This window comes from Dama dama, chromosome 23, assembly GCF_033118175.1.
Source record: "Dama dama isolate Ldn47 chromosome 23, ASM3311817v1, whole genome shotgun sequence".
Classification (NCBI taxonomy): domain Eukaryota; kingdom Metazoa; phylum Chordata; class Mammalia; order Artiodactyla; family Cervidae; genus Dama; species Dama dama.
The window spans coordinates 46,736,842-46,858,737 of NC_083703.1; the positions used below are offsets into that span (position 1 = coordinate 46,736,842).

Here is a 121,896-nt window from a genome sequence, read left to right on the forward strand (position 1 = left end):
AAAATTTATAACAAAAAAAAAATATGTTTAAAATTCCCTACAACTCTTTCTTGTAGTGGTGTTCCTCCTGGCGGTCTGATCTTCTTTGACGTACACAATACTGTCCTGAAAGTCTCCGAAGGGTCTACTAGTTTCACATTTTTAAAGTTCTTGCCTATTTCTGGCTTCAGCACCACAGCTTCTGGGACTCCTTATTCCAGTTCTGCCTGTGGTCCTTGTGTCCTTACATGTCTCAGGGGCCTCGGGGGTCCCTGGGGGTCTGCCCAGGTTTATAAGTGAAGAGAGCTTTAGGAGCACTTGTAGCCAACATGGCTGCCTCTGTTGTGCCTGCTGTCTTCGTTTTTCCTTTTATCCTGCAAAGAACCTATTGATAAAGATGAAACTATATATAGATGAGAAAACCCAGATGAAACAAGAGGTCAGTGTATTAACAGGGTAAGTGATTCTGGATCATGAATGAGTGTTTATGTCTCAGTTCTGTATCCTTTCTCACTGGGCTAACTCTGTCTCTAGGTGGAATTCTAGAAAATTCTGGAGTTCACAACTAGCAGGCATAAAGATGAAGAAAGACGAGGCACTTCCTTTCCATTACCACCCGTTCATCGGCTTGCTGCAGCACACAGTCCCCTCTGGACACACCTGAGGTCCCCTCTGGACCTGGCGGAGGGGCGAGCAGTCCTGGCGAAGGAAAGACGGACGACAGCCCCTGAGGAGCAAAGGACAGTGCTGCGTGCCTACAGCTGCGAGAACACCACAAGTGAGTGCCACGTGTTTTCTTCAAGCAGCTCCCACCGACAACAAAAATGTAAATGCATCTGCTCAGTGCGGATGTACAGAATCACCGCAGTTTACTATTATGCTGTAATTAAATGAAATGGCCCTGCAGGAAGGAAACGTGGAGAGGCTGTCACAAAAACCCAAAGTCACAATATTTTCAGCAGCTGGTGAGTCACTATTCCCCAGGAATAAACACAGCCTGAGGCAGACGACCATGCGTGGCTTCTCTACATAGGAGTGTCTGCAGTGGTGCTGAGCGCAGGCTATTACAGGCAGGAGGAAGCCAGTGACTTCCGAGGCTTTCCATCCATGAAGGCAGTGCTTCCTGACGTACTGCTTGGGGGCCTCGAGTTACAAGTGAGCCACAGACCTGGAGTTAATCCACCCGTGATGTTCAGAACAGTGTCAACAAGGGTATTTCGATTCTCCGCTGACTTGCCTAACACACTGCGGGCAAATCAAAGTGTCTCTGTGTGCAGATCTAATGTACAGTGATGGTGCATTAGGTAATAGGAGTGTTGGTTTGGGGCTTCCCTGGTGGCTGAGCAGTAAAGAACCTGCCTGCAATGCAGGAGACCCAGGTTCAATCCCTGGGTGGGAAAGATCCCCTGGAGGAGGGCAAGGCAACACACTCTAGTACTCTCTCTTAGAGAATCCCACGGACAGAGGAGCCTGGCAGGCTGCAGTCCATAAGATCATACAGAGTCAGACATGACTGAAGCTACTAGGCAGCAAGCAGCAGCAAGCAGTGTCAGTTTGGGGCTTCCTGAGAGGCACTAGTGGTAAAGAACCCGCCTGCCAATGCAGGAGACATAAGACATGAGGGTTTGATCCCTGTGTCAGGAAGATCCCCTGGAGAAGGAAATGGCAACCCACTCCACTATTCTTGCCTGGAGAATCCCATGGACAGAGGAGCCTGGTAGAGTACCATCCATGGGGTCACAAAGAGTCAGACATGACTGAAGTAACTTAGCATGCACACACGCACAGTGTTGGTTTGGGTGAATAAAACAGAGCTGCTGTTTACTGAATGACTACACAAGTCAACTGCCCAACTCTGAGCAGCTGTGAGGGAGACAGTATGATCCCCATCTTACAGATGGGTAAACTGAGGTCTGCAATGGGTAAGCAAGTCAGCAAATTCACAGTCAAAGTGGGCAGCCAAGGCAGCGCAGTGACCTGGCTGCTTGTCTGTCTGTAAGGTTCCCTGGGGCCCCAGCCCAAGGCCGGTCCTGCAGGCAGGCCAGGCTGTGCAACTCAGGGTCATGGGGCCGGGAAGAGTGCCTCTGCTCCTTTGTGCAGAGCTGGGCTTGAGCACAGTGTTCTGACCCAATTCCTCTCACAGGCACCATGCCGGCCCCCTCCACACTTGCATGCTGGTCCCCACCCCAAAGTGCTCCGTGACCCTTCTCAACAACTGTCTTCTCCAGAGCTGCCTGCTCTCCAGGCTCCAAGGCTCCTTCCTGGAAACATGGCCACGTGGTAACAGTGTCCTAACCACTACAGCTGTGGGCCGTGCACCAGGAGAAGTGGCCCCAGGCTGGGCTGGGGGTGGAAGGGTCACTTCGAGGTATTTTGCCTATTTTTCCCTGAAACCCCTGGCTCTCCTAACATTCCACATTCGTCCACAACAGTGGCAGCTCCAAGCCCTGCATCCTCGCTGGCTCCTGAGTGGGGAGGTGAGTTGCAGGGGCTCACTGTTAATCATCGCAGCAGAAATGGAGCTGTGGGGTCCTTGAGCCACACCGACAGGACCAGCCTGGAGGAGATGCTGATTTCCTGCAAGTCTAGTGAGACTGTTTCTAATGAAGACCCTAGATCTCTGATCCAGGCTGCAGTGTGTGTGTTCCTGGAGGAACCCTAAGCAGTTGCTCCCACTGCCCATGCAGGGCCACTCAGCCCTCTTCCAGAGCAGGGCGGTCCTTGGCTCCAGTTTGTGGCAGTTCTTCACCATAATGTAGGTTGTGCTTTTACCACCTGGAAAGCCTGTACTTTTTAGGCAAACATAAGAGTCTGAGGTATTCAGAACTTCAGGCCAACAAGATAAAGCTGCGCGTTCACAAGGCATGTTCACACACACAACTATTCAGAATGAACAGTAAACCCACCACACACCAGATTTTTGCCGAGCACCAGAGATTCCAAATGGCAGGTCTGCTGTCACTGCACTTGCTGCCGGCCCACCACGGCCTGGTCTACACTCCACCCGGGGCACGAATCCTGCAGGCTACTTGAGTGGGTGTGCGCCGGTTATGCTAACAAATAGATATAGGCATTTCTAATACTAGAAACAGGATGAAGAGGATCACAATGCAGCTTTAAAAAATAATAATATTTTAAAATCAAAATAAAGATTAGATTGTAGTGCAGTAAATAGCAGTTTTTGTGAATCTTGAGGATTTCTAATTTTGAGAGTTTTCCTGGTTATTTTCTATTAAAAATCCTGGAATTTTGAATGCCAACCAGACGAGGATGATGAACAGAGCACCTCATTTGGCTCTGCTGTCACTGAGTGAGTATCAGCCTTGACTTTGTCAAGGGTTCATTTGGGCTGTAGGTAAGAGGCTACAGTCCGGCTCTATGTGAGGGCTCTCCCCATGGTTCCACAGAAGGACCTTTGCGTATGTCTGTGCTAAATGACAGAAAGTCATTTTTCAGGGAAAGTGTCTGTGGCTTTGCTTAAGGTTTGTGAGTCGGCTGAGACCTCGTCCATGTGCTGAGACCCCTCAGGCGGGCAGACCCGGAGCACGGGACACACTTGCCTCACCTCCCATGTGGCTGACGTAGTCAGTAGGCTGCGGGCCCATCTGTGTTAAAGCAGGCTCTTCAGATTCACACTCATGAGACCCATAGGTGGAACTCAAAGGCCCCTGATGTGGCAGCCCCGCAGGCCATGGAGCCTGGAGCCCAGGCTGCTGGGGTTGAGGGCCGGGAACAGTTGCACTGTCCAGACCCTGCAGCTGCTGAGGTTGTGGCACTGGAGACCAGGCCTTGAGTGTCAGCAGGCCTGCTCAGACCCTGTAACTGTGCAACTGAAGATTATTCCAGGCATTGGGCAACAGTAGAGGAAGAGATATGCTTTCAAGAAATAGAAAGGGTCTTACTGTTTTAAGGAAAGGTGAGAGAGGAAGTAAGAATGCTTATCACCTCCCGAGAAGGTCAACAGCAACCTCGCAGACAGAGGGGAGAGGCCTTCTCTGGGCACCCACACAGAGTGCACAAGGACAAAACCCTGCCAGTTACGGAGGCGTATACTTGCCATCAGATTTCCCAGTGATTTTGTAACTGAAAACATTCCTGAACTTTCCTGAATGTGGAGAGAACGGTGGCATTGGCCAACTAACATATCTTACTGGAACTGTCTGAGTTCCAAGGAGGAATTTTAAAATAAGCAATGGTCTTACTTTAAGACCTTTCTCAATGGATGTTCCATTTTTATTTCTCTCTTGATTACCTTTAGGAAATGTTTGTGAAAGTATTTGCCACATACCACATTTCTCACTTAAAAGTTTGGTTTCTCTAAGCAAAAATTAAAAGTTGAAGTTTCCCATCATCCAAGCCAAAGTGAGTAGAGGAGGCCCCTTTGCCTAAAAGGAACCAAAGGATAAGATTTGGGGCAAAGAGTCACATGTGAAGTATTATTATTATCTGTCAGTCTCCTTGCCTGTCAAACTTCCTGTGTGTTGCTGACAAGAAAAGCAATCATTGTGCTATGCTTGTGCACAACCCAAAGCCCTTCCTGAAAGTCCTTCCCACTCCATCTTTTGCAAAAGACCATGCTAAGAAGATGAAAAGACAAACCTATAGACTGGGAGAAAATGTTCACAAAGTAAGTAGCCAACAAAGGACTAGTATCTCAACTACATAAAGAACTCTCAAAATTCAACTCAGCAGTAAAAAACAAATGATCCAATTAGAAAATGGGCAAAAAATATGAAAAGATATTTCACTGAAGGGATACACTAATGGCAAATAAGCATAGGAAAAAATGTTCAACATAAAGAACCATTATGGAAAAACAAGTTAAAACCACAAGGAGTTATCACTGTACATGTACCAGAATGGCAAAAATTAAAAATGATGGCAGCACCCAGTGCTGGTGAGGAAAGGGAGAAACCTGATCATCCATGTCCTGCTGGTGGAGATACAAACTGGTGCAAACACTCTGGAAAACAGTTTGGCCGTTTCTTAACAAACTAAACATGCAACTAAGCATGCAACCCAGTAATTACGTTCCTGGGCGTTTATCCAACAGAAATGAAGACTTACGTTCACACAGAAACCTGTACACAAGCGTCCACAGTAGCTTTGTCTGTAATACTCTGTGGAAACAATCCAGATGTCTTCCTTGAATGAATGGTAAAACTGTGGTTCACCCATTCCATGGAATAGCGCTCCATGACAAAAAGGAATGAACTATTGATGCAGACGTACAACCATCTGAACAACTCTTCAGAGAATTATGCTGAATGAAAGAAGCGAATGCCAAATGGTTACAAACTGTACAATTCCATTTATAAGACGTTCTTGAAATGAAAAGAATTGTGGAAATGGAGGAAACATCAGGACTGAGGAGGAAGTGGTGTGCCTCTAACAACTCAGTGAGTGGGACCCCTGGTGACAAAGTGCCCTGTGCCTCCATCAACATCAGTGTCTGCAGGGATGCTGCCCTCCAACTGTGCATTCTGCCACCATGGGGGAACTGGGGAGAGGGGCCTCTGACCTCTCGGCATGGGAAGCTATTAATACATTACCTCCAAATGAAAAGTTTAATAAAGAAACAGGAAGGCAGTGTGCCTTCTGCATTTGGGAGGCGTTTTCCCCCTGTCCGTCCAGAGTGGAGACCTGCCTGTCAACACATTGAATGTACTGTCGCTGACTCTGCCAAAAGAAGCCTTTCACCAGTCACCATCACACCGTCAACCATCTGACCATGTCAACAGTTAAGACACTTCGATTCATTAATTTTAAAAATTGTATATCAATCTCATGATTTAGGAGCTTTTTACATTTAAAGAAAACACTGTTCATCAGTCAATCAAGAAAATCTGAGACTTCTTAACCTCCCTGCCAGGGCCACAGCCTACTTCCTTCTTGGTTCTACTGGGTCACAGACTTCCTCCCCGGTTCCTGGTGTCTCAGTGTGTACCACCACTGAACATGGCCCAAGGCTCATGCCCTCTGGTTGGAAATGTGGGTTACCACAGTGCCTCTGCCACTTGTACTGAGGACAGAACTGAGTCATATTTTTTCCATGCCTGAAAGAAGCAGAACAAAACATTTTTTTGTTTGCGTGTTGGCAAGAATTGGCAAGATATACTGGTTTTGATGATGAAATGCTGGCTCTTGCTTCCTTTTCACCCTAAAGAAGGAACTCAGCAGATAAAAGTATTTCAGAGTCAAAATTATGACAGTTTTCCTTTCCAGTTAGCTTGGACAGAAGTCATTATCCCTACATTTATTTTTTAAAGAAGGTAATTTTTTTTAGTGTTTTTCTAAAATCTAATGTAGCCACTCTGTTTAGTCATAGCATAGTTCAATCCTTTGATTCAACAGATGGGAGAAATGAACATTAATAACTTGAAATAACTTGCTGGATGCTATTCAGAACCGGGGCCCACAGACCAGTGCTCTTTGCACCCATGTGGCCATTCCTCACACGGACACAGTCGCTAGAGGACAGATCTGACAGGATATGCTTGCTCCTCTGGTCTTTTAGGATTCTTTTAACAACTGGAGAGACCACCATGCGAACTACCCTAAAAGTTGCCAGAAAAGCAATTTGGACAAATGTATACCTGTTTATAAGAATAACAATTATTCTCGAATTTGACTACTTAAAAATCTTTATAAATCTTTATATATTCATTTAAACACCAGACTCTGTAATTAAGAGCTGATATAAAACACACAATCTGTGAAGAGGATAAGGAATGTAAAGGCGTTTCCAGAAATTTTCATACAGAATGTGGAAATTAAAAGTCTACTTTTATTTTTAGTAGTTGATTTTCAGTATTCTATAATGTGGTGTTAACTTGAGAACAGATACATTTAGAAAAGTACCAGGAAGCAAGTAATATTTATAGAGACTTTTCCCCAAAGGGTCAATTCTTTCATCACTGTGATTTTCCTGGCTGTAAGTACTGTAGACTGGGTGGATTCAACAGTAGAAATTTATTTTCTCACAGTTCTGGAGGCCAGAAGTGCGAGATCAAGATCCTAGCCAATTCAGTCACTGAAAAGGCTTCTTCCTGGCCACCTTCTGGCTCTGTCCTCACTTGGCCCTTCCTCGGTCAGCCCTGAGGGGAGAGGGCACCTAGAGCTCTCCATGTCTCTTTTCACAAGTCCCCACCCTTATGGCTGCTTTGAACCTTAATCATTTCCTTAGACACCTCATTTCTAAACACAGCCATACATATAAATTCTGGGTGAACATATTCAAACCATAACAGATTGTTACAGTCATTTAGTCGCTAAGTCATATCCAACTTTTTGCAACCTCATGGACTTCAGTATGCCAGGCTCCCCTTTCCTTTACTATCTTCTGGAGTTTGATCAAATTCATGTCCATAGAGTCAGTGATGCTATCAAACCATCTCATCTCTTCTGCCTCCTCCTGCCTTCGATCTTTCCTAACATCAGGGTCTTTGCCAGTGAGTCAGCTCTTCAATTCAGGTGGCAAAGTATTGAAGCTTCAGCATCAGTCCTTCCAATGAATATTCAGGGTTGATTTCCTTTAGGATTGACTGGTTTCATCTCCTTGCTGTCCAAGGGACTCTCAAGAGTCTTCTCCAGCACCACAATTCAAAAGCATCAATTCTTAGGCACTCACCCTTCTTTATGGTTCAACTCTCACATCTGTACATGACTACTGGAAAAACCATAGCTTTGACTATATGGACCTTCGTTGGCAAAGTGATGTCTCTGCTCTTTAACACACTGTCTAAGGTTTCTCATAGCTTTCCTTCCAAGGAGCAAGCATCTTTTAATTTCATGGCTGCAGTCACTGTCAGCAGCAATTTTGGAGCCCAAGAAAATAAAGTCTGTCACTGCTTCCACTTTTCCCCTTCTATTTGCCATGAAGGGACTGGATACCATGATCTTAGCTTTTTGAATGTTGAGTTTCAAGCCAGTTTTTTCACTCTTCTCTTTCACCCTCATTGATGGACTCTTCAGTTTCTCTTCACTTTCTGCCACTAGAATGCTATCATCTGCTTATCTGAGGTTGTTGATATTTCTTCTGGCAATCTTGATTCTAGCTTGTGAGTTATCCAGCCTGGCATTTTGAATGATGTACTCTACATAGAAGTTAAATAAGCAAGGTGACAGTATCCAGCCTTGTCATACTCTTTTCCCAATTCTGAACCAGTCCATCGCTCCATGTCTGGTTCTAACTGTTGCTTCTTGACCTGCATACAGGTTTCTCAGGAGACAGGTAAGGTGGTCTGGTATTCCCATCTCTTTAAGAATTTTCCAGTTTGTTGTGATTCACATAGTCAAAGGCTTTAGCTTAGTCAATGAAGCAGAAGTAGATGTTTTTCTGGAATTCCTTTGCTTTTTCTATGATCCAATGATTGTTGGCAATTTGATCTTTGGTTCCTCTGCCTTTTCTAAACCCAGCTTGTATATCTGGACGTTTCGGTTCATGTACTGCTAAAGCCTAGCTTGAAGGATTTTGAGCATATCTGTACTAGCATGTGAAATGAGTCCAGTTGTATGGGCAGTTTGAGCATTCTTTGGCATTGTCCTTCTTTGTCATTAGAATGAAAACTGACCTTTTCCAGTCGTGTGGCCACTGCTGAGTTTTCCAAATTTGCTGACATATTTTGTGCAGCACTTTAACAGCATCGTCTTTTAGGATTTTAAATAGCTCAACTGGAATTCTGTCACATAGTAATGTTTCCTAAGGCCCATTTGTTCATAGCAATGTTTCCTAAGGCCCATTTGACTTCACATTCCAGGATGTTCTGGCTCTGGCTAGTGACTACCCCATTGTGGTTTTGTATAGTTCCATGTATTCTTGCCACATCTTTTTAATCTCTTCAGTTTCTGTTAGGTCCTGTTAGTTCCAGTTCACCATTTCAAAAAAGAGTCAGGCTCATGAAAGAGGCGTAGGTGGGTAGTTCTCAGGCTGGGCATCTCAGGAGGCTGGGTGAGCTTGGGCTGCGATTCATTCGAAGGTGTGCTTACGGCTAGGGGACCCCATTTTCTTCCAACAGAAATGAAGCTATTCTCCTCTGGGCATATATGTCGCAGTCTGACTAAATTTTATCAGAGAGTATTATAATAAGTCTGGTTAATTATTTTTCTTTTTTTTTATAACAATTTTCAGTAGGTTTTAAAAAAATTTTTATTGGAGTATAGTTGATTACACTGTAATGTTAGTTTCAGGTGTACAACAAAGTGAATTGGTTGTACATATGCATATACTGACTCCCTTCTAGATTCCTTTCCCATATAGGTCATTTCAGATTATTGGGCAGAGTTCCCTGTGGTATACAGTAGGTCCTAAATATATGGAATGCTTCATGAATTTGCATGTCATCTTTGGGCAAAGCTTCTCTGTATCATTCCAATTTTAGTATATGTGCTGCTGAAGCAAGTGCAAGTTGGATTGCTTCTTTATATAGAAAGTTATTTGTCTCCCACTTTGCCACATTAGGTAAGGTATAGCAGAAAAAATTTCCACCTAGTGAGATGTGAGATTTGCATGATTGGACCTCCATTCTGTGGACAGAGATGTGGAACACAGTATGGGGTGGTGGAAAATGTAGAGTCTGGAGGTCTGGGTTTCCACTTGCTGGTAGATTAGTTTACATCTCTGGGTTCCCTTTCCTTATCTATACAGCGGAAATGATGGTAATTGACATTCCACTGTCATTTTAGGGATATGAGACTGTGCAGTGGAAGGCATACATTCAAAATGGTAAAGACATGGCAGTCATAATTACTAGTATTATATAAAAGCACTATGGAGTGCTGGAATAAAATTCTACATTACTGATAGGAACTACAAATAACACCCTCATCAGTATTAATATTACAGATCCAAAAGCAGGATTGCAACAATTCAGTACACTGCTGTGATGTTTGCTACGCTCCCATTCTGTGTACTGAAGTCTTCTGCTTCTTAAAAGTCTCTCCACGGTCACTCCCTGAACCTACTACTTCTTTCCCTTTCTTGGCTTTCATGGTCAAACAATCATGAAACAACCGTGTGTAAGTGAGATCTCAAACACAGGCTGCAGGTTACATAAAGACCCCGTGGACACAGCAGTTTGTATGTTTGTTTTTAATGGACTCTGAGCGCCTCCAGGCTGGGCAAACTCCCTTATGTCACCCCAGCCAGTCCCCATGTTTCTGTTAACTCTCTGATCCCTGAAGATGCCTTCAGCATTTATAACCTCTAGTGCTAAAGATAAAAATAGTAATCAACAGAATCACATACTTACAGACGTCAAATTAAGGAAGGGAAGATTTGCAAGTTAAGATATAATTTGTACAATTACATCATATTTTCTAAACATGGCCCCAAACTTGGCCTTCAAAAATAGTGACTTACACACACATGGACTTCCCTGGTGGCTCAGACTGTGAAGAATCTGCCTGCAATGCAGGAGATCTGGGTGGGGAAGACCCTCTGGAAAAGGAAATGGCAATGCACTTAATATTCTTGCCTGGAAAATCCCAGAGGAGCCTGATGGGCTATAGCTCACAGGGTCACAGAGAGTTGGACACCACTGAGTGAATGTTTCCGTTTTCAGTTCAGTTTCATACACACATATACAGGGAATTGCTAGCTTGATTTTACTTGCTCCTTTTTATTAATAGTAATAATTACAAATGTCCATCTAGTCAAGGCTATGGTTTTTCCAGTAGTCATGTATGGATGTGAGAGTTGGACTGTGAAGAAAGCTGAGCACCGAAGAATTGATGCTTTTGAACTGTGGTGTTGGAGAAGACTCTTGAGAGTCCCTTGGACTGCAAAGAGATCCAACCTGTCCATCCTAAAGGATATCAGTCCTAAATATTGCATTGGAAGGACTGATGTTGAAGCTGAAACTCCAATACTTTGGTCACCTGATGCGAAGGGCTGACTCATCTGAAAAGACCCTGATGCTGGGAAAGATTGAGGGCAGGAGGAGAAGGGGACGACAGAGGATAAGACAGTTGGATGGCATCACCGATTCATTGGACATGAGTTTGGGTAGGCTCCGGAAGTTGGTGATGGACAGGGAGGCCTGGTGTGCTGTGATTCATGGGGTTGCAAAGAGTTGGACACGACTGAGTGACTGAACTGAATAGTAATAATTAAAGTTTCTCAGTTATGTCCAACTCTTTGCAACCCCATGGACTGTAGCCCACCAGGCTCCTCCATCCATGGGGTTCTCCAGGAAGGAACACTGGAGCAGCAGCTATTTTAAATGCTTTGGAAAAGCCATGAGTCCAGTAAACTGTATGAAAATGGAGTGAACAAGTTCAGCTTCCAGGTCCTCAGGTCAGCATTTCATCAGCCAGCTGTGATCACAGTGAGTCTTAAATCAACTTAAAGGATGATAATTAGAATTAACAAAAATAGAAGAGATCAAATAAAATGGCATAAAGTAAGGGTAAATATTATCTCATAAAACTTTTAAAAAACTGTGGTAAAATATATATAACATAAAATTTACCATTTTAATCATTTTTAAGTGTACAATCTGTGGCATTAAGTACATTCACAAAGGTGTGCCACCATTAACAATATTTCAAAACTTTGGCTTCATGTGTATGTATGTGTGTGAGTGTGTGTGTGTGTGTGCACACACACGTGCACATGTGCATAATGGCCTGTACTATAAAATGTATTTCTTATTATGGGTCTTGGTTTTTTCTTCAAAAGCGTGAAAACCCTATATTAGCTCACTTTTCCCATATGTAAGACAATGGCTATTTCACTAGGACTTTGATGAAACTTGGTTGTTAGAGAAGTATTCTAATCCTAAATATGAGGAGATACTTCCAAAGAAAAAGATAAATTGAAACATCTGACATAATGAAAAATTTGAGATGCATATTTGTCTTTATGTGTGTAGGTGTTGCATATTTGTTCACGTTAACAAATGTGTGGAGATTGGCAATAAACCCAGAGTCAGGGGACAAGGTCAGAAGATGTTACCCTTAGAAACTGAAGGTGAAAAGAATGGACATACACTGGTTTAGACTTACTTTCTTGGTGGCAACTCCAACTGTGGTGCCTGCTGTGGTTTTTTTTTTTTTTTTTTTTTGATGACTATTATGAAAGCTTATTTAACAAAAAAGTTCAGTAAGAAAATGTACACGAGTCAATTTTTCTCATAGTGAAGCATGGAGAGGGGATGCATGCTGTTGATTTCTCTGGTAACATAGCCATTGTTTGTACTTCTTCCCAGGCTTCTAACATGGTGACGCTATTTCCTTGTATTGTCACCATCCCAGTACTGTTGTGTTGCCCACCAGTTGCAACCTCCACACTGTTATCTATCACAAGTTTCATAAAGGGTCAAATCCCTGCAATATTCCTTGGACATGTCTGCCACCATTTAATTTTGGTGATAAAGTCTTGTCCATAAGTTTCTTCAACTTGGGAGGGTGAGCTTTGCTCACGATGTCTATTCAGTGAGTTCAAAGATGCCTCCAAATGGAACTTCAGTCGTCTCTCAAGCTACAGCAGCAGGCCTGGTGTTCTGTGTCTGAAGGTGATGGCTGTGTTTCTGATGAGACTTGTGTTGCGCTAATCAAGTCAAGGAAACAGCCTCCCAAGTCTGATCAAAGTGACTAAAGTATATCCAGAGGAAAATGCTGATGTGTGGAAAATACTCAGTCACACAACTGTAGTATATGGTATTTAAGGTTACGATGGTTGTTGTGTTAAGTCACTCAGTCGTGTCTGACTATTTGCAACCCCATGAAATGCAAACTGCCAGGCTCCTCTGTCCATGGAATTCTCCAGGCAAGAATACTGGAATGGGTTGCCATTTCCTTCTCCACAGGTTATGATATCAAAACAAATAAACAAGGAAACAAAAATTGCTATTACCATGGAATCTGGTGGGGGGGGGAGTGCAAATGATAAGGATTCCAAGCCCGCTGGACTCATTGTGGTGAATGGTATCAGAGCAGCTCACTGAGAAAGGACAAAAACCTGCCAGAGGCTGGTGGGTGAGCTCGCAGAGCTGGAATGAGTTCAGTTCAACAGACATCTACAAATGATGAACAACGAGGATGAATGAAGTTCCTGCGTTTGCGAAATTCCTAAGGAGGAGATAAACGACCACATACACTGGTGCTCCTACTCAATGCAGCAGGAACTGTGATGCAGGGCTGTGGATGGCCCTGACACCCTGGGGAGGAGCTGGGGCAGGTATTCAGAGAAGGCTTCCTGGAGGGGTCAAAGGGTCTGAACTGAGTCGTGGAAACTGTGGAAGACAACCAGCCGAAAGGAAGAGGGGAGTCTCAGAAGGGAAACACACAGAGGTGGAGTGGCTTGGCGTGCTCAGGAAACTCCAGCCAGTTCAGGATCCAGGAGGGAAACCTCAGGCCCCTCCAGGTGGTGTTTAGAGGCTCCCTCCCTTGACCCTGACAGCTCATCACCACCAGGCAGCAACAGGAGCTGCCCAGCTCTTAAAGTACTGAGGGGTCCTCCTCAGAGGAGCCTGGGGCAGGGGTGGGAGTGAGAGGCACGCTTCTCAGGAGACTCCTGAGAACCCACCACAGCACCCCTGGCATGCACGCTCCATCCTAGAGTGTGTGGGGCCAACTCCAGCCTGGGGGAGATGGGCCAAGGAAGCCAGGAGTGCCACAGGGAAGAGCACAGGGCAGCGTCTGGTGGTAGCCACACACAGTCTAGAACTCTGGAGACAAGGGTGTCTAGACAGCAACCTTCCCTCTCCTTAGAGGAATGCCGCTGAGGGACATGGATGTGGGGCTGATGAGAATGTGCATTTTGCCAGATCTCCAGGAAGTCAGAACTTTCTCAATCTAATAAAAACAACATGCTTCTTAAGTCTAGTTCTCTGCCTGAAACATCCAAACAGGGACATCTCTCATGATTCATCTATTCATCTTGCTTTCAATGAGAGTGACAGGCAGGCAGCAATCATAGTGAAAACACCATCTTTTCTGAGGCCTGGAGTGACACATTCACCTCAATGCACATGGGACTATGTAGGTCAACTATCCCAGAAGATATTCCCAAAAATAGTAGGAATTTAAGCCGCCATCACAGGAAGCACCCTTGGCTGAGAACAGAGCTACTTTCAAAGGAAAACACAATCCAACTACAGAAGTATCTACTAGGTCTCTACTAGGAATTGGCTCCGGGGTGTTACAAAGTATGCTACACAGAAACATTCCTCAGAAACTCGCTCTAGATATGGCTCCTGTTGCCAAAATTCATCTCCCCTGGAGGCCCTCAGGCCTTCTCCCCCTGAGGGCTGGCACCTGTGGACACAACTCTGCCCCATCCTCCTGGACTCTTTTTCCAGAGCCAGAGCTTTGGCCCTATTGTTCCTCCTGAGGGAGGGCTGTGGAACATCCTGGGAAATGCAGTCCTCCTCTCTGACTGCTTTTTGGCCACATGTGCTCATGGAATATTTGTAATGAATTGAAACCCTCCATTTTATCACCATATTTTTATTATCATGAGGAATTTAAAAACATATTCAAAAGTAGGGAGAAGAGTTTCATGAGCCCCCATGTATCCATCACCAGCTTTCAACAATTTTCAACACACTAGCCTGTCCCATTATTTCTTATGTATTCCTGCTGACCACCTTCCTTTAGATGGTTTGGAATCAAATGCTAGATATACATAATACAGTGTCATTCATAAATACGTCAGTGTATATCTCTAAGGGCTTCCCTGGTGGCTCAGATGGTAAAGAATCTGCCTGCAATGTAGGAGACCCAGATTTGGGTGGGGAAGATCCCCTGGAGAAGGGAATGGTTACCCACTCCAGTATACTTGCCTGGAGAATTCCCTGGACAGAGCCTGGTGGGCTACAGTCCATGGGATTGCAAAGAGTCAGACACAACTGAGCACTAAACAACAACAAATATATCTCTAAAGCAAAACTCTCTGCTTGATGAGCCTCATTTCTACAGGCAAGTTGCAAACACTTACATATCCCACATCTAGTTCACCAATTAAGGTTCTGTTGTATTCTCTTTCTGTGTAAGTGTGTATTCCACTGAACTATTTGACAGACTTGCAGATGTCTTGATCCCTTACCTCTAAATACGTCAGTTTATCTTATCTTATTATCTTATCTTATCGTATTATCTTATCTTCTAAGATCAAAGACGTCTTCTTACTGAGCCATAGAACAATTTACAAATAAATCCAATTTGGAAAATTGAACCTTGATTGTAAGATTGGAAGACTTCATATTGAGATTCTAATTATGATCTCTATAGTAAATTTTATTCTGATTAAGGATCTAGTCTTGGATCATACATTACATTTAGTTGCCATGTCTCCTTAGTCTCCTTAAATTTTGAAAAGTTCCTCAACCATCCACTGCCTTTTATGGCCACACCGTGAGGCTTGTGGGATCTTAGTTTCTGGATCAGGGGTTGAACCCTAGCTTTCCGCCACAAAAGTGCCAAGTCCTAACCAGGGACTGCCAGGGAAGTCCTCGGCCTTCATATTTTTGAAGAGTGACAGTTTTGTAGAATGTCCTCAGTTTGAGTTTGTGATTATCCATCATGGTTAGTTTGTGGCTTGACTGGAACATGACATAACCAAAATCACGTGATGTCAGCAGGGCACCATTATGGGAGATGCCAACTTTCACCCCTCAGTTAAGATGGGGTCCATCATTTTTATCCACTGTTCAGTTCAGTTCAGTCGCTCAGTCATGTCGGACTCTTTGCGACCCCATGAACCACAGCATGCCAGGCCTCCCTGTCCATCACCAACTCCCAGAGTTTAATCAAACTCATGTCCATTGAGTTGGTGATGCCATTCAACCATCTCATCCTCTGTCGTCCCCTTCTCCTCCTGCCCTCAATCTTTCCCAGCATCAGGGTCTTTTCAGATGAATCAGCCCTTCGCATCAGGTGACCAAAGTATTGGAGTTTCAGCTTCAACATTAGTCCTACCAATGAACACCCAGGGCTGATATCCTTTAGGATGGACTGGTTGGATCTCCTTGTAGTCCAAGGGACTCTCAAGAGTCTTCTCCTCCCGCCCCCGCCGGCCAGGGTGCTCTAGGGGCAGCGCGGAAACCCTCTGCACCCGTGCGAACATGGCGCTGCAAGAGGTGCGGAGCCTGCGGGCCGAGGTCGGCAGCCTTTGCGCCATCTCCGCACCCAGCGCGCCCAGCTCGCAGCGGGCCTGGGGACTGCGAGCGGGTGCTGTGTGGACGCTGCGCACCGGCCCTGCTCTGCTGTCGGTGCGGAAATTCACAGAAAAACACGACTGGGTAACAACAGAAAACGGTGTTGGAACAGTGGGAATCAGCAATTTTGCACAGGAAGCTTTGGGAGATGTTGTTTACTGTAATCTGCCTGAAGTTGGGACAAAGTTGAACAAACAAAAGGAGTTTGGAGCTTTGGAAAGTGTGAAAGCTGCTAGTGAACTCTATTCTCCTCTATCAGGAGAAGTAACTGAAATTAATAAAGCTCTAGCAGAAAATCCAGGACTTGTCAACAAGTCTTGCTATGAAGATGGTTGGCTGATCAAGATGACATTCAGTAACCCTTCAGAACTAGATGAACTAATGAGTGAAGAAGCAAATGAGAAATACATAAAATCTATTGAGGAATGAAAATGGAACCCCTAAATAAACTACTTTGAAACAACTTAATCTAGCATAGTTGTCTTAAATTAGTGGTAGATGGATATTTAAAAGCAACTTTTAGCAAAAGAAACTACTTGTAACAGTGTTTCCTGAAGAAAATACCCCTTAACTTTCTAATGTCTTCAGATAAACACTGTGCATCTTTTCCACAGCATCCTGTGATTTTTAGGCTAGGCTCCAGTTATAATATTCAGAATTCCTGAAACTATCTCTGGTAAAACTAATTACAAAAATTATGTAATTCAAGGATAACATGGTTATCTTATACCTTATATGACATTGTAACTTGCTTACAGCTATCCTTGGATTTGTGTCAAAATGATCTTCCCACTAGAAATAACTGCCAGTGGAGAAAAGTTTGTTAGTTGTATACTGTCCAGTGAAGAACATTACTGTCTTAATTTTGCAATATACTGTGTTTGCTGGTGCTATTTTTATACAGTGAAGCAACAGCCTTGCAGGAGAATAAACAATTTAATAATAAAATATTCAATTTCTTAATCATGTAAAAAAAAAAAAAGAGTCTTCTCCAACACCACAGTTCAAAAGCACCAATGCTTTGGTGCTCAGCTTTCTTTATAGTCCAACTCTCACATCCATACATGACTGATGGAAAAACCATAGCCTTGACTAGACGGACCTTTGTTGGCAAAGTAATGTCTCTGCTTTTTAATATGCTGTCTAGGCTGGTCATAACTTTCCTTCCAAGGAGTAAGCGTCTTTTAATTTCATGGCTGCAATCACTGTCTGCAGTGATTTTGGAGCCCCCCAAAATAGTCAGCCACTGTTTCCACTGTTTCCCCATCTATTTGCCATGAAGTGATGGGACCGGATGCCATGATCTTAGTTTTCTGAATGTTGAGCTTTAAGCCAACTTTTTCACTCTCCTCCTTCACTTTCATCAAGAGGCTCTATAGTTCTTCACTTTCTGCCATAGGTGTGGTGTCATCTGCATATCTGAGGTTATTGATATTTCTCCCAGCAATCTTGATTCCAGCTTGTGCTTCTTCCAGCCCAGCATTTCTCATGATGTACTCTGCATATAAGTTAAATAAGCAAGGTGACAATATACAGCCTTGATGTACTCCTTTACCTATTTGGAACCAGTCTGTTGTTCCATGTCCAGTTCTAACTGTTGCTTCCTGACCTGCAGACAGGTTTCTCAAGAGGCAGGTCAGGTGGTCTGGTATTCCCATTTCTTTCGGAATTTTCCACAGTTTACTGTGATCCACACAGTCAAAGGCTTTGGCATAGTCAATAAAGCAGAAATAGATGTTTTTCTGGAACTCTCTTGCTTTTTCCATGATCCAACAGATGTTGGCAATTTGATCTCTGGTTCCTCTGCTTTTTCTAAAACCAGCTTGAACATCTGGAAATTCACAATTCATGTATTGCTGAAGCCCAGCTTGGAGAATTTTGAGCATTACTTTACTAGCATGTGAGATGAGTGCAATTGTGTGGTAGTTTGAGCATTCTTTGGCATTGCCTTTCTTTGGAATTGGAACAAAAATTGACCTTCTCCAGTCCTGTGGCCTCTGCTGAGTTTTCCAAATTTGCTGACATACTGAGTGCAGCACTTTCACAGCATCATCTTTTAGGATTTGAAATAGCTCAACTGGGATTCCATCACCTCCACTAGCTTTGTTCGTAGTGATGCTTCCTAAGGCCCACTTGACTTCACATTCCAGGATGTCTGGCTCTAGGTGAGTGATCACACCATCGTGATTAACTGGAAAAATGCCTTTTCCCCCTTTGAAATCAATAACCAATAAGCAACTAAAAAGCTGTGAAATGGCATACACAGCTTTTCACTCAACAATTTTTACTCACTGACTTTTATCATTCACTGATGATTCTTGCCAGAATAAATGCTATCATAGTTGCAACATGGTAATTTAAAAAATAATTCCTTCTCCATTCATTAGTCAGCCTTTTACTGTAAGGAACAGCTTTCCCTTTTTCTTCCTCATCTCTATTACTTTTTTTACTTACATATTTATTTCTATTTAGTAAGAACTCATGCAATCTTTTATTTCCCAATGCATTCTAATGTGTTACTGTCATATTCAGATTGATACTTCCATCTAATTTGACTAAGTTAGTTCCTTATTGCATTTCTACTTGGATGACTTTTTGGCGCCAGAGATTCTCTGTGAACTTAAAACCTTTTACAAGCCCCCTCTTGCCTCCTAATAAAAATCTTGACTCACTACCAAATTCAAACATCCTAAGCATTTAGAAGACCCTTGGGGTTCTTACCATGCTTACCCCTCCAGCCTCCCATGCCTTCCACCCACCTTACCAGAGTGGTTTCATGCTCTGTCATGTTCAAATATGTTCTCCCTCCCTGCTGGAAGGTGTGTTGACAGCCCCTCCACTGTGGTCTCTTTGGCCTTGTTCTACTTATCTCTTTATGTGATTCCTTCCCAAGCTGGCTTCAGACCCTCCTGTGTGCTTGCTACCTGGGCAATCTGTGCACATACCATGGTAATCCTTACTCCTCTTTATCCCTTCCTATCTGTTCATCTGTCTTCTGGTTGGTGCTGCCCTGGGCCATCTCCCCAGCACTTGGCACAGACCTTGAGGTAGAGCAGCAATGTGGTGTGGGCTACCAGGGCCCAGGAGGGAAATCAATTTTCTGGAAGGAAAAGATACAAATGGTTGACACTTGTGTAACTTGAAAAATAAGCCAGACTTTAGCAGAAGTGGAAGAAGAAGGACACCAAAAGACCAAAGTGCTCAGGAATGAAGACACTCCACTCAAAACTTCGTGAACAGCAAACACTCTGGAACTAGTGCTCTTCGCTTTGTTCTGTTCCCTAACAGGACTTAGCACACTTGGGTGATTGCACACTGGTCTTTCAGTAAATGGTAGGGTCATAGAGTATAAAGCCTGTGTGTCATTCACATTCAGACCCAGAGATTACCCCCAAGGCCTTCAAAAAAGCCTGTTAAAGAATGTGATTTGAAGGTTACGGTATCTAACCCTAGGGCAAGAAAACAATACACGAGGGGACTGCGAGCTAGCTTGTGAAGGGTCTGCTAGCCCATGAAAGATAATTTGGACTTCACCCTCTGGGGCAACCAAGAAGTCTGGACTCAGAGGGGGATGGTTTTAAAGGAAATGTAAGCCGGCATGGTGAATGGTGGGTAAGCAGAGACCAGCAGTGAGGCTACCAAAACTAGTTGGGAGAGAAGTAACAGCAGGCAAAACCACCAAAAGCGGGGAAAGGAAACAGCTTTTGGATAGAATACGTAGAACTTGTAACTAAAGTTTTAGATGAGAAGTAGGTTTTTAAAAATTGATCTTATCTTTCTAAGTAGAAATGCCATAAAAATTCACTGTGGTATATATAACCTCACACCCTAAGGTGAAAATGGGTGCTTCTTTTGAAGTACAGGTTAAGATAATCACACATGAAAAAAAAAAAAAAAGCCAGTTTTGATTGTTTGGGAAGGATCACACAACATTAATGGAAAGTAAGAGACGTCATTTTAATATAAAGCATTCTCCTATCCTTTAGTCTCTTTTGTACGGGAATTTATCTGTGCATCAAAATTTCTGCCAGACGCAGACACAGGCAGACAAAATGGAGGTGTAACTTGCCAACTCCGGAGGATTCCCAGGCTTTCAAAGGAGGACCACATCACCGCGCCTAGGGATGACTTCCTGGGCCCCAGTCTGCGAGGTCCCATATAGAGGTCCCTCAGAAGGGCTCTACAACGTAGGCAACAGGTTCTCTTGGAAAGTGAAAGCCAAAGGTGACTTTCTCTCCCTGAAATATGTATTGACACAGGCTTTGAATCTTAGAGGAACTTTGTCTTACGTGATTATCTTAGGGACATTGCCACAAGTAGCACTAGTGAAACGGCAAGTTTCTCAAAGAGGGGGTGTGACAACGTATCCCAAAGCAGAAAGTCAGCGCCCAGCACCGGTGTCGATAGGTGATCTTCCCAGTCCTGACGTCGAAGTCCGAGGCGCGCCTTGGGGGTGTCTAGCAGAGCTAAGAGGCGCCGGTGCACGAGTGAGGCTGGACCGGGGACCCTGAGCAGGCTTCAGGCCGCATGCATGTCTGCACAAAGCATGGCCAGGCGCTGCAGGCACGCCGGCAATCAGGCTTAAAACCCATGAACACACTTTGTTTCCCCTCCCCTCAGAACGGGTCGGGTAGGTGGCACCAGCTCGGGTTTGGGAAGACGTCTCCAGTCTTCGGCATTTTCTCTGAAAGCGCGGGGAACGTAGCCGGCTGACGGGCAGTGGGCGGGCGCCGCCTTCTCCTTCTCCAGAGCGCGCTTTGGGGTCTTTCCTGACCCAATCACCGCACAGCCATACAGTCTCGGGGCGGAGTCTGATCTCGGTGAGAGGGTCAAGAACCGGGGTCCGGGGCCTAGGGGAACTTGGGTCGCGGCCCTCTGCTGACTGGAGCGGGGGCGGGCTCAGGGCCCTACGGTGACTGGCTTCGGCAGTTAGGGTTCCTGAGTGAAAGAGGCGGAGTCAGGGACTCCAGCTGACGCGCCTCCTTCAGCTTGAGGCGAGGGGCCGAGCTGACGGCGTGCGCGGGCTGGGGCGGGGGCTACGTGCGCGGGGCGGGCCTGCGTGCGCGCCCCCACCAATCACAGGCGCCACCGGCAGGGGCACGCGCGCCGGGAGGCCTTGAGGAGGGGGCGGACCCGGCGCCGCGCGAGGCCAATCGAGACGTCGTGTCGACATGACGTAAGGGCGCTGAGCGCCAGTCGGCGGACCCAGTGGGGAGTAGCGGGCGCGCGAGCGCGAGGGGAGGGACTTCCGGCAGGTCCCGGAAGCGGGAGCTGTGTGTTCTCATGCGAACGGGAAGGAGCGTTGGGGCGCTGGAGTCGCGAGGTTGAGACCTTTTCGGCCTGAAACGGGAAGGAGCCGCTGCTGTCCCGCCGCCAGCCCGCGCCGCTCCGACCCCCGCCGCTCGTCCGGGCCGGCCGCGCCCCTGCTCCCGCCCCTCCCTCACAGCCCGTCCGCGTGTGGCGCGGTCGCCGGGCACCGGGGCTGCGGCGGTCGGCGGCCGGGCGGCGGCGGCGGCGGCGGCGCTGACAGGTGAGCGCGGCGGCGGGCGGGCTGCTCTTCCTCGCTTACGCTCCCGCCGCGCCGCGCCCGGCCGCCGCCTCGGACCCGCGCCGCGCCCGCCTGTCACGGGCCGCCATCTTCCCGGAGGACGCGGCCGGGCAGGGCCGGGCTGGCGCAGCCGGGCCGGGGCGCGGGCCGAGGGGCCTGAGTGCGCGCCGGGGCCGGGTCGGGGCGGCGGTTAGGGCTGGGTCCAGGCAGGGCCGTGCCGCGGTCCTGGGAGCCGGGGCAGGGTCCGGGCAGCGTAGCCGTCCAGCCCGCACTGCGGCGGCCTCGCCCTGCTCTCCGCCCGGGCCCGGGATCGCGGCCGGCCGGGCGGGGAGGGCCCGGGTCCCTCGGACCAGGAAGTGGAATCCTGTTGCTCTCGGTGTGCTTGGGACGCGCCCACTCTCCTCTGAGAGGCTTGAGCACACGCACAGTCTGGAAGAAATGGGAAAAAATTCTAAAGATGCCCTGTGCTCGAGGAAGGGGCAGATCAGGAGTCTCTCACCACCTGCTTCTCAGTCGTGTCCAATCAGAACGTCAAACTTAAGACTTGTTCAGACTTCACTGTAATTTTGTATTGCAACTTTCCGTGCAGGTCATCTTGCTTTCCCCCTCATTTCTACGTAAAATGGTCTTTAATTTAGGCTGAGTTGAAACTTGAGAAGATTTTCTGTAGGGTAGCTATCCTGTGCGTTCGAGACCCTCTGCCTGGCTGCGCTGTAACTTGCCCTAAATGTTAAGTGGAAGCTTAAAGTTTTGGAGAACTGAAGGAAGTCGAAGATTTCCCTGAATTGTGCAGGGAAATGAGTTTCTGTCAGGGTTTTTAAAAAAGATAATACCAACGTGAAGACGAATGTTGTAAACACTGAAGTTTATTTCTCCTTTTTAAAGTTTTTCTTGTGATACCTATCTGGTCTCTTTTTTTGTGTTAAGTATATAAAATGCTTTTGAAATAGGTTCTGAGTTGTAGTTTGCAAAGACCACAGTGGGGAAGAGTGATGTTCATTTCTGTGGAGGTCAGTATGTGCAGTGTGCAATTTGCATACTTTCCCACCTACCTGGCTCCTTCTAATTTACTGTTGGGGTAGTTTACAGAAATTGAAATGGTTGTGGCTTGTCAGTTTTTCTCTGTATTTAATATTCTGCAAGACAGTTTTGTAATCAGGCTATATGAAACCGCTTGATAGAACTTTGCTTGAGTTGCTATGGTGGAATACTTTCTCAAAGGCATCAGATTAGCAAGTTTATTAATCAACCATACATTTGATTTGTGTACTTCGCTTTGAAACTTACACTTAGAAATACATTTCATCCTGTATTTTGAAAACTTGATGAGTTGACTTTTTAAGGTGAAAAAATGGGTGTGTGAAGAGAGAGAGACATGGTTTCTTATTGATTAGAAGTTACCCTTTGGGTGCTTCACTTTCTTCATATCTGAAAGAGGAATAGTAATAATAACAGCTTCATAGGGCTATTTGTAACATGTTGATGTTGGTTGTTTTTAATATTTTGTTGTATTGTTAAGTTCTTATTTAGAATTTGGAAATGGTGTTTACCTTATTACTATTGTCAATATTCTTTTGGTGACTAACAATTTTAATTTATTAACATAATTTTTTGTTTTTTAGTTTATCACAGGCATTTGGGCAGAGAAAGCAAGTTCTGAGGACAGGATATTTATTTGGAGAAAGGAGTTATACTATATTTGAGTAATAGCTAGGGAGAATGGATGATAGTTTGAGTACAGAAATTTCTTGGCATTCATTTTTATGTGTTTTGTTGAAGAATAGCTGGAATTAAATGGCAGCACCTTTAGGGAAAATTTGGATTTTATTTAATGTTCCTAGGGATTCTACTTCTAAAAAATTGAGGTTTGGAGAATTTATTCATACTAATACGGTTTTCACAGATAAGCACAAATTTTCATAAATGCATGTTTAAAATCTGTGGAAAGATACACTTTTTTTTCTCTATTTATTTTTATTCGTTGGAGGCTAACTACTTTACAATATTGTAATGGTTTTTGCCATACATGGACATGAAACACTTGTTTTTAATGAAGCAACCTTCATATATCATAAAGTAATTCTAAAATACATACTGAAGTGCAAGATGGGAACATCATGTTTTTAATGGTAATAATAATAAACAATGCCTTAAAGTAGCCCCACTACTCTACATCGATTTCAACAATCTTACAGGTTTTTACAGTGATAGAGCTGCAGTTGATGTTACCCACCAAGAAGTGGCCAACAAACTCCTTTTACCATTATTACAAAGTGTCCTGCTGGAGTTAATACTTTCTATAGTAAAAACTAGGATTATAATCTAGGTCTTCTAATTTAAGTAACTTGTATTATCTTTATGATGGTTCCTTGAGGTTGCAAAAAGCTCTATAAATATATTTAAATCTCATTTGCTTTCATCCTAATGTGTAAGGCACAAGTTTCAAATTGGGTTCATGCTTGTACTCTGTTGCAGAGTTCTCCCATATTTAAGGATTTTTTTTCAGATTGGTAAATGCAAGAAAATCACATGTATTGTGATTCCTCCTATGAGACCATTGATTCAGCTTTTCTGATGAAGAGAAGAAAACAAGCAGTAAAGCTGTGTTTATTAAAAGTACATTGTTAAACAGACACTGCTGCAGGGTTGGGTCACTTATGCTGTTTTTGTAAAACTTTATTCCTGTAAAGAGTTCTCCTTTTTCTGTAAGAGCTAATTTTAGAGCACAGTAAAGGAGGCACAGCCTTCTGAGAGGGTTAAACTCACCAGACCAGATTTTAATTTAGTTCAGTTTGAACTTTTTGCTCCTAATTGTTGCACTTGTGATATGTTTGGAGCTACTCTACTTCCGAAGTTATCTTGATTGCAGAATGAATTTCTTTATTAGAATGTGGAATTGTAAGGTAGATAACCATTAGGTTCTCTTACTAAAAGGGGGAGAATAATTCCAACATGGAAATGTTTTTTTCTTCATGTTCTAACACTTATTTTTCCCATGTGTAAATGTCTTCCTTATGGTCAGGCAAAATGATTGACACAGCTTGTTTCTCCTTCCTTCTCACCCTCCTTGCCCCCAGAGCCCCGTACCTTTTGTCACTTCAGTGCTTTTATAAACTCTTTGGCCATATTTTCTAGTGAGGCTGTCGTGGCACCTTTGTACTCAGGAAGGGTTGCAGGTGAGTGGTGCCTGTTATGCCTTTTGTCATGGTCTGGTTCCCTCTTCACTGACAGCCCTGTCTCCCTGCTGTAGCGAGACCTGGGCCACATAGTGCATTCTGTAACATGCAGAGCACTTCCTATTTAGCTTAAGTTCAGTCAAGTCTTCACTGAAAATGTTCTTTATGAAATATGACATGCAAAAGTTTTGCCTCAAAAACTGATAAATTAGGGTGGTATTTATTTGTGGGATAAAAATAAAATGCTTGTTTTTATTTGCACACACCATTTTTGTCACGCTGTAGCCAGAGATTAATTTAAAGGCATATCCTGAAGCTTTAAAGGCCTTTTTGAAAACTCCTTAGTGACTGTCCCCCACCTAACTAAGATGTACCCAGGGGCCTTGCCACCTCGGCTTTCTCCTTGCCGGCTGGACCACCTTTTGTTGGCCTGTGCTGACCACAGCCCTTCCCTCAAACCTTGGCATTGTCTTTGCTGTCTGTAGTTTCTTTGCCTGCCATTGAAGGTCTTTTTTCTTTTAACTTCGCTCCTTAACCCATCTTTATAAAGGTATTTCAGGAATCCTTGCCTTAATTTTTAAGGTTGTGCTGAGCACTTTTCTGTTTCCGTAGCACTGCAAGGCATCATCGATTAATTCACATAGGCTCCTTGTGGGCGAGATCCTTTTATGTCCCTAACCTCTGCCCAGCCCAGGACCACATACACTACAGATGTTGTAAGCTTTGTTTTACTGGAGGGATAAGACACTTCCTACTTCAGTTTTAGAAGAATTTTTTGCATGCTTTCTTGAACAAACAGGAAAATCTTTACTCGAAAAGAATTCAATAGAAAATGCATAAAACATCATACTTAACAAAATGTTAACAGATTTGATAGCTATATGCAACGCATACATATTGTAGGTGGAATGATTTAACTAGGTGATCTCTTGAGGATATTCTTTCTCAGTCTTTATAAAAATGTGTACCTTTTGAGAACAAATTTCTTTATTTTGCTTTAAATTAAATTATATCAGCCAAAAACAAAGCAGTTACAATAATGAAAATGTATTACTGAGTGGATTTTTCCATTTTTTTATTCTCTATGGAGAATCATTGCTTCAGGACCTGGTGCAAAGCAGGACTGCTGAGAGGAAAGGCTTCATTCATTCCTTCTCTGATCAACCAGACATTAGCAGTACAAAGATGAATGATACCAGAGCTTTTCTCTAAGGCTTTTGGTCTAGAGGAAGTAATACCATGAATTGTTTTACCTGAAGTGAAATAGACCTGCATTTGGACTCTTAAAGCTTTTGTACGTGAATCTTGTTGAGGACTCTGCACCACACATTTCCTAGAGCAGCCCCATCAGGACAGTCATTTGTATTTTGCATGGAGGGTAGCAGACACCCCTCATCCCCCTTTCCTGCTTTGTTTTTGTTTGTATCACTTAGTACCTAGTTATAATATGCCTTGTAATTTCTGTATTCCATGTACCTTCTGTCTTCTTGTACTTCAGTGTAAACTCTGCAGTCGAAGGTTTGTGTCTCTTCTGTTCATTGCTGTGAACCCAGACCTTAGAACATGGTGTCCACTAAATAATTGATGAGTAAATACCACGGTTGTACTGGTGAACAAAAAGGGATAAGCAGTCCTCACTGTGAGGCAGAGAGACAGTCATGTTGTGCTACGAGGTCATCATGTAGCCTCGAACAGTGAAGAGGGGGACGCCTTCCGGGCAGAGCGTAAGGGTGCAGAGGCTGAGCTCAGAACTCCTTTGGAGAGGCTGCCCCTGGGGGAGGTGAGTGAGGCAGCAGGGGGTCCTGGGTGTCTGGAGCTCCTGGCGTGGGTGAGAACTGTGCTCTCTCTCCTAAGAACAGTGGGGTGCAGTCAGGGGGCTTTAAACTGGAGAATTGTGTGACCAGGATTGCCTCTTTTAAGTGGTCCTGCTTTACTGAGAGTTGTGTCCACAGGGAGGGATGGCTGCATGTAGACTAGTATTACTTGGCCCCAGGGTGGCAAGCCCTCTTGCTTTCACTTGTGTTTATCACAGTGGAACAGTCCAAGCCCTGGTCTAAATGAAGAATATGTTGCTTAGAATCCCTTTCACTTGTATTGCAGATAATCGTGTGTGTGTAAAAGATACTTTAACAATATGCCTTAAGTCTGCTAGCGTTTCTCACTTGTTTAAAGTATATTTGTTATTTCAGCTTTTATTAAGGCAGACTAATTAACAGATTCCTTTTTTAGAAACATCTCTGAAAAATGAGAACATTTTATTTTCAGATTTTGAAAAACTTTGTTTTATTGTCAGGCTCGAAAATGCAGTGATTAAAAGCATAGTGACCAGTTGGATATAGATGTACATGTTGCTTCAGTAGTGGTTATTTTTTTCATAGTATATTAAACATTCCCTTTTCAAATATTTTTTTAAATGATCAAGTACTTTAAAACCTCTAAGTACTTTATACTTTCTGAACATTTTCATTTGTTGATTACTTATGTCTCTGTATTTTGTTGTTGAGATTTTACCGTCTGTGTAATTTTTTGCGGTGTGCAGTTGACCCTTGGACAACACAGGGGTTGGGGCGCCAGTCCTCTGTGCAGTTGAAAATCAGAGTAGAACTTTCCGGTTGGTTCTCTGTATCTGTGGTTCCACTTCTGTGGACTCAACCAACCTTGGGTCATGCAGTACTGTAGTGTACATTTATTGAAAAAAAATCCATGTAAAAGTGGATCTGAATAGTTCAAGCCTGTGTTGTTAAGGGTCACCTTTGTGTGTGTGTGTGTATGTTATAAACACTGCATGTAGCATGTACTGTAATCCATTGCAGGCTGGCTTCTCACAGCTCCCATGGTCAGGGAATGCCAGCAACCTTTAAAAGCAGACTTGAAGTCCTTGTGAAGAGAGCTGCCTTTTAAACATCTGGACAGGCAAAAGCATGTTATCTTTGCTTGTACTTTTTAGAAGGTGAAAAGATTCAAGCAGCTGATTATCATTTAGTGCAGAAGCTCAGTGTGGAAACCCTTTGGGGTAAACTTTCCCTGGTACTATTGTAAGGTCCTTATTTCATTTGAGTTTGTATCTGTATCTCCAGTGATACTTCCTGTCAGACTAGAATGCTATTTCCAGTTTCCCTTCGTAGGTCACTTGGAGTACAGACCGTTGCACAAATGAGTAACTATGAATCAGCAGTATTTGCTTCTTCACACCTTAAACATCTAGGGAGGGGAAGGGCAGTCAGTGAAGACGGAAAGATGCAGTGAGTGTAAGCAGCTCCTAGTACTTGGTCCCTGTGCATGTGGCCCTTAGTTTTTCATAGCTCTTCCCATTTCTTTGTATACATTGATGAGTTTTCCTACATTCTGCTGGAATCATTATCTTTCAGGGCTCAGTGCAGGAGAGTTAACCTAACCATGAAAGGACCGGAAGTAGAAAATAGGATCATCAAATAAAACTACAGAAGCATTCAGGCACACAGGATTTGAAAACCTATGACCTGGGGAAACTTCCAGTTAAAAGTGAAGTGTTTTCCTGCAAAAGAGTGCGTTGGGATCCTAAATGACATAACTTTTACTTTTTTAAATTAATTTTTATTGGAGTATGGTTGCTTTACAGGATTTCCTTTGTGGCTCAGCTGGTAAAGAATCTGCCTACAATGAGGGAGACCTGGGTTTGATCCATGATTGGGAAGATTCCCCTGGAGAAGGAAAAGGGTACCCACTCCAGTGTTCTGGTCTGGAGAATCCCATGGACTCTACAGTGTTGTACAGCCCATGGACAATGGACTATGCAGTGTTGTACAGTTGTCCAATGTCCAACTGTATAATGTTGTGCTAATTTCTACTGTATAGTTGAATGAGTCAGCCATATGTATACAGATATTCCCTCTCTTTTGGACTTCTTACCCTGAATGACCATAACGTTTGGTATTTTCTGTCATGGACACTCTTAGCATACTGTTCCTTTGACCTTTAGAATGTCAAGAGTATGGTTTTTATTGTGGAAGTTTTTAATCTTTTAACCTAAAGTGTTTCATGAAATCACAAGATTATAGGTCAAGATAAAAACTCTATAGGACAGGTGTTTTCCCAAAGTCACTGTATGGCCACAAATCACATTATAGTGATGCCCTCTTGTCTGTGGGGAACACTTTCAAAGACCCCTGGTGGATACCTAAAGCTGTGAGTAATGCCATAACCTGTATATATACTGTTTTTTCCTATAAGTACATAGCTAGGGTAAAGTTTAATTTACAGATGAGGCACAGTAAGAGATTAACAATAATTAATAAAAAATATGACAATTATAACCATGTACCAAAATAAAAATTATGTGTGATCTCAAAATGCTTTATACAAATTTAATGTCTTTTCCATCTTTGCTAGTCATTTTTCAAGCACTGTGGCTATAACTTTTGTACTTTGAGGTGCAACAAAAAAACTAGCACAAATTTCTTTTTCCTTCACAGTTTCACAGTGTTCCTACTGTAGATATTAACCTCAGCATACAATTTTTTTTCCTTTACTAAGTGAGAAACTTTTACCTTTTCACTTAAAGAAAGCACTTTACAGCTTCTGTTTGGCATTTCTCAATTGCCAGCATCATGACTCTTGCGCTTTGGTTGTTGTTGTTCAGTTGCTTAGTTGTATCTGACTCTTTGTGACCCCATGGATTGCATGCCAGGCTTCCCAGTCCTTTATCATTTCTCACAAGCTGTTCAAACTCATGTCCATTGAGTCGATGATGCCATCCAGCCGTTGCCCTTTGGGGCGGTTATTAAATAAGAGTCCCTTGAACTCCAGCGCTGTCACACTGTGATAGCTGATCTGATGACCAGCCGGCAGCAGAGTGACTAACAGGCGGGGTACGCTGCACACAGGTATGAGTCACGTCCACACGGGACAGTGCAGGATCGGGTACCGTGCAGGATCAGGTCGCGCTCTGCAGACGTGCACCATTGAAAACTTATGAATTGTTTTCCTGGGATTTTCCATTCAATGTTTCTGGACCATGATTGACCCTGGGTGACCAAAAGCATGGAATGCAAACTATGGATCTGGTGAGACTCCTGAGCTAGCTAGGTAATATTCTGAATGGTGCAAATGAAGGCTGGATCATTAACTTCCAGTTTACAGTTTGGGGTGGAGTGTGGTTAGGCTTATTGATAATTGGTGAAGAATAAATGTTGCTGTTCAGTCACTAAGTTGTGTCTGGCTCTTTGTGACCCCACGGTCTGCAGCACACCAGGCTTCCGTGTCCTCCACTGCCCCCCAGAGTTTGTTCAAGTTCATGTCCATTGAGTCGGTGATGCTATCTAACCGTCTTGTCCTATGCCACCACCCTTTTCTTGCCTTCAGTCTTTTCCAGCATCAAGATTTTTTCCAATGAGTTGGCTCTTCAAATCACATGGCCATAGTATTGGAGCTTCAGCATCAGTCCTTCTAGTGAATATTCAGGGTTCATTTCCCTTAAGATTGATTGGTTTGATCTCCTTGCAGTCCCAGGGACCCTGAAGAGTCTTTCTTCTTCAGCACCACAATTTGAAAACATCAGTTCTATGTCACTCAGCCTTCTTTATGGTGTAATTCTCATATCCGTACATTACTACTGGAAAAACCATATCTTTGACTCTGTGAACCTTTGTGGGCAAAGTGATGTCTCTGGTTTTTAATATGCTATCTAGGTTTGTCATAGCTTTCGTTCCAAGGAGCAAGTGTCTGTTTGTACCAAGTGTTTAATAATAATTACCAATACACATAAAGCAGCCTTAATTCAGTTACATGGAGTAGTTTGTTTTTTATTAATGTCATTGTTACCTGCCTGTAATTACAAGATTGAGGGGGAGCTTTAATCCTTTTTTACTATTCATGTAATGTTTGGTGTGGATGAAATAACACTTTGAAGTAAGTCATTTTCTGAGACTTTGCGTTTTGGTCTACATTATTTTATTAACTGAGATTTGATAATAGCTTCTGAAAACAACTTCCAAAAGAAAAAAAGTGTAGTATTGTGGTTATTTTCTTAGGATGTTAGAGCTCTAAAGATACAGAGACGAAAGCCCACAGAAGTAAAATTGGGAGTACAGATGGTTGGCTGGTGGCAGAGTGAGGGCTGTGACTCTGGTCTCCTCTCTAAGCTATGTTCTCCTTGGCACTAGTATAGAACTCGGTGGGATACTCTTCAGTTTATACCCGAACAGAGGAGTTCTAAAAGAAAAATTGAATCGGTAAAAATGTTAATTTTATGTACACTATAGACTTTTGAGTCAACATTAAAAAAAAAAAATGCATTTGTCTGGCTGTGCCAAGTGTTAATTGTGGCACGTGGGATCTTTCAGTTGTGGCATATGAACTCTTAGTTGTAGCATGTGGGATCTAGTTCCCTGACCAGGGATCGAACCTGGACTCCCTGCATTGGGAGTACAGAGTCTTAGCCACTGGACTACCAAGGAAGTCCAGTCAATATTTTATTGTCTTGTTTTTAAAGCATATTTGTAAAGCAGCCATTGAACTGTGCTTTTTAAAACGTTGAATTAATGTATATATTCCAGGAAAATTAAGGGTTTTCTTTGTATTTTAGATAGTTTAACCTATTAGCTTTAATCCATTTAAAATCCTTCCTGTTAGCAAGGTCTTCTTGTTTGTATCATATATTCAGACTCGTCTTTGAGAACTAGCTTAAGTGAAATTCCGTGGTCTCCTTCCTGAAGCGTTCAGACCTTAACATCCGTGCCTGGTGTAGGCCTTGGCCTTCAGGCTTTGGAAGCAGTGCCCATCTGTTCACACCCACCGCCTGTCTGTTTCTGTGCAAACTGGGATCTGCCCTGAGCTCTGAGCACCACTCAGGCCTTCAGTCCGGCTCCTCCACAGCCATCTTTGCTAAAATATGTTCCTTCGCAGCCTGCAGTGTTCTATACTGGAAGCCTGAGTGCAGGCAGCTGGGCCCTCCTCCACAGAGGACCAGGCTGTGACTTGGACCCAGAGCCCTGGCTCTTCCCCCCATTTGTTCTTTGGAGCACTGCCTTGCCGCTTGGGAAACTGAGGCCTGGAGACAGGTACCTTATACCACACAATGGGAGAAGAGCAGAAAATGGAGTTTGCCTGACTTCTGCTTCCAAATCCACTGCAAATAGTGCTCAAAGCATGGGTGTCTTGCATAAAGGTGTCTTAGGTCTAGTAACCTGGTAGATTTGAGAGCTGTAAACACAGCATAGCTAAGCATCAGAAATGCTTGCTTTAACTAGAAAGTTTTAATGGCAGTTTTATAGTGATGATTGTTGAGATCGTGGTAGCCCACAGGACAAGACCGAGAAAAGGTTGTTTACCTTGTCGAGCAGTAATTCAGGATTATTGGAGCTGATTCTGGTTCTCCTAGTTGCTTGGAACTTTTATTGTGATGCTACTTTGTTGTCTGTTAGAGTATCATCCTAAGTGGGCTAGGGCTTGTGATCCTGTTGGAATATCACATTGAAGGATTATCCAAAGTAGTATATCCTTTTAAACTCATAACTGTGGAATGTAATTTTTTTTTTCAAACATGGTATCACTTTTTTAAGGAGAGCTGCCTGTTAGGGGGGTATTTGATGTATTTTAATATTAACCGATTTGCTATCCTTTTGGTGAACATGAGAGAGTGTTCAGTTGTCACACCTTATCTCTGAGGCTGGTGGTTAGAGTATGCTTGGACTCTGTGACTGCTACTTTTTGAGTACAGTGTTGCACAGGTTCTCCCTGTCCTGTCTGGAAGTGGAACTTTCCATAAGCCAAAATAAAGAAGCAATTACCTTAGGATGCATCTTGTTCAGAGAAGCACAGAATAGGTGGAGACACTGCTCACAGCCAGGTGTTGGCTGGTTGCTGAGTCGCATGTCTCGGGGAAGGAGCTTGGAGGGGTTGCTCACTGCTCAAGTGAGCGCTGCTTCTATAGCTTTGCTGCAAAACAGACTCAGAAAGCTGGTTTTGATTTTCACAAAAGCAGAAATTCTCTTCAGATCTCTTGGTTAGCAAAAACAGGACTAATATAGGCCCTTTGTACAAGTGAACTTTGGCAAAGTGGGAGACTTCTGTGTTTCATAGCTCCGTGGGGCCGGTGCCTGACTCACTGCCACTTGTTTGAGCACGTGCCCTGTGCTGATGCGCCCTAAAGACACTCATGGGAGGTAAAACCACCCCTGCGGAGCAGAGTCCCTGCTGTTACGTCCTCCTCCCATGCCCTGCTGGGTGGTGCAGGTGGACTTGTGTGGGGAGAAACCTCAGGCTCCTGGGTCGGTGTTTCATGTTTCTGGTCTCCATCCACTTCTTCCAGTGACTTTCAGCGTATTTTCAAAAGGATCTTTTACTTCTACTTTTAATACTAATAGTAGATCTTGTGTGTTTGCCACCTAAGAACTTCTGTGAGTTGTTATTTTGAGAATTAAATGCACTTTTTTACTTACTATCACTTTGCATTTAACTCTTCTCTATGTTCAGACCCCAAGTGCATATTTACATGTATGCATACACAGACACACAAATATACACACAGAAACGTAGAGGAAAACAACAGAATGAGAAAGACGAGAAATCTCTTCAAGAAAATTGGAGATCCCAATTTTATGCAAGGATGGGCACAATAAACGACAGAAACTGTAAGGACCTAAGAGAGGCAGAAGAGATTAAGAAGAGGTGGCAAGAATACAGGGAAAAACTATACAAAGAAAGGTCTCAATGATCTGGATAACCACACTGGTGTGGTCACTCATCTAGAACCAGACATCCTGGAATGTGAAGTCAAGTGGGCCTTAGGAAGCATTACTATGAACAAAGCTAGCGGAGGTGATGGAATTCCAGCAGAGCTATTTAAAATCCTAAAAGATGATGCTGTTAAAGTGTTGCACTCAATATGTCAGCAAATTTGGAAAAATCAGCCATGGCCACAGGACTGGAAAAAGGTCGGTTTTCATTCCAGTCCCAAAGAAGGGCAATGCCAAAGAATATTCAGACTACCATACAGTTGTACTCATTTCACATGCTAGTATGGTTATGCTCAGAATCCTTCAAGCTAGGTTTTAGAGAACTTCCAAATGTACAAACGGGTTTAGAAAAGGCAGAGTAACCAGAGATCAAGTTGCCAACATCTGTTGGATCATAGAGAAAGCAAGGAAATTCCAGAAAAAACATCTACTTTTGCTTCATTGACTACAGTAAGGCCTTTTACTATGTGGATCACAACAAACTCTGGAAAATTCTTAAAGAGATGGGATTACCAGACCGCCTTATGTGTCTCCTGAGAAGCCTGTATGTGGGTCAAGAAGCAACAAGTAGAACTGGACATGGAACAATGGACTAGTTCAAAATTGGGAAAGGAGTACGACAAGGCTGAATATTGTCACCCTGTTCATTTAACTTAAATGCATAGAACATCATGTGAAATGCCAGGCTGGATGAATCACCAGGTGGTATCAAGATTTCTGGGAGAAATATCAACAACCTCAGATATGCAGATGATACCACTCTAATGGCAGAAAGTGAAGAGGAACTAAAGAACCTCTTGATGAAGGTGAGAGTAGTGAAAAAACTGGCTTAAAATTCAACATACAAAAAACTAAGGTGATGACTTTATTTTTTAGGGCTCCAAAATCACTGCAGATGGTGACTACAGCCATGAAATTAAAAGATGATTCCTCCTTGGAAGGAAAGTTATGACCAACCTAGACAGCATATTAAAAAGCAGAGACATTACTTTGTCAACAAAAGTCTATCTAGTCAAAGCTATGGTTTTCCCAGTAGTCATGTATGGATGTGAGAGTTGGACTATAAAGAAAGCTGAGCACAGAAGAACTGATGTTTTTGAACTTTGGTGTTGGAGAAGACTTTTGAGAGTCCCTTGGACTGCAAGAAGATCCAACCAGTCCATACTAGAGGAGATAAATCCTGGGTGTTCATTGGTAGGACTAATGTTGAAGCTGAAACTCCAATACTTTGGCCATCTGATGCCAAGAGCTGACTGATTTGAAAAGACCCTGACGCAGGGAAAGATTGAGGGCAGGAGGAGAAGGGGACGACAGAGAAGGAGATGGTTGGATGGCATCACCAACTCAATGGACAAGAGTTTGAGTAAACTCTGGGAGTTGGTGATGGACAGGGAGGCCCGGCGTGCTGAGGTTCATGGGGTCACAAAAAGTCACATCCCGGTTTGAGCAGCACAGGGTTGGAGGAGCTCCGAAGTGCATGCAGCACTTCAGAGTGCCGAGTTCTGAGCTGCTTACCCTACCCCCATCTTCCTCTTGTATTGAAAGAGTATTATGTTTTTTCAACTGAAAGACTGCAGTTATGCGATTATAAATTAGAAAGTACAATAGAATGTGATAGACAGTCCTTGAAGAAATGCAAGATTCATTAGAAGGATGAGATGATTCGAGGCTTTTTCTCCTAGAAAAAGAGTTAAGAAATGCACAATCTAGAGTTTATTTTTAAAGAGCACTTCTGGGTCTCTTGAAAGACTTGCGGTATTGATTCTGACTTGTGGTACAAGTGTATACTAGTACCGAATGCTGTATTTGGCCATCAGCATTTTTTTGTTTTCCAATGTAAATGAGAGAAAGTGAAGATTTTTGTGGAGAGTTTCAATAATCTCATGTTCAATGATCACATATTCAGATTGAAAGAACCAAAGCTTTGTAGTTAAAAAACCAAAACTACATATATGCAGTCCCCTAAGGTAAACATAAATTATAGAAGTTGGTTCTGCACATGGAAGATCAGCAGTAGTGGTTTTTTCCTGCTCTGTGTAGAAGCATCAAGCTTTCTATCAGCACAGTGAGTGTGTGGCTGAGACAGAGGTGTGGATGCTCGCCTGCAAGGGGCTTCGCAGCAGTGGAGCGGACTGGTGTGCGGAGGACTTGGGGGAAGTGAGGGCCTTGAGGCAGAAAAGGGTTAGGAGGGCTCTGCCCGGCAAACTACGGGCCAGACCCTACACACCTGGCCCCTGCGGGGGCCTTCACTGTCAACCTGGGAGGTGGTTCTTGGTGAAAACAAGTTGAGCAGCAGACAAATGGTGGTCAGAGTTCATTCTCAACAGGCTGAACTCAGGACCGTTAACCTTTCAGCTGTGAAATTGAACATCATTCTGGGTGTGTTTACCCCTTCCGTGTTAGGCTGAGTGGCGTCAACGTGCTGCCTTGTGTCCTGCGCAGGGTGTAGGCTTGGCCTCAGCAGTTCCTGGTCATGTCCAGAAAGATGTCAGTTAATAAAGCTTGCACTTTCCATTTTCTTCTCCCTCTGGTGAAAAAATGTGTGACTGTTTTAGGAGATACTTTTCTCTTGGGAAAGAAGCAACTCATGATAAAAGCAAGAAATTACACTTGGGGGACAGAAGGCTGTAACTCTAAGGATGTGTTCCTCCTCCCCTTTGCGCTCATGTTTACCAGAATTTGACCAAACAATCATTACAACCACATGCAGAGTAACAGAAGAATTTTTATTTTTAAAAATATATATTTATTTATTCGGCTGTGACTGGTCTGTTAGTTGCAGCGTGTGGGATCTAGTGCCCTGACTAGGGATTGAACCCAGGACCCCTGCATTGGGAGCATGAAGTCTTAGCCACTGGACCACCAGGGGAGTCCCGAGAAGAATTTTTAAGTCCACTCCATATTGTTTTGGTTGTTTCAAATAGTTTATTTAGAATTCCTTATTACCTAGTAAAATGATCTTTTCAAATAATTGACTATTCTGGGGTAAGATGTCATAAACCAACGTTAAGCCTTAAAGCTTGAAGGGACCTTTTAAATTTTTTTGTGTAGTATTATCTAGTTCTAAATTGAAAGCACTTTGTGTAAAAAGTTTTTAGTGTAATTTTTAGGATATACATCTCATGTAGATGCTTTCCCACTCTTGGCTAAGAAATAAGTTTTTGCATGTTGTGTTTGATTTTATGCCTTCCCTAGGAGCAGAACCAGGTCAAACTATGAATAAGAGTTACCTTTTCCTCCTACTTTCTTTTTTGATAGAAGCACAGGTATGTATGTATAAAAGGAAATTTTAAAAAATTCATACTTTATTGGCAACACCTGTTTAGACATACATATTTCCATACTGGCTGCCAGTTTAAAAGTGTAATTAAACAGCTACTACGGTGAGATTGGGTTGTTCTCTTTCATTCATCATTAAGACGACTCCGTGGACAAAACAGACCATCATAGAGACAGTGAGTCTTAAAAAATAAGGAGTTAGAGTAACAGCTCTCCTGGAAGCCGCATCCATTGCTCTGTAGACATCACCACCATTCAGGCCTACAGACTCAGTTAAGTATACAATCTGGTAATGTGCTGTGGAAGGTACATAGCTGATCTGCCCCAAGATACTCACAAGTTATTCTGGCATGAGACAGGAATGTGCATTTTAGATATTATAGGGTGATGCAGAGTACTCTTGCCTGGAAAATCCCATGGACGGAGGAGCCTGGTAGGCTGCAGTCCATGGAGTCGCGAAGAGTCGGAGACGACTGAGCGACTTCACTTTCACTTTTCACTTTCATGCACTGGAGAAGGAAATGGCAACCCACTGCAGTGTTCTTGCCTGGAGACTCCCGGGGACAGTGGAGCCTGGTGGGCTGCCGTCTATGGGGTCGCACCGGGTTGGACACGATTGGAGCGACTTTGCAAAAGCAGCAGCAGCAGCAGGGTGATGCAGACAGCTGTGAGGTAAACAGAATAGCCCAACCAGGAACACAAAGCAAATGTGTGAGTAACTAATTGCCATTGTGGTGTTTTATTTTCTTGTTGTTTTTGTTTAATTAAGTCATATCTGACTCTTTGTGACCCCATAGACTGTAGCCCACCAGGCTCCTCTGTCCATGGGATTTTCCAGGCACGAATACTGGAGTGGGTTGCCAGGCCCTCAGGGATCTTCCTGAACCAGGGATCAAACCAGGGTCTCCTGCAACTCCTGCCTTGGCAGGCGGATTCTTTTATCACTGAGCCACCTGAGAAGCCCATAACACATGTTCTTCCAGTCCCAAAATGCTAGGGTTGTGCTTTAATGATTTGATTTAGCTTTTTTGACCATTTTTGTTTTTCCTAATGAGTTTTATCAGTTTCAAAGGTCTGCAAAGTAGACATGGAAAGTAACAGATTTTGACTTTTCTAATTGATTCTCAAAGGGGATCAATCACACACTTATTTAATAAGACAATCTCTGAAGTTATTAACAATCCATTTTCCATGTTTAGGTAAAATTGTTTACTTACCTAATTGAATATTTGCTATTTTTTTTTTTTTTAAATAAAATGATCCCTGTCATGCTGGAGCCCTCAGAACACACGTCTGTGTGATAGCATCTTATCTCAGCCATCTTCTCTGCTCATACTCTGTTCCTTGACTCACTCCTCTTGATCACACACAGTTACGAGGCATCAGAAGAGACCTTAGCATTCTTAGCTGCAAATACAGAAAAAGTATTTAGACAACAGGATAGTAAAACATATGTATTAGAGTGTGAGTGACAGAGCAAATCTCTTTGGGGTAAATTGTAGCATATCATTGGTGGGATTTATTGTCTTGTTATGTCTTGTTCATGAGAAGAAGAAACACATGAATACCTTTGATAAGCTCAGAGTGATCGTTGCTGTAAAGAGCAGAGAGGCTGTGGGTAATGAGGATGGGTTGAGAAGGGGACTCGAGGCTGCCTCCAGGAAGGAGGAAGCTAGTTCCCTTGGGTATATACCTAGATGTGCAGTTGGTGAGTCATTATGGTTTAAACATTTTGAAGCTGTTCACCCAAGTGCCTGTGTGCTATTAAATTCCCACCAGCAATATATGAAGAACTCATTTCTGCACACCCTTGTCAATACTTACTATTTGTCGTTTTGATTATAGCCTTGCCAGTGAGTGGTATCTTGTGTTTTATTTGCATTTCCCTAGTGACTTACGATGGAGAAGGCAATGGCACCCCACTCTAGTACTCTTGCCTGGAAAATCCCGTGGACGGAAGAGCCTGGTAGGCTGCAGTCCACAGGGTCGGTAAGAGTCGGACACGACCGAGTGACTTCACTTTCACTTTTCATGCATTGGAGAAGGAAATGGCAACCCACTCCAGTGTTCTTGCCTGGAGAATCCCAGGGACGGGGGAGCCCGATGGGCTGCCATCTATGGAGTCGCACAGAGTCGGACATGACTGAAGTGACTTAGCAGCAGCAGCAGTGACTTACGATGTTAAGCATCTTCTCACCTGCTTATTGGCCATTTTTATATCTTCTTTGGAGAAATGTCAATTCAGATTCTTTGCCCATTTTTAACTTGTCTCTTACTTAGTTTTAGGAATTACTTATTCTATATAGTTATCTGTCCCTTATCAGATGTATAATTTGCAAATATTTTCTCCCATTCTGGATGGTGTGCTTTGAAGCACAAAAGTTTTGATGAAGACCAGTATATTTTCTTCTTTTGTTGTTTGTGCTTTTGGTGTCCAGTCTAAGAAGCCATTGACAAAAGTACATTTTCTTGAAGCCTTTCTCTGTTTTCTTCTGAGTTTTACAGTTTTAGCTCTTACATGTGGGTGTTTGCTTCATTTTGAGTTAATCTTTGCATAGAGAGTAAGTTAGGGGTCCAGCTCCATTCTCCTGCATGTGGATATTCAGTTGTCCAAGCATCATTTGTTGAAAAGAGTATTTTTCTGCATTGAGTGGTCTTGGTACCATTTTGAAAATAATTGACCCTGAGTATAAGGGTTTATATCTGGATTTTCAGTTCTGTTCCATTGATCTGTTTTTTGGCCAGCACCACACTTTTGATTCCTGTAACTTTGGAGTGAGTTCTGAAATCAGGAAGGGTCCGTCTTCCAGCTTTGTTCTTTTCATGATTGTTTTGTGGGTCTCCTGCATTTCCATAGGAATTTTAGGATCAGTTCATCAGTTTCTGCAAAAAAGGCTAGTGGAATTTTGATGGATTGTATTGACTCTGTGGATCGATTGATTGTGGGTTGATCTGTTGGCCACCGTGAGAGTGGCATGTCTTCCCAGCCGTGAACACCAGGCACTTGTCAGTTAGAACTAGTTGTGTCTTTTGTCAGTGGTTCTCAAACCTTGTGGGCTCAGGACCTCATTACACTTTTAAACATTGAAGGTCCCTGAAAGCTTTTGTTTACATGACTTGGTTCTTTCTTTGTTAAAAATTAAGACTTAGAAATTTTAAATATGTATTTTTCTTGAATAATAACAAACTCCTTACATGTAATATAAATAACATTGCCTGTGAAAAAATAGCACTCTTTTCCAAAACAAAAAGCTATTTAATGATGAAAGTGGCATTGTTACGTATTTTTGTGAATCTCTTTAATGTGTGATTTAATTGAATCCTGGCTGGAATCTTGTCTGCTTCTGCGTTTGCTCTGTCAGTGACACACTAGTTTGGTGGACATGTAAGAGGGATATCTGGCTTCACACATACATGTGGCTTGGAAAGTGAGGAGTATGTTAATAGTCTTCTCATGTAACCTTGAACTTTGTTCCTATACCAGAAATCCACTGTGCTTTTGTGAGAAGAGAATAAGTGCATTCAGCGTTGATCCTTTGAACCTCTTGGCCCCAGAAAGGGCTTCTGGGACCTCTCGTGGAGTCCAGACCACACTTTGAGAACCGCTGTCTCAGAGAACAAGACTGATAGTATAATTGCATGAGAAAATGTTGTGATAACTGAATGACAGCTTTATTACCTGTATTGAGGGGCAACTGGGTCAGTACCTGCTCTTTCTGTAGACTCTCCTCGACCCTAAAGGATTAGGTAGTTGTTTGATAAATGTGAAATCAGCCAGCCAGTGAGTTTTATTAGGTATGTGTGATTATATAAATAGTAAGTTATTAAAAAAAAAGTTGAACCTACAGAAATGAAGCAAAGTGGAACATGATCCTTGAGTTTTAATCTTAACTACACATTATTAGTCATCTGGGGTCTGTCCTTCTAGTTTCATTTGTTTCATTTTTAAATATTCACAGTTATATGAATTTTAAAAATATAGTTGCAATTATACTGTCCACAGTTTTTTAATATCCTGCTTTTTTGACTTTATATAATCTTGGTGAATATTTTTAATACTTGTAATATATTGCTTTATTTTTTCCTTTTCTATAGTTCAGTGTTTATTTCCCCTTTTTTGAGTAAAGCTGCCATGAGTATTATTATAAAATGGTTTACATATTGTTGAATTGTTTCATTAGTGCATATTTTAAATGGACGTAAGTATGGGGAGTTTAGGGTGTGTGTTGATACTGTATCCTTGTTAGATGAGTCTTGTTAGCTTTTATTATGGAATTCAACCTTAAAAGGAGGAGGATATTGCAGCAGTCCTCCACATATGGTACCCATTACCTCAGTTTAGCTTCCATCAGCTTGCTGTGTTCTTGTATTTTTGTTTCTTCTCTTTCCTTACACTCACAAAAAAGTTATTAGTGTATTCCAAAGCAATTTCCAGACATGTAATTTCATCTGTAGTCTTTTAGTTTATATCTTTTAAAGATGAGACATTTAAAAATAAAAGCCACAGCACCTTCATTGCACTCAACAAAATTATTAATCATTCTGTAATACCTTTGATCACCCAGGCAACATTCAATTTTTCCTGTCAAAAATATCATTTTAACTTAATTTATTTGCATCTGGGTCCAGATACATCTCTCATACATAAGGTTATTTTGGTTAAAGCTTTTCCATTTTGTAGCAATAAAAATCTCCCTTTTTTTTCATGTCTCAGGTTTGCTGTAGAAATGGGGCACCTGTCTATAGTATGCCCCACATTTTGGGTTTAGCTTGTGACATTTGTTGGTGTTGTTTAACACATACTGTTCCCAGGGTTTCTTTTAAATTGGGAGTGGGGTCTGGAAGTTTGATTAAATACAGGTACTGTTTTGGCAAGAATATTTGATCGACCTGATGCTCTTCATCCCGTTAAGAGTGTAATACCCACTTGTTGCACGTTAATCATCAGGTTGAAAAGTGGCTTCAGTCCCTCTGAGCTCCCCGTCAGCTCTTTCCCTCCTTTCTAGCAGACATCAGCGATCATTTCATTAGCTATAGCAACGTTGTGATTTCCAGATTCTGTCATTCACCCAGTTTTTAGTTGTGACTCTGGCGTAGTGAACAGCATGCCCTGGTCTTTAGTTGTGGCTGATGGCTTGTTTCCCTGGAACAATCTTCAGAAAAGGAGTTGGTGTCTTAACAGCCTTCACTGGTCACTCATGTAGTGGTGGCCTGTAACCACTGTGGACTTTTGTACTTTTGTTTCCATTCATTCTTTGTGCCCCTCGCATTCTCTGTCTTTGGCTATCAGGAGCCCCTCTCTTTCCTGTTGCTTCTGTGACAGGACCACAGGAGTCTTAGAGAGCTTCCTTGCCGTCGCGATACGTGTCCCAGGTTCTTCTCAAATTGAGCAACGTTCCGCACAAATGTTGACTGAGGAGCTGTCACAGGTTGGAGGAGACTGGAGAGAAGTGACAGCTCAGTGCAGTGTGGGATCCCAGAGTAGGACCTGGCCTAGGAGGGGGATGTTAGTAGAACAAATAGTGAAAACCGAAGAAAATCTATACAGCTGAGCTTGAACCCCACAGGGACTAGAGGTGCTGACCCCCAGCAGTCGAAGAGCCACTTGTGACTTGACACACAGCCCTCTCTGCCCAGGGTTCTGTACCTGGGTATCCCTGGTTCTGCATTTTGTATTCAGCCAACCACAGGTCATGTCCATTTTATTGAAAAGAAAAACATTTGCATATAAGTGGACCCACATGCACCTCAAAAACCCCCATTGTTCAAGGGCCAACTGTAATTTTAAAAGTTACATTTACACTAAATATAAAATGATTCTGTGGATTTTACCTAACTTGTTTGATTTTATGTTTATGTTTCCTTTTATGTTGGAAGTTTGAGTACTTCCTAGCAACCATAAGTTAGTTTTCTGTGAGTCTCTTTGTGTTTTGAAGCAAATTCTTTTGTATCATTTCTTTTTAGATTCCACATACAGGGGATATATATGATTTCTCTTTCTCTATCTGTCTTCACTCAGTGTGATACTGTCTCAGTCCCTGCATGTTGCTGCAAATAGCATTATTTCATTCCTTTTAATTGTTGTTCAGTCGCTCAGTCTTGTCCAGCTCTTTGCGACCCCATGGACTGCAGCATGCCAGGTTTCCCTGTCTTTCACCATCTCCTGGAGTTTGCGCACATTCATGTCGATTGAGTTGGTTGTGCCTTGCAACCATCTCATCTTCTGTCGTCCCTTTCTCCTGCCTTCAGTCTTTCCCAGCATCAGGGTATTTTCCAGTAAGTTGGCTCTTTGCATCAGGTGGCCAAAGTGTTAGAGTTTCAGCTTCATCATCAGTCCTTTGAGTGACTATTCAGGGTTGATTTCCTTTAGGATTGACTGGTTTGATCTCCTTGCTGTCCAAGGGATTCTCAAAAGTCTTCTCCACTACCACGGTTCGAAGACATCCGTTCTTTGATGCCCAGCCTTTTTTATTGTCCATCTCTCTCATCCATGCATGACTACTAGAAAAATCATAGCTTTGACTCTGCAGACCTTTATAGGCAAAGTAATGTCTCTGCTTTTTAATACGCTGTCTAGATTTGTCATTGCTTTTTTCCAAGGAGCAAGCATCTTTTAATTTCATGGCTGCAGTCACCATCTGCAGTGATTTTGGAGCCTAAGAAAATAAAGTCTGTTATTGTTTCCATTGTTAATTGCTGAGTAATATTCCGTCGTATATTACTCAGTCATTAAAAGAATGAAATAATGCCATTTGCAGCAACATAAAGGGACCTGGAGAGTGTCACATGGAGTGAATTAGGCGCTAGTGATTAAGAACCCACCTGCCAATGCAGGAGATGTAAGATCCCTGGGTCGGGAAGATCCCCTAAAGCAGGGCCTGGCAATGCACTCCAGTATACTTGCCTGGAGAATCCCATAAACAGAGGAGCCTGGCGGGCTACAGTCCATAGCGTCACAAAGAGTCCATCTTAACTGAAGCTCCTTAGCATGGACACACACACACTCCATTGTATGCATGCACCACATCTTCATCCATTCCCCTGTCGATGGGCATTTAGGTTGTTTCTGTGTCTTGGCCACTGTAAACAGGGCTGTAAAGAACATTGGGATGCATATAACCTTTCGAATCATGTTTTTCTCCAGATACATGCCCAAGAGTGGGATTACAGGGTCATATAGTAGCTCTATTCTTAGTTTTTTAAGGAACTTCCATACTGTTCTCTATACTGGCTGTACCAATTAGCATTCCCACCAGCAGTGTAGGAGGGTTCCTCTCTCTCTACACCCTCTGCAGCATTTGTTGTTGGTTTTTTGGTATTTAACCATTCTGACCGGTGTGGGGTGATATCTCATTGTAGTTTTGATTTGCATTTATCTAATAACTAGCCATGTTGGCATCTTTTCATGTGCCTGTTCCTTATCTGTTTATCTTTGGGGAAATGTCTTTTCGGGTCTTTTGCCCATTTTTTGAGTGAATTGTTTATTTTGATGCTGTTAGGTGTCTTAAGCTGTTTGTAAATTTTGGAGACTAATCCCTTATTGGTTGCATTGTTTGCAAATATTTTCTCAGTCTGTGGGTTGTCTTTTCGTTTTATTGTTTCCTTTGGTGAGCAAAAGCTTTTAAGTCAGTCCTATTTGTTTCTTTTTGTTTTTATTTACATTATTGTGGGAGATGGATCAAGAAAGATGTTGCTGTGATTTATGTCAGAGTGTTCTGCCTATGTTTTCTTCTAGGTGTGTTACAGAGTTCTATATATACATAAATTTGGGATTCATCAGTTCCAAATTGGAGTTCTAGTACTTTGATAATTTTCTGTTTTTAAAAAATGAATTTCTGAACATGAGTGGATTTGTATATGTTAGCCTTTGGTTTCTAAATCTTAGGATATTAGTTACCAAATTAATATGAAGAAGAAACTTTTTTTTTTTAATATAATTTCTTGGGTGTGAAAGGTGGACATTATGGGCAAATTTCTTTAAACTACTTAGACTACAAGGGATAAACATATGACCTGGAAAACTTGAGGATTTTAAAACTGCTTAATAGTTTCATTTTAGAATTAAATACCCTCTGCACTTGAAGTTACCAGTTTACTGTCTGTCGTTTTACAGGATTCTCCGGCTAACATTGAACTTCTCCCAGTGGAGCCACAAAGTAAACAGCTCATGACTTCTGATCAGGACGCTAAGGTCGTGGCTGAACCGCAGGGCCAACGAGTCCAAGAAGGGAAAGACAGCGCGCATCTGGTGAGTTGGTGTCCAGGCCAGCACTGGCCCGTGCACCCTCTTCTCTTGTGATAACAGGCTCTGCACTCTACTCAGAACACTTATGCTTAAATATAGGGGTAAATTCTGAGTATACTTAGGGCTTGCTTAGTAGAGGAAGTTTCAAATTTCTAAGTGATAGAGAAAACATGGGCATTATAGTTCTTAAGACTTAAAGCTTTGAACTTAAAATCACTAAAGGCAGTGATTTATAAATATTTTAATAACATGATAGCCATTGTAGTGGTATTTATTTAAAGAGTTAATTAGAAATTATAATGCAGATTTTAAAATTTCAAGGCCCCTACATCATTTTGAATAGCTCATTAAATTTCTTTGTCATATAAGTGTGCTTTTCTCAGTGGGTTTTGTTTTGCTAAATTATCATGGTTTGAAAATGTGTTTCTTTGCATTGTAGTGATGGTGTGTCTGGTGTTTTCAATTTTACAGATGAATGGTCCCATATCTCAGACAACTTCTCAGACAAGTTCCATTCCAGCTTTGAGTCAGGTAATTCAGTTCAGAGATTAATCATAGCTAAAGCTCACAGACAATGCATTATAGTAAATATTAATTGTAAAGAAATTAGAAAATGTGAATGTTCCCCAAAAAGAGTGGGGTAGGACCCACTTGGGAACAGTATATGTCAGTACTGTATATTCTTTTCTGGTGTGTGCATGTAGCTCTACAGACAGCTCAGTGCCACATGTATTGATTTCATCTCTTCATCACAGTGTTGTTAATGGTTCACTGATCATGTAGTGTGTGTGTGTGATTAACTTTACATTTCAACAGCCTGTATTCCTTAAAGCACAGAAGTCATATTAAGCTTTTACTAAGAACACTGGTTTCACTGTTTGCATTTTCATATATCAGATGCATTTGGAGTCAGGCACGTTTAGGTTGGCAGTCTTCTAAGTGATCTCATAAATCCTACAGAATTTTTAAATTAAGTCTTTTTTAAAGTAAATGTGAATTTTAAGTAATATTACAAAATTTATAGCAGCCGCATCTACACCCCAACTTATAAGCAGCTCATGTAGAAGTTAAAGGTGGGGATTGGATTGTTGATATATTTTTAGTAAGGCAGAATTTTAAAAAATGAAGGGTGTCCTCCAAACTACTATATTTTATCATTATTCTATTATGTGTATAAGGTTTTTGCATATTGTATTTTACACTGATTTTAAGTGAATTTTATAATACTTTAAGTCATTTGAAAGTCAAATTTGAAAGAGTTAACATTATACAGAAATCACTGACAGATTTAAAAACTGTTTTAAATCAAATCTCCCACCTCCTCTTGGTTGATTCGTGGTCTGATATACTATTCACATGTCTTTAAAACCCATGTTAGGGCATAAAACTAGATATTTGGATTCTGTGGGTGGGTTTTGGTTTGGGGTGTGCTTGTTTTTTAAAATTATGTTGTGGGAAACAATTGAGATATAAGACCTGCCTAGAAAAGAAGTGTTAACACTTGAGCCAGCATTCAATATTCATTTTTTTTGGAGAAATGATTTGCAACTAGTGCTGCCTGCACATGATTTCTTTGTCATTGTAAAGAGTTAATGTTTTTTAATCGAGTATTACATGGCTGGTTCTTGGTCCAGCTCTGCTACTCAATACCCCTAGTGTCACAGACCACATCTCTGACACCTGGTATTGTAAAGTATGTGTATTCTACTCACCAGTTTTTCAGAGTATATGCACACTTTAGGTTTTCATAGGATCACTAAATACTAGAACTGGAAGGGATCATCATTAAGAGACCATCTGGGCTCACAACATGTGTGTTCTTTAAAACTTTATAACAGATTAGCATTCTGTAGAAAGTAGAAGTCTTGTTAAAGAGGACATACATTTTTATGTAGTTGTAAACAGTATGTATACACATATCTTACCTCAAGCTTTCCCCCCATAGCAGACTTCATCTGTATATACCCTTGTACTTGCCCTGTGGTATTTTCTTTATGTTGATTTGCCATCATTTCTTTAGCTGTTCAGTTTTTGGGTACATTGAACGTGTTTCTTTTTTTCCTATCATAAATGGCATTGCTTTGAACATTTTTCTAACCGGCATTATAATGGCACACCTATATATGGACAGCTGAGTTGGTGTGGTGGCTCTGAGTACTGACCCTTCATAGTCTGCAGCTGTGCAATTGCAGAGTGTCTGTGCTTAGCGGACTCAGTCTTGTTTAAGGTTTAGTCTTTCCCCTAGAGTCGGATGCAGTGTAAGTAAGAGGAGAATGGCCTTAGTAACACCCAAGTAAATGTCTGAATAATTCACAAGCAGATTTGCATTTAGGCCATGGTGCTGCCAATTGTTTGTTATACAGCTCCCTGCTAATCTCCTCCCCCATATAATACCCTTATTGAGTTGTAACTATTTGCAAGTCTAGCCAATCAGTGAGTGTAAAAAGTGATCTTAACTGGAGGAAACTGAGAGCAAAGAGGCTTTAGCAGTTTCCCTAAGATTGCTCATCTGTCCAGGATTTGAACCTGGGCAGCCTGGCTTCAGAGCCTACTCAAGAAGAGATACATCCTTTTTGGCATGTGTTATTTCCTTTAGAAAGAGAAACAAGTAGAAAGTAATATCAGAAGCAAAGCCTATCTCTTGTCAGCCTTTGGGAATAGCTTTGCGTTGTCTCTGAGTGGTTGAAATTAATTTGGGATAGAGCTAGAGGATTTTAGGTGGGGAATAGCATGACTTATAAAAAGATTACTTTGACGGCATTGTATTAATAGAATACATTGTAGTGAGCCAAGAATCAGTTCAGTTCAATCACTCAGTTGTGCTCGACTCTTTTTGATCCGGTAGACTGCAGCACACCAGGCTTCCCTGTCTGTCAGCAACTCCCGGAGCTTGCTCAAACTCTTGTCCATCGAGTTGGTGATGCCATCCAACCATCTCATCCTCTGTCATTCCCTTCTCCTGCCTTCAGTCTTTCCCAGCATCAGGGTCTTTTCAAATCAGTCAGGTTTTCACATCAGGTGGCCAAAGTATTGGAGTTTCAGCTTCAACATCAGTCCTTGCAGTGTATATTCAGGACTGATTTCCTTTAAGATTGACCAGTTGGATCTCCTTGCAGTCCAAGGGACTCTCAAGAGTCTTCTCCAGCACCACAGTTCAAAATCATCAATTCTGTGCTCAGCTTTCTTTATAGTCCAACTCTCACATCTGTGCATGACTACGGGAAAAACCATAGCTTTGACTGGACGGATTTTTGTTGCCAAAGTGATGTCTCTGCTCTTTAATATGCTGTCTAGGTTGTTCATAGCTTTTCTTCCAAGGAGCAAGTGTCTTTTAATTTCATGGCTGCAGTCACCATCTGCAGTGATTTTGGAGCCCAAGAAAATAAAGTCTGTCACTGTTTCCATTATTTCCCCATCTATTTGCCATGAAGTGATGGATCCAGATGCCTTGATCTTAGTTTTCTGAATGTTGAGCTTTAAGCCAGCTTTTTCACTCTGCTCTTTCACTTTCATTATGAGGCTCTTTAGTTCTTCACTTTCTGCCATAATGGTGGTGTCATCTGCGTATCTGAGGTTATTGATATGTCTCCCAGCAATCATGATTCCAGCTTGTGCATCATCCAGCCCAGCATTTCACATGTACTTTGCATATGTTAAATAAGCAGGGTGACAGTATACAGCTTTGACGTACTCCTTTCCCTATTTGGAACCAGCCTGTTGTTCCATGTCCAGTTTTAACTTGCTTCTTGACCTGCATAGAGCTGTCTCAGGAGGCAGTTCAGGTGGTCTGGTATTCCCATCTCTTGAAGAATTTTCCAGTTTGTTGTGATCCACACAGTCAAATGCTTTGGCATGGTCAATAAAGCAGAAATAGATGTTTTTCTGGAACTCTCTTGCTTTTTCGATGATCCAGCGGATGTTGGCAATTTGATCTCTGGTTCCTCTGCCTTTTCTAAATCCAGCTTAAACATTTGGAAATTCATGGTTCACGTAGTGTTGAAGCCTGGCTTGGAGAATTTTGAGCATTACTTTGCTAGTATGTGAAATGAGTGCAGTTGTGCAGTAGTTTGAACATTAGTAGTTTGGCATTACCTTTCTATGGGATTGGAATGAAAACTGACCTTTTCCAGTCCTGTGGCCACTGCTGAGTTTTCTAAATTTGCTAGCATAGTGAGTTCAGCACATTAACAGCATCATCTTTTAGGATTTGAAATAGTTTCAACTGGAATTCCATCATCTCCACTAGCTGTGTTATTAGTGATGCTTGCTAACGCCCATTTGACTCCGCATTCCAGGATGTCTGGCTTTAGGTGGGTGTATGTATGTAGTTATCTGGGACATGAAGATCTTTTATGTATGGTTCTTCTGTGTATTTTTGCCACCAAGAACAGAAGCAAAGAAACCAAGTTAAAGAACTAGTAAGTGAGGTGAGAAATGATGGTGGCTTAGACTTGAATGGATTTTGAATTTTCTGGAAATCCATAAATGCCACAAGTTTATGGATTGGATGTAGGGATTGGGGTGAGGGAAAAATAGATCAGGGATAGTTGAGCAATTTAGTGGATGATGGTTTTATTTTGAGATGGAAAAAACTGGAGGAGTAAAGCTTTGTGGAGGGAAAATCCACCTGTTAAAAATTTAAGTGAGCAGTGAAGTGCGTCACTGATGCCAGTTGGTCCTAATTAGAGAGGTTAGGGCCTGAGATGTAAATTTGGAATCCACAAATAGGTTTTTTATTGTATTCCCTGTGACTGAGCTGGTAAAGGATCTGCCTGCAATGCAGGAGACTCCAGTTCAATTCCTGGGTTTAGAAGATACCCTGGAGAAGGGAAAGACTACCCACTCCAGTATTCTGGCCTGGAGAATTCCATCGACTGTGTTATATTAGTCCATGGGGTCACAGAGAGTCAGACACGGCTGAGTGACTTTCACTTAATAACTTCACCTAATGATATAGAAAAGAATATTAAAGCTATTGTTGTTTATGTGGATTAGGTAGCTGAGTTGTCTAAAATAAAAAATTCAATTTAAAAGTAACCGAGTTGCCAATTAAAATAAAATCAACTCTCATACTATACTTTTTTCCTTCTGTAATTTTTTGCCTGTCTTAAAAGTTTTATGTCCTTCAGAGGTGATGATGGCTTTCTAGGATGACTGAGAATGTCCTTTTCTTTTCAGTTTTTTTGAAGAGTTAGAGAAGCATAGGTGTCAGCTCTTTCTAGCATAGGTGTCAGCTCTTTCTTGGGTGTTAGGTGGCGTTCCCCAGAGTAGTCATCCAGGCCTGGACTCCTGTTTGCATGGAGTTTACTGTTATTTTTAAATTGCAGATTGTATTTCACATCTAGTGATCTGTCTGTTCAAATTATCTAATTCTTCACTTATTTTCAGTGGGCTAGAAACTTGTCCATTTCTTATAAGTTGTCTGTTTTGTTGACATATAACTATTCATCATAATATTTTCTTTAACAGTATTTTGTATTTCCATGGTGTTGGTTGTTACTTCTCCTCTTTCATTTCTTATTTTGTTTAGTTGTATTTCTTTTTTCTTCTTGGTCAGCCTGGTCAGAGGTTTGTTACTTTTGTTTATCCTTTCAAAAAACTAGCTCTTGATTTTATGATCTTTTTCTTAATTTTCTGTGTTCTCTCTGATCTTTATTATTTCTTCCTATCTTCCAAATTTTGGTTCTGTTTATTGTTCCTTTTCTAATTCTTTAGGTGATAGATTAGGTTGTTTATTTGAGATTTTTTTTCTTGTTTTTTTTGTGGAAGTTTTGTATCACTATGAACTTCCCTCTTAGAACTGCTTTTGCTGCATCTCCAAGTTTTTGTATGGTTGTGTCTTCATTGTCATTTGTTTCGAAGTAATTCTAAAATTTCCTCTTTGATTTCATTGTTGACCCAGTGGTCTTTTAGTAGTATGTTGTTTAGTCTCTATGCAGTTGTTGTTTTCTCTTTTCTCTTTCTGTGGTTGATGTTCTACTTTTATGCTCTTGTGGTCAGGAAAGATGCTTGAAATAATTTCTGTTCTATTCAGTTTGCTGAGGCTTGTTTTGTGCCCTAGAGGGTGTTCTATGCACTCTTAAAAAGAATGTGTATTCTGGTTTTTTTTGGATGTAACATCCTGGAAATATCAATTAAATCTAATTGTTCTGTTTTGTCATTCAGGATCTTTGTTGCCTTCTTATTTTCTGTCTGAAAGATCTATCCATTTCTGTCAGTGGAATGTTAGAAGTCTACTGTTACTATATTCCCATCCATTTTTTTCCATTTATGTCTGTAGTGTTTGTTTTATGTATTAAGTGGTTCCTGTATTGGGTGCATATATGTTAATGAATATTATGTCTGCCTCTTGTGTTGATGCTTTTATGTGTGTCCTGCTTTGTCATTCTTTGTGGTTTTTGTTTTAAAGTCTGTTTTGTCTAATATGACTATTGCCAACCCTACTTTTTTGTCATTTCCATGTGCATGAAATGTCTTTCTGTCTCATTTCCAGTTTGTATGTGTCTTTTGCCCTGAAGTGCTTTCCTATAGGTAGCATACTGTAGGCTTTTGTTTTGTTTTGTTTTTAATTTTTTTAAATTAAAAAAAAATTTTTTTTAGGCTCTTGTTTTATTATCCAGTCTGACACTCTTTTGATTAGAGCATTTAGTCCATTGACATTTAAAGTAATTATTGATTAGTATGTATTTATTGCCATCTTAAACCTTGTTTTGCAGTTAATTTTGTATTTTTCTTTGTTTCTTTTTGTTTTTCCTTTTGTGGTTAATGGTTTTCCTTCATTATAATGCTTGAGTCCTTTTTTGTTTGTTTGTTTTTGTGAATCCATTGTATTTTTTTGATGTGTGGTTACCCCGGTTTTCCAGTATTTAACCCATAACTGTATCTACTTGCTTTATACTGATCGTCATGTAAACTCAAACACATTCTAAAAGATGTACATTTTCTTACTCTCCTTCCCCACATTTTTCATAACCTTTTAAGTGAGAACTTTTTTAAGATTGTCATTGATTTAAATTGTCTTTTTAATAACATAGAACTACTGATAAATTCTTATTGCATGTAATTCTTAGAGAAATAAAACTTGATTGCTGAAACCTATATAATGCAAATTGGTAGCATTCATTTTTAGTCTGGCACCAAAATGAAAGCTCCTTCACCAAGTGCTCATGGTACGTTACCAAGAATTTCTTTGAGTTTTCTGCAACCTGAACTGCTGAATGCCAAGTGAACAACTTCTTACTGCTTTTATCGATTTATTTCTGTGTACACCTTGGTGTCACCTAGCCTTCCCTGGGCATGAATGAAATTATGATGTACTAGATCCAATTCTTTTCTCTGAAGGTTAGGGCTTACCTGGTAGCTCAGCTGGTAAAGAATCCCCCTGCAGTGTAGGAGACCCCAGTTTGGTTCCTAGATGGGGAAGATCCCCTGGAGAAGGGAACAGCCACTGTTCTTGCATGGACAGAGGAGCCTGGCAGGCTACAGTCCATGGAGTTGCAGAGTCGGACACCACTGAGCGACTTTTACTAGGTCAGTTTAAGTGTTGTTGCCTAGCAACAATGCACTCTTAAACCTACGTTTGTGTTTGCATCTTTGAGAGAGCCTGCAGATCCCCTAATTTGAGAGAGTCAGTGGTGCATTTACTGCTAGGATGCTTTCCCAGAGGCTTGAAGAGTGGGCAGCATGTGGGTATAAAAGAGTTGTTCTGCACAGTTGAGAGGGGTGGCCTTACAAAGCATGATGAGATTTGGAAATCAGGGGGAGGAGAGTGTAGAACAGTCAGATTGAATTGCTATCATCATGTTTAAGTAGAATTCCTAAAATTTTTTTTTTAATCAAAAACTATCAGTGTTTTATAAAATGTTAGAAGTCCACCAGCCATAACTTGTAGGTTAACATAGAAAAATCCCTCTCACAAAAGAATTAACAGAATTATTTTGTTTTCAAAACGTCATACTTGAATCATAGTAAGAAAAAGAATCTCTTATACAGAGAACAAAGCTTACGGATGTTGAAGTAAGTTCAGACCCATTGTGGTGCTGGTGGCCCTGGACCATGGGGTGCAGGATAACTGCACTCCTCGTGCTTGAAGAAGGGCTTCATTTGGGAGCCTTCAGGGGTCCCTGGACTGGGCTGCAGATGTAGATTTTCTTTCTCTTTTTCTCTTGCTCTTTCTGTTTTTTTTTTTTTTACCAAAACTTTTGAACATCTGGAGAAATACAGTCATAAAACAAACCTCAGTGTGCCCATTTTGATTTGAACAGTTCCCACCCTTGTATTTTGCTTTTTTTTTTCCTCCCCTCTGCACACATGGTTTTTGAAAGTGTTATGTCTGTATGTATTTACTACTTTATTTTCAGGCCAGGTGTGTTTTAACGCAAACCCCAGATAGCATATGCTATTCACCAGGAACCCTTCAATATACATCTCTTAATGGACACTATTCCAGTTTTGTGCCTAGCATGATCATTACTGAATACCCGCAACTATAAGAACCTAAGAATTTTAAAGAACACATTTTTACTGTTGTTTCCCTTTGGGGAGAATATATATGTTAACTCTTTTGGTTGCCACCATTCTGTGAGATGCAATTCAGAGAATGCTGAAACAGAGTAGAAAAAGCCAAACTCTGTAGTGACTGCTTCTGGCTAGGATAATAATGTTAGTTAGTTTCCTATTGGATTTATGAGAATAAGAAAAATACCAGAAGGATCTCCTGTGTTATGTGTGTGTTTGGACTCTGGGTGCTCTTTGGACTGTCGGGCACAAGGAGATGGCCACTGGGCAGGTCTGCTGTGATTCGGATTTGAGACTTGAGTGGCAGGGACATGTGACTGCTGTGCGAGGGTTATTTTTGGGATCTGGGTGTCGGCTTCTCGTCAGAAACCATAGAAAGTTAGTGGGAGATGCACTTGTGGAGGCTCAGAAAGCAACAGGCATTGTTATGTGAGTTTTTGAACTTTTGAACATGGGTTGTTGCTTCCGCAAAGAATTAAGTAGTGACAATGACAATGAAAAAACTGGCCTGTTACAAAAATCAGTGGAGGAGAAGGAACCGGAGAGCAAGATAAGTAAAACTTTATCTTCATTATTCAGTGCCTTTGGAGATGAGGAGCTTCCCGGCAGTGGACTCAGGGCCAGCGTGTGGGCTGGGGTTTTGGCAAGGCTGGCACACAGAGAGGGCCCAGCGCCTGGGCGGCTGCTGGACTCCTCTCCCACGTCCGGGCTCTTTACTGGGTCTGGACACGTAGGTGAGGCTGACGGGAACGCTGACGTCACCGCTGTGGGGCACAGTGGTGAAGGTGCCCGGGGCCCTCTGTGTGGGGGCCTCCCTGCTGGTGAGGGGCCCTGCTCTCCAGCCCCGGCGCCCCCTGACCAGGGCCTTGGCCACTACCCTCCCTGCCACTGCCCAGCCACCTGGGAAAGCTCAGAGGTGGGGAACAAGGTGCTGGTCACTGTTCATATTGGTAGTGCTGCTGACTCCTCAGATCTGAGTGGTGAGGAGAGGGCAGGCGGAGGTCTTGTTTATGGTGACCGCAAACTGTGTAGGAATTCCCAAGAGAGCAGGTTTTACAATATTTGTGCTGTTGATCCTCACGGCCCAGAAGGTGGAGATGAGCTGTGTGCTCGTGCGTCTGAGACAGCTGCAGCTCCCCAGAGCTGTCCAGCTGTCACCTCTGAGGGGGCCCACAGAGGGGCCCAGCCTCCAGACAGCACTGGCCATGGGCCTGGGGGGTCGAAGGCCCCTGGGACAAAATTGCCCCTGCAGGGCAGGCCACTCTCAAGGGGGAGAGAGTGGGCTCTCAGTGAGAAAGCTCAACCTCGCTCTGCCCTGGTGAGTGACAGTGACCCACCCTGTGCCACAGACGTTGGTGCCTTGCTGGCACAGACCTTCGCCAGCTTCCCTGAAGCTGACACAGAAAGGAGCACATTCCGTAATGTGGGCACACTCCCCACCTTACACATCCACACAGACGCTGACTGCCTAGTGAGTGCACGCACCATCCCTGAAGGGAGATCGCCTGGCAGTTCACAGCCTGGGGGACTGGTGACTGATTCACAGAGTACTGTAATCAGTGGCGCTTCACATGTTGAGAGAGATGGTGATTGTGGGACCCTAACAGCTCATGCAGATCAGAGTTTAAACTCTGGAAGGGAAGGAGCAAGTAACTCTGCAAAACCACTGAAAGACAGCGATTGTTCCAGTTTAGAAGTTAGCAGATCAAACTGCAGAATCCTTTCCATAAGTCGAGATAGAATCAGTTTAAGTTCAGGAAGATGTATCACTTCAGGGACCTTTAGATGTCTGCCCACTCATGCGAGTTTCCAAGACTTAGCCCCTCACAAAGGTGACAGCCCAGGGCCCTTGGTGCTTGAGGAGCAGCGCCTGGGAGACCACAGTGTGGAAACTGGACGCGGCCCGCATGCAGACAAGGCTGGCTTGTCTTTGCTGTCTCGGAATCGTCCATCTTACCAGGATGAGGGTGACACTAGCATTTTGGAAGATGAGGCTTGTGGTAAGAGGGCTTCTGAGTGGAGAGCTGCTGCCCAGGTGGACCTGAGTGTGAACACCAGGGCCAGCAAGGCCTGGGCCCAGGGCCGCAACATGGTGTGTGCAGTGCGGGCAGCAGCTGGGCCAGGGATGTCCCAAGACTCGCAGGGAGCACCTCCATACAGCAGGTCCCTCCTCAGCTCCAGGTGGCCCACAAGTGACCTCGTTTGCTCTGCAGGTGTTTTCACCTGCGCCGAAGAGGAGAGTGAAACAGAGGGTGAGTTGTGTGTGAAGAGTTCAGGGAAGGACCTTCACAGGCCAGAGAGTGCTGAGCAGGAACCCCCAAGAGCCAGTCACAGGGACACTAGGACAGCTGCCACAGAGAGGGTCCAGGTAGACCCCCGAACAGCCTTTGACTGGGAAGCAAATGCACAGACAAGCACAGCAGTGCCCAGTCAGGGTGTGCTTGTTCGTGTCAGTTCTGGTGGAGCAAAGAATCCTGACTTTGAGACAGCTCACCCAGAAAGGAACGATGAGGCCTGCCTAGTGAATGACGGCAGTCGTGAGGAGCTCGGCCTTACACCACCTGTAAGCCAGAGTTCGGCCCCAGGCGTGCAGGACTTGGAAGGCGTGCAGGTGAGCCCTATGTACAATGGTGGCAGCCCTCTGCCGAAGCAGGTTCTCTCCCAGTCAGCCAGAGATGCTCCTGAGGCCTCTGGTGGGCGAGCATCAGGGCTGAGAGAACCAGAGCTGATGGGTGGAGAAGAGGAGGAGGCGCTGCTTCTGCAGGAAGGCAGTGGCGGTTCTGGCACTGCCAGCCACGCAGGCCTGTGTGGAACAAGTGCACACGCATGCCCTTTCAGCCAGAGGGGTGCCAGGCCTACGGTGCAGGGACCTGCATTACAAGGGGACATGGGCTTGGTGGTCTCTGAAAGAGTGGAGTTAGGGGTTTATCGTGCAGGGTGCTCCTGCGTGACTGGTGTTTACCCTGCCCAAGTGGATGGGCCGCAGGGGATTCCTGTCGTCCCAGGTGACTGCGGGGAGGTGGCCGTCCCAGATTGTGAGTACCCTGCTCTGTCGCTTGTGTCTGAAGAGCTGTCTGAGGGGGATTTGCGGAGCCCCCCAGGGCAGCAGCACCCCCAGTTTCTGAGTGCACTTTCCTGCTACCCGATGGCGGAGCTGGCAAGTCAGATGTTTTCTGAGGGACCAGCAGATGGTTGCAGATATCAAGCGGGCTGTCCATGGACTGATACAGTCACGAAGGATACCTTAGAAGATGAGCAGATCTTTAGTGAGGACCTGCACTGTAAGCCCCAGGACCTGGAGATGTCTTTGTTTTGGATGGAAAAGCCTCCTTTTCAGCTACCAGTGGCAGAAGATACAGTCATTTGGGGATGGCAAGAGACAGGTGCACACTTAGTAAGTATACGTATCAGTTTTTATTCATGTGATGTGCTAATCTTTCATTTTGCTTTTTAACTTGAAATTAACAAAGATTTATTCTAAATAATTGTTAGTTGTTTCAATGTTGTTATAAAACGAAATTAGTAATATAGCATCAGTTTAAGCATTTCCAAACTGCAGAGTGTGAATTCGGTTCCCTCTTAGTATATTGAAGCTAGAATCTACATGTGGACTTGGAGCACTAATGCCTATGGTACAGGTCATCAGGCATGGCTGTTTGTGGAGGCTACCCGACCCTGTCTTCATCCATCCTGTCCTCGCCACTGGCTCCCTATGGAGTGGAACAAACATTTGGCCCATTGGGTGTTTAAAATCTCTGCTTTCTACTGCTTTTGCATGGCAGCCGTCCAGGGAGGTACACTTGGCGCTTTTAACTGGCTCCAGGATGTCGGTTCTCTCTTCTCATCAGAAGCACCTGCAGGGCTCTGGGAACCTCACCCCTCAGGCCCCACTGGTTTGGGAGAACCAAACCAGCATGTGATCCTGCACTGAGCGGGTCGTTTGAGCATCTTCCTAGAATTTCTGTAATAAATGCAAACATTCAAGAAATAGCAAGTTGGTCTTGTTCTTGATGCAGTCCTTTGGACGTGTATACTTGTAGTAGCAAAATCACGTTCATTCAATCAGTTTATTTTTAGTGATTTTTGTTGTATTAGGCAAGAGAAATAGTAATAGTGAACAGATAGATGTGGCTGAAATATTATGGCTATTATATGGAAACAAGCAAGTAGAAATTAAATTTTATAATTTATCCACTAACCTCCTTTCTTTCCATTCCATGCTCAGATTTGGAAGTTTTTCTCAAAACAGTTATGTTCTGGTTAATCAGTTTTACTCCTGCAGTAGTTCTGGAGGCGAGCACCACTTAACCGCTTCCCTCAGTGGATGCAGCCCACAGCTGGCCCCAGCTGTCCACACCTGTCCCTCAGGTGGAGCACACACAGCTCCTGCTCTTGCACAGGAGGGTGAGGTGCCTGTGCGCTGCTGAGTTAGCTGTCAACTGCGCCTTGTGCCTGGCAGTGTGCTCACCTGACACACTACACTTACTGGTACTGCTTTTTGTTCAAAACTCTGGTCCTCAAAGTGCCTGTGAAGACATCTCATTAAGCTATAGGTAGCCGCTATTATGCTGTTTTACAGGTAACAAGCCAGAGTTATAGATGTCATGATGATTGTGAAGCCTTTGAAATGCTCTGAGTTGCTAAACTTAGTACCAATTCAGGACTAGTCCAGGCTCACTTAAACTTTAGAAAACAGACACTTCTTTCCCTTCCATATCTCACCTGTCTTACATTCTCCATCTGCCTCCCCCTCCTCTGATACTCAGTGTTCTGGTTCCCAATCACTAACTTGTCAGTGGGATGGTTTTATTTCCTGGCCAAAAGATGTAAGTCTGTGAGTTGGTAGGTTATTTATTTTTGTTAATGGAGCATAGCACTGAGAGTAGTGTTTCTTTGAGTGTCAAAATTTGGGGATACTACACTCTTCAAAGAGTAACGTGGGTCATTTGTGTAGAATGGCTTCAGAATGTGGCCATTAAGGTCAGCTCACTGCTAGTTCTACCAACTATTGCTTGGCCATGATTTTTCAGGGGAAAAATAAGACTTAGGAAGCCACACAGATGAAACTTGAGTTGTTGATAATCAGTTGGAGGTCCCTGTGACTGCAGGAAAATAGCTGCATTTTGAAGAAATGTGTTTAGTACAAGTTGTTTCTCATGTGAGTTACAAGAAGTTAATGAGCTCTTGATAAATGTTTTCTTGATATTAGAACACAGTTTTCTAATTAGGATCATTTTTGTGAGTGAGTTAGTTAACCTTCCTCTGCCTTGGTTTCCTTACTTGTGTCATGGGGCTGTCATGACTCAACTCAGGTATGTGCGTGGGGTGCGCCTGGCACCCAGCTGGCTGTCACCTCTCCGTTCTTGCATCCCCGTCATACCTCAGAATATCCCTCGAATCCTGACTGACTGCTGGAGATTGTGTGATGCCCCTGATGCCTGATTTGGATTTGAGTGTTTCCTACTGTAGTCAGTTGTGCATGGGTAGTGTTCCAGTCAGCTGTGGCATAAAACCTTGCACAAATTGTCAAATAGTAGAAAGTAGAATTTTATGTTATTACATCATGAAACATTTGTTCCTTCCACATGTTTCTTGGGCAACTCCCTGCTGGGTTCAGGACTGCAGGTGTCAGTGTGCCCAGAGTGTGTGTGCCTTAGAGTGTGCCCAGGGTGGACACCCGGGAGCCTATGGGGAGGACAGGACATGCCTTGTGGGCGAGCAGAGGGGGAGGAGCCCGAGGCCTGTGTGGCTCTCAGGATGCTGTTTGTGGGCATTGTGCTTCCAGGACTCTGTGTGTGTGTGTGTGTGTGTGAGCTGTAAAATGTGTGTTGGTGATGCAGTATAGCCAACTGCAGGTGGTGCTAAAAACAAGGAAGACCTTGTGCAAATTGCAGGTTGGAGTTAGGAATTTAGAGAATGGATAGCGTGTCAATGAGGTCAGGGGTCTGTTCCGTGGGTAGAAAACTTGATGCATGTCACGTTGGGAGAACGAGACTGGGTGTAACCAGAAGAGGTGGGTTATGAGAGTATTAGTATAGGAAAGAATAAAGGCGTGAATTTGAAAAAAAAGAGAGGAAAGGTGTACCTGCTGAGGAGGGCAGTGGTGCCCATGAGGTTGGGGGTCGTCTGTTACTGTGCTCGGCAGGCAGTCCTGTCTGCCTTGTTCTCAGACCACCTCATGCTGTGCCCGGCACTCACTGAGGACGTCAGAAGTGTGTGTGTTGAAGACACAGGTGGACGTGCAGGAGCAGAGTCCAGCAATAAGCTGGAAGTTCAGATGTCACATAAGAAGGGAGCTTGACAACTCAGTGCTTCTTGAGGGAAACATTCTTGAAGGAGAAGGGGTACCCTCTTCTTTGCCCTGTCTGGTACTTAAAATTTAGAAGGACTCCAGATCAGCCCTCATGTAGGTGCCTGGTTCTGGGCGTGATGTTTATTGTCCATGCCTCGAGGTGTGGACAGAGGATACTCTATAACTATCCACATCAGCCCTCTACCTTAGTTTCACAAATAGTTTTTTCACTGCAAGTGTTAACCACCCCAGCTAGAGTGAATTTATTATGTGTTTTTTTTTTAAAAAGGTTGTTAACCCATACATTGTTTCCTACTTGGCTCATCACGGTGCACTGGCCTTAGAGACGGCCTCTCTGGGTGGTGCCAAGAGGCTGCTCTCAGTGTGGATCTGCTCCCTGGGCTCCTGGGACAGGGCCTGTTCCCCTTTTGCAGCCCTGGCCCTGCTTGGTGGAGTTGTGACATGCAGTCCCTGGAGAATGCAGGTCGTGGCCAGGCTTGCTTAGAAATTGGGGTGGCTGCCCCAGGACATAAGATTTGGGGGACTCTTCAGGGTTTGTAAGCAGGAGAGAGAAAATTCAAGGGTGGTGGTGGGTTTAGTGAGGTGTGCCAGGAAAGACCTCAGCAGTCCCCAAGGGACGCAAAGGTGTGAGCCAGCTGAGCAGACATCTGGGAGTGTTCTGACACTCTCTGAGCCCAGAGAGTCGAGGGCCAGTGTGTTTGGAACAGCCTGAGGGCCATGTGACTGGAAATGGGCACAGTCACAGGCTGTCCGCATCTGGCGCCTCTCCACCATGACTCTTTCATTTTCTGCAGCCTTTAGCCTTTAGCAGTGTTCAAGATTTATTTTAGAGTTTTATCCATCAGTTCTCAGATTTGCAAATCTGTGAGTTGTGTTGGGTAGTCTGGACCAGAGAAATAACTGAGTCACCCAGTTGAAAAAAGTTCATCAGATACCCCATGAAGGCAAGACTCTCATTCCCATTTCTTGAGAGCCGTTCACTTGGTAAGAAAAGAACATCTGCTGGTGAGTGTAGTTCTGAGTGCATCAACTTCGATCACTTTTGCATCTGATTTCTCCCTAAAAGTATGTGTAAATAAGTTCAACCTTTTTCACGTAAATTCTCTAGCATGGATGTGTTTTAACTCTAAATTAGTAAGTAAAATTGCAGTGAATGGAATTTGGATACGAATAAACACATCACGTTTTTTCTTAGGTACCAACAGCCAAGGTTTCGGAGCTAAACCCTAATGCAAAAGTATGGGGCACTCCACTGTTACAGCTGGAACCGCGTGGAGCTGCAGACGGCGGCGTGAGCACAGTCTGGGAGGCGCCGCCTGGCCGTGGCCACCTCGGTGAGTGGGCGGGGCTGGGCCTCTGCTCTGGGCTGCAGCCTTGTTTCCTTTGAGTTCACCTTTGGGAAAGTATTTAAGATCTGTGTCATGGTTGGTGACAGTATTTACGAACCCTGAGGTCCCTCACAGTTAAGTTGAAAAGGTCAGTAACTGCAGGTGTAAATCTTTGTTTTAAGAAAAAGCTGTTCTTCTAACCCTTCTTCTTGGGGTGAAATTCTTAATTACAGGATTGGACACCAACGGTGATGGTGACAAAAGTCATGAAAATGTTGCGCTGTCAGATCTACAGGAGTCAGACCAGACAGCCATGAGCACTTTGGGTCTGGACCACTCAGAGTATGAGTCACCGCCTGAAAGTAGTGAGACAGGTAAAGCTGTTTTATGATTTCATTTTCATATAGAGTATGGGCTTCTTTATGTTGCACTTTTAGTTCTTTGTTCATTTCTTCCTCTTTTTTGTTTCTTCCCTTGTTGTTTGATGATTTCTTTGGTGGCATGCTTGTGTTCTTTTCTCTCTAGCTTCTGTGTAGCTATTGTAGGTTTTTAGATTTGTGGTTACAGTGTTCCTCATATATGTTGACCTGTAACTTTATCTACTTGTTAATAGAAATAACTGATAGTCATGTAAGTTCAGACACATTCTAAAAGATCTACGTTTTTACTTCCTTCCCCCACATCTTGTTTTTTTATGTCATTTTGCATATTCTTATCTCTCCCTTAATTGTATATAGTTGTAGTTGCTTCTACAGATTTATATTTTAATCTATATATGACTTGTAGTTATAGTTGCTTCTACAGTTTGTATTTTAATCTGTATACTGACTTACATAAATACTCTTCAGTCCTTGCTATGTGTCTGCCTTTCCTAGTGGGATTTCCCTTTCCTATAGGTTCTTCTTTTCTACTTCTAGAAGACACTTCAACATTTCTTCAGCGCAGGTTTGGTACTGATGAATTCTTTCAGTTTCTTCATGTCTGAGAAGCGCTTTAATCTTTTCTTCAATTCCAAATGATTGTCTTGCTGGGTAAAGTAATGGAGGTTGCAAGTTTTTACCTTTCAGCCCTTGATATGTATCCTGCCACTCCCTTCTGGCCTGCAGAGTTTCTGCTGAAAAATCAGTTGATGGCCTTATGGGGGTTCCCTTGATTATAACTCCTTTGTTTTTCTCTTGCTTCCTTTAGAATCCTCTTTATCTGTAACTTTTGCCATTTTAATTATGACATGTCTTGGTGTGGGTCTCTGAGTTCCATCTTGTTTGGAATGGGACCCTCCATGCTTCCTGTTCTTGGATATCTGTTTCCTTCATCAGCTTTGGGAAGTTTCCTGCCATAATTTCATCAGATGCATATTTTACCCTCTTCTCTGTCTCTCCTTTTTCTGGAACCTCTGTAATGTGATTTTAGTATACTTGATGTTGTCCCAGAGGCCCCTTAAACTATCCTCATTTTAAAAAACAGCTGAAGTGGTTCTTTGCTATTCTTGTTGGGTGGTTTCCGTTATTCTGTCTTCCCGATCACTTGTGAGTTCTTCTGTGTTACCTGATCTGCTTTCAGTCCTTACACTGCTTTTCATTTCCGTTATTGTATTCTTCAGCTCTGACTGGTTCTTTTTTAAAAATTATTTCCTAGTTTCTTGTTAAAGTTCTCACTGTGTTCATGTATTCCTTTCCCAGCTTCAGTTAGCATTTTTATTAACAATACTTTGATTTTTTTAATCTGCTATTTGTCTCTATTTCATTAGTTTTTTTCTCCCTTTCATTTGAAGCATACTCCTATGTCATCAGTGCTGAAGCAGAAGCCTTGAGGGTTGGGTTCAAGCCGGTTCCATTCCCTCTAAATATGTGCACCCCACCCTCTTCCCCCACTGCAATGGCTTCTCCACATTAGTGGAGAGTAGGCCAGAGCACGAGGGGCTGGAGTGAGCTGGTGGTCCCAGCTCACCGTCAGAGCCCCAGGCAGTTTCCTGTCCACTCCTCTGTGCGCAAAGGTACTATCAGTGGCTACTGTCACCCTATTTAGACATTGATGTGCTTTAGAAGTTCTGCCTGTTAAACCTGTCCCTAAACAATGTACCTTTCTCAGGTTCCTTTGATTCTTCTGTAAACTGACTCTTGTGCTGATACCGAGGTGAGGGGTGCTGGTCTGAAGGCCTCAGGGAAATGTAAGACCCAAACAGTTCCTGAAAGGCAGGTCAGATTTGAGTAGGAGAAGACGAGACTGACGAGAAGGTGAAGCACTGGGAGAAGTGCAGACAGGAAATGTTCATGTTGAAATTGAGTCAAACTCAGGAGGAGGTGGTTCTTTGTGAAAGGGGTATTTAAAGCGTTTCAGAAGAAAAAGAAGGGAGTTCTCTTTTGGGGTCCAGGGTGTGGGCCAGCATAGGAATTCCTGTAAGTAATGGGACAGCAGTTGTTCACCTCCGATTTTGTTTCTGCCTTAATCTAAAAGACCAGACAGTTTTAAGACCCCAGCAGACCTGAGGAATAGGTTGCATGCTTGTTATTGATGGTCAGATGGGCAAGTGTGAGTGCAAGAGCGGCTGCACAAGGACCACGTTCAGACCCCCATGTCACTGTCTAGAGAAGGTTGCATGACTGAGAAAGCCTGCCCTCCCTTTCTTACCACCAGCTGTAGGGTTACATATGAAAGGTTCTTAATTAATTACTGTGTAAGTGTTTGACGTTAAATATTTATTTTCCCCTAGAAGGGAACCCAGAAAGACCTTGCCTGCACAGTTGCTGCTGACCTTTGTGACCATGTGCCTGGCTCCTCACTGCCCTCCTCACTCTGCCTGGATTACATAGACCATCATTTCAGCTACTTCCTTGCATCTAACTTCCTTCATAGTTGCTTAGCAGATGCCTCTGACTTGTTTAAATGTAATTCTCTACCTACTCCGTGTCTGTTCCTGAGCAGATAGACAGATGTGGCTAAAGAAGACAAGTGTTGCAGTGTAGAGTGGTCTCATTTTCCATTCACGGTTTCAGACTTGCAGGGGCCTCTCTGGCCCCACAGTGCTGCAGTCGAGCTCCTGGATGGCCATTTCACACCTGCCACCTTCAGGGGTGTAGAGCACTAATGAGGTACCACCGGTGTACCGTAAACATCATGTTTGGAATATCCTTGCTTTCTGTAAGCTTTATTTTCCTTAGCTTGAAGCAGTATTCAGATCATTCTAGAACTGGCTGGCTGATTCTTCCAGTTGGACTTGCTGGGTAGACAGCTGAGAAACCACCTCCCGTCATGTCAGGGTCGTGCCCGCTACCACGGAGACTGCCTGTGCCCTTCCCCCTGCCCACACCCTGCCCCAGCCAACCACTCATCTGCTTTCTGTCACTGCACTTTAGTCTGGAATTGTATGTAAAGAGAGTTTTACAGTATGCGCTCTTTTTGTGAGGCTTTTTTTACTTACTTGTTTTGAGATTCATTCAAGTGATAACATTTTGGAGCCTTTACTTTTTGGACCCCGTACTGTTCCATTCCATTATCTATTATAGTTTGTTTTTTTATTAACCTGTTGATGAATATATGGATTGTTTTCAGTTGGGGCTGTTACAAATAAGGCTACAATAGACATTTATAAACAAGGCTTTGTGTGTACATATGTTTTCATTCCTTTTGGATAAATACCCAGGAATGGAGTAGATGGGTCATTCGCTCGGCATTGGTTTATCTTTTTAAGAAATGATAGAGCTGTAAAGTAATTAACCTTCAACTAATAAAAATAAATAAAAAAAAGAAAGAAAGAAATGACAGAGCTGTGTTCCATAACTGTCCCCTTGCATCCCCACTTGGAGTGGTTACAGCTCCTGCTGCTCCACACCATTGCTGGCACTTGATACCATCAGTCTTTTTAATGTTAACCATTCCAAGTTTGGTAGTAGAATCTTCCTGTGGATTTACTTCACATTTCCTTAGTGACTAATGGTGTCAAACATCTTTTCAAGTGTGTATGTTTCTTCAGTGAAGGGTCTGTTCAAGTCTTTTGCCCATTTTCTTAATTGGATTGATTTATTGAGTTGAGAGTTCCTTGGACAGAAGTCTTTATCAATATGTAACTTGCAAATACATCCTTCCAGTTTGTAGCTTGTCTTTTTGTTCTCCTAATAGTATCTTTTGAAAAGCAAAAGTTTAAAACCTTTTATATTGTTGAGTTATGGACCTTGCTTTTAGTGTTGTTCCTACAAAATCTTTTAATCCAGGGTCACAAATGTTTTATTTTTTTTTTTAATTTAAAATTTATTTTTGGCTGCACCAGCTATTCATCGCTGTGTGCGGGCTTTCTCTAGTTGGGGCGAGTGGGAGCTGCTCTTGGTTGTGGCGTGGACTTTCTCCTAGGAGCGTGGACTTCAGTAGTTGCAGCACTCAGGCTCGGTCAGAGCTGCTCTTGGTTGCAGTGCGTGGATTTTTCTCTAGGGGCATGGACTTCAGTAGCTGTAGCACTTCAGGCTCAGTAGTTACCGCCTGAGGGCTTAGTTGCTCTGCAGCATGTGGGATCTTGCCAGACCTAGATCAAACCCGTGTCCCATGCGTTGGCAGGCAGATTCTTAACCACTGTATTACCAGGAAAGTCCCAGTTACATGGTTTTACATTTTTTAGGTCTGTGGTCCATTTTTAATTAATTTTTGTATGTGGTGTGAGGTGTGAAGCAGAGTTCTTCCCCTCCCCCCCAGCACATGTATTAATAGATACGCAGTTGTTCCAGTAGCATTTGTCAGATAGACTCTCCTGCCCTTCCCTACTGCACTGCCTTTGTGCCTTTCTCAGAATCATTTGTCTCTGAGTATGTGGGTTTGTCCCTGGACTGTCTTTTCTCCATCAGTCTGTTTGGACAACAAAACCACACTGTTTTAATTACTGTAAATAATCCTTTAAAAGCAGGTAGTATTATTTAGCCTCCCAATTTTGTTTTTTTTTCAGACTTATTTAGGCTGTTCTAGGTCCTTTCCATTTCCATGCAAATTCAGGTGACCTGGTCAATTTCTGTATTGTGTGCTGAGATTTTTATTGGAATTTCATTGACTCTGTAGATGAATTGGAGAAGATTGACATCTTGGCTTGCTGATCATGACGTGTTATATGTCTCTGCTTGTTCAGATCTTTAATCTCTCTTGACTGTGTTTTTCACTGTATTTTTCAGTTTTCAGCTTGCTGGCTTTTTGCATCTTCTGTTTAATTTATCATTAAGTATTTCATATTTTTTGTGCTATTGTAAAAGTGTGTGTTAGTCACTTAGTCGTGTCTGATTCTTTGTGACCCCATGGACTATAACCTACCAGGCTCCTTGGTCCATGGGATTCTCCACACAAGAATACTACTATAAGTGGTTCTTAAAAATTCAATCTGCAACTATTTGTTACTAATAGATAGAAATATATTAACTTTTATAAATTGGTATCATACCCTGAAAGCTTATTAAGCTCACGTATTAGGTTTAGAAGCTATTTTGTAGATTCCATTGGATGTTCTACATGGATTGGTGTTATCTGTGAATAAACCCAGTTTTATTTCCTATCCAATCTAGTTCCTTTTATTCTTTATCTTGCCTCATTGCACTGAATAGAACTTTCATTACAAAGGTGAACAGATGTGGTAAGAGCAAATATCTGACTGATGTGGGGTCGGGGTGGGCATCGTCTTTTGCCATTAAGTACAGTGGTGCTCTTGGTTTTGTGTTTGTGGCCTTTGCTGGGCGGACCAGATCCCTTTCTATTGCGATCTGCTCAGAGTTTTAAGGAGGAACAGTTAAAGAGAAATTTGTCATGCTTTTTCTTCATCTGTAGCAGTGATTGTATTTTTTTTTTTTTTATTGTATTGTATTTTGTGTGTGTGTGTTAAGATGAATTATATTGATTTTTTAAAAATGTTTAACCAACCTTAAATTCCTGGGGTACGCCTCACCGCATCAGGATGTAATACATTTCTCATATGTTATTGGATTGGATTGGCCATAATTCTGCTTAGAATTTGTACACCTGCATTCATGAGGGATGTTGGTATGTAGTTTTATTTTGATGTTTTCCCTCCTACTGAATTTTTGGGAAGAGTTTATTTCTTCCTTAAATGAAAAATGAAGCCCTCCGAGTGTAGAATATTGATTGTGGGAAAGTTGTCAGCTACAGTTTGTTTGGTTTTTTTATATAGGGCTACCCAGGTTTATTTCTTCTTGAAAGAGCCTTGGTCTCTTATGTCTTTACTTACGTACTTTGTCCATTTCATCTAAATTGTCCAAGTTACTGCATAGAATTGCTCATAGTACTCTATTAATCCTTTTAGTATCTATAAAATTCGTTGTCATGTCATATCACTCATTCCCGTTGTTAGTAATTCCCGTCTTCTCTCCCCGCCTCCCCCTAGTCAGTCTGGGTAGACGTTTGTCAATTTTATTCATCTCAAAGAACCAGTATTTGGATAATACGTCAGATCCTGTAGTCTCTGCCTTTAATTCAGGCATTTAGAATGTTAACCTTTACTATGGTAATTAATATGGTTAGATTTGAGTCTTTCACCTTGCTATTTGTTTGAGAATAGCTTTCAACTTACAGGAAAATTGAGCAGATGGAGTACAGAGAGTTCCCGCAGACCCAGCATTCATTTTCTCCTGTTAACGCCTTATATTCATATGATGCATTTGCCACAGTTTCTGAACCAGGATTGGTACATTTCACCTATTGACATTTTTCTGTCCCAGGACACCATGTTACAAGTAGTGACTTGTGTTCCTTAGGCTCTCTTGCCTGTAACAAGCTTCTTAGACGTTACTTGTTTTTGATGACCTTGATAATTTTGAGGAGTACTGCTCAGTTATTTTGCATGATACTGGAATTTGTGTGATGTTTTTCTCATCATGGTGGGTTTGAGGGAAGGAATACCACAGAAGTCAAGAGCCGTTTTCATCCCATCACATTAAGAGTACATGCTGCCAGCATGATTTATTGCTGCTGTTGTTGACCGTGACCAGCTGGCTGAAGTAGGTTTATTATTAGCTTTCTCAACTGTGAAGTTACTCTTTTTTTTTTTCCCTCTACTTGTGGTCCTGTCACTGTGCCAGCCTACACTTCAGGAGTGTCCATGAGGTGTTCATGAGGGCAGAGCAGGAGGCGTGAGCGCCTTCCTTCCTTTGATGTGATTCTTCCTCGGCCTCAGGGAGTCCTCGTGCCTGTGCGATGCAGGGAACATGCGCCTGCCTCCAGGGGTTTCTTGCACCTCTGGGTGCCCTTCTGGTGTGCTCTGTCCCTGCATTGTCCCACACCCTGGACTCAGGGACCCTCAGGCTTCTGTCTGCTCCCTGAGCCCGGGCCATCCTTGTGTTTCTCTCAGGAACTAATGCTCTACATCTAGAAAACTGGTTTGATTGTTTTTTTAATAAGAAAGATATTTAAAATCCACCATGTGCCAGAGGTACTTGGGACTCAGTGCATACGATTGGTGAAAGCCCCTGCTCTGTGGGTGCTTACATCCATTCGGGCAGAGACAGACTGTTTTCATACACAGAATACACTTATGTTCACATTATATAATGTGAGAGGGTGATGCACACCATGGAGAAGACAGGTCATGATAAGTACAGTAGTGGGAGGTTACAGGTTTTTTTCTCTTTTTATTTAGGTGTAATTGACAAGTAAATGTTAATTATAGTTAAGGTGTATAGCAACATGATGGTTTAATAGCTATCACCTCACATATTTTTTTTCCCATGGGAATGCTAAGAACACTTAAGATCTACTCTCTTAGCAAAGTTCAAGTATACAGTACAGCATTATTAACTGTAGTCACCATGCTGTACAGTAGAGCCCAGAGTTTATGTCTTACAACTGAACGTTTGTACTCTTAAACCAGCGTCTTTCCATTTCCTGCCTCCAACCCCTGGCAGCCACAGCTCTACCCTCTGGTTCTGTGTGTTCACAACTTTTTTAGATTCCGCATATAAGTGGCATTGTGTAGTTTTGGGGAGTTCTTTCTGACTTATTTCACTTAGCACAGTATTCTCTAGATTCATCCATGTTGTTGTGTATGGCAGGGTTTCTTGTGGAATAATATTCCACTGTGTATATATATTGTATGTATATTTGTTGTTTAGTCACTAAATCGTGTCTGACTCTTTTGTGACCCCATATGCACCTGCCTCCAGGGGTTTCGCACGCCTCTGGGCACCCTCCTGGTATGCCCTGTCCCTGCATTATTCCACGCCCTGGACTATATATAGATAAACACACACAGACATGGCACATTTTTTTTTATCCATTCATCCATTGATAGACACGTGGGTGGTTTCCATGTCTTGGGTATTATAAATAATCCTTGTGTGAACATGGAGGTACAGACAGATCTTTGAGACTCTGATTTCCTTTCTTTTGTGTGTATGCCCAGTAGTAGGATTCCTTGATCATGTGGTTGTGCTATTTTAATTTTATGAAGAATCTCCACACTTTTCCATGGTGGCTGTGCCAGTTTACATCCCCACCAGTAATACATGGGGCAGAGCGGAGCGGGTGGTGGCACTCCCTTTTCTTTACATCCTTGCCGCATTTGTTATTTGTTACCTTTTTTTTTGGATAACAACAATTCTGACAGGTGAGCAGTGATCCTCATTTTGGTTTTTGTCTTGCAGTCCCCTAATAATGAGAGATGTTGAACATCTCATGTGCTGCTTGGCTAACTGTATGTCTTCTTTGAAAAAAATGTCTATTTAAGTCCTTTACCCATTGTTTCTTTTAATCATAGGTTGTTTTTTGTTTTTGTTTTTGCTACTGAGTTGTATGAGTTCCTTATGTATTATGGATATTAACCCCTCATCAGGTACATGATTTGTAAATATTTTCTCCTGTTCAATGGGTTGTTTTTTCATTTTGTTGATGGTATCCTTTACTGTACAAAAGTGTTTTTTTTTTTTTTTTGAGATTTTTTTAAATTTATTTTTTTATTGAAGGATAATTGCTTTACAGAATTTTGTTGTTTTCTGTCAAACCTCTACATGAATCAGCCATAGGTATACAAATATCCCCTCCTTTTTGAACTTCCCTCCCATCTCCCGCCCCATCCCACCCCTCTAGATTGATACAGAGCCCCTGTTTGAGTTTCCTGAGCCATACAGCAAATTCCCATTGGCTATCTGTTTTACATATGGTAATGTAAGTTTCCATGTTACTCATTCCATACATCTCACCCTCTCCTCCTTTCTCCCCATATTCATAAGTCTATTCTCTATGTCTGTTTTCTCCATTGCTGCCCAATAAATCTTCAGTACCATTTTTCTAGATTCTGTTTATATGCATTAGAATACAATATTTATCTTTCTCTTTCAGACTCACTTCACTCTCTATAATAGGTTCTAGGTTCATCCACCTCATCAGAACTGACTCAAATGCATTCCTTTTCATGGCTGAGTAAATACTCCATTGTGTATATATACCACAACTTCTTTATCCATTCATCTGTCAATGGACATCTAGGTTGCTTCCATGTCCTAGCTATTGTAAATAGTGCTGCAGTGAACAATGATATGCATGTGTCTTTTTCAATTTTGGTTTCCTCAGGTATATGCCTAGGAGTGAGATTGCTGGGTCATATGGTGGTTTTATTCCTAGTTTTTTAAGGAATCTCCATGCCATCTTCCATAGTGGCTGTAACAATTTACATTCCCACCAACAGTGCAAGAGCGTTCCCTTTTCTCCACACCCTCTCCAGTATTTATTGTTTGTAAACTTTTTGATGATGGTCATTCTGACTGGTGTGAGGTGATATCTCATTATGGTTTTATTTTCCATTTCTCCAGTAATGAGTGATGTTGAGCATCTTTTCATGTGTTTGTTAGCCATCTGTTTGTCTTCTTTGGAGAAATGCCTGTTTAAGTCTTTTCCCACTTTTTGATTGGGTTGTTTGTTTTTCTGGCATTGAGTTATTTGAGATGTTTTTATATTTTGGAAATTAATCCATCGTCAGTTGTTTCATTTGCTATTACTTTCTCCCATTCTTAGGGTTGTCTTTTCATCTTGCTTATAGTTTCCTTTGCTGTGCAAAAGCTATTAAGTTTAATCAGGTCCCACTTGTTTACTTTTGTCTTTCTTTCTGTTACCCTAGGACATGGGTTATAGAGGATCTAGCTTTGATTTATGTCATCGAGGGTTCTGCCTATGTTTTCCTCTAAGAGTTTTATATTTCTGGTCTTAGGTTTAGGTCTTTAATCCATTTTGAGTTAATCTTTGTGTATGGTGTTAGGAAGTGTTCTAATTTCATTCTTTTACATGTAGCTGACCAGTTTTCCCAGCACCATTTATTGAAGAGGCTGTCTTTGCCCCATTGTATACTCTTGCCTCCTTTGTCAAAAATAATGTACCCAGAATGCATGAGTTTATTTCTGGGTTTTCTGTCTTGTTCCATTGGTCTGTATTTCTGTTTTTGTGCCAGTACCATACTGTCTTAATGTCTGTAGCTTTGTAGTATAATTTAAAGTCAGGAAGGTTGATTCCTCCAGCTCCATTCTTCTTTTTCAAGACTGCTTTGGCTATTTAGGGTCTTTTGTGTTTCCATATGAATTGTGAAATTTTATGTTCTAGTTCTGGGAAAAATGCTATTGGTAATTGGATAGAGATTGCATTGAATCTGTAGATTGCATTTGGTAGTATAGTCATTTTCACAATATTGACTCTTCCTACCCAAGAACATGGAATATCTCTCCATCTGTTTGTGTTGTCTTTGATTTCTTTCATTAGTGTCTTATAATTTTCTGTGTACAGTTCTTTTGTCTCAGGCAAGTTTATTCCTAGATAATTGATTCTTTTGTTGCAATGGTGAATGGGATTGATTCCTTACTTTCTCTTTCTGATTTTTCATTGTTGTGTATAGAAATGCAAGTTATTTCTGTGTATTAATTTTGTATCTTGTAACTCTGCTAAATTCACTAGTAATTAGCTCTAGTAATTTTCTGATAGTATCTTTAGGGTTTCATAGGTACAGTATCATGTCATCTGCATACAGTGAGAGCTTTACTTCTTCTTTTCTAGTAATTTTCTGATAGTATCTTTAGGGTTTCCTAGGTATAGTATCATGTCATCTGCAAACAGTGTGAGCTTTGCTTCTTTTCTGATCTGGATTCCTTTTATTTCTTTTTCTTCTCTGATTGCTGTAGCTAGGATTTCAAGAACTATGTTGAATAATAGTGGTGAAAGTGGACACCCTTGTCTTGTTCCTGATCTTGAGGGAATGCTTTCAGTTTTTCACCATTGAAAGTAATGTTTACTGTAGGCTTATCATATGGCCTTTATTATGTTGAGGAAGCTCCTTCTATGCCCATTTTTTGAAGAGTTTTAATCATAAATGGGTGCTGAATTTTGTCAAAGGCTTTTTCTGCATCTGTTGAGAATATCATATGGTTTTTATCTTTCAGTTTTTTAATATGGTGCATCACATTGATTGATTTGTGTGTACTGAAGAATCCTTGCATTCCTGGAATAAACCCAGCTTGATCATGGTGTATGAGCTTTTTTTTTCCCCCCAAGAACTCAGTTTTTTATTTCATCATTTCTTGCATTTGAAGTACTCCTTGGTGACATCCTTGGCCTGGGGCTCTTTCTCCTTAACCACCACACAACTGCAACCAACCAGTCTATGGGGTTTTCCCTCTCTGTCAGTTTTACAGAGGCCTGCCCATTCCCCTAGTTTTTGTCGTCATCAGCATTAATCAGGTTGATTTGATGCTCAACACAAAGGGCCTCCACCAACTTGAAATACGTAGGCTCATCACAGTTGGATGCAAGCACACACAGATGGGCTTGGCACTTGTTTAAGGCTTTGGCAGCTTCGTGAATTCCACGTGCTAAACCATCGTGGACAAGGGCAGTGTTGAGCACCTCTTGCAGAGCAGTATTAATGTCCATTACACCTCCAGCAGCAATGCCTTCCTTGGCCATGGTGGTGGGTTATGGGTGGAGCCGAATCTTAAATGCACCTGAACCTTTGCCTCTGCGCGGCTCCATGGCAGCAGGGAAAGAGCGAGCTTTTTGATGTGTCACTGAATTCTTTTCGCTAAAAGTTTGTTGAGGATTTTTGCATCCATGTTCATCAGTGATATTAGCCTGTAGTTTTCTTTTTTTGTGCTGTCTTTGTCTGGTTTTGGTATCAGGGTGATGGTGGCCTTGTAGAATGAGGTTGGAAGTGTTCTTTCCTCTGCAATTTTTTGAAAGAGTTTTAGAAGGATAGGCATTAGATCTTCTCTAAATGTTTGATAGAATTCTCCTGTGAAGCCGTCTGGTCCTGGGCTTTCGTTTTTTTGGGAGATTTTTGATCACAGCTTCAATTTCAGTGCTTGTAATTGGATTGTTCATAATTTCTATTTCTTCCTGGTTCAGTCTTGGGAGATTGAACTTTTCTAAGAATCTGTCCATTTCTTCCAGGTTATCCATTTTATTGCCATATAGTTGTTCATAATAGTCTCTTAGAATCCTTTGTATTTCTGCATTGTCTGTTTTGACTTCTTTTCCATTTCTAATTTTGTTGATTTGATCCTTCTCTCTCTTTCTTGATGAGTCTGGCTAAAGGTTTGTCAATTTTGTTTATCTTCTCAAAGAACCAGCTTTTAGTTTTATTAACCTTTACTATTGTTTCATTTCTTCTTCATTCATTTGTGCTTGGATCTTTATGATTTCTTTCCTTCTACTAATTTTGGGTGCTTTTTTGTTTTTCTTTTTCCAGTTGTTTTAGGTGTAAAGTTAGGTTGTCATTTGATGTTTTTCTTGTTTCTTGAGGTGGGATTGTATTGCTATAAACCTCCCTCTTAGAACTGCTTTCGCTGCATCCCATAGGTTTTGAGTTATGTTTTCATTGTCATTTTTTTTCTAGAAATTTTTTGATTTCCCTTTTGATTTCTTCAGTAACCTGTTAGTTATTTAGAAACGTGTTGTTTAATCTCCATGTGTTTGTGTTTCTTACAGTTTTTTTCTTGTAATTGATATCTAGTCTCATAGCATTGTGATCGGAGAAGATGCTTGATACAACTTCAGTTTTCTTAAATTTACTGAGGTTTGATTGTGACCCAAGATGTGGTCTATCCTGGAATATGTTCCATGTGCAGTTGAGAAGATGGTGTATTCTTTTGCATTTGGATGGGATGTCCTGAAGATATCAATGAGATCCATCTCATCTAATGTATCATTTAAGACTTGTGTTTTCTTATAATTTTCTGTTTTGATGATCTGTCCATTAGTGTGAGTGGAGTGTTAAAGTCTCCTACTATTATTGTGTTACTGTCAATTTCTCCTTTTATGTCTGTTAGTGTTTGTCTTATGTATTGAGGTGTTTCTATGTTGGGTACATAGATATTGCACCCAAGAGGGTGTCTTCCTCTTGGATTGATTGCTTGATCATTATGTAGTGTCCTTCCTTATCTCTTGTAATCTTCTTTAAGATCTATTTTGTCTGATATGAGGATTACTACTACAACTTTCTTTTGCTTCCCATTTGCATGAAATATAGTTTCCATCCTCTCACTTTGAGTCTGTATGTGTCTTTAGGTCTGAAATGGGTTTCTTATAGACCCATAGCATATATATTGGTTTTTGTTTTTGTATCTATTCAGCCAATCTATGTCTTTCATTGGAGCATTTAATCCGTTTGCATTTAAATTAATTATTGATATATATTTTCCTGTTGCCATTTTCTTAATTGTTTGGGGTTGATTTTGTAGATCTTTTTTCTTCTCTTTTGTTTTTTGACTATAGAGGTCCCTTTAACATTTGTTGTAAAGCTGGTTTCGTGGTACTGAATTCTCTTAACTTTTGCTTGTCTGAAAAACTTTTTATTTCTCCATCAATTTTGAATGAGATCCTTGCCTGGGAACTGTAATCTTGATTGTAGATTTTTCCCTTTCAGTACTTTAAATATATCCTGCCATTCTCTTCTGGCCTGCAGAGATTCTGCTGAAAGATCAGCTGTTAAGGGTACAGGATTTCCCTTGTATGTCGCTTGTTGCTTCTCCCTTGCTGCTTTTAATATTCTTTCTTTGTGTTTAGTCTTTGTTAGTTTGATTAGTATGTGTCTTGGCGTGTTTCTCCTTGGGTTTATCCTGTATGGGACTCTTTGTGCCTCTTGGAATTGATTGACTATTTCCTTTTCCATGTTGGGGAAATTTTCAACTATAATCTCTTCAAAAATTTTCTCATACCCTTTCTTTTTCTCTTCTTCTGGGACCCCTATAATTCGAATGTTGGTGTGTTTGATATTGTCTGAGAGGTCTCTGAGATGATCCTCAATTCTTTTCATTCTTTTTACTTTATTCTGCTCTTCAGAAGTTATTTCCACCATTTTATCTTCCAGCTCACTGATTCGTTCTTCTGTTTCAGATATTCAGCTATTGAGTCCTCCTAGAATATTTTTAATTTCAGTAATTGTGTTGTTTGTCTCTGTATGTGTATTCTTTAATTCTTCTGGGTCTTTGTTCATTGATTCTTGCATTTTCTCCATTTTGTTTTCAAGGTTTTTGATCATCTTTACTATCATTATTCTGAATTCTTTTTCAGGTAGTTTGCCTATTTCCTCTTCATTTATTTGGACTTCTTTGTTTCTAGTTTGTTCCTTCATTTGTGTAGTATTTCTCTGCCTTTTCATTTTTTTTTTTTTTTTAAACTTACTGTGTTTGAGGTCTCCTTTTCCCAGGCTTCAAGGTTGAATTCTTTCTTCCTTTTGGTTTCTGCCCTCCTAAGGTTGGTCCAGTGGTTTGTGTAAGCTTCATATAGAGTGAGATTTGTGCTGAGTTTTTGTTTGTTTGTTTGTTTTTCCTCTGATGAGCAGTGCTGAGTGAGGTGGTAATCCTGTCTGCTGATGATTGGGTTTGTATTTTTGTTTTATTTGTTGGTTAGATGAGGAGTCCTGCACAGGGTGCTACTGGTGGTTGGGTAATGCCAGATCTTATATTCACGTGGTTTCCTTTGTGTGAGTTCACACTATTTAATACTCCCTGGGGTTAGTTCTCTGGTAGTCTAGAGTCTTGGAGTCAATACTCCCACTCCAAAGGCTCAGGGCTTGATATCAAGTTTTGCGTGGTTCTGTATATTCTTTTCCTCTGGTCAGGTCCTCCTGTACAAAACCTTTTTAATGGAATGTAGTCCCCATGTTTATTTTTGCTTTTGTTTCCTGTGCTTTGGGTGTCATATCCAAAAAGATTGTTGCCAAGTCTGATGGCTAGGACATTTTTTTACATTGGGTGTTTCTTTTTTTTTTAGATAGACAGTTTCAGCTCTTACATGTAAGTCATTAAGTTTCAGCTCTTACATGTAAGTCTTTAATTCATTTTGAGTTGGTTTTTGTATATAGGGTAAGATAAGGGTTCCATTAATTCTCTTGCATGTGGCTGTCAGTTTTCCCAATATTATTTATTGAAGAAATTGTCCTTTCCCCTTAAGTATTCTTGGCAGCCTTGTTGAAGATCAGCTGGTCACATACATGTCGGTTTATCTCTGGGTTCTCCATTCTATTCCATTGGTCTGTATGTCTGTTGTATGCCAATAGCATACTTTTTTGATAACTGTAACTTTTCAAAGTAGTTTGGAGTCAGGAAGTGTGATGCTTCCAGCTTTGTTCTTCTTACTCAAGATTTCTTTCGCTATTCAGAGTCTTTTGGTTCCATGCAAATTCTAAGGTTGTTTGATGTACTTACACAAAAAATGCCATTGGAATTTTGATAAGAAGTGATTGCATTGAATCTGTAGATTGCTTGGAATATTTTTACATGGAGATTTTCACAGTATTCTTTTAACCCAAGAACATGGGGATATCTTTTCATTTACTTGTCTTTAATTTCTTTTATCAGTAGCTTCGGGTTTCCAGCTCACAGATCTTTCTCCTTTTGGTTATATTTATTCCTGGGTATTTAATTCTTTCACTTGTAGTTGTGAGTGGGATTGTTATCTTAGTTTCTTCTTCAGATAGATTGTTGTTAGTGTACAGAAATACTGCTGGTGGTGTATCATAGGTCAGGTAGGCTTTCTTCCTTATTCTTCATTCTTTTTTCTTTGTGTTCCTCTAGCTGACTAATTTCACATGACCTGTTTTCCAGCTTGCTGATTATTCCTTCTGTGTTGAGTCTGCTTGTGCCCTTGGTTTTCTCCTTTGTGTCCGATTCTACCTATTTACTGTTTACTTGTTTGGCTATTGATTGCCTCCTTCTAAGAGCAGAGACTGCCTCTTTTAGGCTGAGTAAGCAGCTCTACTGGAGCTTCCCAGGTGGCTTAGTGCTAAAGAACCTACCTGCCAGTGCAGGAGATGCAGGAGACATGGGCTTGATCTCTGGGTTAGAAAGATCCCCTCGAGAAAAGCATGGCAACCCACTCCAGTATTCTTGTCTGGAGAATCCAATGGACAGAGGAGCCTGGCGGGCTGCAGTTCATAGGGTCACAAAGATCAGACATGAGTGAGCACACAGCACACACACAGGCAGCTCTGCAGCAGGGCCTGGCATGCGGGAGGTGTCTCAGGAGACAGTGCTATCCATTCAGTAGGGACTTGAACGTGTGTGCAGGAGAGCCCTTTCTGGATGAAGGGATGGAATGTGGCTGGCTTCAAGGCCTATTTCTAATTTTTAGTCTCATTAGGTCTGTTAGTTTTGTTTGTTTTGGTTTCATTTTTTCCTGATGGGGGATAGATTTTATTGAAGCTCTTTATATAAAATACATACTGTCTCTTTGTCATCAGTTTTTCCACTTTGTCTTTGCTTTTTGATGGTCTTTAACTTTGACTTTTAAAATGCAAGTGTCTCCTGTTAGAAAATCCTGCATGTATTACTAGTATGCCATGCAAATCTATATAGTAGTGTCTAAAAACTCTTTAGTTACTTTATTTCCTTTATATTTTATTATAGTCTTAGCATCTTGTCTGCTTGTAGGTCACCTGAAATTCTTTTTTGAATTGAGACAAGCTTTCCTGCTAAACTTTGCTAATAAATCTTACTCCTCAGGTTTTTTCAAACTGTTTTTGTTTGGGGGGTAAGGATTTTTCGTTTCGTTTTGCTTGCCTATATGAATTCCTTGTAAAATAATTGTTTTTATATTTGCTGTTATGTAGATAAATTACTATGTATATTGAAACCATTAAAATTGCTATACTGAATCAAGTGCTTGGTGAATTTAAGCCATTTTTTCTTTGCCTTTATATAGGAGGGAATGAATCTCAACCAGAAAGCCAGGAAGACCCCCGGGAAGTACTTAAAAAGACATTGGAATTCTGCTTGTCTAGGTGAGGATGGTAGTGTTTTTCTAGCACCTGGTACCTACATCTGTATAGATGTAGTACTTCATATGTTAACATCTGTGTCTGTACCTCCACCTGTAGGAAGTCAAGGTCTCCTATCGCCATCCCCTGCCCCTGGAATCAGACTTTGGGGGTGGGTCCATAGGTGGTCAGTCTCACAGGTGGTGGTGTGGGTCATGTTGTTGGTTACTTTCCTGCTTTTCCAGCCTCTGCTGCATAAGCTGGGAGGCCAGGGGTGGAGCCATAGCCTCTCTGATGGCTGTTCAACCCGAACCACAAACACTCTGGGTACCAGCTTTTCTTGGCCTTTTCACGTTTTTCTTACTTTCTCATTCTCTCAGCTGGGTTTACTTACTTTAAGAAGTTGTGTTTCTATTTTTAATAAGCTTCTCAAACACTTTCTTAGAAATAAGCTAGAAGTAATTTTTAAAGATTTACTTGCTTACTGATTTTGATTGTATAAAGTGCAGTCTACTTGCTCTCTCTGCTTCTCCAGATGTCTTTGACAAAATTGACCCAAGGTCAGAGAGATGGCAAATAGCAGAGTACATTGTACACACTCATTCCTCTCGTGAAGCTTCCTTTTAATAAAGCTGTGAAAATTTTTTTTAAAAAAGCTGTGAACTAAGAAAGATTGTCTTCTTTTTGCAGGGAGAACCTTGCTAGTGACATGTACCTTATATCTCAGATGGACAGTGACCAGTACGTGCCAATCACCACAGTAGCTAACCTGGACCACATCAAGAAGCTCAGCACCGACATGGACCTGATTGTTGAGGTGCTGAGATGTAAGTGGACTGTAGTCCAGGCTGTGTCGTCCATGGTCCAGACGGCATTTTTCTGGGCAGCATGACACTTAGAGGCACAGCCATTTGTGCTAAGGACTCAACGGCAAGTGGTGCCTTTGTCACCCTCCAGACTTTCTGACAGTTTGGTGAGGTGCACATTGCACTGGGCGTCAGTGTGCTGTGGAACCACAGTCTCAGATGCATCCTAGGTTATGGGTGCTGAGAGTCGAACAAGCTAGTGGGAAGAGTGTGAATGAGAGGTGCAGTCAAGAGCTCTTCAAAAAAAAAAAAAGAGCTCTTCAGGGTGAAGGAGCGTGCATGTGAATCGGCACGCCCTGTCAGAGGAGTTCTTTTCAAATTCCTGCTTCCTGCTAAAGTATTGGTGATATATTATTGTGTTGTTCCTTAACAGCACATTATGAATGAAGTTATTTCTTGGTTTCATGGTTACTTGAGAGACCCATGGGAGCTCAGGAAGGGTGGATATTTTAGGTGTGAACTTCCTGGTGCACTTTGCAGATGGAGGTTCCATAACTTTACCATTGTATTTGTTTTTAAAAGCCACTGTACTGAGATATAATTGACACATCGTGAACTTTGTGTATTTAAAGGGTACAGTTGAGTTGATCATCCCATGTGCATTGACAAAAGCTTTACCACAGTCAGAGTTACAGACACTACTGCCTAGGGTCTCCTGGTGCCCCTGCAAGGCCTCCTTCACAGAGGGGCTATTCTAGGTTTTCTAGCAGGTGTGTGGTGGTGTCTCATTGTGGTTTTAATTTCTATTTCTTTAGCGCCTGATGACATCGAGCCATCTTTCAGGTGCTTCTTTGCTGAGGTGTCTATTCAGATACCTCACTTCTGTTTTCTTTTTCTTTTATTTTTTGAGTTTTCTTACAGCTGAGATTTGAGGGGCATGTGTATATCTACAGTTTGAGGTGTGTGATCTATATTTAAGTCCTTACTAGAAATATGACTTGCAAATATATTCTCCCAGTCTGTGGCTTCTCTTTGTTCTCCTAATAGTGTCTTTTGAAAAGCAGAGTTTTGAATTTTTTTATATAGACTAGTTTATAAATTTTTTTCTTTTATGGATCTTACTTTTGGTGTTGTATCTAAGAAATCTTTGCTTAATCCAAGGTCGCATTTCTGGGGTTTTCTCCCAGAAGTTTGTAGTTTTAGGGCTTACACTGTTAGGTTTGTGGTCCATTGTCAGCTGATTTTTGTATGTGGTGTGGGCTCTCTACCCCCCTTACATGTGCATGTGTTGCTGTTCCACTCCATTTATTGAGAAGGCTCCGCTTTCCCCAGGGCACTGCCTTTGGACCAGTTGTCAGGGTAAACTCCCTGGTGGTTTCTCTCTGGGCCGTGTATCTATCCTCCATCTGTCTGTCTTGATGCCATTGCTGCAGCGTGTGGATGGTACTGGCTTTACTGTGTCGTCATTCTTAGAGTAGTTGTGAATCTCCATCTTGGTCTTGGCTCTTCTAAGTGCTTGGCATTTCCATGTGATTTTCAGAAATCAACATTTTGTTTTTTCAAAAGATTCTATTGATATTTTTAGTTGGGCTTCATAGGCTGGATTAGAAAGTATTGTCTTAAGTGTTTCAGAAGAGTTTGTACTGTAGAATAGGTGTTACTTCTTTCTTAATGTTTGGTAGGATTTTCCAGAAACCTTGTGAGCCTTGAGTGGTCTTCTGTCACAGATCCTACTTCCCAAACGTGAGCTTTGGTGCTAAGGAATGTTTCAATTTCATGTAGCTTGTCTAATTTATTAGCCTGAACTTTTTCATAGTATTCCCTTATCATCCTCTCAAATTAGTGAACCCATCATGAAATGATGATTCTATTCCTGGGGGTGGTAATGCGTGTCTGCACAGGGGTGCACAGCTCTGGGCCCTGGTTGTGATGTTGCTGTGTGGTGACCTGAGTCTGCCTGTGATAAACTCTCAACAGAGTGACTCCAGAAAATAAAACCTTACAAAAAGGAGGTAAGGTAAAAGCTAGCGAAACCTGAGTTGGGCCTGTCCCCATGCTGGCTGGCAGTGTTGACCCTTGTTTTGATGGTGGACTGTGGTCGTGGAAGATCCATCACTAGGGGAGGCTGAGGGAACAGTGTTTGGCAGCTTCTCTGAGTTCAGAATTAAGCTGTAAGGAGACAGGGGACTTATAGAAAGGAGAAAACCTTTGTTTTGCATTGTAATGGGCTTGGGGTGGTTTAAGCTATGGAGGGCCTGTGTCACAGAGTTGCCTCTATCGAAGCTCCTGCAGGACTCCCCAGAGCCCCTAAATGTAACAGGTAAGACTGGTCTGAACCTTTCCATAGCTTATGTGTTAAATTGTCACAGATTTGATGGTTTCCCCATTGTGTACAGCTTTCTTTAATGCACCTGGCAATATGGTCTGATATGTCCTGCTGGAATATCTCCATCAGGTTGCAGTGGAATGCAGATGGTGGATTTATTTTAATATCTGTGTTCCATCCTTTTCTCTTCTCTTTACATACAGCTTTACCTTTAGTCCAAGTGGATGAGAAGGGAGAGAAAGTAAGGCCAAATCAGAACCGTTGCATAGTGATACTACGTGAGATACCCGAGTCCACCCCTGTAGAAGTAAGTCATTTCTCCTCTGTTTTTTGTTAAAATAGAGTTTATGGTAACTTCAGTATTTAGAAGTTAGAAAGAAAAAACGTTTCAATACTTAACTCATTTTGGAATAAAAATGGTAAACCACCAAGTTGAGACAGAGAACATGTTCATGTTGAATAACTCTCAGAGCAAGTGTTTTCACAGTGAAGGGTGCTGTGCACACCAGCGTGGCTTGTGCTCAACTCGAGCCAACATGCCAGTGTCCGTGTGTTTCTCAGTCTGATTTGGTGGTTGATTTTTTCACTGTAAGTCATATTTTTCTATTGCTTCGTGCACCTGGCAAACTTAGGGTGGATGCCAGGCGTTTGGGGTTTGCTTTCTTGGGCACGGAGCATCCTGTGCTCCTTGCTGTGCATGCTCCTGAGCTGTTTGCGACTCACTTCAGTGACTTGGACCCGTGGAAGCAGATTGGCCTCGTCCTGGGCCAGTGCTTCCTGAGGGCTCCGCCTGTGGTCCTGAGTAAGCTCCGTTTTCCACTCCGGCTGCTAGAGACTCTCCCTGATCCTGGAGAACTCTGGGGGCGGGCGGTTGTGTCCACTCCAGGTCACTGTGTCCCAAGCACAGAGCCCTGGGGGATCCCCCTGAGCTCTGGAGCTTTGTACCAGGCCTGTGCCCACTCTCCTGGCAACACAGCCTGGAAGCCCCACCCATGAGTCAGGCACTCGTAGACCATCTATACCTGTTCTTCTTACAGAATGCTGTCCCGCACAGCCCAGGGTACACTATCTGAAAGCCATTATTTCATGTATTTTATCTTTTGTTTGTAATTATCTTATGTGGGAGGGTAAATCTGGTTAATCTCATTTTTTGATTTCTTAAATTATCTTTCTCCCACTCTTAAGTTGTGTCGTTGTTAGCCTACTGGTATTTTCCCATTAATTTAATTACTGGTCTGTTGGGGTTTGGGAGAGCCATCAGTGGGTTGTGAGCTTACTTACTGTGGCAATGGGATCGTAATTCTGGAAGCTACTTCAGGTGCCTGCGCAGCCACCTGGAGAGAGAGCCCTGGACTTTAGTGAGCTGGGGTTGTCTTTTCAGCATCTGTCCTTAAGAACAGGCCTCGTGTTTCTTTAGTGAAGACAAACGGTGCTCAGTTGAGAATTAATTTCTAACGTCTCTGTTTCCTGTAGGAAGTAGAAGCACTATTTAAAGGAGATAACTTACCGAGATTTATAAACTGTGAATTTGCCTATAATGATAATTGGTTTATTACATTTGAAACAGAAGCTGATGCACAACAGGTAAGTTCTTCCTGTGCACCCCCTGCCCCATACCCCGTGAAGTGCAGTTTACCAGCACTTTGCAGTCAGTACACGGTAGGGCTCAGTGTGGGCACAGGGGTGACGATTGGCTCTGAGTCCAGTTCAGTCATTCAGTCGTGTCCAACTCTGTGCGACCCCATGAACTGCAGCATGCCAGGCCTCCCTGTCCATCACCAACTCCTGGAGTTTACTCAGATTCATGTCCATTGAGTCGGTGATGCCATCCAACCGTCTCATCCTCTGTGTCCCCTTCTCCTCCCACCTTCAATCTTTCCCAGCATCAGGGTCTTTTCCAGTGAGTCAGTTCTTTGTATCAGGTGGCCAAGGTTTTGGAGTTTCAGCTTCAACATCAGTCCTTCCGATGAACACTCAGGACTGATCTGCTTTAGGATTGGACTGGCTGGATCTCCTTGCAGTCCAAGGGACTCTCAAGAGTCTTCTCCAACACCACAGTTCAAAAATATCAATTCTTTGACACTTAGCTTTCTTTATAATCCAACTCTCACATCCATACATGAGTACTGGAAAAACTAGCTTTGACTAGATGGACCTCTGTTGGCAAAGTAATGTCTCTGCTTTTTAATATGCGCATCTTTTAATTTCACGGCTTCAGTCACCATCTGCAGTGAACCTAAAGTGCAGGGAAACCCTAAATAGGGGGTGTGTGTGTGTGTGTGTGTGTGTGTGTGTGTGTGTGTGTGTGTGTGTGTGTGTGTGTGTGTAGACAGTTTTGTAGCAGTGTGCGGAGCATAGGCATTAGATTTTCTAAGGACATGTAACACAGGCAACCTAGGAAAACTGGTTCTGTTCTTATCTCTGTACAGAGAATGATGTCAGTGTTTGGGAAATTTGTACCTAACTCTAACGTTGCCTGGGCAGCCTTGTGTTACGAGGTGCCTGAGAAGGCACGGAGGAGCCGTCTGGGAGGTGGGGAGTTCAGATGGCTCCCTGCCGTGTAAGGAAGCATCGTGTTCAGAGGAAGCACTCGCCTGTGTAGAGGAACAGCCGTGGAGTGTGAGATGTGCATGGCGAGACCGCAGGGGCTTCAGGAGAGAGAGAGGAGCCTGAAAGACAAGTTTTAACTGAATGGAGGGAAAGAGAGGGACCAGAAGCAGGGTGATGGGAGATGAGAGAAGGCAGGTGTGTGGAGCAGGTGCCAGCCACCTCTCCAGCCCCCTTCCAGTGTGGAGAACACGGCACAAGGTCTACTCGGGGGATGCCGAGCCCTCAGAGCTACGTAGAACTTGGAGATGAGCAAGAGGCTGTCTAAGCAGTGAATTCTGAACATCGAAACCCTGAGCCATGTGATTCTGAGTGCGCATGGGGTTATTACTAGGAGCTTGGTGTTCTCCCAGGTGAGGACTCTTGGCCTAGGGTCTGTGAAATGCTGTGTGCTTTCTGTTAACACTTAAATTATATACAGATACTGCTTGGGAGAATTTTTTTCCTTTTTTTCTCTTTATTGACAGGTAATCAATTTATAACATCATACTAATTTGAGAATTCGGGGTAGGGGCTCCATAGCTCTTACCAGATCTTTTAAGGAATCCATGACCCAAAAAAGGTGAAGAATCCTTGTTCTAGGTCCCACCCACCATATTCTGACTACATAATTGCTTACTTGAAGTACTGAGTTAATTGTACGTTCATCTTATAAGAGTAACACAATGGTATTATGGATGATTTTGTCCTCAGGCTTACAAATATCTGAGAGAAGAAGTCAAAACCTTTCAAGGAAAACCAATTAAGGTAAGCAAGACCATTGATTATGCTTTACCTGCACGTCAATGTCTTTAAATATTCTATTAATAACAGAAACTTCTGTGTTTTCACACAGGCACGGATAAAGGCGAAGGCAATAGCTATAAACACGTTTTTGCCAAAGAATGGCTTTAGGCCTCTGGACATGAGCCTCTACACACAGCAGCGCTACACGGCGTCGTTTTACTTACCTCCAGTCTATAGTCCCCAGCAGCAGTTCCCTCTGTACAGCCTGATAGCCCCCCAGACGTGGTCAGCGACACACAGCTATCTTGACTCGCCCTTGGTGAGTTGGCCTTACTGGAGCTCATGTCGTAGACCCTTGGTGCGCTGGGCAGTAGATGCCCTCCTCTAAAGGGATGCCAGTTCAGATGGCTGGCGGTAGAGACCCCCCTCTAGGGGGATGCCAATTCAGGTGGTGTGATCAGATGGGCCTTCACGCTCCATGGAGGTTTTCAGTTTCACTGGGAGATAAATAAAGAGCTGCAGAAACTTGAAGAAATCTCTAATGATGCAATCCCCATCCTTTACCTGTTTGCCTCCCTCCTGTCATCTGTTTCCTCTCTTAGCTGTGTAGCCCTGAGAACATGCCCTGAACATGTGGTCATGAGCTTTGGGATAGCTGGGTCCTTCTGAGCACAGAAGGGGAACAATGGGACGTGGTTTGAAGGGGAGAGTGGTGTTTCCTAAGCTTGTGACAGTCCCGGACAATGGAGGACGGATGGCAGGCTTCATTGCACTTTGCCAGTGCTCGGTTTTTTTGCAAACGAGGACTGTGGCAGTGTCCGCCACTTTTGGGTGAATGGTTGCTCCAGAGGAGGCCTACTATGTGCTTTTGTCTCTGGGCTCTAGGGGTGTTTGTCCTTCACCTCTGCATCAGTCATCTGGACAAGTGGCTAGTCCCTTTGGTCTGGCTGGGCCATGTGAGGCCCAGAAACTGCTCTAAAACAGGTTGTGTCATTGTGAGTAGGAGCAACGAGATGGGGCCAGTTAGTTCTCAACAAGTTGTGTTACCAACTGCCTTAGCAACCAGTTTGTTTTTATTTAAACTCTTGAGCACAGTTACTTAAATTCCATGGTTGTACGTGTAAAATTGCACATATGAATTGATTCATCTCAAGTCTTCTTCCATGATTTACAGTCTTCAGAATCTACTTCTGGTGTGATGGGTATGTTTCTAAGTACACAATGATTCTACAGAAGAACTTCAGAGATGCTAACACAGCTTTCACTGCATCTTTCTCCCTCAGAGTTTCCCTTTTGTTGGTTTCGTTTTCTTTTAAAATTTCAAATGATTTTGTTTTGGTCTTGAACTGTTTCTAGTCATCATATTATAGCTTTTGGTTAGCTCTACTAGTTAGGAGCAATCGCCAGCTTTTTTACTTTTCCTTTCATTTTAATGTAGGCGGGAACTGGGTGGCACTTGGGGGTTAAATGCCTTGGATCAATCAAGGAATGTTTATACAGAAAATGTTTGAAACCACCATTCAGAATCCAGAAAACTGGAGTGATCCTTCTTCATCTTTTTTAAAAGAGAACCATTTCAACACTAAGTTTTATCTTATTTTTGTGACTAGATTTTTTAAAACAATTGGCTGATATTTAAAATTCTGCACTTAAGCTTTTTTTTTACATTTTAAGATTATATTTAGTATTGTATCTTTTAAGGGCAGTGTGAACCTATCTAATTTTTTTCTGACATAATATGTTAGTATATTTGTATGTAGTATATTACCATGAATTGTGAGTTGGGGCATAATTATGAATGATCTGAAAATATGATACTCAGAGCAAGACTTTCATGCAGATGAGGTTAAAAGAGCCTCTCAGAGGTCATGATTATGACACAGATTCCTGATTGTCCCTAGGATTGAGGACTCTGATGGATTTTACTGAAGTCACCAGGAACAGAGTGGGTGGCTTGGTGTTGGCACAGTGGGGGTGTTGGCCTGGGCACTGGGACTCTGGAAACGAGCGAGTGGGTCCCGTGCTCTGCCTGTGCTCAGCGAGGGAGGTGGGGGCCAGGGGGTGGGCCTCTGGGCAGGTGCTCCCTTCCATGTATGTGAGGCAGATTTCTGGGGGTTGTTGTGGGCTCTCAGGACACCTTGGCCATTGGCAGTCATCCTGCCCAGCGCTCTTCTCTGCAGTGAGTGCTCCATGTGGGATGCGAATATCCGCTACCAGATTTAACCAACATGAAGTCTCTTTTCTAGGTAACGCCATTTCCAAATACTGGATTTATAAATGGGTTCACGTCTCCAACCTTCAAACCTGCTGCATCTCCTCTGGCTTCACTCAGACAGTACCCTCCGAGGAGCAGGCAAGTCTGTGAGAGGGGAAGGCTGCAGTCTTTGCAGGGTTGTAACAGGAGGTTGCTTCCACACTGTGCACTGCCAAAGGCTAGCAGGTGCGTGTGATCACACTCAGTGGTCACACTCAGCGGAGAGGCTGTGCCCTGCTCACTGATGGTGGGTGTGACCAGCAGTCCTGCCCATCGGGGTGAAAGACTCAAGCACGGAGCTCCCTGTTGTGTGTGCCCCGCACCCCGTGGGGACGGGTGCACTGCCTCCGTTAGTGTCTGCTTTTTATTCGGATGTAGCTGCAGCCATGCAGAACATTGATGCTGTGTTTAGGTTTGCTTTACCAGACATATCAGGAGCTGACTGTTTAAAGTATCATTGCAAATATTTTCCCTAAGTAGAGAGCAGACTTTTGCTCAGCCGTTTCTGTGTTGGCACACCTGTTTCCTAACACCATGATCATTTGGGAACTGAGTGTGCACAAACGTTTCGTCTGCAGGAATCCTAGTAAGTCTCACCTGCGCCATGCCATCCCCAGTGCAGAGAGGGGGCCCGGGCTGCTGGAAAGTCCTTCCATATTTAACTTCACCGCTGACCGCTTGATGAATGGTGTGCGCAGCCCACAAGTGAGGCAGACGGCTCAGCCGCGAGCTCGGCTCCAGAACCCTCCAGCCTTTGCCAAAAGAGATGTGGGGCCCGGGCGCGTGGAGCAGAGCAGCTTCGAGTCCTCCCCGGGCTTAGGCAGAGGGAGGTGAGTGCTCGTGATTTCTGTTGGACGGGTACGGTGGGCACTACTTAAAACCATTAGTAGTGTCAAATTCTATGAATTTAGATGTCCCTTACAGGAAATCAAAGGGAAGGCTATAACTATCCAAAGTCTTGTATAGTCAGTCACTCACAGGGTTACTTTTAGAGCAGAGACTTGACTGGTTCCATCTTTGTGGTGACAGGACACTGTTCATGGGAACTGAGGGTGGGCCAGACCCTGGGTCCTGGTCATTAATGTGTCGGCCCTGGCTGGGCAGCTGTATGGATTGTCAGACCATGGAAGCTGTCAGGTCAGTGAAGTGTCTTGGTGCCCTCAGGCCTGTGTGACATCCATTCAGAAGGTGGGGTTGTTGGTGGGCTTAAGCTGAGTTTGGGGAAGGGCACTGAAGCCAGCGGTTTAGACCTTGAACCTTGGAAACATGCCTTGGGAACCATGGAGTGAAAGACTGCCAGACTGGAGAGCAAGCCCCATGTGGTTCAGTGGAGTGAGGGCTGGGGGCTTGGGAGTGGACCAGGCTACCTGGGCACTGTGCCCTTAGATGATCAATCTGATGGATCGTCATTGCTGTTTTTTTCACAGTTCACCTTTATAGCTCTGTGTCGGATTTTACACACCTTGCCACTCCAGCTGAATGGATGTGCGAATATTCATATCATAACAAAAATCCTAAATGGAAAAATTATTTAGATCAATGTTTTCTTTTATATCCCTATCTAGACTTCAGTTTTACTTCTTTATTATAAAATTTTTGTTTTGCTTGTAAGATTGGGATTTTAGAATCTAAAGTCATCTATAGTAGATTACAAAATTGTGAAGACTGTGCTCAGTGAAATCTGTTGCCAATGGAAAAGGTCACAGTCTGCTGCTTTCCTGTTCTCTAGGAAGAGCTCCTTTGGTTATCGGAAGAAGCGGGAGGAGAAGTTCACAGTGAGTACCTCAGAGCCCTGCCGCTTTTGCCTGACGTTTCAACCCTGCTTACACTGAATAAGCATGAGGTTTGACGAAGGTGTGAGAAGGAGCTTTTAGACATGGTCCTGCAGTTTTCTTGCTACGTGGTGTCGGCTGAGTGATAATGGCCCCTTTCGATGCTCTGAAGAGGAGGTGATGGCTGGTTTCCTGAGAAACCGCTGACTGCTCTGTGCCCTGTGCAGCACACAGGTGCACCCAGGGGTGCCTTGCACACATGTGGTCTATCCACATGCATCCAGATGGGTGCTTTCTGTGCGGGTAACCAGGTAGTGGTGTACTTTGAAATTACTGGGACCTTGAGTATGGACAAGCAGAATGAACTTTTCCCACATAGGAATTAGCTCATCAGTGTTTTTCTTTCAAAATATTTTACTCTGTACCCACTGTGTAGAAAGCATTCTACACAGTGCCTTCTGCTGTAGCTTATGGTTCAGGACAAACCCAAAATCAGTGATGGGCGTACAGGGGTGACTGTGTCTGCTTAGTGACTGAGCAGCTCTCCCTCTGGGTGACACTCTGCAGGGCTCTGATGGGGGCGAGCACCTGGCAGTGTGGGCAGTGTGCTTGTGGACATGGGCTCTTTATGCAGAGCTCCTCACCTGGAAGCTGGAGAAGACCCTGAGGGCCCCAAGCCATTGAGTTACACGTTCCCCTTACAGGACATAGCTTTTATTTGCAGAGAGTTTAGAAAGTGCACATTGGTAATAAGTGAACATCCTGATTTTACCATATTTGTCAGTTCAGTCTAGTTTTTGGTGACTCCTTTGGTAAGGCAGTTTGTGTCGGTTGGTTCCAGTTGGAATGTATGAATTCCTGTACATTTGGGCCAACAGAATGGGCATCTGTCTCTTGAGATCCTGGCCACCCCACAGGAGTCATCCCCCTGCTCACTGCATCAGCTCCAGGGGGAAATGTATCCCATCGCCATGCCAGTCTCGTTCTGTGTCGTGTTCCTGATCTGTGTGTTCATGCCTGGAACCACTGAGATACCCACGCACCTGGTGCAGGTGTGTGTATTCGACAGTGACCCCGTTGCTGCAGTGGGTGTTGTGAGCACCTGAGAAGCTTGGAGGCAGGTGGCAGACATGAACTACAGGCCAGGCTATGCTCCCTGGGACCAGGGATGGCACTCATGCCTCACCTAAAGCCATTCAGACTCTAAAAATGTTCAAACGCTCCCTCTTTGGTCCTAAAAGACAGGTCTTCCTTCCTAGAAATGCTCGTCTTCCGAAAAGCTGGGTTCACCTCAGAAACATGCAGAGCTTTAGAATGAAGCCTCTGAAAATTGCTTTGAGGTGAGCATGACCCAGCGTGTGCTGGGCTGCAGGGCACAGTGCAGCCTGGTTCGGAGGAGGGCACACGCGCAAGCACGGTTGGCGGCCTGTAGGCACCAGTGCTGTGGAGTTGGCAGCCAGAGGCCCAGAGCATACTGAGGCAGTGGTCAGCTTGATTTCATCCTTGACCTGGCCTCCTGAGCTCTACCACAGTTTCTCTAGATTTTACTTTTGTAGAGATGCTTGTTCATGTTAAGTTTCTGGGAAATTGTGGCCTTTCCTGTGAAGTAAGCCGCAGGAGGGCATGGCTTCCCGTTCAAGTAGCCCACCATTCAGCTGAAAATACCTGTGTTCTCCCCCATTGTAAGCTCATATCCCCTTTCCGCCCTGTCTCTCTCAGCTCAGGAGCTGGGTGCTCAGAACGGCTGCTGGTAGGCTGACTAGGAGCGTTATAGTAAAAAAATACATCACTGCCTTTCTCTTGAGGTCTTGGACTTAAAAGTTTTACTCGGGTATTGTGCTGAGTTTACGCTTTTGAAGTCAGGGAGTGTGATAGAATCTCTTGTTAAATATCATGCTTTTACATGCTGATTTTAAAATATTAGGGGTTTCAGTAAGTTAATTTTCAGATAACTAAACCCCCCTCCCTATTATATTAAACTTTTTTTTAATGGAAATCCTTGTGAAATTTCTAACATAAGTTGTACAGAGTTGAGAGCGTGACTTTTGTTTTCTTCTACTTTCTCCTCTATTTCTTAGATTATAGACTGTGCTGTGGTAACACAGAACTTGTGTGGAGGTGAATAAGGTTAATGTCAAGACGCAGGCTCTCGGGACTTTGCTGTGTCCCACTGGCCTGTGTCAGTTGCCTGGAGGTCTGGGTGTCGCACACACCCAGCTCTTACTGCATGTTTGAGCGTGGCCGGCAGAGCCCTGCGGTTCCTTCTGCCTTTTCAGCTCCACTTTCATGGGTGAAGCTGCCTAACCAGGTGACCTTTGATAGGTGACCACCTTGGCAGGGTTGAGGACCTCAGAGACTAGGGAGGTATTTCTGAGGCCCTCTTGCCCAGCCACCCTGGGCAACTGCACCATGTTCTTCTCTTTCAGAGGAGTCAGACTCAGTCTCCAACGCCGCCTAGACCGCCGTCCCCCAGCTTCGAATTAGGCCTGTCCAGCTTCCCCCCACTGCCTGGGGCAGCAGGGCATTTGAAGACAGAGGACTTGTTTGAGAACAGGCTGTCTGGCTTGCTTGCAGGAACATCCAAAGAAAGGGTAAGATGTCCGAGCCTGGTGCTCGCTCCTGCTCTTCACAGGTGTGCTGTGTCCATGTGTGGAAACGGCTTATGGAGGGCAAGTGATGCAGTGGTCTCCCAGGTTTTGAGCGGTAGGGTCAGAGAGGAGCCCTGCCCTGCTGGGCTATAGAAATGCAGGTTGAGACATTATTCTTAGTTTTTCGGACCTACTTTCATTTTCCGAATCAGCAGAGTAAAAAGGAAAAATCTGAATTATGCCAGAAATAACATGTTTTGGATAATCTACATGAATAACCAGAAGCCTGAGCAACTTTACTGTGATATGGGAGGCTGTCGGTGACCTCTGTGCTGCCACGCTCCCAGGGGTCACTCCTTAGCAGTGACTCCATCCTGGGAATGACGAGCACTGTGGACGCCAGGCACTCCCTGTGGCTCTGCTACCAGCAACAGCAGAGGGACCGAGCTGCTGCCAGGACCAGGGCAGGAGGGCCGGAATGCCTCGCCCAGCACCCCGCTGAGCTCTCGGCCTGGCTTTCACCATCACCCCCATATCCTTTCCCCCTGCCACCATCACTCCACCTACTGCCCCTGGATGTGAGTCAGAATTCCCCACTCTGGGCACTGCCTGGCAGACCCCATCCACAGCATCTGCACTGGGGAGCCTTGCAAGCTCCTCAGTGCCAGGCAGGGTCATGGTACCCTTTAAGCCAGGTCTTTAGTTGTCTCATACTGGTGTGTGATTACTGCTCCTGTTTGTAGCCTTTGAGACTGAGAGGATTCCGCATTTTATTTTAGAGAGAAACACTTAATAAACTTGATGTGCCCTGTGCGTTACTGTATACCTTAAACTCCAGATAGTGATGTCTGAGGTGTCAGTGCCCCGTGGAGTGATGGCAGAGTTGGTGCGGCCAGTCCTAGCTTCACATGGACCCCATTCCCCTCAAGGTGGGCAGAGGAGTAGGACAAGCAGGCCTCTACCCTGTTTCAAAAATAGCTTTAAAAAAAAATTCTTTTTACTATTTTTTTTTTTTTTTACATTTCAAGTTTGTGTGAAATTTATCTTGATGAAAGAATTGTTGCTTTTAAGAAGTCTGAGCCTGATTCCAGCTGGAAGGGCCCATGTCCCTGCTTCTCAACAGAAGACCTTGGTGGCGTGTAGGGCCCTGGGAGGCCTCAGATGGGACAGATTCTGACAGCACAGCAGCACCCCACGTGCCCTGGGCGTGAGGGAGCTTTTACACAAAGGAGGCATTTCCACACCCATGTTTCTGCCACCCTTGAGTACAAAATCATGAGAGATGATGGTTCTTATGGCCCCCAGGTCACCGTCACCACCTCCCCTGTGCTTACGTAGCCGTTCCCTCCTCCGGGAGGAGGTACCTACCCGACCCAGGGATCAAACCCTGGTCTCCTGGGTGGGGAGGGCAGTGCTATTCCCTCCAGAGTCTCACTTCTGAACTTTCTATCTGCTTTGAAAAGCAAGACTTTGAGAAAAGGCCTGTTGCAATCAGGCTCCCTTCCAGCTCTTTATTTGCTCTGTCGCCTTTTTTAGTTAACAAATGGCTGTGTGTTTGAGTGGTCACTGCCTATTGCCAGGTGTCTGCCTTAAACGGACTAAGTCTCTTTGCTTCCTGTTGAGTCAGGAGAGTTCACATCAGCTTTCAGGGGCTGATGGTGAATTAAGGTGGGAACTGCCACCCTCACCCCTTGAGGAGCTCAGGTTCAGTCAGTGTGGAGCCATGCACTGATGTCCCTGCGAGGCCAAGCCGTGCTGGACTCTGCTGGGGACTCTGTGCCGTAGATGTGAGAGTTCAGGTGCCGGCAGCTCAGATGAGTGCAATCTGGTCCCTTTGGGACGGTGGTTGTGCCAGCCGCTGTGCTCACACACCGAGGAAGGCCAAAGACTGGCGGGGTCTGCCCAGAGGAGGGGCGGCTGCAGTGTGCACTCTGCCCGAGGTCGGCCAATGCCTGCTCCTGAAGACAGCGTACACTATCGCTGTGTGTTTAAGATCATTGACGGAGACCTGCTAGACATGCCTCTATGCGGTGATGAACTGTTCTTCGTGGTTTCAGAGCCTGAATGCAGACGCCAGCACGAACACTCTTCCCGCGGTGCCCCCCCGAGAACCCTCAGCGCCCTGTGCCATGTCCGCAGCCTGCGAGCGCACCCCCTCCCCTGCCCACCCACCCGAGTAAGTCCAGCTGTGCCCGGGACCCGCGCCCAGTGCCCTCTGCGGGGCTGCCCGCTCATGTCCACTCACGCGTGTGCCTGGTGGCATCTTTCCAGGGATGCCAAGGTGGTGGAAAAGCAGAGGGAAACCCCAACTGTGGACAGACCGCCTCCCACCCTGGCCCTGAACACCACAGCAAGTAAATCGGTGCAGGTGAACGGTGCCGCCTCGGTACGTGCCCCCGGGGGTGGGGGGATGCCCAGGGGCTCCCAGAAGGGGTGGCCACACGTGTGCGCAGCAGGCCTTCTGCACAGGGTACCAGGGCCTTGGGTGATAATTCCAGCTGACCACTGTGGCTATTCATCGTCCGAGGAGCTGTGGCTTTCAGCTCTTGTGCCTCATGGATCAGAGGGCTCCCCGTCTCGCACCCCACTGCTCTTCCTTTTATTTTTAAGTTACAATTGGTTGATGGAGATGACAGACTTTAAATGTCCTCTTCTGTCATTTAGTCTTCATGCTTCCACTTACCTGGAAACCCCCCTCCCCTTTTTTAAGTTGTTACCTCTGACTTTCCTGCATCACACCTCCAGGCCCCCACACGGCCGGCCATCCTCTTCCCCAGTCCCGGAGGCCGAGTGGCCGGCAAAAGCAGCGGCTGCTCTCGTTCTTGCAGCTGCCTAGTGTCTGCCGCCTCTTTGGGCTTGTCTGTGCCTTGGAAGTGCCCACAGGCCAGAGGCTGGAAGGAATTCAGTTGGCACTCTTCTTCTCCGTGCTTTTTATCCTTTTATCCATTTTTACAAAGTATTTGTAGAGTGTCTTGGAGGGAAAGTTGTGCTCCAGGGGAAACTCAGTTGTTGAAATGCAGGAACTCTTCATTTAAGATACTTCTGAATGTGGTTACAGCTGGAAACTTGTACCTCTGCCTCTGTGAGCCTGATTCTCACATGTCATCACACTAATCCCAGAGTTGTCCGTTTCCCAGGAATTGCGAAAACCCAGCTACGCAGAGATTTGTCAGAGGACAAGTAGAGAGCCACCGTCTTCCCCGTTGCAACCCCAGAAAGAACAGAAGCCAAACCCGGTCGGCTGTGGGAAGGAAGAGAGGAAGGTCACGGAGAGAGAGCCCCCCGCCCCCAAGTCCAGCCCAGGACCACCCAAAGACCAGAGGAGGCCGCTGGGCCGCCGGCCGTCACCCCCGGGCTTGGGGCGGCGTCCACACAGAGAACAGAGCCCCCCACCCAGGCCCCCTCAGTGAGCACCGAGGTCTGGGAGGGCTGCGAGGAGCTGAGGTCGCCACAACTAGGCACTGTCCCGCTCGGACGTGAGTGAGCCGCTGGCTAGGAGCTTGCAGTGTAGACGAGGCCCACAAGGTGCCTGCAAGTTATTTTTCTTCTATGAGTCGGATTTCCCCCCTCTTGAAAAAAATCTATTTTTCAGGATTTAATTAATATAAACCTTATTTTAGGTTGGTGCTTAACTGGAGGTGATGCATAAGTCTGATTTTTTTCAGGATAGAAAATGCATTTATCCTAACAAATTGATATTTTTTATTAAGCCTCCATGTGGCTATGAATGCAAGCTATATATATAGTGAGTTTTTCTAAATTAAGTGGAACTATGCTACTTCATTTTTTAAAATAACTGGTTAGCAAGTGCGTATCTCTGAGATGTCCAGGCCGCTGGGTGAAGCTGAGGACCGAGGGAGGAGGACTGAGGTGATGCTGCGAGCACAGCCTGGGGGAGCGGGCAGGGCTCGCCAGCCTGGGAGCTGCCCTTCACTCGGAAGCCTAACAGGTGGTTCTAGCATTTTCTAAGCAGAGTCCAGTTTTGGTCCACTGGGCGAAGTAAGCCTGCACAGCCCCGAGAGCCCTCTTGTCCTGCCAGCAAGTAACCAGCTCCTCACTCTAGTCTCAAGTGGCTGTTATGTAAGATAAACTCAAAGCACATTGTGAATAGAATTCAAATGAAATATAAACTTTGTAGCCCACTGACATGTTACCATGAAATTGCACCCTGACATTTTGCTCCCGCGAGTGGGTGGGGAGGGCATGGAGCCTGGCTCACAGTGGCCCTCCCGGCCCCACCCCGCTCCCCAGGCCTCCCAGGTCCTCCCAGCCACCCCCACCCCCAGGTCCTCCGGGGCCGGGATCGTGGGGGAGGTGGTCGTGGTGCCCTCTGGTGGCGGAGGGTCCCAGCCCACTCTCCTTACCTCCAAGACAGGGTCAGTGATCCCTTCTCCAAGTGCTGCTCTCCAAGAACACGCATGCACTAAAGCTAGCAGTTGATAATAAAGTTTAACATAAATTATTTTGTTTTAAAATGCCTAAATTTTTCTTTAAGTATTCTAAGCAGCAGACATTAAAATAAGAATATTTCCTGCTAAATGTAACCATACAGTTTATTCCACAAAATGTTATTTAATAAGACTGAGGGTTTTTTTTTTTAAAGAGATTATTTCCATCCAATATTTAAAGACTTGAATTTTATTTAAACTTGAAAATGACTTTGCCTTAACTTTTGTATAGGACAGTTTAAGAGTTCTGAGATGGGCCTGGGTTGGCATGAGTGGGGTCTGCTGTCACGGTGTCACTGGGTGAGCACTGTAGGAAGGACTAGCAGTCGTGTTTGTAATTTACCTGGAAGATCTTACACAGTTGATCTTTTTTCAGATTGTTGAAAAATCCTGTAAATGCAAATAGTCGATACTGTATTAAATATGTGCACTTGGGAGTGTGTGCTTTGCTTGTACAGTTGTAAATAATCAGAACATATTAAAAAGGTACCCTAAAGAGAAAAATCTGATAAAAATTGATATATTATAAATGTTACTATTGACCTGGATGTAGATAAACTCAATGTTGTGGTTTGAATATTATTTTAATTTGTTGAAGTTTTTTTCTTTTTCTCTTGTACTGGTGTGTTGAACTGATTTCTGCCTCTTTGCTGCTGCGAAAGGGAGATGGAAGTCTGATTAAAACCTTCGAATGTTTTCATGCTCTTCTTAAAAGTATGTTAAGTATGTACTAATCACAGCTAATTGTGAAAGGGTTTTCAAAATATAATCTGTAAAGTGGAAACTGGCAGGATCTGCAAGTGAAAGTGAAAAATAATCTCTTTAGAATCACAAATGGCTAATAAGCATGACACGCCTGCAGAGGAAAGCAGGCCCGTCTCCTGGAGAGCAGCGTCTTTGTTCAAAGGCCTGGACACCCACACGGTGCTCATGTTTCCGAGGCCCCTGAAAGGAACAGGGAATTTACTTCATTGTAGTTGTGAGATTGCTGACTAAGAGAGTTTGAAATGATTGACCTGTTCCACCGAAACCAGTGCATACTATAGGAAGAGCTGGAGAGGCCCAGGACCCCGTGATGTGGCTGCTGGAGAAGGGAGCGATGCAGCACGTCGCCCTGAAGTCCAAGCCCCATGGAGCCCAGACACTGGTTTTCAGTAGCGGCAGGTCCCTCCCTGGAGGGCCATCCGCGCTGTGTGGCCCTGTGACGGCAGCCGGGCCCCCAAGTGGTGTGACCTGTCGGTCACATGAGGCTTCTGTTCCCGCAGCCTCGAGTCCAGACTTCACTTGGATGTCATTTTTAGCGCATCCTTTTTAATTAAGCAAGGGTGATATGCCAAATAGCCATGTAATGTCCCCCAACCCCGCCTTTCTGAGGTTCCTGAGATTTTCCACTCACAGAAAGCACGGGGGTGTCTGGCTTCCTGCCACGTAGCACCTCTCTGCGGGCAGTCCCTCAGGTAGAGTCAGAGATGGCGGCACAGACGGCATTCTCCTCGGACAATTGTGCAGTGTCGTTTGGAGAGATGGGGGGGAGAGCCCCGCCCTGTTTCACATGAATTTCGCACAGTCGTTGCTCTCAGAGAGTCCGTGTCGTGCTGTTTCTGATCAGACCCTCCTGTAACCACCACTGGTGGTCACTAGTGTGGCAAGAAATGTGTCATGTTGCTACATGGTCAGGGCCACCACAGCGCCACGTGGAGTCTGCACTGGGGCCTTGGCCTCGGGGCAGGCATGGCCGGAGTCTGCATCCAGGTCCGAGGAGCAGCGGACGATGGGCCTGAAGGAGCAGCCATGGCGCCAGCTTGCAGGAGGGCAGGGGCACGGACGCCTCGCCAGGGCTTCTGTTTCTGTTCCACTTTTTTTCATTAAGACTGGAATCAAGCTTATGTGTAAACTATTGGTAATTTAAGTTTCCTTTTGTGTCATTCAGTGTAAAACTGTCTAATTTGAAAAAATGTAGGTTATGAAAAATAAAGATTTAGGCACTGTTTGGGTTTTCTTTTGACTTTTTTAAAATTATAATTTTCAAGAATGCAACTTTTTAAAAAATAGTGTTTTGTCTGATCCCACGTGTGTCGTGAGAATGAAATCCAGGTTCCATCGTCTCGTAAGTCTTTGCAGTGGGAGTGCTGTGCCCTGTGGCTCAGTTGTCAGCCTGCAGGGTGGGTGCTCAGGCAAGTATTGGTGAGAACACAGTTCATTAAATCCAAGGTTTACCACGAGAATAAGTATCCCTGTGTCGGGCTCTTCTGTTAAATGTCCTTGTCTCAGGAGATGCCCACATAAAGTCACATGGGGTAGAGATGGGGCCATCATGTTCAAATCCTAAGTGAGTCTCAGAAACTGTGATGGACTTGACCTTAGTTCAGCGGTAGCCCATGCCCATGCTGACCCCTTGGAGCCATCCCACACCTGCAATAGCTCAGGCTTCTGGGCCTCCCAAGGTCTGTTTGGAGACCAGGTCTTTTTCAGTGCAATAGGTAGTGTCCACAGCAGGTGTGACCCACTGAATTAGCCTAAGACAACCGTGGAGCCTGCACACGCTCATGTGCACATGGGATGAACACACACACCTGTGGACACAGGATTCCAGCACCCTGAGGAGCATCAACTGATTTCAAGCTGCTCAGCATTGTCAGAAGCCCCTGAGGCCACACTGAAGCTCTAGCTCCAGCCTGGGGAGCCTGGGGCTCTAGCCCCAGCCTGGGGAGCCTGGTCTGATGGGCTCGGTGGGGCTAGTGGGTGAGGCTACCTCCAGAACCCTTTGGTCTGCATCTGTCTGCCAACCAGTTGACCTCGGGGTCCTGGTCCAGACAGATGAACCCACCCCTAACTTTTATCCTCTTCCTACCATGAAATGCTCAGTCCTCCTCAAAGTGGGGTCCCCAGGCCAGCGCCCCCCACTCCGGAAACTTGAAGAAGTGCAAGCTCCCTGACCACCTGGGTGGGACCTGCCAGCAGGTCAGCAGGACGCACACATGGCCCCCACTTGACTGACCCAGGAACCAGTGGGCCTCCAGGCAGGGAACAACCCCTGGGCCAAGGAACACTCTCAGCACCTGGCAGGTGACAGTGCTGGCTGGGAGGGGCCCTCGTGGGCAGAGGGACCTGGGAATTCTCAGATGGCCCTCAGGGCAGCCATGCCGCTCCCTGCCGACATGGGCAGGCCCTGGGTCTTGGGCAGCCAGGGGAGACCCAGTTCAGATTCCTGAAGTCACGCCTCCCTGGAAGTGGGTCAGAAAAGAGAGCAGTAAAGACGGGGAGTGAAGGGTGCTGGTGGGCTCTGTGTCACCGTAAGCAGGGTCAGGCTGTGTGCTGCTCTCTAGCTCCAGCCCCTGTGCTGACAGGATGCCACAGCCGACACCAGGTGTTTCCCTGGCAGTTTATGTTTCCTGAGAGGTGGAATTAAGCGTTTTTCAAACTACTGAGTTGTCATCAACAGGCAACAGTAGTTTCAGGTGTATAGCATAAAGATTAGATACACGTGTATTCTGAAATGGTGCCTATGATTTTTTGTGATTAGAACATTAAACATTTACTCTCAGCTTTCAAATACAGCATGGTTAATTAGCCACCATACTATACAGTACATCCCCAGGTCTTAATTACTTTTACCTCCACCCACCACTCACCCCTGCCTCTGACACCACCAGTCTGCTCGTTGTATCTGTGAACTTGGTTTAGTTTCTTTTGTTTTTAGGTCCCACATGTAAGTGAGATCACAAGAAAAATTAGCACAGTACCCTCAAGTTCCATCCATGTTGTCTCAAATGGTAAGATTTTGTTCTTTTTTATGATTAATGTTTCACAGTACCTTCATCCATTAATCAGTTTCTTTATCCATTTATCCATCGATGGACACTTTGGTTGCATCCATATCAGCTATTGTAAATGATGCTGTAGTGAACATGAGAATGTAGATGTCTTTTCGAGTTACTGTTTTCATTTTCTTCAGATAAATACCCAGAAGTGGGATTGCTGGATCACCTGGTAGTTCTGTTTTAGCTTCTGTTTCCCATAGTGACTGCACCAGTTTGCATTCCCACCAACAGTGTATGAGGCTTCCCTTCTCTCCATATCCTCACTTACACTTGCTTGCTGTCTCTTTGAGTGCCATCCCAGCAGGCATGGGTGAGACCTTGCTGTGGTTCGACTCACACCTGCCTGGTGACTACTGACGTGGAGCATCTTTTCAAATACATACCCTTTGGCCATCTGTGTGTCTCCTTTGGGAAAATGTCTATTCAGATCCTTTGCTCAATTTTAAATTGGATTATTTGGGTTTTTTGTTGATGAGTTATGTATACATTTTGGACATTAACTCCCTATTGGATGTATGACTTACAGATATTTCCCCTATTTCTGTCGGTTGCCTTTTCATTTTATTGATGGCTTACCTTTCTGTGCAGAAGTTCTTCCGTTTGACTTAGTCCCACTTGTTTTTGTTTCTGTTGGCTTTGCTTTTGATGTCACATTGCTCCTGTGCTGCCCTCAGGAGTGAGTCACCATGCTTCGTGATGGACACGGCCAAGGTGCTGAGCCTGTGCCCCAAAAGGGTCGTGTCTGACCCCAAGCCTGCATCCCGGTTCTGTCACCAGAATGTGGACAAAGGACGCCCAAGCCTGCAGCCTCCATCCTCAGCTTTGTCCCCATGGACGAGCCTGTGCTGTGGACTGGGCTGCAGTGATTTGAGCTCTGGGTGAACATATATGTGGGTTCTAACCTGGACTGGGTCAGTCTACCCAGATCCTGAGGTGGCCCCAGAGGAGGCAGCTATGGGCTTACTGGGCCTGGGGGCTTCCACAGGGTGCTGCAGGAGAGTCATTCTCAGGCACTTCCTGGCCCTTCCACTTGCCAAACAAGAAGTTTGCCTCAAAGTGTGGGCTGCACTTTTTTGTCTAAACTCCTGCATTTTTCTCTCCTCCAATGGAGGCCTCTTTGCTTGTGACCCCAGGAGACTTCCAGACCCCTTGAAGTGCAGTTAGGTTCTCCCCTCTTCCCAGACCCCGTGGCTCAGCCTCTGGATCCCCAGCACCCAGGCACAGGAGGAACCACCAGGGCTGGGTCCTGGGAAGTGAAGACAGAGGAAGTGAAGCCACACATGGGAAGAGCCAGGGCGCCTGACACTGGGAGGCAGCCCGAGCTGGAGGACACACCAGCCCCCTCGCAGGGCCACCACCCTGCCCACCTGGCCCCATCCCCGGAGCCACTGCTTCAACACCCAGGGTGGCGCCCACACCTGCGGTCCCGCCTGGCCAGGCTGAGTCTGTCTGCTTCGTGCTAAGTTGGTTAAGATTTCAAAGACCATCCATAAGTTCAGACTTGAGGGGTCGGGGGAGGCGGTAAGGCCACCATCATCCAACTAGATTAGCCTCCATAGAGACGGGGCTCATCCTGTGTGAGGAGGACAAGGGGAAAGCTGGACGTGTGGCCAAACCCAGGAGGCTGTTGTGTCCAGTGGTCCCTCTGGCCATCCGGGCTTCTAATGGACTCCCTGAGCCTTCAGCCCACCCTCGCCTCATGTGGAAGTGTTTGTTACTTGGCACCCATTTCATGGCATCAAAGTATTGCTGCTGCAGCAAACACCACCTACAAAGGCCTGGACAACACACGTTTATTTCTATGCCGGCTGGGCTGCTTCCTGGTGGTTCCGCTGTCTCCCCGGCCTGAAAACGGTGCCAGTCCTCGTCCAGTCACCGGGGAGGATGGAAGGTGCTGGTGGAGGGCGTGGGCAAATGGGAACCTCGTGCCCCTGGCAAGATCACTGGTTCCTTCAGTAACCTTGAGAGGTCTGGAGACATGTGATGGCCTTGGGGAGGGGTTTGGAGGGCAGGGAGGAAACACCCTTCCTAGGTTCTTGGCACCCCGCATGATTTCTGTGAGAAGGAGTTATGTTCTATCTCCCTTTTTAATGGGAAGACCCTGAGGGCTAAGTTTTCACATTGAAGCATTTTAATCAGTGCTTTGAATTCAATCTCTTAGGTGCTGCCCTGTGTTCCTCTGGCCTCACCCACAGGATGATGCCCCCAGGAGCTTGTCCTTCCATCACTGGCTCCATGGGGTCCCCTTCTTGGACGTTAACTCTCTTCCCAGGTCAGCAACCAATGCCTGTCTGCTGTCAAGGCCGTCCCCAGTGTCTGCTGACTCCTGAAAGGGGACAGCAGCGTTCTGCCCCTGCTCTGTGGGGAAAACCCTGACCTCGGTCTCTTCATCCTACTTCCACTCTGTCCCCGGCGGCGGGGAGAGGGGGGCCTGCCTCCCCGCTACCTGCCACCTCCCCGGAGACGCCGCCACGCTCCCATCCCCTTGGACCGGCACGAGGGGGCTGGGTGACGTGTACCCGAGGGGCTGTCTAAGCTGGATCCTGATTCTCCCAGTCCTCCTTGGCTCCTGTGTGGACGCAGCCTCAGAGGTCAGAGATCAGACACGTGAGCTCAGCTGCTCTTGAGGGCGACCAGTGTGAACGAGGGCGCGAGGGGCCGGGTCCGCGGGCTGGTCACGACGTCGTCATGGCAACACTCGCCGGCTTCCTGCAGAGGCTCGGTCACGGCGGGATCCCATCCCCGCCTCCCGGAGGGGACCCCCGCCTCCCGGAGGGAGCCCCCCGCCTCCCGGAGTGACGGACTCAGAAGCGGTGCGGGGACACGCCCTCGCTCCCTCCCGGGGCCGAGTGGGCGTGGGTGCTCGCCGGGCTGGGAGAGCCAGGGAGGGAGCGGGAGCGGGCGGGCAGCGCGCGGCTGTCGGACAAGGAGCCTGCGCCTTCCATCCGGCCTCACCCTCGCCGTGCGGCCGCGGCAGGCGCGCTTCCTGGACGCTCCACCAAAAGCAGCCGCGCCCAAGCCCGAGAACGTCGCCCGCTTAACGGGCGATGAACCCTCCAGTGTCTGGTCGGTTCCTCTGGCTCTCGTGAAAGCTCATCAGCTGAGCGCGGAGACATCCTCAGTGAGACTAGAACAAAGCCGCGGGCGCTTCCTCTCTGCTTCTCCGGCTCCGGGAAGAACCCCGCCCGGTCCACAAGCCACAGGCACGGATCCCGGGAGGCAGGGAGCCGCGTGGCCGGGCACCCAGCGCGGCGAGGGGAGCCGGGCAGCGAGAGTGCGGGGGGTGCGTACAAAGCGAAGTGCCGCGGCCGCTCGGATGCTCCGGGGAGGAGATGGGGGGTCATAGGTCACGTGCGGCGGGCGGGAGGGGCCGGCTCTCCTCGCTGCGGGAAGTCGCTCCCGGCGCCCCCTGGCCGAGCTCTTCTCTCCGCAGCGCTGGGCTCCAGGGGACTCGGGGGCGGGACTCGGGGTGGGCGGGGACTCAAGTCCTTCCCTTCTCGCCGAGTTCCTGCTGGAGGCACCTGTGCGCGGGGCTCTGCTGACAATGCCGGAGGGCGTGGACTGGCTTTCGGGATAGGAGCGCGGCAGCGCCGCCTCCCCCCTTTCTGCACAATAAGCTTGGGCCCACAGTCCGGCACCAGCTTCCTGGCGCTGCTAAGGTTCCTTTGAGCCCCAAGCATCAGCTCTGATTCTTGTCTGAGAAGCAGGGGCAGGATGACCAGGCGTGACTGACGCCCACACTGTGGACCTGGGCAGGGGGCAGGGAGGCCGGATGGCATAAGGCTACCCCATCCCCGCGACGGCTTCCTGCACAGACTCACCCAAAGAGGTTGAAGCAAGTCCTGGGGTCAACGCCACAGGGGAGAATCGTCTCTGCTGCAGAGAAGATCTTCCCCCAAAGCCTGGGCCACACCATCCAGCAGGAATGTGAGGCGTTGGTGTGACTTTAAACTGCCTAGTAGCCAGGATACGTTGATTTGAATGAATTTTATTTATCAGTTCAGTTCAGTCGCTCAGTTGTGTCAGACTCTTTGCCACCCTGTGGACTGCAGCACGCCAGGCTTCCCTGTCCTTCACCAACTTCTGGAGCTTGCTAAAACTCAAGTCCATCAAGTCGGTGATGCCATCCAACCATCTCATCCTCTGTCATCCCCTTCTCCTCCTTCCTTCAATCTTTCCCAGCCTCAGGGTCTTTTCCATTGAGTAAGTTCTTCGAATCAGGTGTCCAAAGTATTGGAGCTTCCCCTTCAGCATCAGTCGTTTCAATGAATATTCAGGACTGATTTCCTTTAGGATGGACTGGTTTGATCTCCTTAGTGTTTACTGAGTATGCCCCAAACACAACCAGTTCAACAGTTAATGAGTATCAGACATTATCCACTCACACTCACATGTACCTTGGTGGGTGATTGTGTTTCAGGACCATGCGGCTCCCCCTTTTCTCAAGAGCCAGCAGCTCAGGGCCAGTGGCCACCCCTGGGCAGTGCTGGTTTTGCTGACCCTGAGACTGTAAAGCCACAGGGCTGGCAGCTGACGGAGGTGCCCACCCCCCCACCCCACAGCCAGATGTGGTCCACCCCAGAGCAGGGTTGTGACGGGCAGTGGCAGGGAGAGGCCTCACCAGCCAATGTAACTACCTTGGCTTTCAATGGTCAATGGTTGGAGCAGGGCCAGCTTGCAAAGAAGTACCCGAGGAGGAAGTAAAGAGCAAGTGTGTGTAGGTGCTGGGCAGGTTATGGGCAGAGATGGTTTTCTTTGTAGGTACAGCTGTGTGTGTGCATGAGTGTGCATAGGTGCATGAGATAGAACAGGAGTTGAAGCCTGAGAAACCCATGTCCACTGCACATTCTAATGATTCCTCCAGTGAGCTGGTTGGGGAGCTCCCCACCTGACAGCCCAAGGCACAGAGGGCTCGCAGCTGTGGCTGAGTTGTCCTTAAGCAGTTTCTCTCTGCTGAGGCAGGGGCAGCGCAGCTTCACATACACCCTCCCACCATCACCACAGGGGAGAAACCCCGGACGGCGTTGACTCTGGGGCATGGCACCCTGCCAGCAGTCCAGTGAGGTTGAGGAGATGTGTCGGGGGTCCAAGTTCTCCTCCATCACTTAATAGCTGGGTGACCTCGGGCATGTCACCTAACCTCTCTGAGCCCCAGCTTACTTACCTGACAAATGAACTGACCTGTCCGTCCCCTCATACTGCACTCACACAACTCAAAGAGATGCCCGGACTGAGCAGGGTCTTTGAAGAGGATCAAAGGCGACTGCATGAAAATGCTGAGACCAGGACCAAGGACTTCAGTTTATCCTTGCCCTGCTTGGGGGACAGCAAAGCCCCCTCTCTCACCTCAGAACAGGGAGCTGCACCTCACAAGGACCACCTGTCCATCCAGGACCACCCAGCCCCAGGCCTTTCCACCCTTCCTGCCTGCGTCCTGTCAGCCTCAACCCACCTCCCACACAGACCAGTTCCCTGGGGAGGTGATGACAGAGCCCTCGGCCTGTGCCGGCCCGGGGTCTGGACTGGGTCCAGCCCGCGGGAGGCCTGGTGGCACCCCCAAGCCTTACATCACAAGACGCCCCTACCTGGAGGTGCAGAGGCTCCTGGTCCTCGGTAAGCCCTGAGGCTACCCAATCCAGAGACCCACACCATCCCCGCAGCCGGGAGATGGGGCTCCCTCCCTAGGCTTGCAGTCCTGCTCCTGGTGTGGTGGGGACCCACCTCCCACCAGCACCTCAGGCCTCCGCCTGCCCCACAGGGATCCCAGTTGGTACCACCACATGCCCTGCCCCGCCAGACTCTGGTCGGCCTCACGCTGTGGATTCAGTCCAGGCAGCTCTTTGATTTGTATGAGTGGGGTATGAGATGCAGACAGGCTGTGTCCCCTCCAGCCAGCTGACCAGGGCGGCCGGGCCTGGGTCCAGGTTCTCGTCCAGCCTTACCCAGAAGACCTTGGAGCTTGCGTGAGTAGCTAACTGCCCACCTGTGTGCACACAGACAGGGCTCACACCAGGCTCTGCAGTCCTGGGGCCCATCCCTGTGTGAACCCTTTTCATACGGTCTAGCAGGGACTGAACCCTCAGCAGAGGCTGGGTCCCAGGGCCTGTGTGGGAGGCCTCATTCATCCTGTGGGCTTCTTCCCTTCCTGCTCTGCCTGCTGGGAAATAGTGCTTCTGCAGATTCTATTTCAATAGTGGAAATTCTGATTCACTGGCACTGAACCCTCAGTGAGGCTCTAAAAATGGCACTTCCGAGGCCTGACTCAGTGGCTAGGAGGCATTTGCTGAGGAGGAGGGAATGACTCACCCTCTCTGCACAAGGATTGGGAAGGTCCTTTGACCTAACTCAGGAGTCCGATGCCAAGTCTGGGCTAGTCCCCAACCAGGTGAGGGCAGGGGAGACCTCACTGCAGACCCAAGTGTGGGACCGGGTGTCCCTGCCCCAGGAGGGTTGGGTTCCGTTCACTTCTCCCAGGTAGGTGGGGACCTGCCCCCAGCGGGTGTGACAGTGGGCTGTGCTCTGTCAGTGGAGCCGTGGTGTGTCGGGGGATGGATGCAGAGGCAGGGTGCCCCCCTCAACCAACGGTCAGGGCAGACCTTGGGCCCAGAACAGAAGGTGTTCAGGTTCTGGTTTCCAGTTCCTCTCATTTGCTTTCTTATCTTTTCTCCCCTCAGCGTTCAGACCACAGATTCACAACTTGCTGGGAAAGTCTAGTTAAGGTGAAGACTCTTCAACCCCAGGCCTCCACCTGTGTGGACCCCTCTGCCCCCCGCTGCCCAGCCCTGCGGAGCTGGGAGCCAGAGGGACTTGAAATAACCTGCTTCTCTCAGGAGCCCATGTGCACCTGACTCGGCCAGGGTTCCTCAGGGAAGAGCTGAAGCCGGTGTTTCCAGCACAGAGTTTATCTGGGAGGTGGTCACAGAAGAGCCAGTTGGGGAGACAGGGAGGGGCAGCAGAGCCTGGAGCCTAGTCCAGTCGCCGGACAGTTGTGGGCATGCCTGGGGCCCCTGGAAGAAGAGATCTGGGACCTGTCCCCCACCTCCACACAGGAGACTCTCCCACTGCCTTGGGGAGTGGGGCTGGGTCTTGGGTGATCAGAGGGAGTACCTGACGGCAGGCAGGACCCAGGTGGCCATAAGGTGTCCAGGCTGTGCCGTTCAGCCTCCTCAACAACTGCCTTCTCACGGTGAGGCCAGCAGAGGGCTGGGCTGACAAGTCTTTCAAGACGCTTGGCAAATGCCAAGGGCCCATCACTGTAGGAGGAGAAGGGACCGTGGGGGCCACAGGTCTGCCCGCCTATGCGGGATGAGGGTAGGGGGTGGCTCCGTGGGGCGCCACCTTCCACGAGAAAGTGCTCCCGGTGTTCAGCCTTTTGTGAAGCCGCGGCTGTGGCCTGAGTGCTTCGCTGGCCGCCTGCCAGGCCCTGAAGAGCAGCTGCTGATGGCTTGGCCCAGGGTCTGCACCTGACTGATCAATAATCCAGGAGCGCGAGGCGTCTCCGCGGGGCTGTGGTCAGCCTGGCCCTGGGCAGGGCTCTGCGGACTCTGCACTTTTCCCTCGGTGAGCCGGGCAGCCCTTTCCAGCTTCAGGCCAGGAGCCTGCGGCCTGGGAGTGAGGTTGGGGGCGGAACGCTGACTACAGGCCGGGGGCGTCCCTACGCGAGGCTGGCAGGCTGATTGGAGCCCGGGCACCTGGCCTGGGCCCGAAAAGCGGCAGAGCGGCTCCCTCTCAGCAACGAGGCAGGGACTCTCCTGGGGTGCCCCCCTACCCCCCACCCCACCGGGGCTCTGGGTCTCTTGCCGGGTCCCCGGTCAGGGTCAGCGTGGCGCCGCGAGCATCCTACAGTGTCGCCCCACTCCCGGGGCTCTGAACTGTCCGCCTCCCTCACAGCCCCTGGACACCCCCATCCCCGACCGCACAGGGGCCTCGCTGTGGCCCGCCCAAGAAGGCCGGAGCCACTGGGGCCCACCAAGCCCCAGGTCCACCGCAGCCTGGGATGCAGGTGGGAGCAGACACGTGTGGGAGGAGGTTGAAACGCCGCCCACTGATCTAAACTCGCGAGAGATGCCTCCAGGCCGCTAGAGCTCCCTCGCTTAATGGCGGCAGGTGGGGCATGGCGTCTCCCAGTTGCGCCGCGTGAGGCCCCATGAGGGGACGGTGGGGCCTGTGGGAGGCAGACGCGTGGTGAGGCCCCCGCGGCTCTGGAGGCCCTCCCGTGGCCGCCTGCTGGTAGGGGTGAGGGCGTAGCTGACGACAGCCTCTGGTGTGGACGTCCGGGGAGTAGGGGCCGCCCTCTTAGAGCGGGCTGCCCACAGGGCCTGGGGCTGGCCCGGGGTGGAGGCGACGGCCACTCGGGGAAAGACACTGCCACAGGCTGAATCGTTTCTGCGGACTGCCGCACGTGCGCCCTGCATTTGTCTCCGTGGCCTTTCCTGGCGCTGGCATCCTTCCTGCCTGTGCGTCAGGGTTGGTGGCCTGGGGCAGCCTCACAAGAAGGCGCCCTAGAGTCTGGCCTCGAAATCCTCCGCCGTCACTGGCCCAATCCGCTTATCCTCCCATGCAGTGGCATGGGTTCATATTTGGGCCCCAGGCGGACATCCGGAAAGGCCACTTCATACCTGTGAGAGCCGGAATTTGAGGGGGTAGACAGAGTCTCCTGAGGTGGAAAATACCCCACTCTGCAGCGCGGGCACCGCCCCGGGGGCAGGTGCTCTCAGCGCCCCACCCCCTTCCCCGACCCGGAATAAGAATCTGCAGTTTGGCCCGGTCTCCCAGGAAGGGCCAACACTGAAGCTTGATGCAGGCTGGTGGAGTTGGGGCTGGCTCCCCTTCTGACCCCCCACCCCCCTCCCCGGTGACAGGGACATGCAGGCCTCTCAGCGCTGCCTGGGGGAATTTGCTCTTAGCCTCTATCCAACTCACTCTTCTCAGAAACACTGACTCGGGATCAGGAAGGTGGCTCTGGGCCAGCCTGACACCCACCTGCTCAGCCCACCACCGAGCAGCTCCTTAGAGCAAGGGCATCCCCTCCCCAGGAGCTCCCTTCTCAGATGCCTGCTGCCCTTGAAGATGGTTTCTTGTCGCTAGTTCTGCAGAGAATGCCCTGGGGTGATGCTCTAACCAGTGGCTGGTCTCCTGAGGCTTTGCCTGAATCCAGCCCCTTCTCCACATCCCACTCAAACCGGTTGGCCCCTGGAGAGTGCGAATCCACTGCCTCACTCAGACCAAACCTAAAGTTCTCAGCATCTTCTAGAAGGTTCCTGACACCTGGTACCCAGGACAGCCAAGGCCCCAGGTGGTTACACTTAAGACGCCACCCCAGGTCCCCCATGTCTCTGTGTCCCTCCTGTGGCCCCAGCTCCACTCTCCCGACCCCTCCCACATGCTGTGTCCTTCCCATGTGGCAGACGGAGGCCCAGGAGCTGGTGGTCGAATGAGTGAACAAACAGCAAATACTTTTCAGCTACTGCTAAGGTGACCAGATTCTGGTCCAAAAGACCCCCACCCCTGCATAATAAGACCCCCAGGTTCTTGCCAGTCACCAGGAGCCATGTCTCCAGCACCCACACCTGTGCTGTCCGGGGCTGGCTCTGAGCCGAGACTTGCCTGTATCTCTTGAAACTGAATCTCTCCAGATTCAGGATCTTTTCAGAGATTGTGTCACTTGAGCAGGCTTACCCCGCCTCCAGTTCTGCTCTAACAGGTCCCAGGGGGTGTTCTCCTGTCACTTGGCTCTGACACAGTCACCTGAGCGCCTGGCAAGGGGCCCAGGGCCACCGAGGCGATGGCAGCCTTTAATCAACAGGCAGCTGGCTGATCGTCCCCGTCCTTTCACCTAGCCTGACTTGTACAACAGGGCAGGACGCGCGCCCTCAGGTCATGTCAATTTCCCTAATGGCCACACTTAGTAAAAAGAACCAGATAAAATTAATAGTTTAAACATCATATCCATTATATTGTTTAAACATGGAATCATATAAAAATTACTGAGACAGTTTGTGTTGTCTATCTTTGAAGTCTGTGTGAGCCGTCTCACTTGTCTTTCCATCCTCTCTTCAGACCTGATGTCCCCCAAGCATAGGGCCCAGTCTCTCACCCCCGCCCTCTCCTCTCCTCTCTCCCACAGGGAGGGCCGAGTCCCTGGGACTCTGTCTGTGCCCCGCCCCAGCTTGTCCCTCCCTGCCCGTGTGCATGGGGACAGGCACCTAGTAGGAGCACCAGAGCCTAGAGCTGGTGCCTCTCTCGGCTTCACCTGCCCTGAGGAGTGGTTTGGGGGTCATAGCTCTGTAGCTGGCGGGTAACTGAGTGGGCTTTGTGGGTCCTCCTGTCTAGGGCCTACTGGTCCCTGCACCTGGGCAGAGCAGGCCCGCGTGGCCGAGGGCCCAGGGAGCTACCGGCCAGACTAGTGTCCCATGGGGACAGGCAGGCTGAGTCCTGGGGCAGCCCCTTTCTCCACCTTTTCTCCTACTGCACAGGGTTGGCCCATAAAATCTTAAGAGGAGATCTCGTGTGATGCGTTCTTACCATAGTAACGTTATATTTTAAAAAAGAAATGCCCATGTCAGAGGGAAAGGAGGGGAAGTGGCTACAGTCTTAGATGAAGTTTCAGCTTTTGACTTTAAGGTGGTTGCAGAAGTGGCTGTAAACTCTCCTTGTGTTTCTCACTGCAAGCAAGTGTCGCAACTTGGAAGAGTACATTCTTAGAAAGTCTTGGTAAGAAATTATGTGTGACTGTTTTGGGGGCTAAATCCTGATGTACAGAGGTTGTTTTCTAAAGCAAGCTTTAGAAAGGATTTCTGCAAAGATTCATTTTGAAGTTTTATGCAAAGTCAATATTTTTCTTGTCATGACTACATAATTACGAAGAAAATGCAGTGTATTGTTTTGCCAATCTCCATATCATGCCACCAAAGTTCCCATTTCACCCAAATTTTCCCCCATCACCTCACCAATGATGCCATTGTCCACGTCTGAAGGTCACTGGGCCACGTGATGTGGGCCCCAGGTCAGTACCTGCTCCTCAGGACCTGTAATCTGCCTGTTCATCCCTTGTGTCGTAAACATGCTTCTGAACAAGCACACTTTCCTCTCTATCTCCCATGAAGCCATGGGGCTTTAGAGACCACCAGACAACATTCCTCTACCCCCTCCTGTGTTTATTTCCCAAACAGCCAGTATTGTGGGGCCCCAGGAAGGCTGGCAGGTTGCGATTGGCTCTGCCTTTCACAGAGAGGTGTGAAATGGCCTTAGCCGAGCTGACTCAACTAGGGTGACAGCAAGGCAGGGAAGAAGACTCTGTTTATTTGATGGTTCTGTGAGCTTTGCGGCTGAGTGGTCCCCGAGAGGACTTGGCCCTCAGACTCTCCAGGAAGCACTGGGAGGGGCAGCCATGCTGGGATTGCTTAGGTCAGAGTTTCAGAGTTTGTCTGTTACCTCATTGTACATACAGACAGGCGCTGGTACAATGTGAAATCTATGAAGATGAAAAGAGAGGAAGCAAAGCCAAAATGAATTTCTGGGTGTAAAAATAGGAAAAGTGTTAGATGTGGGATGTCCTCTCTGAGCCACCAGGTTGATTTCACCAGCATCTATCTCAGTGTTACCTGTAGTTTGTAAAGCTAACAAAGAAATCACAGATTTTACCAGTATCTGCATTGTACAGAAAGTAACTTCCTTTTTGCAAGAAATTAAGAGTGAATACCAGTTAAACTTCTAGTGAAAAGAGCTTCTGGGGTGGTTCCAGAAACCCAGGGCAAGCAGCTGCCTCAAATCCTTTTTAGGAAGGAGGCAGAGGAGAAATGCATGAAGCACAGGACACATATGGGGCTCACCAGGGAAGGGAGGGAACTTGGACGGGACTCGGGCCAGAGCTGCAAGGATAGAAGCTCTCTCGGCACCTGCATCTTCTCGTAAATCATGATGAAGGCTCCTTTAGTCCAACACCAGGCAGAGGAGGGGCTGGACAGGCCATGTCCTGGAACTCTGTCCACTGGGGCCGCTCCCTGAGTTCTCATCCAGGCCCGAGCCCCACCTGGCTAAGCTGACCGGCCCCTGGAGATTCCAAAAGGGCTCTGGGTGAGGCCTGGTGTTAGTGGAAGGGTCAAGAGCACAACCTTTGTGGCTGGGCGGTTGCCCCTGTTGAGCCGCTCGCCCCAGGTGAGCCACCAGGAGGAGCTGTCTGTCTAAGGCCGGCTGATGGACACTGGCTGCCCGGGTCTGGGCTGTGTCTCCCCCTTCTCAATAACAGTGTCTTCTGACCTGTTTCTGTGTGTATGGCACCTGGAGCCACCTGCCCCTCTGCCCCCTTCCTGCATCCTCCCCAGCCCACCCTGCATATGACTGGGCCTGGCCAGAGCTGTGTCATGCTGACCCGTGGGGTCACTGTCTGCCATGGGCAGGGCCCCTCTTCTCCTTCCAGCCCTCCCCTGTCTGCCTATTTTGTCTCTGCTGGTGGATTGAGGCCAACAGACAGAGTTGTGTCCTTTCAGTGATTCTGAATACAGGTTAAATGCTCTGCTGTTTGCATTTAAAACCACATTGCATGTATAAAGATGAATGGTAAAATTCATGCTAATAATTGAAATTCTTAGATTTTCTTAGAAATAATGAATAGCAAGTAAAAAAAAATATCATAAGTTGAGAGAACAAACTTGGAAGAAAGGAAAGGCTTTGAGTGTAGCTCTCACAGCACTTCCCCCAGCTCTTTGGATGAGAGGCCTGTGTCCTCACCCTGGCTGAGGATGTTGTAAGAGTCCTGGCTTGTGTGTCTGATGGAGATGCGCCCAAAGCACACACTCACGCGTGCATGAGAGAAAGCCTCTTCTCACAGCTGCATGCTAGTTAGTGCAGACACATGGAGAGAAAGCTCTCCAGGTGTCGTCTCAAGCTCCCCAGCGCTGATCCAAGAATCAGAAGCATTTCAGAGCTCTACGCTTGATGCCATTGGAGCTAAAGGAGCTTCTTTTTAAGATTTCGTTTCGTATTACTGGTTGAAGTATTTTCATTGTGATGTGTCTCATGGTTTTCTTTGTGTTTATTCTCCTTGGGAATTCATTGAGTTTCTTGAATCTGTAGGTTTATGTATTCTATCAAATTTGGAAAATTGCACTATTAAATATTTTCTGTGACCCCACCTTTTCATGGGCTCCCACCTACACACATTAGACCCCTGGATGTTGCCCTTGGTGCAGAAGGCTTCTACTCACTGTTTTTCAGTGTTTTCTCTGTGCTTTGTTTTAAGATAGTTTTATTTTCTACATCTTCAAGCTCATTGACTTTTTTTCTTCTGTTCTAATCAGGTGTTAATACCACTTAAAATTTTTATTTTAGTTGTTGTATTTTTGATCTCTAGAATTTCCATATGGTTCTTTTTATATCTTTTCTATCTTTCATTTTCCTCTTCATTAGGTTCATGTGTTTCATACATTCTTGAGCATACTGAACATATTCAATAACTTTTATGCTTCTGTGTGATAATTCCATTGTCTCTGTCATTTCTACATCTGTTTCTGCTGACTGATTTTTCTTCTGATTCTATTTCACATTTCTTGCATTAGTGCACGTCTAATAATTCTTTATTGGATGTCAATAGTTGTGAATTTTAGATTGTAAAATAGTACATTTTGTTGTCTTCTTTTTAAAAAGTATTGAAGCTCCTTTCTGCTTTTTTCGTTTAAGGCTTGTTTTGAAGCTAGTTTAAGAGAGGTGTAGGTTAGTCTTTTTTGTAGGGCTAGGGCAATCACTGATGGCCCATGAACTCAATAGTCTGGCTGTAGGGAATGTGAACAGTTCTAGCCCTGTGAGAGCTCTGAGAAGTGCTCTGCTTGTAGCTCCCAGCACCTCGTCTTTGCCTGGGATTTGCTCTTTGCAAACCAGGGAGTTTTACCTTGGTCGTGAGCAAATGACTTGGAATTAAAGATTCAGGATAAACCTTGTGCAGATTTCTGAGCTCCTTACCTGCAAGATTTCCTCCTCTTTAGCACTCTGCCTCAGCTTCTGTGGCTCCCAGCTCATGGTTTCACAATGCAGTGAAACCACCTGTGCCAAGATACCTGGTGCCTTCTGGCAGAAATCTCAGCTGCTTAGGGCTTGTCCCCACAGGTTTCCCCCTCTTAGGGCTCTCAGTCCGGCACTTTAACAGTAGTCCTGCCTTTAACATGTAAAAGCAGTTTTATGTGCCCTGACTGTTTTGCAGATGGTTTGTTTAACACACTGTGTCTAATATTCTAGCTGTTTCAACAGAAATACAAGTCTGGACATTGTTACTCCCTTACAACCAGAAGTAGAAAATTTGGTTTTATACTTTAAAATATTTTTTATTAATTATAAAAATAACACATGCTCATTTTAGAAAATTTGAAATTACAAGTGGACACAAAAATGAAAATATAAATCACTCACATGATAAAAAATAACCACCATATTGTGACATATATTTCTGATAGTCCCTATGAGTATATGTGTATGTGTGAGTGTCTATATGTATTATATGCTTTTTACAAAAATAGGGTGCTATTGCAATACTATTTTATAATTTGATTTTTCCATTTACTATTTCTCCACTTTATTACAGTCTTGAGACCATCTGTCTCATCCCTTTACTTGTATCCCACCCCTTGTCATCTACCTCCTTCCCTACCTCTATCCTTTCCTTGAACTCTTGATTTTTCCTTAAGACTCTATACAGTCGATGCTATTGCTAAGACCACCCTAGACTTTGCCGTATACACACAGGAAATAGAGGTCATGGCCTCTGTGCCTGAGGAACTTAAATCACACTGGGAAGAGAGAGAAATGCTGCACCTTTCTGGAGATCAGTGGCGAAGCAATGTCCAGACAGGTATCTTATAGACTGGGTATTTGTGTAAATGCAGAGTGAATAGGAATGGAAAAGATTCTTTTGAAAAATGCAGAATCATAGACAAAAAAGAAATTAACTGGGAGCTTTCACAGAGTTTACCTCTAGAGATTTTACAGTATTGGAGTGATGTCATGAGGGCTGGTTTGCTCAGTTTTCCTCTCTTTGTAGGAAAGATTATTTCCCAAGGTTGAGTGTCAGAATCTGCCATGATCCTCTTGCTGAAGCCAGCCCAAGCCAACCCATAACCCTGCTGACAGCTCACTCACTTACACACAAGGTAGAAGGCAGCCTGCCCTGCTTCTGTAGTATTTTGATTACACACTTATTAGGACTCCTAAGAGTATGAATGTGAGAGCTTTATTTATAGGATGGTAATCACAGATGGTAATTAATTATGAAAAGCAACCTCCCAATTATATGTGAGGTAAGATAAGGTGAAGGGCTAACATTTAGAAGTCTTATTTCCTTGGGGTATATTCTTTAATGTGCCAATTAAATTTCTGTTTTTATGAATCAGATAATTTCATGTTTTATCCTTTTCAGCAGTAGGTGTTTATAAATTATAAAAATTCAAGTTTGCAAATGCACATATGTCTATTTCTGAGCCACTGGTCCATCCATAAACCAGTCTCACCACAGTGGGCACTGGGTTGATTACTAAAACTTCACAAGCCTTGGTGTTGGACAAGTCCCCACTGTGTGCTCTTTAGGAAAGTCTTAGTTATTCTTGGCTCTTGTCTCCATAGAAATCTTATATTTAACTCAGGTTCCACAAAATCCCTCCAGGGCTTTCCATTACAATCACACTGGATCTGTTTATCATTTGAGGGGGGGAATAAAACCTTTATGATCTTGGGCCTTTCTATTCATAAATATGAATAAACACCTTTAAGGTGTTCTTTAATGGTTTTCAGATAAATTTCAACATTTTCTCCATAACAGTCTTGCACATAATTTTGTTCAGAGTTACTGGAGCCCCATCAAATACATTTCTGCAAATACCAAATGCCAAAACAGGTATTTGGCCAAAGTTATGGCAAAAACTAATTTCTGAAAACTAAATAAATGTCTCAAACATATCCATAATACAAAATTTTATCAGGAAATTTATATTATGAAAAATATTTCAATTTTTAAATAAAATTTTAGTATGAAAGTTTGCTATTGTGATGCAGAAGCAGGCTCAGAGCTGACAACAGTTAGATTGCTCCCACAGCTAATGATGGCATATCAGCAGTGCTCTCACCCTCAAATGTGGTGACGGGGAAGAGTGTTTTTGAGGAATATAATTTTCTTCTCTACAAATATTGTTTTCATATTTTTTGTGTGTTTTATTGGTGAGATCTTTTCTTTCTAGAGAAAATTTGAAATGGCAAACATAGCAATGTATTGATGTTTTTAATTTATCTCTGTGAGATGTGAGGGGTTCCTAAAAAATACTTTTTCTTAAAAGTCTAATGATTTAAATGAAATTAAGTACCTGAAAAATAAATGCAGGCTTTAAAGTTATTTAATGTAATGAGTACTAGTATGTCAAATAAGTCTATGATGACTAGAATAATTACATAACCTAATTCTTAGTACTGTGCTTGTATAATTACATAAAGTGTTAGGAGCATTTATTAGTTCAGAAATGATATAATGTTTATGCTAAATTTATTGACTAATGCATTTGCTTAATACTCATACTAACCTGCAGTCTTTCCCCTTGTTTATTTAACTATTTGGAAAGCTCTTGATTGTTTTTTCACATACAATTAGCTGCTTTCACAACCATCATTAATTATTATGGAGTTTTACTCCTGCAATAATAAATACAGATAACATTTCAACATGGAAAGAACCTAAGTATTCTCTCCAAGCTACATATAGAATGTTTACCTATATTTGTAAAAATTTTGATATTAGCAATAAAATCTAATAACATGCTTTGTTTACTAATTACTAACACACAATCTTATGGTCTCACAGGTTCAGGGATACAAGAAATGACATTAAAGTAGACATTTGACCTTCTGACATCCAAAATTAACAGCAAATAGATTCGGATGAAAAACAGGTTGAAGATCAACTTCAGTGATAGTAGTACTAGATAATGTTTTCTTAATTGCTATTATAAATAGCATTTTAAATGTTTTCTATATAATATTATGTATTATTATATATTATATGTAGCATAACTATATCTTATATAGAAAACATAACATATATTATTATATTATATCCTATATAGAACTGCAGTTGTTTTGCATATTGATTTTATATCTAGCAATTATGCCAAAATTTCTCCATAATTTTAATACTTTGTATTTTGGGGGTCATTTTGAAACAGTTGTGAATACTGACATTTGGTCTTTTCTTCTACATTGTGTTCTTTGTAATGCATTTTCTTGAGTGCAAGGGCCTAAACAATGTTGACTAGAAGCAAAACTGGTAGGTATCATTCTTGTTCTGATTTTTAAAGAGCGTGCCTTTCAACACTACTTCATTCATGATGAGGTTTGTTGAGCTTGGCGGAGATGCACTGAGTCCAGGCTGGATGACACTGGAGGGAAGCACGGGAGACTCACTGCTAATTTGGTGATATTTCAAATTCTTTCTTCCCCCCTGCAACTGCTGGCTTCCAGTGACCTCAGCTAGTTGCTCCATGCCTTGTTTTCAGGTTTTGTTTTCATGTATATAACTGCATCCAGTGGAGAGACAAGATGCTGTGTGCTTGCTTCACTAGAACAGAAACTTGTATTTTACATTTGCAACTTTTCACCTTCTAATTATAGTTAATATTTTAAAATTTCACATAAAATGTAGAAATCTTGCAGTTACAGGTCCCTGTTTCTTCCACTCCACATCCTTTATGCTATAGCTGTTATCTACACATACTATGGTCTCCACAAGTTACTCTTACAGTATTTGCTTTGAATAGTCATATGTAGTAAAAAGACATTAAAGGCAAATAAAACATAATGCCTTCTGTATTTGGCCAGATATATATGCCATTTCGTATGCTCTTCTTTCACCTCTAACAGTCAAGATTTCTACCTGACACAACTTCTTTAATTCTGAAGAACTTAGTTTCTCATATCTTGTAATGCTAGTTTGCTGGTAACAAAGTATTTGTTATATGAGAAGGTATTCTGTTTTGATTCTTTTTTTTAAATACTTTATTTTCCAGAGCAGTTTAGGGCTTACATTAAAATTGAGAGTAAAGTTCAGACATTTCCATATACCCCTGACACTACACCTGCATGGCCTCCCCATTATGAACATCTCTCATCAGAATGGTACTGTTTATTTAGTATTTATTTATTTACCAAGGAGGAACCTATGTTGACACATGATAATCATCCATAGTCCATAGTTCACATGAAGGCTCACCCTTGGTGTCCTACAGTCTCTGGGTTTGGACAAATGTATAGTGACATGTATCCACCACTACACTGTTACGTAGAGTCCTTTCCCTGCCCTAAACATCCTCTGTGCTCCACCTCTTCTTCCCTTCCTCTTTGCAGTCCCTGGAAACCACTGATAGTTTTACTTTATCCGTAGTTACAGCTTTTTCAGAATGTCATAAATTTGAAACCATGTAGTATGTAATCTTCCAAATTGGCCTCTTTCAGTTGGTAATACACATTTACAGTTTCCCCTTGTCTTTTCATGGCTTGATAGCACACACATTCCCTGTCTGTATGTGCCACAGTTTATCCATCACCCACTGACGGACATCTTGGTGGTTTCCATGTTTTGGCAGTTATGAATAAAGATGCTGTAAATCTGTGTTCAGAGTTTTGTGTGGACATAATTTTTCAACTCCTTTGGGTAAACACCAAGGAGCACAATTGCTGGATCGTATGGTAAGAATATATTCAGTTTTGTAAGAAACTGCCAAATTGTCTTCCAGAGTGGCTCTATGAGTTTTGGCAATTATGAATAAAACTGCTATAAATCCATGTGCAGGTTTTGTGAGGACATAAGTTTTCAACTCATTTGGGTAAATACCAAGGAGCATAATTGCTGGATCGTATGGTAAGAGTATGTTTAGTTTTGTAAGAAACTGCCAAATTGTCTTCGAAGGTGGCTGCCATATTTTGCATCCCACCAGCAGTGAGTAAGGGTTTGTGTTGCTTCACATACTTGTCAGCATTTGGTGTTGGCAGTGTCCTGGATTTTGACCATGCTAATAGGTATGTGGTGTTATGTCGTTGTTTTTATTTGCATTTCTCTGATAACATATGATATGCAACATATTTTCTTTTTTGTGTGTGTGTGCAGCATATTATCATATGGTTACTTGTCATCTGAATATCATCTCTGGTGAGGTATTTATTCAGGTCTTTGCCCCATTTTTAATCAACTTGCTTGTTTTCTTGTTAAGTCTTAAGGGTTCTTACATGTTTTGGGTAACACTCTTTTATTAGATACATCTTTACAAATATTTTCTCCAAACAAGTCTGTGGCTTGTCTTCTAATTTTCTTGACATTGCCTTTCACAAAGGAGAAGTTTTTAATTTTGGTGACATCCAGCTTATCATTCTTTCTTTGATCATATTTTGGTTGTATTGTGTCAAAAAAGGCATCACCATATCCAAGGCCATCTAGGTTTTTTGTATGTTACCTTCTGGGACGTTTTTAGTTTTATGATTTATGTTTGGGTCTCTGATCGCTTCTGAGTTATTTTTTATGATGGGTAAAATCTGCATCTGTATTAGTTTTTTGCATGTATATGTCCAGTTGTTTTATCACCATTTTTTTAAGATGCTGTCTTCACTGCATTGCATTGTCTCACTCCTTTGTCAAATATAAGTTGATTATATTTACATGAGTCTACTTCTGGGCTCTCCTGTTCCACTGATCTACTTGTCTGGTCACATCAGTCAGTTCTATAACTCTGATCATCTTCTTCAATATAATGTTGGCCTTTCTGGGTCTTTTTGCCTCTTTACAAACAATTTGTTTATATCCACAAAATAACTTGCTAGCATTTTGATTGAGATTGATTGAATCTATAGATCAAGTTGGGAAGCACTGATGTCTTAACAACATTGAATCTTCCTATCCATGAATACCTAGAGCAAGACATCTTGGAGTGTGAGGTCAAGTGGGCCTGAGGAAGCATTACTATGAGCAAAGCTAGCGGAGGTGATGGAATTCCAGCTGAGCTCTTTCAAATCCTAAAAGATGATGCTTTTAAAGTGCTGCACTCCTTATGTCAGTGAATTTGGAAAACTCAGTAGTGGCCACAGGACTGGAAAAGATCAGTTTTCGTTCCAATCCCAAAGAAAGGCAGTGCCAAAGAATGTTCAAACTACCATACAGTTGTACTCATTTCACATGCTAATAAGGTCATGCTTAAAATTGTTCAAGCTAGGCTTCAGCAGTACATGAATTGAGAACTTCTAGATACATAAGCTGGGTTTAGAAAAGGCAGAGGAACCAGAGATCAAATTGCTAACATTCATTGGATCATGGAGATAGCAAAGGAATTCCAGAAGAACATCTACTTCTGCTTCATTGACTATGCTGAGTCCTTTGTGTGGATCATAGCAAACTGTGGGAAATTCTTAAAGAGACAGGAATATCAGACCACCTTAGCTGTCTCTTGAGAAACCTGTATGTGGGTTAAGAAGCAACAGTTAGAAATGGTCATGGAACAACTCACTTGTTCCATATTAGGAAAGGAGTACGTCAAGACTGTGTGTGTGTTTGTCTTTTAGTATGCCTTGTGTTTTTTTTCTTGGTATCTGGACATAATGTACTGAGTAATAGGAACTGCTGTAAATAGGCTGCTAGTGATGTGATGGGAGGTGTGTGGGGAGAGGAGGTGTTCGGTAATCCTATGACTGTGTCTAGGTCCTTTAATGAAGCCCGTGGCTCTTCATTTCTGTGCCTCTGTGTTTCTCAGCTTTTCTCTCCCTTAGTGAGATACAGGATGGATAGAGCAGACAGGCATCGGTTTTCCCGCTGCCCAGGTCAGCTGGCTCTGTTAATACCAGCAGGTTAGGTTCCGGTTAGCTAGTTTCCCTAAGGCCGGCCTTGTTAAGAACAGCATGCTCTAGAGCATTTTAAATGGGCAGGGTCCCTGGGGCTGGAAGACTTGGGGGGGTGCTGAGCCATGTTAAGCCGGGCCCTTGCCTGCTGAAGCCCTGAAGACCCCAGGGGAGGTACCTTGACCGAACTGAGCAGAGAACAGGAAAGCAGGTTCTCCCTGAGAGCTGGCCTTGGGATGTGCTCAGTGCAACAGTGAGTGCAACAGAAGCCTTTCAGGACTAACACTGGTCTTACATAAGTGATTTCAGAAAACAGAAAAGGAAGAAAGAGCCCAACTTGTATGAGACTGGCACAGCCTTGATATGAAAACCAGTTAATGACATCACCAGAAAGGGAAACCACAGGATGAACATGGATGCAGACATCCTCAACAAGATATTAGCAAACTGAAAGCAGTAAAAGAAGAGGGAAAAACATCTCATCATCAAGATGGATGTGTTTTAGAAATAGATTATCATTCGCCCTTTCCAGTGCCCTTTTAAGGCTGACGCAGTGCCTTAAGAGGCTAACACAGGAGGGTAAAGAACGTCTCCATAAAACCCAGAGAAGAGATTTTTAGAACTCCTCTCTGGATCCTGTCTGGAGTCACAACTGAACCGGAAGATTTTAAGTCTTAGAACTTACTAGTATGTGTATAGTTAATACCAAAGTCATTAAATTTAAACTTGACCTTCAAAAAATAAATAAACTTACTGCGATAATTAAAAAAAAATAGATTATCATTAGAAAATCAGCCAATAAAATTCATCATATTGACGCATTAAATGAGAGAAACATTAGGTTCACCTGTCAAGTTTAAGACACAAAAAGCATTGGATAGAGTTCGGCATGCGTTTACAATTTTTGAAAAAGCACATCTTTTAGTGAACTTAGACAGGGACTCCCTTAATCTGATAAAGGACAGACTTGCACCAAACACTGTACTCAATGGTGAAATGCAGAGAGATTGTCTGAGAGGGAACAGAAGGCAGGGCAGTCAGCTGACACCACTTCTGTCCAGCTCTGTGTGAAGATGTCTCAGCCAGGGCAATAAGAACTAAAGAGAAATAAGCGTTATTAAGAATAAATAAAATTATCATTATTTACAGATAACTCTGTACATAAGTTATAAGGGAAACCATACAAGGGAAACCATATAAGGGAAACCATATAAGGGAAACCAAAGCAACCTACAGATA

General features: G+C 44.5%; 2 protein-coding genes, 2 non-coding genes and 2 pseudogenes across 4 annotated transcripts; 3 read left to right on the top strand and 3 right to left on the bottom strand.

Moving 5' to 3' along the window:
* Positions 1 to 9,287: 9,287 nt before the first annotated feature.
* LOC133045318 (U6 spliceosomal RNA) lies at positions 9,288 to 9,379 on the bottom strand (annotated as a pseudogene).
* Positions 9,380 to 16,046: 6,667 nt separating this feature from the next.
* LOC133044498 (glycine cleavage system H protein, mitochondrial-like) lies at positions 16,047 to 16,568 on the top strand. The gene has a single exon (XM_061125888.1). It carries the CDS (start codon positions 16,047 to 16,049, stop codon positions 16,566 to 16,568), a length of 522 nt encoding a protein of 173 aa, XP_060981871.1.
* Positions 16,569 to 21,590: 5,022 nt separating this feature from the next.
* LARP4B (La ribonucleoprotein 4B) lies at positions 21,591 to 97,982 on the top strand. Its single transcript, XM_061126602.1, has 18 exons — positions 21,591 to 21,669; positions 44,970 to 45,104; positions 45,573 to 45,632; positions 61,127 to 61,265; positions 61,493 to 61,633; positions 78,411 to 78,489; positions 79,156 to 79,292; positions 81,801 to 81,904; positions 83,071 to 83,181; positions 84,898 to 84,951; positions 85,040 to 85,249; positions 87,177 to 87,283; positions 87,763 to 88,014; positions 88,914 to 88,959; positions 91,383 to 91,547; positions 93,602 to 93,720; positions 93,816 to 93,930; positions 94,682 to 97,982. Exons 2-18 carry the CDS (start codon positions 45,024 to 45,026, stop codon positions 94,952 to 94,954), a joined length of 2,193 nt encoding a protein of 730 aa, XP_060982585.1. The 5' UTR covers positions 21,591 to 21,669; positions 44,970 to 45,023; the 3' UTR covers positions 94,955 to 97,982.
* TRNAG-CCC (transfer RNA glycine (anticodon CCC)) lies at positions 31,225 to 31,297 on the bottom strand. Its single transcript has one exon. It is a non-coding gene; the product is annotated as a tRNA-Gly (tRNA).
* LOC133044378 (small ribosomal subunit protein eS12-like) lies at positions 72,215 to 73,175 on the bottom strand (annotated as a pseudogene).
* Positions 97,983 to 121,188: 23,206 nt separating the features above from the next.
* LOC133045350 (small nucleolar RNA SNORA26) lies at positions 121,189 to 121,311 on the top strand. The gene has a single exon (XR_009690223.1). It is a non-coding gene; the product is annotated as a small nucleolar RNA SNORA26 (small nucleolar RNA).
* The last annotated feature ends 585 nt before the right edge of the window (positions 121,312 to 121,896 follow it).

Excerpts from the sequence above, each read along its gene's own strand:
- LOC133044498 (XM_061125888.1), top strand. The coding sequence starts at position 16,047 with ATGGCGCTGCAAGAGGTGCGGAGCCTGCGGGCCGAGGTCGGCAGCCTT.
- LARP4B (XM_061126602.1), top strand. The coding sequence starts at position 45,024 with ATGACTTCTGATCAGGACGCTAAGGTCGTGGCTGAACCGCAGGGCCAA. Across the intron at positions 83,182-84,897 it reads CAGAAGCTGATGCACAACAG|GCTTACAAATATCTGAGAGA; the intron begins GTAAGTTCTTCC and ends TTTTGTCCTCAG. Across the intron at positions 87,284-87,762 it reads CAGTACCCTCCGAGGAGCAG|GAATCCTAGTAAGTCTCACC; the intron begins GCAAGTCTGTGA and ends TTTCGTCTGCAG.